General features: G+C 54.9%; 4 protein-coding genes across 10 annotated transcripts; all 4 read left to right on the top strand.

Moving 5' to 3' along the window:
* The first annotated feature begins 9,493 nt into the window (after positions 1-9,493).
* MYCBPAP (MYCBP associated protein) lies at positions 9,494-27,217 on the top strand. Its single transcript, XM_090292412.1, has 18 exons — positions 9,494-9,603; positions 14,885-15,012; positions 15,515-15,674; positions 15,835-15,941; positions 16,786-16,969; positions 17,204-17,319; positions 17,841-17,991; positions 18,883-18,998; positions 19,088-19,203; positions 19,632-19,743; positions 20,282-20,471; positions 20,893-21,080; positions 22,098-22,244; positions 22,757-23,188; positions 23,583-23,704; positions 24,627-24,742; positions 25,172-25,317; positions 25,489-27,217. Exons 1-18 carry the CDS (start codon positions 9,528-9,530, stop codon positions 25,834-25,836), a joined length of 2,955 nt encoding a protein of 984 aa, XP_090148538.1. The 5' UTR covers positions 9,494-9,527; the 3' UTR covers positions 25,837-27,217.
* A 1,214-nt stretch (positions 27,218-28,431) lies between these two features.
* On the top strand, positions 28,432-39,528 carry EPN3 (epsin 3). The gene is made up of 10 exons (XM_090292411.1): positions 28,432-28,907; positions 32,210-32,913; positions 33,850-33,968; positions 34,656-34,736; positions 34,962-35,090; positions 36,042-36,129; positions 36,612-36,878; positions 37,042-37,158; positions 37,280-37,507; positions 37,693-39,528. Exons 2-10 carry the CDS (start codon positions 32,352-32,354, stop codon positions 38,025-38,027), a joined length of 1,926 nt encoding a protein of 641 aa, XP_090148537.1. The 5' UTR covers positions 28,432-28,907; positions 32,210-32,351; the 3' UTR covers positions 38,028-39,528.
* Positions 39,529-42,050: 2,522 nt separating this feature from the next.
* On the top strand, positions 42,051-50,139 carry SPATA20 (spermatogenesis associated 20). Its single transcript, XM_090290662.1, has 16 exons — positions 42,051-42,183; positions 43,175-43,354; positions 43,452-43,516; positions 43,703-43,857; positions 43,933-44,076; positions 44,171-44,372; positions 44,711-44,841; positions 44,942-45,046; positions 45,260-45,334; positions 45,433-45,642; positions 45,730-45,922; positions 46,229-46,397; positions 46,658-46,869; positions 48,330-48,529; positions 49,546-49,626; positions 49,776-50,139. Exons 2-16 carry the CDS (start codon positions 43,230-43,232, stop codon positions 49,944-49,946), a joined length of 2,238 nt encoding a protein of 745 aa, XP_090146788.1. The 5' UTR covers positions 42,051-42,183; positions 43,175-43,229; the 3' UTR covers positions 49,947-50,139.
* Positions 50,140-55,562: 5,423 nt separating this feature from the next.
* On the top strand, positions 55,563-116,891 carry CACNA1G (calcium voltage-gated channel subunit alpha1 G). Of its 7 annotated transcripts, XM_090291470.1 has the most exons (38): positions 55,563-55,912; positions 62,965-63,076; positions 63,234-63,367; positions 63,709-63,806; positions 65,935-66,094; positions 66,599-66,899; positions 67,046-67,138; positions 69,340-70,123; positions 72,022-72,398; positions 84,293-84,444; positions 85,242-85,427; positions 85,513-85,627; positions 85,709-85,864; positions 88,667-88,735; positions 90,191-90,275; positions 90,359-90,552; positions 91,388-91,813; positions 92,712-92,812; positions 93,035-93,158; positions 94,912-94,980; positions 95,094-95,278; positions 96,168-96,294; positions 97,873-97,998; positions 98,553-98,642; positions 99,137-99,329; positions 101,222-101,275; positions 106,353-106,504; positions 107,232-107,341; positions 107,984-108,117; positions 108,422-108,492; positions 108,622-108,700; positions 108,791-108,912; positions 109,245-109,589; positions 110,221-110,364; positions 112,224-112,358; positions 114,095-114,272; positions 114,572-114,741; positions 115,825-116,891. In XM_090291470.1, exons 1-38 carry the CDS (start codon positions 55,671-55,673, stop codon positions 116,557-116,559), a joined length of 7,128 nt encoding a protein of 2,375 aa, XP_090147596.1. In that variant the 5' UTR covers positions 55,563-55,670; the 3' UTR covers positions 116,560-116,891. The 7 variants fall into 7 exon arrangements, with proteins under 7 accessions (XP_090147596.1, XP_090147599.1, XP_090147597.1 ...); XM_090291473.1 differs by lacking the exon at positions 112,224-112,358; XM_090291471.1 differs by lacking the exon at positions 101,222-101,275 and having other exon boundaries at positions 99,137-99,350.
* The last annotated feature ends 1,742 nt before the right edge of the window (positions 116,892-118,633 follow it).

The following is a 118,633-nucleotide window of genomic DNA, read 5'->3' as shown; positions in this document are numbered from 1 at the left end:
AGCTGGGAAAAGGAAAACCTTGAGACTGTATTCATCCGAAGGCCTGGAAGAGGAGGGGGATTGCAGTGCCCAAAGTGAAACCCCCTAGCCAATAAGGGAACAACTCACTAAAATATGGAAAGTAACCAATAGAAACTCATACAACATACACTTCCCCCTAGTGCAGTCTGTTGCTTTAAAAACCAGTATCCGAACCCCTTTCAGATGGAAATTGGTCCCGATCTGGCTAGTTTCCCCTCTCCTTGGAGAGTCTCCCCAAATAAATCGTTTTGCTATAAGCTCCCTGCCCTCTCCTGATTTTCCTGGCAACATCGGACTCACAGCAGTGAGAGGAGGGCGGCCGCCCGGGCCTCTGTGTCTGCCAGAGCCAGCGGGCCCTGCCTCTTCCTCCTGGGTCACGGCCCACATTTCACATCCAGCCTGAGCAGCAGCCCCATCATCCCGCTCCCTTGGGGGTGGGGTGAGGTGAGATGGTGGTCGGGCTTTTAGGATATAGCCTGTGGGGCTGCCACAACAATGCCACAGCAGTGCCCCTGAGAGGGGGCCAGTGTCACTTACTAGCTGTGTGACCTTAGTTAAGCCACTCACTCTATGAGCCTCCGTTTTCTCTCCTATGAAAGCAGGGGCTGTGCCTTTCTCAAGTTTATTTTATAAGGTTGGTGATGATGGATGAGTGGGTGGATAGATGGATGGATGGATAGAAAGAGCCTAGCGCAGTTCCTGGCACGAAAATGCACATTTGACAGATGTGGTGGTTATTACTACTAGCGTTTTCATTGTGATTTACAGTGCCCTGGGCATGCTAGCTCCAAAGAAGGCAGGTCCCAAACAGGAAGTCCTGGTGCCTGACGAAACAGAAACCTGTTGTTTCCCTGGGATGCTGAAACTTGTCAGTAGGTAACCCTGGGCTTCTGGAAAAATTCCCTCCTGGTGGTAGAACTTGCCACCTCCCAGGGAACTGGGAGGGTGTGTGCCACAGGGCAGACTGCCAGCCTCCAGACAGCAGGATCCACAATGAAAGGAAGGACCCCCTCAGTAGGGGACGCCTCGTACCAGCACTCCTTCCTCTCCCCCATCAGGTCAGACAGGAGCGGCCCCATTCCTCAGGCTGCAGACCTATTCAGGGAGGAACCAGCCCCACCCACCTCCCAGACCCCTGACACCTGGGACACACTCCCAGCACGTGCCTCTCCTTTGCCCACACCTCCGGATTAGGTCTCTCCTGCTGCCCATTGCTTCTCATCCTTCCCTAGACCTTATACCTCCTTACCTCCGTTCCTGTTGTCCCTGACTCAGCCTGGGGCTTAACCTTACCTTTGAACCTGAACAACTTACACAGGCCTCACTTGCTTTGCTGATGTTTTTTCTAATGAGTAAGATCCTAGTGAGAGGCCAGAACCCCTTTCTGAGTGTCTTGGCAGCACCGATGGGGGACAAAGTGGGCAGAGCTTCAGTTCAGGGGTGCTGCTTTAGATCACTGAGGAAGTTGCTGTGGAAATGTCCCTCCCCCCAGGTCCTGACCCCACACTGACCCTTCAGATTAATTTGTGAACAATACAAAATGAGTTGTAAAAGCTGTCAAACAGGCAGTCCTGCTTGAATAAGGTCTGAAGGTCCAGGGACAATTTGCACACCAGATTGAGCACAGGAGCTGTGAGTGTGAGTGCTTGTGTTCAGAACCCAGCTCTGCCTCCAGTTAGCTGTTTAACCGCAGGCAAAGTACTTGACATTTCCATGCCTCGGTTTCCTCATCTGTAAAATGGGGATGCTAATGATATCCTCTACCTTGTGGTTTGTTGTAAATGTTCACGAAGCTAGCACACATAACTAAAACAACCAAATAAGAATATATAAAATGGATTTCATCAAAATTTAAAACTTGTGCATCAAAGGACACTATCAAGAAAGTGGGAGAAAATGTTTGCAAATCTTGCACCTGATAAGCGTTTCACATCCAGCTTATACTAAAAATGCCTGCAACATAACAAAAAAAGATGAACAATCCAATTAAATGGGCAAAGGATGTGAAGAGACATTTCTCCAGAGAAGGTCCACAAAGAGACAATAAGCACATGAAAAAGTGCTCAACATCATTACAACCATGAAGAAAATGCAAATCAAAGCCACACCTGCTGGAATACTGCTACTTTTCAAGGAAAATGAGAGATGTTGCCAAGGACATGGAGAAAAGGGAACCCTCATACATCGCCGGTGGAAATGCAAAATGGTGCAGCTGCTGTGGAGAACAGTCTGGCAGCTCCTCAGAGTTAAACATAGACTTCCCATATGACCCAGCAACCCTGCTCTAAGGTATATATCTAGGAGAATTAAAGACATATACACAAATGTTCCTATCAGCATTGTTCATAAGAGTCACAAGTGGAAACAATCCAACTATCCAACTGATGAATGCACAAATAAAATGTGATATAGTTATACAGTGAAATATTATTCAGCAATAAAAAGAGATGAAGTTCTGATACTTGTTATATGGATGCACCTTAAAAGCATTTTCCTACATGAAAGAAACCAGGCATGAAAGGCCACATATTGGATGATTTCACACATATGAAATGTTCAGCATAGGCAAATCCATAGAGAGAGGAAATAGATTATTATTTGCTAGGGACAAGGGAAAGAGGGGAATGAGGAGTGGCAACTAATGAGTACAAGGTTTATTTCTGAGGTGATGGAAATGTTCTAGAACTAGATAGTGGTGATGGTTGTACAACCTTGTGAATATAGTTTAAAAAAACACTGAATTGTACACATTAAATGGTAAATGTTATGTTATATAAATTTATGTTATATGAATTATATTTCAATTTTTTAAAAGTCAGTACACATCAAGTGCTTAGAAGGCTACTCGGTGCATTATAAGCACGTAGTAAAATTAGTTGCCACTTAGTTTAAATTCCGCTGGACTTGTATGTTGGTCTGGATCAGGTAGAAGAAAAAAAAATTTTAAGGCACGTTGCTGGCCCTGGCTGGGTATACCGCTCAGTTAGCTGGAGTGTTGTCCTGATATGACAAGGTTGTGGGTTCCATCCCTGGTCAGAGCACATTCAAGAATCAATCAATGAATGCACAAATAAGTGGAAGAACAAATTGATGTTTTCTCTGTCTTTCTAAAAATCAATATAAAAATAAATAAAGGCACATTGCTTTTAGAGATTGAATTCACATATTTAATATATGTTTAAGCATTTCTTTGCATGTAGTTTCTTCATTTATTTTCATACTCAGTTTTGATTTTACAGACTTCACACATGTATATGTTTAGATATGTGACCTATAAGCATTTGTTTGTGTGTTGTTTTTAAGTTTTAGTTTCATGATCACTTTAGATATTTTTAAGGTATGAAGTGGGTTTCTGAAGCTCAAATTGTATTTGTTTTTGAAGCTTCAATTGGGTTGTGAGTCCAGGGCTGCCATGGGACTCAGCTTATCGACTCAAGGTCATGCCTGGAGCAGGATGCTCATGACCTTGGGATTTAAAGATCTGAGGTGGATGCTTAGCTTTTTTGCTACAAGCTATGTGATCTGGAACAAAACTAAGGTTGTTAGATTTATTATAGCAAATAAAAATGTAGATACCCAGGTACATTTGAATTTCAGATAAAGCTGTAAGTCCCAAATATCACATGGAACATATTTATACTTTTTAAAAAAATTTGTTTTAGCCCTGGCTGGTGTGGCTCAGTGGACTGAGCATCAGCCTGTGAACCAAAAGGGTGCTGCTTCAATTCCCAGTCAGGGCACAGGCCTGGGTTGTGGGCCAGGTCCCGCATTGGGGGCAAATAAGTGGCAACCAATCTCTCACGACAATGTTTCTCTCCCTCTCTGTCTCCCTCCCTTCCTCTCTCTCTAAAAATAAATATATAAAATACTTTAAAAAATTATTTGTTTTATCTGCAATTCAAATTTAACTGGTCATTCTGTATTTTATCTGGTAACCCTAGACACCATCCTTAATTTCTGTGAAAGGAGATTTTGAATGGTATCATATTTAATTCTCACAACTCCCCATCTTTCCATAAAAGAGACTGACTCAGAGAGGTTATGTGACTCAGTCTGAGGTCACCCAGCTAGGAAATTTTTGAGCTGGGACTTGAACTTGGGTGTGTCAAGTTTGGCATGCTCTGCTAAAATCAAACTCAAGACAGATAAGCGGTGATCTACTTAATGATAACATGGGAGTACTGAGCTAACCTGGTAAGGACAAAAGATCTCATCAACTGAGAAGGAATATTGAAAAAGAGAGATGGAGGATCAGACCTGAAATAGTGTTTGTATGCCTGTCTATATTAATTTCTTATTGCTGCCATAGCACAGTAACGCAATCTCCGTGGCTTAAAACAACACAAGTTTGTAATCTTACAGTTCTGGAGGCAGGAAGTCTGAAATGGCTAAAATCAAGATGCCGGCAGAGCTGTTTTCCAGTTTCTAAAGCCTGCGGCATTTCCTGGCTCATGGCCATATCACTCCGACCTCAGCTTCTATCATCTCTTCTTCTCTGACTTTGATCCTCCTGCTTCCCTCTCAGAAGGACCCTTGTGATTATGTTGGGCCCATGTAGATAATCCAGGATAATCTCCCCATCTCAGAATCCTTAATCACATCTGCAAAGACCTTTTTTTGCCCTGTAAGGTAACAAAACCATAGCTTCCCGTGATGAGGATGTGAAGATCTTTAGAGAGCCATTATTCTGCCCACTACACCATGAGAGAAATTATCTAGTGGGTTTGAGTGTTCTGGGCTTTAACAATAATCCCTTTCATCCTTACAGTTTTCAGAATACTACACAACTTTTTTTCTTCTTCTTGCATGGAGCCTGGGAAGTTGATGAAGGCAGTGGGACTGAGGCCATTCTGTTAAGGGAAGTAGATGAGACTGGTGGCGTGTAGGGTGGGGTTGGAGGGGCACAGTGTCTGCATCACATAGGTAGATAGAGACTAGGGCCCAGGGCTTTTAATTCAGCATCTTCCCACCTCATCCCTGCCACCCCTAGTTCAAGGCTGTGTGTTCTCACTGGTAGAATGGGACCATTCCTCAGATACCCTCATGATCTAGAGGAAGAAGCCTCCAAGGTGAAGCAGCTCCCTCAGCTCTGATTCTGCCCTCAGCAAGCAGCCTTCTGACTAGGACAAGGAGGGAGGGACAGAGAGCCTTCCTTCCTTTTTAGTGGAGAGCCTCAGCACAGAGCCACAGAACTTCCTGTCTATCCATCTCGGCATGATCTCAACAGCAGCCCAGGCACATGGTCCCAGGGCCTGTGCAGGAACCCCTGTAAGAGGAAGGTACTCTGATTGTTGGAAAAGTCTTACAGCAAACTTCCCGGGTAGTTCACAGTTTTGTCCTTGGGTGCTGCACAAAAGAGGCCAGGCTCTCACCCTGCACCCAAGATATTGGAAGGCAGTTGCCATGAGTCCATTGACACACCTCCAGGCTTCCCTCCATCCCATCCATAACTGACAGTCTACGTGTGCCTAACACTATTACAGGAACCAGGATATAGCCGTGAATCTGACAGGCAAGGCCCCTGCTCTCCTGGACCTTATGCTTTAGCGGGGGAAAACATATCATACAGAAATATGGGGAAAGGATTCTGAGCATAGCAAAACAGGAAGAGACAGATGGTAGAGCATGATGGCAACTCTGTGAGATTTGCACTGTCCCCACTCTAAGAGGAGGAACATGGCCTAGGAAGGGGCAATACAGAGAAGCAAACCCACATTTTGCACCAAAGTTTCCCTTGTTCCTAACCCCTACCCTATATGGCCTCCAGAGGATATAGGAGCAGTCTGAGCCTGGGGGTGGTGCTCAGCCTGTGCATCATCCCTGAGGCTGAAGTCAGGCCATCTGGGAACACTATCCAGTGGTGGCCTGACTCCAGGGCCAAGAAGAATGAAAGATTCCTGCTCCATGTTAGCTGAGCAAGGATCTAGTAAGGAGGGTAGTGATGTGATGGGTTCTTTAAGAGGGGCAGTGGTGCTGGTCAAGATGGAGGCGTAGGTAGACATGCTTCACCTCTTTGCACAACCACAAAAAAAATTACAACTAAATCTCAAAACCAATGACATCCAGAACTATCAGAAGATCGAACTGTATGGAAGTCCAATAGTCAAGGATTTAAAGAAGCCACATTCATCCAGATGGGTGCCCTTTACAGGGAGTCAAAGCAGCTCTACCTAATACACAGGAACAAACACAGGGAGGCTGTGAAATTGAGGAGACAAAGACATAATGGTCCAAACAAAAGAACAGAACAAAACCCCAGAAAGAGAACTAAGCAAAATGAAGATAGCCAAGTTATCAGAAGCGGAGTTCAAAAAGCTCAAAGAATTCATTGAGTATGGCAATCACATAAAGGAAGAAATGAAGGTTACACTAAGTAAAATAAAGAAAAGTCTACAGGGAACCAACAGGGAAGGGAAGGTAGATGGGATTCAAATCAATGATTTGTAACATAAGGAAGAAATAAACATTCAACCAGGACAGCAAGAAGGAAAAAGAATTCAAAAACGAGTAATGTAAGAAGATTCTGGGACATCTCCAAACGTGCCAACATCTGAATCACAGGGATGCCAGAACAAGAAGAGAAAGAGCAAGAAATTGAAAACATATTTGAAAAAATAATGGGAGAAAACTTCCCAAATTTGGTGAAGGAAGTAGACATACAAGTCCAGGAAGCACAGAGAGTTCCAAACAAGCTAGACTAAAAGAGGACCACACTAAGACACATCATAATTAAAATGCCAAAGATTAAAGATAAAGAGAGAATCTTAAAAGCATCAAGAGAAAACCAGAGAGTTACCTACAAAGGAGTTCCCAGAAGGCTGTCAGTTGATTTCTCAGAAGAAACTTTGCAGGCAAGAAGGGACTGGCAGGAAGTATTCAAAGTTATGAAAAGCAAGGACCTACAACCAAGATCACTTTAACCAGCAAAGCTATCATTTAGAATGGAAGGGCAAATAAAGTGCTTCCCAGACAAAGTAAAGCTGAAGGAGGTCATCATCACCAAGCTATTATTATATGAACTATTAAAGGAAGTTATTTAAGAAAAAGAAGATCAAAACTATGAACATTAAAAATTCACAACTATCACCACTGAATCTAAAAAGACAAAGTAAGCAAACAACCAGAACAAGAAAAGAATCATAGATATGGAGATCATTTGGAGGGTTATCAGCTAGGAGGGGGAAGGGGGAGAATGTGGGAAGAGGTACATGAATTAAGAAGCATAATTGGTTGGTACAAAATAGAGGGATGTCAAGAATAGTATGGGAAATGGAGAAGCAAAAGAACTTATATGTATGATGCATGAATATGAACTAGGATGGGGTTTTCTGGGGGGAAGGGGGGTACCAGGCAGAGGAGGGCAAAGGGGAAAAATTGGGACAACTGTAATAACATAATCAATAAAATATACTTTTATAAAAGAGGGGCAGTGGCTAGATTGAGGAGAATAAACCAGCTGTGAAGAGTGAGTCAGGTGTGTGCCTGAGGGGACGTCAGATGTGGGTAGGATGCACAGGGTAGGGGAGAGGGCCGGGTATGCCAGTGGAGGTGAGATAGAAGTGACAGGGTGAACCGGAGGAGGGTGTCAGATGTGAAGGGGGTGAGCTAGCTGTGAGGGGCTTGAGAACAGACTGCCCCAGCCTCAGGCTTTGGAGGGTGGCTGCCCCTGGAAAGGGATGATGCAGCCTATGCAGGAAACACATTTTTTTTTAGGGAGGTTGGTTAGTTTCTGTAAAGAGGAGCCAAGGACATGTCCAGCACCCGGCTGGGTGAAAATAAACAGAGACATGAAGCAATAACTGATGCCATGTCTTCTGTCTACCCTGCCACCTGCTTCTCCCTGGGCTCAAAGAGGTTGCTCATTGTTGCTGAGCTGGGAGGAGACAACTTAAGTTATGGTGGCTAAAGGATGCTGTTCCCTGAACTTGAACTTATGTTTTATTCCCCTCCCCGCAAGCCTTGGTTCCTGCTGTGTCCTTACGTGGAGTGGAGTGACTAATGCCCGACCTGCGTGCTGAACTCTTACCTTAAGTGGTTCCCCTCACATGCTCCTCCTCTAGGAATATCTATCCTGCCTTTCCCAAGTTGTGGTTAATCACTAACCCCTGAGCACATACATCAGAGTTGAAAACCCACTTTCAGAAAACCCAGCTCTATGTCTAAGGCACACTGACCTCAGTTCAACTCATCCCCGGAGCACACAAATGAACTTCAGAGAATCTCTGAAATTGAATGCAAAATCACGTGCAAAACCAAATGTGCAGATTAATGGATAAACAAAATGTGGTATGTAATGGAATATTGTTCAGCCATGGAAAGCACTGAGTACTGAATCCTCCCAAACAGCCCCTAGGTCTCTGTTCTGCCCCAGCCAGCCTCCCCAGAAGCTGTGTAACTTCCCAAAGGGAAAAAGCCCTCTCAAAGCTGAGCAAACAGGTTAGTGTCTCATGAGTGTTTGTGGCGTTTAAATACAAGCTCTGTTAATCCTTACAGTGGCCCTGTGCAAGAGGGCATTCTGACCTTCATTTTATAAGTGAGAGAACTGTGCCTCAAGAGAGGCAAGGGACTGACCCAAGAACACACAGCTAGCAAGCAGGCAGAGCTGGGTCTGGAACCCAGTTCTGTCTGGCCTAAAGCCAGAGTAACTACTATAGGTTAAACTTTGGATTGGGGGTGGGAACAAGGGACAAGCTTCCCTGCTCCTATGGAGTTTACATTCTCACAGCAAGCTTGACAACAAGCAACCACATAAAATAATTCCAGAATGCATTAAGGCTCTGGGAAAAAAATGAACTGGGTGCAATTATAAAGTTCAGATAATAGAGGGGCTGCTTGAAATTGGGGGTCAAGGACTGAAACCAGCAGTATGAGAAGGCCCCAACGCTGGGGCGGGGGTGAGGTGAAGTTGGCTGATTTGAGAAGTGATGGAAGTACAAAGTGGCTGCAGCGAGAGTGGGCGAGGGATGTCACCAGGCGCAACCAGGGTACAGGCAGGGGCCGCAAAAACCAAAATCCAAAGGAAGCCCTCCATGGGTTTTCAGCACCGATCCTACGGCGGTTGTGTCGGGGCAGTCCGGGACGGGGCTGGCAGCCAAGACACCCGCTCGCCTAGTGCCCAGGGGAGCGAGACCGGTCACGCACGCCATACCCCCACCCCCAGCTCATCGGATCGCCGCAACCCGCGCCCACCTGGCTGGTGATGTCACGGCGCTGGCCTGCGCTGTCCGTGACGTCACGATCTAGCCTCGCGGTGTTCTCAGGGTTCGCGCTAGGAAGGAGCCGGCATTGGCGGGCTCGTGCGAGCGACCCGATGAAAAAGGTTACTTCCAAGCAGTCTCCGCCCAGGCTGTTCGGTGGGTGCGCGCCGGAGCGCGGGGCGCTGGTTGCTATGGACGCAGCGGCTGCCGCTGGCAGGCGTGGGCTGGGTCGCAGTGTCGCGGGGGGTGCCACACGGCCACGTTATTTGGGTCCCCGCGGGGTGTGACCACGCAAGACCTGGCAACACTATGAAACCTCTAAAGAAGGAATCCCGCCTCAGAATACCTGCAGGCAAATTCTTGGAGGCCGCAGAAAGCATCAAAGGTTGGCTCTGGCTGCCTTGGGAGAGCAGGAGAACTCAGCAAGGGCAGGGGTTCTTGGATGGGATTCACGACAGGGGGGCTGGAAAATGGTGGTGCCACCAGGAGGGAGGTAAAGATCACTGGGGAATGGGGTACGGGACAAGGCGTACTGCATACCTTAAGGGATGGTGAACAAGGTGGAGAACCCAGTAAGGGAGGTGGGCACAGGACACTGGGGCCTAGAGGATGGGGACATAGGAAGTGGGGACTGACTAAGGCCTCAAGGATCAATTATTGGGAAGATGGCCTTGGGCAGGAAGACATAGGAGACCCCTACCTGGAACCATATCTTAGGATGGAATGCAGAAGGGGGGGATCCCTGTTGTGGGGGGGAGGGTGCAGAAGAGCCAGGAAAGAGTTTAAGACAAAAAGGGCCAGGACATGGGGTCCTTGAGGAAAGAAGTGCAGGAAATAATACAAGTAACATGCTGAGGTGGTGGTGAAACCAGCAGCCTCGGTGGGATTTGTGGGGGGTGTCTCCTAAGAGTCCTGCTGGAAAAATGCCCCAAAATGCTAACTTGGCTAGTTCTGTTTCTGACTACTTTTTCCCACTACATGCCCTTTCCAGCTGGGTGATACCTGTCCTACTTCTTTAACCTGGTGGCAGTCACTAGATGTGACAGCTTGCTGGCCTCTGCAGCTGTCCTCTGGTCCCAGGTGGGAGAGCCCCAGTGTGCCTGACAGCAGACTGACCCCCATGGACATGTTGCCATTTGCAACTCACCCTCCTGTCCATCTTTATTTGCTGTTTCCACTTAGTGAGGGTCTGATGTGTGTGAGCACTGTGCTGGGCAACAAAGGCCTCGGTATTCACTGTATGACCCCAGCCCTCAAGCAATTCAGTCTAATGAACTCCCAGAGGAGTAACCGGACAATCAATATAAATGCTGGGATGTAGGTGCCTACAGGCATTAGGGGGGCTCAGGGCGCCTGACCTAGGCCTAGGATGGTAGATTTAGGAGGGAAGGTTTTCTGAAGAAGGTGTCATCTGTGGTCAAGAACAACAACAAAGGAGCAGTTTCCTTCTTCAGGTCTAGGGATTAGCATGAGCTAAGGCATGGAACTGTGAACATGTATGACCTTGGTGGCCAGGGCAGAGGTAGTGAGTGTGGAGAAGGGAGAGAGGCAGAGGGGCCTGCGCAGGTGGTCACGGGTCAGATCATGAAAGGGTTTTCTGTGTCCTTGCAGGCCCTGGAGAGACCCAGCGCAGAGTCTCAGCGAAAGCCCAGGGTGAGGACAGAGAGGTGGCCTGGAGTCCAACTGACAGGAGCTTAGCCACTTTGCAGGATGGCTTTCTTTAATGCTTCTTTGTAGTGTGAAAGTCCAATTTGGGCTGCATCATGCTGCTGTTTCATGATACACTTTTTAACAGTTAAGAGAGAAAGAGGGAAGAATAGCTGGTCTCCTTTCCCAAGGGCAGTCAAGGGCTTTCCTAGCTGCTGTGTACCTAGTTTTCTGGACATCTTATCAGATTGGAACAAATCAAGGAAAGATTTTTTGCTGCGTATTTATTTACTTAAAATTTTTTTTAATTTATTGATTTGAGAGACAGAGAAAGGAACATTGATTTGTTGTCCCACTTAGTTATGCATTCATTGGTTGCTTCTTGTATGTGTGTATCAAACTGAAGCTCTAACCAACTGGGCTACCTGGCCAGGGCTGCATATTTATTTTTAATAAAGGGAAATTGAGTTTATTAAATATCCCTTGAGTAAATAACATGCACCAGGGTGAGGAGGTAAAAAACCAAAGTGTTTAGTTCCCCAAAATATATCAGGGGAAGCCTCTAACTACTTCCCTCTCCCCTCACTATAACACAGCTAATCAACAAATGTAACCTTGTAATCTTGTGCTATGTTTCTCCAAGGTCTCTGAATTATAAGCAAAAAGGCAAGCAAATATTGTCACTGTAAACTTGTTTAGAGGTCCCAGTCCTTTTGACTCTCAGGTCTCATTGCTAAGAAACGTGGGAGTCTTCCCAGAAGTCCAGGTCCCCCTCCCTCATCAAGTAAAGCTCAGCCCTGGTAGGGACAGTCCCTCCCTGGGTTCCCCCAGCACAACCCTGAGATCAGAATTTCCTGAAGCGTTTAATCAACCCAAAAAAGAATAACATTTAGATTAAGCAAGAAGCAGAAAAATAGAGTCCAGGTTCCTTCTCCCTCTGTGGCTAGCCCTTCTCCCCCCCATCCCCCCATTCCCTTCCCACCTCAACCTGAACACCTTGCTTCCAGATGCCTGGTCTAGCTCCAGCAGAGCTGTCACCTGACTGCCCCACTCAAGGGGCCTGGCGTGAGGATCAAGGGAGAAATGCCAGCTGTGTGACTCATCAGGAGCCCCACTCAGCTTGGGTTTCCAGACCAGAGAAAAGGAAATACCTAGGTCTCCACACTTTCAGTAGTGAGACACACTTTGACCCTTCACGGTCTTCCCCTGGGCCCTAAAGTGACCTCCATGGGATTGCTCTTCCTCCCTGGTCTCCCCAATTTGCCTCTGCCCCTCTAGCCCACCTGGCTTACCTTCACTGGATGAATCGCTCTGAAATACTGCTTTCATTTCATTCTCCTGGACCAAACCTTTCTGCCAACAGAGGAAGAGCAGATGCTTCAGCTTTGCTTTACAAAGCCATCATGACCTGGATTTCCTTTCATTCCCAATATCACCCCCACGTCCCCCAACGAGCCTTCTGTGTCACCATGCCTCACAAATACCCTACTCAGCCCCACCTCCACCTTTGCTCTGACCATGACTGCACCTGAAACACCTCTGTCTGCTGCTCCACCTGTGCAAAGCCTTCCTGCCCTTCAAGACCTTAGCCTGTGAGGCTTCTTCTGAGTGTTGCAGCTGTCTTCTGAACCTTTGGTTAGAGCCCTAGACTGTATGATCCACATCCACTTGTTCCTGCTTTGATAGGTAACCAAAGCTATTATCTGTGCCACTAATTTTAGGCCTTTATGTTATGATTGATGTATGTTAGCGTCTGGTGCACTTTCAGTTCCTCAGCAGAAGGAGCCATATTTTAACCTTTTATACCACCTTCTCTATAGTTTATAGCATCTAAAAGGTGCTTGGTAAATATTGTCCAGGGTGAATTGAAGTTTAAAAATGTATGTATGATTTTCAATATTTTGTTAAGTAGAACACACATTCCCTAACTGCATATTAAGACAACCTTCTCAGAAAAACCTCAGACCAGAGTTTCACTGACTATTTCAGAAATCTTCAGCAATGGTGAAGTTTTATAAATTCAAATGTGATAATGATACACCCACCAACAGAAAGCACAGAGCTGGATATCTTTAATCCCTTGGGGAGATGCAGAACCAGCAAAAGTAATGGACAGAGGAAGCAGACGTCCTGGAAAATAGAAATAATACAAAAATATTTATAAAAGCAGACCCTCATTTGAGACCAATTCTCTCTTGGGCTGCCACCAACTTTGATAACTGTGCAGAAGGAGGGTGGGGTGAGTAGAAATCAAACAAAACCTAAGGCTGCATGTCCCCACGTGGTGGCAGATGGGACCAGAGCCATGCAGTTTAGCTGACGATGCTCCTGAGTTTCCTCTGACCCCATTGCTGAGGAGCTGAACTCTGGCCCATAGGCAGAATTTAGAGCTACGTTTGGAATGACTCTAGCTTGGGGTTTGTTGTATTTATTTATTTATTGCCGCCAATTATGTGGGCATTTTCTAAAAAAAGAGTTTGACTTTCATAACCCAAACACCGGCTTTGATGTTTTAGCCGTATTGCCTCTGAAAAACTAGAGTCCTGTGAGAAGCAGTGGACAAAACCAAGTTCTGTTTCAAAGTCCCTGAAGTCAGAACTCAGGTTTTCTTTTGATTATTTTCTGTAGCACCTTACATCAAATCATTCTAAACCAGGGGGCAGCAGACAGGAGGATTCCAGCCAAAGAAACGAGATGCATCTGAAACTGTTAACCCAGCTCTGTGGAAGGAAGGCAGGGAGTGTGTCCTCATTGGAGAATAACTCGCTTCTGCCCACGAGTTTTGATTGCGGTGCTCCGGCACAGCACGTGAGAGAACTAGGCTCAGGTCTCTCCGCTCTTCTCCAGTCCCATAAGCCACTGTTGTCATCAACCCCTTCATTACTGCGTAGACTCCTAGATAATCTTGTCCTCAGTCTTGTACCCCCTAATCTATTCCTGAAGACTGAAGTCCTTTACACGGCTCACTAAACTTCGTGATACGGCTCCTACTTCCCTCTCCAGGCATGGCTTCCTACCTCCCGCCTCGCTTCACTACAGCTGTTTTAAAAACACATACTTTGAGTTCCAGGGATGTGTTCTATTCTCTCTTGCCTCTAGGCCTTTTTTCCCCTAGGCCTCTTTATGCTAGTCCCTTTAGAATGCCCCTTCCCCAAACCCTTCCCCTTGTCTATGTTCTCTTCATCCTTCAGCTCTCAGTTTAAACATTACCTCCTTAGGAAGCCCTCCCTCACTACCCCCCAAAATTGGGCTGAGACCCCTGGCTGCTCCCCTAGTTGCTGGGACCCCTTGTCTCCCATGGGTGTGTGCTTTTTGAAGCCTGAATCTCTGCCCTATATCCCCAGAGCGTAGCGCAGTGCCTGGCACGTAGAAAATACTTAAACAGTATTTATTAAATGAAAGAGCATGAAATAAATGGTCAGCTGTGAATGTTCTGTTTTCCCCCAGAGCATCTATGTTTTAACCAGTGTCTTAAGAAACCTGATGCCTTCACCCAGGAGAATGGATCAGTACCAGCAACGGAGAAGGCTAAGAAAGCATCTGGTCCTGTTGCCCCAAACCACTGTGCATCAGAACCACCATTTTAGAAAATACAGCTTCCCAGGCCCTGGTTCCACATAGGAGCCAGGAAGCTGTATTTGTGAAACTCTCCAGAAGATTCTGAGGCAAACATTTGGCTAATATTTGGGAACCGCTCATTTAGTCCAGCTTCCTCCTTTTAGAAAATGGAAGACCGAGGCTAAGAGAGGCTAAGTGGTGTGTCCTAGGTTGTCCAGCTTATAAGTAGAAGAGCCTGGAATGGAACATCGTTTGATCTCAATTTTGGCTACGGAAGCCTCAGTCACTGTGGCAGGCCAAGGGCAACGGGTGGGGGGACCTTCAAGAAAGGACTCCCATTGCCCCAGTGAAGTGCTGCCCAGGTCTCCTTGGCAGCATCCAGCTGACCAGTTCTGCCCCCCAACCATGGAGTCTAATATATATCTATTTTTAAGCATTTGTAACTTTCTGCTCCTCTTCAGAAAAGAAGCGAGCAAAGGTATCTGAACAGCTCACACCCCCCATTCAGGAAGAACCTGAGCCTGTTAGCAATGTCCTACAAGGAGATGACATTCTTGCCTTAGCCATTAAGAAGGACGACTTGAAGAAGGTAAGGATGAAGTCCAGGGATCCCTTCCTGCAGGAACTTTGTCCATCCAGCCTGCGCGGTCTAGCACATCAGCCATGTCCACCATCACTACTGCTTCCCCACAGGGGAGCGAGATGATGGGGGACCTTGCTCCCCATGGAGGCAAGAACCATGACTCCCCTTTCACAAAAGGGAAGTGATGAGTTTGAGAAGCACAGGTACAGATGAGGATAAAGCTGCTAATCCCTAACCCCAGCCTGTACCTGGAGGAGTCAGCCACTTGTCACCTGACTTGTCTGGAGGCATAATGTGTTTCTTTCCCCCTTCCCTCCAGGACGTTATTAAGTCTCATGTCTGTTGACTTAGAGAATTAGGTATTTCGACAGAACATATGGGCAGAGCTAGAGAAACAGATTTGTCAGCCTTCAGGAATTCCATGAAGAATTAGGGCAGAGTAGATGGGTGGTGTTTTTCCTCCCCCAGATCTCAAGTGGAATTCTCTTCTGTTTTGTTTCTTTTTTAGCAACACATTCCTCGCTTTATTAAAACAGGAGATAAACCTGTCATTACCCAGAAATTTATTATCCGTAAACTCAAACCCAAGGATTCTAGGAGGAAGGTCTGCCACTTAGTAGCATATCCTGCTACTCCAGATGCGGCCACAAAGCCCCTGGACTACTCTGGTATGCCCAGCCTCAGCCCTGGCATCGCTGGTCTCTGAATTCATGGGTCAGCCTTGAAAGAAAATGGGCCCTCCTTCAGAGAGCAGCCCCCTTGAATTGTTTATATCTGCAAGCTACAGCTTGTCTTTCACCTCCTATTTCCCCAACCCCCCACCCCCAGGTCCGGGTGATAGTTTTTATAGTGGTGGTGATGAGATCCTGCCCCACCACATCTTGGGGAGTCTCCAGGACTTCAAGAGAATTGCAGTTGCTCAAGGGAACACCCAGGTTCGTTTGTACGGGAGCTGCCGGGGGAGAGAAGTCACTGAAGTCATTCAGTCTCACACCTGGCAGAGCCAGGCAGGCCTGGGGTTAACCAGAAAGTCCAGTCTCTGGACCCTGAGTCTGAAGTGATAAGTGATCCACCCCCTGAAATAGTGAAGCCAACTTAAGATAGCTTCAGCTGAGGTCAAGCAGTCACTTCGAGGGCACAGAGGTGCCTCAAGGAACTCAAACGCAATAGTGTGTTGGGCTCAGTTAGACTGAAACCAGAAAGACAGCAGGGCTCCAGGCCCATGCTCCCTAATGGCCTTCTTTCTCTCTTCTCCGAAGACTGGGCTGCTCTCCTCCTCGGTCCACATGCTGGAGGAAGCCAGCCTCCCGCAGCTCCCAGGGCCACATCAAGAGTCAGCCTGTCTTTCTGACTTTCCCATCATGCAGTGCTTCTCTTTGTCTCGGTTCCTTCCTTTCCCTGGTTCTAGGCAAAAAAAAAATCTCATTGTTCAGGGGCCAAGAGGCCTGGGCTCGTATAAAAATGGCTCAGTCACCCTGCAGGTGGAGGTGCCAATTAACGTCAGTTGTAAGACAGACACAATGGAAAGGTTTCGAACACAATCTTAGGACAGAGGTCCCCGTTCTGGGGGTGAGGGGACTGACAGCGGTTTCCAAGCCCACCCCACCCCCGCCCTGGTCCTGTGGTTTGTTTCTGGTCACTCCCAGTCTTAGGGTCTTGTGGAGAAGGGATCCTGGCAGCGTGGGAGGACAGTAGGGACTCTGGCCTGGGGAGGTATCAGCCCCAGTTTAGCGTCTCTCACCGTCACCACCCTCCACACACTCCTGTTGTACTTTTCAGCTGGCTGAGCTGATAAACACACCGCCCTGTCTGATGACCCTCATCTCAGCTACAGAAGAGACAAAGCAGAGAGCCCCCAAAGAAGAGAAGGCACAGCCCTGGGCCCCGCCTCCTCAGCACAACTTCATGAAAAACTGGCAGCGCAACCTAGCCCTGTGGAAGAGGCAGCGGGAGGCCCTCAGCGGTGAGCAGCACAGACAGGCCCCTGCCCGGCCTCAGCCGGCACCCGGCCTGCTGCTGGGGGTCCCCTCCCAGCACCTGTGCAGAGATGCATTCAGGCCACTTACTTGCTCCCCCGGGTTTCTCACCTAGTGGATTCTGAGATCAGCCCCATGATGGGATTGACCAGTGCTGAGTGCTGGGCCCATTTGTTCTGCTCTGCTAGAGGCACCACATCCCTGGCTCTCTCTCTCTCTAGAACGCCTGCAGAAGCCTGTCGGCGAGCTGCTGATGCACACAGGGGAGACCTACAGACAGATCCAGGAGGAACGGGAGCTCATTGACCGAATACTTCCAACGCAGCACGATGGGAAGGTAAGGACAGCGTGCCCAAGGGCCCTGTGAGGAGGAGGTCTGGATGCAGCCACGGATGCCTTGGTTTGCACAGTTGGGGACAAAACAAATTATCCGTTGCCAAGCATTGTGAAGCCCTCAATGGCCTTCACAAAATTCTATTACTGGGCATTCAGGGATTGGCCAGTTAAGTAATTCATCCTGTGGTGGTCACTGGTAGTGAGTTGAGGAGAAAGCGTAGGTACTGAGCTATTAGAATAGTCTCAGTGTTCTCTCTTCAAAGCTGAGGCCCCAGCTTTTGGACAACCAGGGCATGTTGTGTCCGTATGTCAGTGCAATGCCTGTGCCACCCACACTGTCTGGGGGCAGGTCAAGGCGACAGGAGGGCATCCTGAGGACAAGAAAGTGTGTGCTGCTCTCCTGCTCTCCCGGCTGCAGCGCGTCCCCAGAGCCAGCGTCTGCCGTCTGCTGTGCTCTTGTCTCCCAGGCCCCACACTAGCCTCTCTCCAAGGTGATCTGACATGTCTGCCTTGCCTTGCCAGTGCTCCGAGGAGACCAGTGGGTTCTGGAGTCGACTGGAATACTTGGGAGATGAAACAACGGGACTGGTAATGACGAAGACAAAAACTCAGCGTGGTCTCCTGGAGCCAATCACTCACATCAGGAAGCCACACTCCATCCAGAAGGAGATGGGTGAGGAGCAGGGCAGCTGGCGACTGGCCTGGGAGGGGGCACAGCATGGCGGTGCTATGAGACCAACCAAGGATCAAGTCCCATAATCCTGTGGAGGTCCACTTCCCTCTTCAATAAGACAGTGATAGATACAAGCGGTGGCGGAAGCACATGGGAGCAGAGGCTCTAGGGCTGCGTACGCTGCCCTGTGCGGCAGCTGTGAACCCCTGTGGCTGCTGAGCACCTGCGATGTGACTAGTCTGAATGGCGATGGGCTGTGAGTGTAAACTACACATTGGTTTGTATGCAAAATATATCTTATTAGTAATTTCTATATGGATCACATGTTGGAAGAATAATATTTTTGATACAATGGGTTAAACTGTATTACTAAAAATTAATCCCACCTGTTTCTTTTTACCCTTTTAACCATCTAGAGCATTTAAAATTATGGGCCTCACATTTGTGATTTGCATGCTATTTCTGTTGGGTAGCACTGCTTTCAAGGCTGCCAGACTGCCTAGGTTCAGAGCAAGTTTTTGACCTCCTTGGCCCTCGGTGCCAACACCTGTTAAATACTGAAGGGGTTGTGAGAAGGTTAAATGAAGCTTGGCATGATGTGTATTAGGAGGTTTTGGCCCTTTGTTAACACTGAATAAAAGGTGGCTGCTCTTGTTGTTTTTATTATCATCTAAAGATTTGATGGTTTGGAAGCTCATTTTGCAGCAGGCCTGTGTTGGATTGCTGAAGCAGAAGGGACGGGGTGGGGGGACTGCAGCCCAGCTGTGCAGGGAAGCTGTATTTTCCCCTTTTCCAGAAATGGTGCTGGGATGGGTGTGTTCAGAGCCCATGAGAGTGAGGGGTAGGGGCATGGCAACAGCCCACACTGAGGGTCCTTGGACCCTGCTGTAGGGTTGCTGGCCCGGAAGGATGCTCGGTACCGATACACCTGGGATCGGAGTCTGTTTCTGATCCACCGACGCCAGGAGCTGCAGAGCATCATGGCAGAGCTGGATTTTAGCCAGCAGGTTGGTGATGCTTCTGTGCCCTCTCTGAGGCCCCTTAGGGTGGCACCTGTCTTCAGTCAGCTAATGTTTCCTTTCTTGCTCTCTCTGAGGATATTGATGGCCTGGAGGTGGTGGGCAGAGGGCAGCCTTTCTCAGTTGTTACAGCAGAAGACTTTCCGGTGTTCGAAAGAAGCCAGAGAAGTTCCTCTACAGACACAGTGAACTTGTGAGTCGGGCCTGGGCCCTAGCGCCAACAGTGTTAAAGGGCAGGCTTCCCTCCCTGCAATCAGGGTGCCTCCGTTCCAGCCTCTCGTAGTGACTGCCACCCCCTCCTGTGGCCTTCTGTTCACCCTCACCAACCAACTCCTAATGGGGATTTCCCAGGCACTCTGTTGCTGGTAAGTGGAGCCGCTCCAGACTCTCCCAGGGCTGTGCACACCGAGTGCCTCAGCAAGAAGAGTCTGCGTGTGTCCAAGAACCTCCCACCTGTAGGTATGTAGCAGGACAAAGCTGAGCTCCAGTGGAGCTGATGACATTCTCTTGAAGAACAGAGCAGGGCACCTCTCCAGACTTGCTGGCAACCATTTCTGTGGGCTCCATGTGGCAAGACTATGGCAGCTTCAGGGAAAAATATGTCATTGGTTTTTCTTGCAGAGATTCAGTAACACGTTACCCTGATGTGGTCCCCATGCCTATTCTTGGCCCTTCTCTGCTGTTCTGTGGGAAGCCAGCCTGCTGGGTCAGAGGCAGTAATGCAGAGGACAAGGTAAGCCTGCTTATACCCTCACCCATCTATTGCGTGGGCTTCCCTAGGGTGCAGTCTCAAGAAGACTGGCTGTCACAAAGGGCCTGCAGTCTCCTCCTTGCATTTTTAGCTGGTCATGCATTCAGCATGTCTGAAAATGGTAACAGCAAAGCTAACTGGAGCCAGAATAAAATCACAAGGCTGAAAAGAGAGTGTCACAAGCCACCCAGTTTGTACCTAGCCCCCAGGCATGTAAATAAGCAAATCCTCACAGGGGTGTGGCTCTAAGAAGGTTCTAAAAGATTCTTCTGATGCTATGGAGCAGAAATGTTCATCAGATATAAAATCTGTTTTATCTTCTCTTCTTATTGTTGCTGGCACCGCAGGGATGGCCACTCTTGGGGTGTGACACCACTTTGAGAGCAGCCAGGCCCTGGAAGGCCAAGACACAGGACTTCCAGTGCTAAACCCAGAAAAGTCCCTGGAAAACCAGGATGAGTTCATCGCCCCAGGCCTGTGCCTCCCTCAAAGACATTTCTCATAACTCCTCCTTTCTCAGAAGCATGTTGGAATTGCTGTCCGCTTGACCTTTGAAACTCTAGAAGGGCAGAAAACATCTTCAGAACTGACCGTGGTCAATAATGGCACAGTAGCCATTTGGTATGACTGGCGGCGGCAGTCCCAGCTGGACTCTTTTCAAGACCTGAAGAGAAACAGGATGCAGCAGTTTTACTTTAATAATCGGAAAGGTACCTAGGAGAAGCGGCCCTCCTCACCTTGATGTCCGAGATGCTGAAGTCTAGCTAATGCCCAGCTCCTACAGGTTGAAGCCCCTTTCCCTTGCCTCCTTCCTTCCATTTCTTCTGCGATGTGTGTCATCTCCTAACGATTCATGTTTGTTGGAAGCAGGGAGGTGAGCCACTGGGGCACAGGCCTGAGGCCAAGGTGACCAACTGGGGCCTGTTTGCCAGGGACCTTCCCCTTTTAGCACGAGAAGTCCCGCATCTCAGGAAACCCCTCAGTCCTGGGCAAAGCAGGACCGTTGGTCACCCTACCTGGAGCTCAGTTAAAGGATCTGCTTAGGCTTAGGGCTCAGTTAACTTCAGACATGCAGGCTTCGGGCTTACTGAGCTTCACCTTGGTGAAAACCTCTGTCTCTGTCCCTCTCAGGTGTGATTCTCCCTGGAGAAACTAAAACCTTTACCTTCTTCTTCAAGTCTTTGACTGCTGGGATCTTCAGGGAGTTCTGGGAGTTTGTAACCCATCCCACCCTGTTAGGAGGCGCTGTGCTGCAGGTCAATCTCCGTGCAGTCTCCCTGGCCCAGGACATTTATAGGAATGAGAAGATGTTACTGCAGGTAAGGGACCCAGGACCGTGGCCGTGTGGACAGCAGATAGGTTACTCTGGTTTGCTTCTTAGCACTGCCTGCAGGGGTCTTGTTCCTCCCAGCTACTCTTGCTCAACAGACACTGCTCAGGGCTTTGTGGTGTAAAAGAGGGGTGGGGAGGCAAGAGAGGGGGACAGCCTTGAGCTCCACCGTGCAGGGCTCCCACTGCCAGGAAGGGATGAGACTGCGGGAAGTACTTGAGCACAAACAGGAACAACCCTGCATCCTGGTACTATATTCGTTCACTGCTGCCTGGTACCCTCGAGTGGAGTCGCATGTAACTGGCAAGACTTCAAAACCAGGCAGAACCACAGGGAACAATGGAACCATTGAGGCCAGCACGCAAGAGTGAGTGTGCGGTAGGAAGTGGGAATCTGCTGGACCCCCATCAGGTCCATAGCCTGGCTATCTAGTGCTGTGCTTTGTGGGATTTTGTGGAAAGCTGTGCTTTTTTATTCACAGTGGCCCCCAAACATGAGCCAGCTCCTTCAGCTGGGGCTCAACCTGTGGTGATCACAGACAGTTTTGACAAATGCGATGCCTGCTTTACTCATCACCAGTATGGGACTGGCCTCTCTTTCGAGATGCCCCTGTTTCTGTGATACTGACTTTGTGGCCAAGTCACATTCTCAGCAAGGCCCAAATGGTGCTGCCCCTGCCCCTCGCCCTGGCCCTTCTTCCTAATCCATGGGAAATGCTGACTGTGACCTCCTCATCTCACAGGGGAGCAGCTTCTCTGGAACTGGCCCGACCTCAGGATTCTTTTAGGGAGCAAGGATGTTTGGGAAGACTCAAGGGGTTTTGAGTCTGGGAACAGCTCTGTGCGTGTGTGTGTGTGTGTGTGTGTGTGTGTATGAGAGAGAGAGACAGACAGACAGACAGACAATGGCAGGAAGATGCAAAGTTCCCAGGGATCTGGCTCCCCTCTGGTATGCAACATGGGTTTTGAAAGTCTGAGCCAGTCTTGTGCCCCCTTTTCTTCCCCAGAAGGAGCTGGCTTCCCACGAGGCGGTCACCATCATGCAGAGCATATTGGGGGAGCTGCTGGATGGGGTCCTGACCCCGGAGCGTGCGCAGACACCAGTGGACACCTATCTCACGGAGGAGGACGTGTTCCACCACAGGAATCCTCGGGTACAGGCCCAGCCCTGGCCCCTGCCCCTCGTGCATTCCCTGGATGGAAGGAATAGCAAACCCTCTGACAGGCCAGGACTTGTCCTGAGCACCTTCCATGAGTAACTCACCCATTTATCCTCCCAGCAGCCCTGTGAGATGGGCACTATTTATAGCCTCACTGTACATGGAAGGAACTGGGCCCAGCGGGGTTAAGTAATTTGCCCAAGATAACTTAGCTCCTAAGTGGACATTTGGTGAGAACAGTTTCATAACCTCCTTCATTCAAACTTGATATTCCTGGGAAGCTCACATACCAAAAAAATAAATAAATAAAAGGGGGCTTGAGGTTGGAGATGCTCAGAGTGAAGGGGAAGTGGGGATACCCTGTGGCCACAACCCCTGCTGCCAGCTTCCTCCCTGCCTCTTCCATCAGTGCTCTTGAGGGGATGGGGAAACCGGAGCAGGCTCACAGGCTCTGGGTGCCCCAGCCCAGCCTCCCTGTCAAGTGTCTTCCCTTGCCTCTGCTGTAGCTGCATTACCGGCACCAAGTGGTGCAAAACCTGCACAGACTGTGGCACCAGTACATGATCCTGCCCTCCAAGGCCAAGGCTGAGGAGGTCAGGCCGGGTGACGAGGAGCAGCTCGGCCCCAGGGCCCGGGCAGCCATGGCCCAGACAGCCTATTTGGAGAAGGCCCCAATGGACGCTGAGTCTGTGGCACACTTCAGGACCCCAGTCTCTGAATCCCAGCTGCCCCGGCAGGAGAATGTGGCCCTCAAGGACTCCCAAGATTCTTATAGGTCCCAGAAGACCGGCCTGAGAGCCAGTAGTTCTCAGCAGAAGAGCATCACGGAGGAGATCCTAGTGGAGGGGAGCCCAGGCTTGGGGAGTGCCAAGAGGCCCTGGGAGCTGGAGGCCCTTCCCCTGCCTGAGTGGAACCTCTGTCTGGAGGACTTCAGAAAGGTGCTTGCCTGACCCTGGAGGGGAGGGTGCAGGAGAGCGGCTCCAGCCCAGCAGGGTGAGGGTGGCCCAGCAGTGCCTCTTGCCCCCATGGACAAAGCAATAAAACCTTCTGAGGGCCTGGAGAAAGCAACCTCTTGGGTCATCTCATCTTATCTCAGGTGCCTCAGCCACTGTGGTGCTGGAGGGGCTCCCTCTCTGACCCTGGCAAACCTTGGAAAAGGGGTTCGAGGCTACAGATTTCTGAGGGAGGCCCCAGGCTCCCACAGAAGGTGCCCAGACAGATTCTCCATGGCTGCACACCAGTCCTCACAGCACCACGCCCATCACTAGAGGACAGAGAGGTGCTCGGTGCCCTGGGCGGAAGGGTTGCTCATGGTACCTATGACCCTGCCAGGCAGTAATGACGCTCCCTGAGGAGAACCAGAGAGAAGACGCCCTAATCAGGCTCAACAAAGAAGCCCTGGAGCTGTGCCAGGAACAGAGGCCATTGCAGTCCGACTTCTTGTACCAGATGTGGTAGGTGCACCACCAGGAGAGCTGGCCCTGTCTCCTCCCCTTCGTGGCATCAGGCCAGGGGTTCTGAGCAGGCAATCCCAGGACCCGAGGCAGCTGAGCTCCCTCTGAGCTCAGATTGCTAAGAGATGCTGCCGGCACTCCACGCCTGGCCCATGATACAGCAGCCCCTGCAGCCTCGTGCTGCTCCCGGCGGAACAGTCACAGCACAGTAAGCACCTAGGCCTTTATTTCCTTCTCTTTCCTTGTTCCTTCTCAACGAGCAGAGGAATGAACAGAGGAGAAACCGGAGGGCGGTGAGAAGGGGGCATTTTCCATGAAAAGCCTCACTTCTCAGTTGTTAGCCTTCCTGTCACCGGTTTGGAAGTTGCTTGGGGGATTAGGTTTTTTGTTTTTTTTAAAGATTTTATTTACTTATTTTTAGAGAGAGGGGAAGGGAAGGAGAAAGATGGGGAGAAAGATGTCGATGTGCTAGAGAAACATCGATAGGGTATCTGGCCCTCAACCCCAGGCATTTGCCCTGACCGGGAATCAAACCAGCGACCTTTCAGTTTGCAGGACAATGTCCAACCCACTGAGCCACACCAGCCAGGGAAATGGAGGTGGGTGGGGATAGGTTTTTGCAAGGCCCTTAGAACACATCCCTGGGAGTCTCATGCTGGAAATGTCATGCAAGGTCCAGCCATGGTTTCAAGCTGGAGTTGGGACTAGCTGAGCCCTAGCCCCAGATGACACTTTCTCCGTGGAAGCCAGATTTCTGTATGAGCACGTGCACAAGTGCTGGTGAGGATGCTGGCCAGATGGGGCATGGCATTTCCATGGCAGCTCCTGGCACTGGTATCTTGAAAGGGAAGGATCCAAACCTCTGCAGGTTTTAGGGCAAATCAAGGGTGATGGCTTTTCTCCAGGGTGTCTTGCCTTCTAGTATGCAGCTGTGGCGGGATGTGATTGACAGCCTGGTGAGCCAGTCCCTGTGGCTGAGGGCTCTGCTGGGCCTGCCTGAGAAGGAGACCACCTATTTGGACATGCCAGAAGAGCTAGGTCAGACACTGCAGCCATGCCTGCATGAAGTCTTCTTCCCCATCCCTCTGCCTCAGCCTTTTACACCCCTCTCGTGTGATCCATGGAGGAGGCTCCTGCTGCCCTTTTGTCTGTTGCCAAGGTCTAGAACCCTAAAGTGACTTTAGTATCACCTTAGTTCAGTTCCCTCAGTTTACAGGCAGAGCCCTAGAAGGATGAAAGCCTTGCCTGTGCCATATGTGGGGGAGTGGCAGAGCTGGGACTAGAACCAGGCCTCTTGCACCTGCCCCACAGTCCTGTTCCACAAGGTTACACACTTGAACCAGGGGCTCTGCTTTTAGCCTGTGGGTATTCTCTCAAAGCTGCTGAGAGCACTTTGATTTTCCCCTACTCCTGCCTGTGTGGTCAGCTGGGCCACAGGCCACATGGTCTTCCACTCACCTCTCTCAGATCGAAAATCACCTTTTGCCATGGAAATGAAGTTGCCTTCCGGGAGAGTTGGGAAGGAGGACCGGAAAGGGACAGCCCAGGAAAAGAAGCAGTTGGGAATCAAAGACAAAGAAGATAAAAAAGGAACCAAGCTGCCAGGGAAAGAGGCATGCTCTAGGACATGGTCTGGCCCAGGGTGGGGCTGGGGAGGGTGCCAGGGGCCTGGCGGGAGGTCACTGTAGCATGATGCCGCAGTTGTCCCAGGGAGCTGCTCTTGAGAAAGTTCTAGACCTCTCTCAGGAGTTAATGAAGGCTATGTGTCTCGTCTCTCCAAGCAGGACCGTTTAAACAGCAAGAAGCACAAGGCAAAAGATGACAAGAAACTTACAAAATCTTCAAGTTGGGACCGGCTTTCCTTGGAATACTCTGCCCGTGACAGCACCACCCCTTCTCAGGAACCCATAGATCCCCTGGTCATGGAGAAATACACCAAGAGGCTGCACACTGAGGTGATGGCGGAGCCCAGCACTCAGCCCTGCCCTCGCTCACACTGCCCTGTGCACTTAACTCCCTCATCCATCCTGTTTATTCCACAAATGATAAGTGCCTACTGCATCCATGATGGAAGCAGAGCTGCCCCAGTTAAGGGCATCCTTGTGTGCAAGGCAGACTTCGTGAATGAGTAACACATCCTATATGTTAGATGATGAGAAGCAAGGAAAAGGGAGCCATAGACCAGAGTTGGGGGGCGGTGAGGAAGGTCCAGGTGGGGCAGGTAGGTCTTCCTGAGAAGGTGACATTGAACAGAGACTTGAAGGGAGGTGAAGGGTGCCCATATGGACCCCTGAGGAGGAGTGCCCTAGGGAGGGAAAGCAACTGATATAAGGGGAGGGAGTAGCCAGGGGGGCAGAGAGCAGATGGGCCACCAAAAGGGAGCAGGTAATGTGGGGCTTCGTAGGCCATGTAAGGACTCAGGGATTTTCTGAGCAAAACAAAAAATCACACAGGGTTTTAAACAGAGGAGTGACATTGTCTGACTTATGCTTTAGAAGATCAATCGCTCTGGCTGCCGTTTGGAAATAGACTGGGGGGAACTGAACAGAAACCCTTACCTTTCTGTCACTCCTGCTTCTTCTCTGTGGTGTCTTGGCTGATGTGTTCCTTGGGGGAGCACCATGTAGAGGGGATTTCCAGCAAGTGCAGGGGTTTTGAAACACCAAAGAGAGACTTCATAATGATGCATTCTTAAGCAGTAGGTCCTTAGGAACTCATCCTGGTGTTGTGTTGGGTTCTCAGTCCTTGCTGCTGTTTGTTTTGGAGGAGAGGTCCATTTAATGGTGAGGCTTTGTTTCCTCTGGGGCGGGGGGAGAGCTGGGTAGCAGGAATTATGCCATGCATTGTGGTAACACTCTGGATCTCATATGATCAGAATTTCCACTTGCTGCTGGTGTCATCACTGAGATTTCTGAATGTCAGTGGAGTCTAGAAAGTTCTCATAGGGCTTTTGAGGACCCATGTGGTGGACTTTTCCCTGGTTTTCTGAAATTAAGAACCAACTTGCTGAGGCTTGTGAGGTCCAGCCCCACTGAGGGCATAGTCTTGGAAACATTTCAGTATGATGATCTGTGATCTTACAGGAATGAAAGTTGTCATTTATGGGGCCAGGGTAGGATTGGGCCACCCCAGGGGACTGAATGAGCACTGTTCCCTGGTCTCCCAGGTCTCCCTGGAATTGCCCCTTTAACCATGCTAGGTTCCAGTGTCCCCATATCTCCTAGGGGCTAGTGCAGGATTACCTCACCTGCCTGGTTTGAAAAATAAAACTATTTGCAAAAATAAAAGTTCTACAGAAATTCTCCCCACTTTGGTTTTATCCCCTATCTAGCTGTCTCAATGTGGTGTGAATATGTCCACCCTTATAGTACGGTAAGAGTTCTCTTAGGTAGGTGTTTGCCACAGAGCAGACCTTTGCCTGTGATATTTGTCCCATTCTTCCAGGTCTATGGGCTGCTGGAAACCCTGGTGACTGACCTGATGGTTCTGGCTGACGAACTCAGTCCCATAAAGAATGTTGAGGAGCCTTTGCGTCTTTACACTTGACTCGTGTGCCCAAGCAGCCTTCTGGGCATCTGGTTAGCAAACAAATCAATAAAGAACCTTTCATTTCCTACCATTTCCATTATGTCTCGTGTCTTGAATGCCACCTCTTGATGAAAGCAGCTTATGGCCACGTCCTCCCATGTCACACCTGCCCTCAGGTCTCCTGCACCCCACCCTGTCCCTGTTCCTGGAGTCATCCAACAGGAGGAGAAAGAAACACACCTGGGGAGGTGATGTGTGGGATGATGAGCCTGAGAGCGCATTGATAGCAGGACAAGAAGTGAATCAGATGGTAGGACAGATAGCGTCACCCCTAGTAGTTCCTGCCTCTGGCTTTCCTTGCCCCACACGTTTGGGTCATGTTTCCTGGAGCCAGGTCTTCTCTAAGTGTCATCACCAAGTATGGCAGAGTATGAGACTAGGACAACCAGAACTCCTGGGACCTGGATCCCTGAGATCCTCCCACTTCAGCTGGGTCCAAGGGCCCTGTCCCAGTGCATGAGAATCATGCTCATTACTCTTAATCCCTTTGTCCTCAGCCAGAGGCTATTTACTAGATTCTAGGGTGTCATCCCTCTGCTCCTGTCAGACCATCTGGCCTCCTTGAGCTGCTTTTCTGCCTTAAAACCAGCCTCTGGACTTTATATTTCTTCTCTTGCCCAGAAAAACGTGGAGTAGGTAAGAGATGGCTCTTTGAGAGAGAGGTGCTGTTTGCTCAGACTCAGTACAGTAATTGTTTTCTGGCTAAACTTCCTGTGTGGAGTGGGTTCCAGGCTCCCAGAGTTTGAAGAGCAGCTTTGCTAATGGTGGAAGTACTGCCTAAAGTGCTGCGGGAGCAGAGGTGTGAGCGGAACACTGAGGGAGTAGCCACAGTCTCCATCCACTTGGTTTGCTTCTGATGACCTCACGGGCCTCAAGCACCCTTCGGTTAAGAGGGAGGAGGTTTAGAGAGAGCAGAACACTATGTGTTGGAGAGGCAGAGAAGAGGCTGTGCCTGGAGTCCTGTCAGGGCTGATGTTCCTGTCAGGGTGGCCAAGGGGCCAGCTGGGAGCCCACAGTAAGCAGCAATTCTATGAAAGGGCCAGCCCCAGGGAAAGGTCCTCCTGGCCCAGAGGGGAAGGGGTGTGTGGGGTGGGTGTGGAAGCCCCGGGCCCTGTTTCCTGTTGAGTAGGCAGGGGAAGGGTTAATACACTGCAGGGGTAGGGGGAGTGAGCCAGCAGCACATGCTCTCAGGCTCCAGATTTGCACCTCCTGGGGACTGCCTGCAGGCAAGCCTCCCACCTCTGAAGGTGCCACCCGCCTGGCCAGCAGGAAGGGGTTAACACGCCCAGCTTCCTCCTGTGTCCTGTTACTGCTGAGACAGACCTGCCTGGCCAGCTGAGCAACTTTCCTCCTGAGTGCTGCCTGCCTGCCGTCCGGGCATCCAGGAGACCAGCGGACAAGAGGCAGAGTTGCAGCCTGTTCTGGGGACCCTGCCGCGCCCTTCCAAGGGGTCTACGCCTCCTTGGCGAGGGTGGGTCTCCGGGACGTAGGTCTGCGGTGGATGGCTCTGGGGACGCTCCCGAGGCTGTGCCGCCCCCCTGCCGTGCAGGTCGGAGGGTCACTGCAGAGGCTGCTCACGGTCCCAGGGCTGGGGCCAAGGGACCCGGCACCAGAGGTAAGCTGGCCCCTCCCTGGCAGCGGTGGTGCCCAATGGAAGGTTTGGGGCTTAGTCTCCCTCCCAGGCTCCAGGGAAAGGGGTGAGGAGAACAGGGTGGTGGAGTGGGCTTATTACCTCAAGTGGCCCTTCTGCCTGCAGCCCCTCCCTCCGTGCTGCCCCCAGGAAGGAGGACTGGGGGCTTGCTCCCCCCTCTGGAACAAGCATCTTTGGCAGCATTCCTCACAGGCTCCTGCTCCTCTCTACCAACCCCTTCTCTCAGCGCCCCCTGCACCTTCAGACTCAGAGCAGCACTCACCCTACTCCAGTGCCCCCAGCGCGGAGCTGACAAGCTTACAGCCAGAGGGCACTGCCTGGTCCCTCTGGCAGCAAGAGTTAGGGCTCTGCCGCTCCCCCCTGCCCCCCTTCACTGCTCGTGTTGGACCTGATGGAGGACAGAGGCCAGCGACTGCCTTAGCAGAGGCTAGGAGGGGGCGCTGGCTGGTGGGGCAACGCACAGACTTTGGACAAACTCACCCACGTGACTCAACATCTGGGTCCTTTCTATCTCCCTGAACCCCCACTCTGGAGTTGCCATCTGCTTCCTCAGTCCTGACAGGTCCCCCAGTCCTCTGGGCCCTGGGAAGAGCAGTCCCCGCCCTCCTGTAAAGTTCTTCTTGGGACCCTGTTATAGGGGAGAGCTGATACCTGCCCCCCTCAAGCTGTCCCAGCCCCTGCTGGCCCTTCTCCACACAACCCCCCCAGGCAATTCCTTCCTCCTCCTTCCCTGCCCTCCTGCCTCCTGCCCTCTCCCCCCATCTCTGAATTAGCCTCTTAGGCCCTGACTTCTCAGTGCCCTTCCCACCACCTGACAGGGGCTGGCTCAAGGTCACTGCAGTAATTCCATACCCGGCTGCCCAGGCCGCCGCCACCGCTGCCACCGCCACTGCCGCCTTATCGGCTGCTGGGTTTCTGTTTCACTCCCTTTTATTTCTGGGCATATTGTGTTCGATAAAACCCTTGCTTGTAACACCGCTGGCAGAGCTCCCAGTTGCTCCCTCCCGCGTTCCTTCCTCACCTCCTCCCTCTCTCCTCACCGCCTGCCCCCTCTTCCTCCCTACCTCGTTCCCTTCTGACTTGAGGTGTTTCTGATCCCTCCCATCCCCTAGCTCCGGCAGCGGCAGCGGTGTGCAGAGAAGGCGCTGCCATGCCCACCTCCCAGGAGAGAAGTTCGGGCAGGGCTGCAGTGCCCACACCGAGGGCCCCTCCCACTGCCCGGGCAGGCTGGAGGGCCAGGTAGAGCTCCTGCTGGAGTCACGGCCTGACTGGTTCTGCTGGTTTCAGTGGGCAGTGTGCAGGGAGCGGCATGCACTCTGGGCGGGCTTTGGGGCACAATTATTTCTCATCTTGACTCTTGCCACCTGCCAGCCCACCCATCAGAGGTAAAGACAGGTCTGAGTCACTAGTGAGGGGGAGGGCAGGATCTAAACAAGTGTCAGCCAGTGGCATCCCCCCAGAAGGCCGCCCGGACAGAAAGACAGCAGACAGAAGGTAGGCAGTGCTTTCAGCCAGAACTCTCCATCCCTCCATGTCTCCCTAGGGACCCCAGGGTCTGGGCCTTGAAGGAAACTATGAGGCCTGCGGGCTCCTTTGAGATGATTCCTGTGCTGGCAGAACTAGGTGGAGGGAGATTCGAATTTAGGGGTGAGGGGGTAGAACAAACTCCTTTTGACTACTGCTGAGTCCCAAGGTAGAGCTGAGAGGTACAGTCTCTATGGCTGCTGGTATTGGTGGGGGTTCATTGGTGAAGTGGAGGCTCTGCAGGTCCAGCCAGAGTGTGTGTTTGTGTGTGTGTGTGTGTGTGTGTGTGCACCCCCTGCTGGTGTATATCCACATCAGAGTAATGGTGATGGCAGAGGGACTCCAGTGTGTGTGTGTGTGTGTGTGTGTGTTTGTGCATGTGTGTGTGTCCCTGCTGGTGTATACCCATATCAGAATAATGGTGATGGCAGAGGGACTCCAGTGTGTGTGTGTGTGTGTGTGTGTGTGTGTGTGTGCATGTGTGTGTGTCCCTGCTGGTGTATACCCATATCAGAGTAATGGTGATGGCAGAGGAACTCCAGTTTGGATTTCTGGTAGGGCCCTGGGAGAACATTTCTCTGACTTGGGCCTGGGTTTACTCTCAGCAGATGGCCTGGTTTGGCTGGTCCTAATTACCCTGCAGCTGGGGTATCTGAGTTCTGCCCTGTGCCTCAGGCCTCAGGGAATTGGGGAGCCCAGACTGGTCTTGCCCATAGGGGGCTTACAGTCTGGCTGTAAAGGTGGGGCTGGAACAGTAAAGCAATCAGATGAATTAATTACAAAACTGGTGACACTGACAGTAAGTATTGGATTCGTCTTCTGGGGAGACTTAGGTCCCAGCTCCACCACCTATATGCTGTGTGACTGTGGCATGTCCCCTCTCTGACCTCAGGGCTCGTGTGTGTACAACAGGGTGGTGGTGGCTAGATCTCTTGGAGAGGCAGCCTCTTCTCCTAGTGCTCCTTCCTCTCTCACCTGGCCCAGCTCACAGTATGCCCTCTGAGCTGCCCCCTTCCCCACTCTCCCCTTGCTGGCTCATTCTTCCTCTTCCTCGCCTTCAGATCTCGACTCAGCTCAGCATCACCTCCTCTGGGGAGTCTCCTCTGATTCTCCCAGCCTGGATACTCCTGTGCTCCTCTGCATTTTCATGCTGGGCTGTGATTTCTGTACCCTCTCAACTGGACCTGGGGGCTCCAGGACTTGTACCCTGTGTCTGGCTCAGAGAAGGCCCCAGGAAATAGCTACTGAATGAATCAAGCTACAAAACTAACATGAGAAGAGAGGAAAGTGAGGACTGAGAAGTTGGAAAGGATAGGTCTTAAGCTCAGTCCTGGCAGAAAGGGGAAAGGTAGCCAAGCAGAAGCTAGGCCGTAGGCATTCTGGGGTCATTGTTGTGTGCCTCAGTAAGGGCAAAGACTGTGCTGTGTGTCTGCCTAGATTTATCCCAAATCCCCACTTACAAGCTCTGTGATCTTGGAGAAGTCAATCCTTCTCGAAGCCTCATTTCCCCTCTCTGTGAGTGGTGACAATGATAATAGCATCTTTGTAGTGTGATGGTAAAGATAAATGAGCATGCAAAGCTAGAAGTGCCTGCTGAATAATAAGTAAAACAAGAAAAATAAGAAGCACCTGCTGAAGGCTGTTCCTGGCAGTGGGGACACCCTGGACAGACCTTAAGTTGGTGAGTGAGTGGTCAGCTAGGTGGGCCATTGCGCCTGAATGGCAAACCCTCTCTTCCTCAGACTCATGTGGAACCCAAGGACGAAGCCGCCCTGCTGAGAGCACGGCGGCCGATCCTTGGAAACCGTGACCTCACGACGGTGGCCCTCCTCGGCCCTCCACCTCCGGCTGGGGCGGGGGGCGCCCATCTCCAAGTCCCCAGCCATGACGACCTCAGCGCTGAGGCGCCAGGTGAAGAACATTGTGCACAACTACTCAGAGGCGGAGATCAAGGTGCGCGAGGCCACCAGCAATGACCCCTGGGGCCCGCCCAGCTCGCTCATGTCAGAGATTGCCGACCTGACCTTCAACACAGTGGCTTTCGCTGAGGTCATGGGCATGCTGTGGCGGCGGCTCAATGACAGTGGCAAGAACTGGAGGCACGTGTACAAGGCGCTAACGCTGCTGGACTACCTGCTCAAGACGGGCTCTGAGCGGGTGGCCCATCAGTGCCGTGAGAACCTCTTCACCATCCAGACACTCAAGGACTTCCAGTACATTGATCGTGACGGCAAAGACCAGGGCGTCAACGTGCGCGAGAAGGTCAAGCAGGTGATGGCCCTGCTCAAAGACGAGGAGCGCCTCAAGCAGGAGCGGACCCATGCCCTCAAGACCAAGGAGCGCATGGCGCTGGAGGGCATGGCCATGGGCAGTGGGCAGCTGGGCTTCAGCCGCCGCCACGGCGAGGACTATGGCCGCTCTCGGGGTTCCCCATCCTCCTACAATTGTGAGTGAGCCCTGGGTGCATGGCTGGGGACAGAGAGGTGGCCTGGGTTCCAATTCTAGCTCTATGGCGTCAGAGGGATGTCTTGATGATTTGGTGAGATAAGGAATGTAAAGTGTGAGGCAAAATGCCCAGCACATAGTAGGTGCTCAACAGGTTAGCATAAACAATAGCGTTAGTATACATTTGTTATTATTATTATTGATTCAGTCTGGTAGGATGGTGTGGTAGGAACACAGGCTCTGGAATCCAGTAGCATTCCTTACTCTGTCCCTTCCAAGGTGTGTAATCTGGACAACCACCTCTCTCTGAAGCTCAGCTTCCTCATCCATAAATTAGGGATAAGCTTATCTACAACTGTTTGATGTGAGAAAGAATGAGACCAGGCCTAGGACTGCCCTCAGCCCTGCGCCCAGACACATGGCACACGGTGCTTCAGCAGTGGCTTTCCCCATAACCCTGTCCCTCTGACTTGAGGGCACTATCCTTAGAAATGGGGGTGGCTGATGAGCAGTTCCTGAATCTCCTTTCTATCCTGGTGGGGGCTTTCCTGATCTGAGATTTATTCAGGATGGCCCTTCTTTCATAAAGCCCTTGACTGTGCTGTAGGCTGTGAGAGCTATGACCCCACTTGACCTCAAGCTGGATGGGGTCCAGCTGAAAGTCAGGGAACCTTGGTTCAAGTCTTGCTGCAGGACCCTGACCAGGCACTCCTCAGAGCTGTCTTCTGGTCTGTAAAGGAAAATATGGAATCTTTATTGGTTGGAATGGGAAACATTACAGAAAGTGCCAGGCACGTGGCCTGGCTCCCTGGGGCCCTCAGCTGCCTGTTGTTCTCTTCCCCTGAGTTTCTCTCTGAGCCTTGGCCTCCTAGAGGGGATGGGGTGTGGGAGCCCACGAGTACCTGTGTGGTCACAGAAGCCACGATGGCTATTGCAGCTTCCTCCTCGTCTCCCCGCTATACCTCAGACCTGGAGCAGGCCCGGCCCCAGACGTCAGGAGAAGAGGAGCTGCAGCTGCAGCTGGCCCTGGCCATGAGCCGGGAGGAGGCTGAGAAGGTGAGCCCCCTGCCCCCCAGCCCCGGGGCAGTTCAGCAGGCCCCACGTCTGGGCTGGGGTTGGCATGGGGCGGGGTGCTGGGGGAGGAAGGAGACGTACCTGGATTTGACACACCCTGACTCTTAGGCTCCCCTACACTGGGCCCCAAAGCCCTAGTCCTGTTTCCAAGGACAGCCCAGGGCCTGTGTCCCTGGGATTGTCCCAGCAGGGACCACCTTCCCGCTTCCAGTCCTCTCTGGCTGGGCGTGGAAAGGACAGTGAGAGCAGAGGGTCGGGGTGGTGTGGGCCTTCTGCTGCCTCATGGAGGGGAAGGGGATAAGGATGCTGACAGACACATTCCTAAGAGACACAGAGACATTCTACCCACTCCCCTGTCGTCAGCTAGCCTTTTGTGAGGCAGGTGCAGCCCCTGTGCTCTCATCCTCTCTGCCACCACCTCTGTGGATCCAGGTAGACCAGGCAGGAAGCAGGGCTGGGGGAGACTCAGGGGACCCAGAAGGAAAGGATTGAGCTTCTTGACTTTTAAACTGCATCTCAGATCTGGACAGGGAGAAGGCCACACCCACACTGCTGTCTGGGGTGGGCACTTCTCTCTCCGTCCCACGTTCCCCGCGCAGGGCCATGTCGCCTTTTGGCCCAGGAGTGGGAGTGCTGGGCCAAGTTCACCCCTGTCTTCCTCCCTCGCAGCCAGTCCCCCCAGCCTCCCACAGGGATGAGGACCTGCAGCTGCAGCTGGCTCTGCGCCTGAGCCGGCAGGAGCACCAGAAGGTAGTGGGCTAAGACTCCCGTGCTGGTGCTGGTGCTAGTGGAGGTGCTGGTGCTGGTGGAGGTGCTGAATGGGCATTAACCAGGCTCCTCCTGCTTCACCTGGTGGTCCTGCTGCACCTAACCTCTCAGTCACCTCCCACCCTTCTCTTCTCTACTTGGCTCAGATCCCCTCAAGGTCAACCTGGGCTGCCCATGCTTGCCTCACTCCTTTTGTGCCTTCTGCAGGAGGTGAGGTCCTGGCGGGGAGATGACTCCCCCATGGCCAATGGTGCTGGGGCCACAGTCCTCCGTCAGCAGGACAAAAAGCCCGAGAGAGAAGAGAGAAAGGAGGAGGAGAAGCTGAAAACCACCGAGGTAGGGAGGGTGCTGGGCTGTGTGAGACGGCAGAACCTGGGAGATGAACTAAGTTTCCATTTGTCAAGAGTGCAGAACAGTGCTTGGTATACAGTAAGCACTACTTCAGTGTTTACTCAATGAAAATGGGCGTGGAGGGGGTGCAGCAGCCCTGGATTGGGTCCCACACTACACAGGCTGGTTACCAAACTGACAGCAAAGTGAGATGCAAAGAATCCTGATTTGAGATCCTTAGAACTGGGTTCAGATTTGCTGCCACTTTAGGGCTGGGGCACGTCATTGTCTCGGCCTCACTCTCCTCCTCTGTACAGTGGGCGTGTTGGATAGTCCTCGCTCTCACATGCTAGGACGATGATGTGTAGATTGGGACTGGAGGTGGACTCAGGATATGGTGCTAAAAACATCCTGACATTTTTCAAGAGTATGGAGTATGGAGCTGCTGGGAGCAAGGCCACCCTCCAAAGCTGTTCATGCTACCCCTGGGGTTCTCTGCCCCTTTTCTAACGGCTCTGTGTGTTCACTGTGACCATTTTCTCTTGGACACTACTTAGGGAGGTAGGCTTGTCATATAACCTGCCTTACCACTGATGAGCTGAAGAGCAAGACAGTTGAGGGCAGGCCTGGGTTCCAGCCCAGCTCAGTCTCTCCCTGGCTGTGTGACTTCAGGCAAATTGTTTCCCCTCTCAGGGACTCAGCCAGCACATCTGTAAAACGGGGCACACTACCACCCTCCCTACCTGCTGCACAGGGTTGTTAGGAAAACCGGGTACTAACTGGATGAGGAAACATTTTATAAACTGAAAAGCACTGTGCAGAGGTGACAGATCATTACTAGATGTTTATGGGATGGATGAAGGAGAGAATGAGCTGGAGTCAGTATGACAGGTCAGGACCTGCCCTTCCTCTGGGCCCTGTCTTCCTCTAAGCCATGACTGCCTCTCCTCTCCACAGTCCTCCATCCTGGACTTGGTGGACATCTTCACACCTGCCCCGGCCCCGCCCTCCACACACTGCTCTGCTGACCCATGGGACATCCCAGGTGGGCATGCAGGGTTGTGAGAACTTCCCAGACTGGCCCAAATAGCCTCTTCCTTCCTGGTCACTTGCTGGCACCCCCTTACGCACAGCTGAGGGCCACTGGGCAGGTCACCCATGTCTCTGAGCCTCAGCTTCCTCTGTGACATGGTGTCACAGTGAGGAAGGGGGAGCACATCTGAAGAACCCAGCTCATGGGAAGTGATCTCAGGAAAGTGCTCTTGTTACCCATCACCCTGGCTTTCCTGCCCCAGCCAGTCCCTGACTGGGAAGGTGGCTGGAGCTGCCCGTGCCTGTGCCCAGGAGTCCAGGCTCCTGGGATAACTTGCGAGATACAGGATCCTGCTTGCTGGGTGGTTCTGAGTTAGCATCTGGAATCTGTAAAATGGATCCCTTAGCCTTGCAACTTGGTCTGGGTAACTGGGAAGGCCCTGAACTGTGGGTAAGGGTGAGCCTGGGGGTCATGTCTGTGCTGTTCCATTTCAGGTCTGAGGCCCAACACAGAACCCAGTGGCTCCTCCTGGCCTTCTGCAGACCCCTGGTCTCCGGTCCCCTCAGGAAGCATCCTGTCCCGAAGCCAGCCATGGGACCTGTCCCCTACACTCTCCTCCTCTGAGCCCTGGGGCCGGACCCCAGTGCTGCCTACTGGAGCCCCCACTACAGACCCCTGGGCACAGAACTCCTCCCACCACAAACTCCCCAACACTGGGGCTGATCCTTGGGGGGCCTTGGTGGAAAACTCCAACACACCTAGTAAGTGAAGGGCCAGAGGGTATGGGTGTGAGGCTGAAGGATTTCTGGGTCCCCCTTCCCCTGGGGCTGGGGCTGTTAGGAGGGCTGCTGGCTTGGAAAGAGGACAGTCCAGCCCCTGCTCTTTTTGTCAACCCATTTCATCTCCCTTTTCTTCCTTGGCTAGCTCTAGGTGGCACCTCGACCTTTGACCCATTTGCCAAACTTCCAGTATCCACAGAGACCAAGGAGGGGTTGGAGGGAGCCCAGGCTCTGCCCTCTGGGAAGCCCAGCAGTCCTGTGGGTAAGCAGGAGGCAGAGGATGACGCAGCTCTGGGGAATGCAGGGCCCACCCAGAGCGGGCCTCTGTCCTCTTCCTCCTACAGTGACCAACCCCACTCTATGTATACCCATTTGTATTCCAGAGCTGGACCTGTTTGGTGACCCCATCCCCAGTTCCAAGCAAAATGGTACCAAGGAGCCAGATGCCTTTGACCTGGGTGTAGTGGGAGAAGCCCTAACCCAGCCCAGCAAAGAAGCACGAGCTCGCACTCCTGAGTCCTTCCTGGGTCCCTCAGCTTCTCCCTTGGTCAACCTTGACTCCTTAGTCAAGGCACCCCAGGCTGCAAAGGCCCGGAACCCCTTCCTGACAGGTAGAACACCCCCTGTTCCCTGATAGGTCTCAACCCTGAGCCCCCAACCCACCCCCCCCCCCGCCCTCCATCCTTCCTTTCGGAGCCCAGCCCTTGCCCTAGAATCTTGTTCTTCTTCCCTATTTCTAACCCCCCAGATATTGTACCTGGCTCACTCTAAAACCCCACCCACTCTCGTTCTGCAGATTTCAGCGCTCCATCCCCCACCAACCCGTTCGGCGGGGGCGAACTGGGCAGGCCGACCCTGAACCAGATGCGAACCGGGTCGCCGGCGCTGGGCCTGGCGGCCGGCAGGCCAATAGGGGCGCCCTTGAGCTCCATGACCTACAGCACCTCCCTGCCCCTCCCACTCAGCAGCGTGCCGGCCTGCATGAGCCTCCCCGCCTCGGTCAGCGTCTTCCCGCGGGCCGGCGCCTTCACGCCACCGCCCTCGAGCCTGCCGCCGCCGTTGCTGCCCTCATCGAACTCAATCGGGCCGCTCCAGCCCGCTCCACAAGCCAGCACCAACCCTTTTCTCTGAGCACCGTCCTCCCCCGGCCGCCAGGCGCCTGCGCGCGAGGCCCCGCCCCCCACGCTAAGGGCGTTGGGTCCCGGGACTTCAGCCCTGGGGAGAGGCGGGGCTTCCACCCAGGACACGCCCCCGGAAGCCGGGAGCGGCTGAGACTCCGCCCCGAGGCCGCTGCGGACTCTAGTCCAGGCCTCGTCCTGGAGTGACTGCTGCCCGGGGCCCAGACCACGCCCCCGTAATAAAGACTGGAACCCACGCTCTCAGCTCTCAACAAATGGACTTTTTGCAGGATGTGGCGGCCAGGTCTGAACCACAGGGCAAATCACCGGCTGCCGTGGAAACTGCCCCACAACGTGGGCGCACAAAAACGCTCCCACTTCCGCACAGCCCGCTCAGCCTGGCACCTTCTCTTCCAGATGCTCTCATTCATTTGATCATTTTCACTCATTTATCACACATAGGCGCTGGAGATGATCTAATAGCAAGGAACCCATTTATTGAGCACTTCTGTGCTAAGCACTTGAGACAGATTACTTCATTTAATCCTTGCAACAACCCTCTGAGATAGATAACATCACTCACATGCAGGACTGGCTACATAATTTGTGGGGCCCGGTGCAAAATGAAAATGTGGGGCCCCTTATTAAAAATTGGGTTAAGAATTTTAAAATGGGGGCAGCAGAGCATTAAACCAAGTGCAAGACCCATTTTATAGGTGAGGAAACGAAGGCTCTGGGAGGTTAAAGTCACAAAGCTAGCAGTGGGTGGGGCTGGGATTCAGCGTCAATTTGGCTCTGCTGTGCAGCAGGTTTAATTTGCGAGTATTGACTGACTGCTATGAACAAAGTGCTGTGCTTGCCTGGGGAGGAACAGGGAATTGCTAAGCCCACAGTCTTCAGGAGCTCAGAACTCAGCCTGGTAGGCAAGCCAGATACCCCAGCCCCCATGCTCCTTTCTCTTACTGCATCACCTTAAATCTGGCTCTGCCCTCCTCTCCTTTCTCAGGGCTGGTGATAAATTCAATCTCAGCCACGCAGAGGGAGCCCGAAGGCTTAAGTGGGATCTGAAAAACCAAGGGAGAGGAGGAGGGCCTGATACTTCATCCAGGAGGCACCAGGGCCACCCTCCCTCCTGTTCTACTCAATGCTCTCCAGTCACTGAACTACCAGGCACTAATGTGTCCTCAGAGCTCAAGGTCTGGCTCTGCTGCCAGCTCCACCCACTTGGAAGCTCTGGGAGAAAATGGCCTTCCATAGGCCAGAAACACCAAAGTTGGGGGAGACACACAATGCTGTTCTCCTTCCTAAGGCTGGGATAGGGAAAGGGGATGTTTGGTTATTTTGGAGCGAGTCCCACCTTGGCCGTTGAAGGCAGGATGGATAATAGCACCTGCTTAGGAGTCAGATTGACAGTTCAAAACTCTGTTCCAAGATTTGCACTTAATAATAACAATCACTTGGTAATAAGTGGTTATACTCCCTGGCCTTGAGTAAATTACTTAACCTCTCTATGACTTTGCCTCCGTTTCCTTTGCAAATGGGAACAAGAGTTCTTTCTTTATGAGGTTGCTATGTGGCTCCTCCCAGGCCATTGTCTGTTTGGCCCGGGGTTCACCTTCTTCAGAGACTAACCAGATGGGATGAACCTGCCATCCCCCCTCATTCCTGGCTCATTAAACAGTGCCCAGGGTCCAACCCCTGTCTGTCTTCTGCTGCACACACATGGGAGGCCTCCATCCTTGGTTGCTGGCCACCTTTCGCACCTACCCTACCTGGGCTCTCTCTCCTCTAAACTGGCTGTCATGCTTCCCTGACCCTCTCCCCCTAGTGGTGCTGTTTTATTCCCACAAAAACAGGTTGGTACCCTGGAGCCACTGGGCTATCCCTGCCTCCTCCCCACCTGGGTCTGTGTTCCACCTCATTCTTGCCATGCTTCAGTCTTGGCTCACAGGTCTCTATTCACCCAGATCTTGCTCAATCCCATGTGTCTCTATTGTCCAAGAAGCTGACCTTGCCGCCCCATGATGTCTCAGCAACCCTCACCTGTGGTCACACTTTGGGGGGTGTCATCACCCCAGATTTCTCCACATCCAAGGCAGGCTTCCTGTTCTCTGATCTTACCCTCATTCCTCCCAGGGAGCACCCACAAGACTCCTGTTTGCCAACCCTTTTGTCATTCCAGCTTCTCAGCAATTTCTCTCCTCCATATTGTCAGTCATCTTCTCGTAACCAAATCCTTCCCTTGGTATTTGTCATGATTAGCCTCATCCATCTTGAAAGTGTCTTTCCCCTCACATCATGTCCATCCTATCTATATCCCTTTCCTTTCCCCTCTCCCCTCAACCCACTCCATCAATCTGTGCTGTCAGCCTCACCTCACTGGAACACCATTCGCCAAACCCACCAATGACCTCCATGTTGCTCACTAAAGCCAGTGGACCTTTTTCTGTCCCATCCCAGATGGCTTCTGTGGAGTCTGGCCACACAGACCCTCCCTCCTTACAACTCTGTCCCATTTCCTCTGGGGCACCACACTCTCCTGCTTTGCCCTTGACACTCTGGCCATTTCCTCTCTTGTCTTTCCTGGACGCACTCCTGTGTTCCCCCAGCCCAGCCTGAGCCTGCTGGTCTCCCTGGATGATCTCTCCCACTCCCCCACTGTGCCCACACTGAACACCCTGATTCCTCTTGCCCACCAGCCTCTCTATATTCCAGAGCCTTGTTACGTCTACATGTATGTCTCAAGGGCACCTCAAACCAACATGTCCAAAACTGACCTCATGAACCCCCACCTAAGCCTCCTCCCATCAGCAAATGGAGCCACGACCCAGCACCAGCCCCACTCTGCAAATCACTCCAGACACCTCCTTCTCCCTCACTATCAATGCTAACAATCTTTCCTCCTCTACAGACGTCACTTTCTATCTCCACCTCCACCTGATGCAAACCTCCACCATCTCCTCCGGTCCTGTTATGGCCTCCTAACCATTCCTTCTGCTGCTCTTGCCCCTTCCCAGTACATTCTCCACTGGGAAGCCAGAGGGAGCATTCTAAAATGCAGGGCCACTCCATTGACTAAAGCCCTTCAACAGCTTTATCCTGCTCTCATCAACAACCAAAACTCCTCACGATTCACGAGTCCCTCCAAGACTTGGCCCCTGCCCTCCTCTCCAACCTTAATCCCAGCTACTGCCTCTCTTCCCTTTGCTCTGTCCTGCTTCCAGGCTGGCCTTCTGCAGTTCCTCAGCCCTGACTCACTGCTAGGCCACAGGACCTTTGCACATCTCTTCCACCTGCTTCCCCAGTGCTTCCCATCCTCTTGTTCTTTGATGGTGCTACACAAATGTGATTTCCTCAGGGAAATCTCCCCCCCTTTCCTCTCTCGCCAGGTCTGGTTCTTTGTTATACTTAGTCATGATACTTCTCACAGGCTATACATTCATTTGTATGGCTTTCCGATTAGCTTCTACCTCCCTTATCAGACTGTGAGCAGCACCAGGCTAGGAGCTCACCATTGTACCTATTAGAGTGTTTGGCAGGCAGTAGGCACTTAGTATTGGCAGAATGTAGCACATGAGACAAGTGTGTAAAGTGTATGATAATACATAAAGTTGGTTGATCATTATTAGTCAGGGAAGGCTTCCTGGAGTGGGTGGGATTTTACGGAGAGGCACACATAGGCAAAGCTCACTGGCTGGCTGGCCTGGACAAACCATACCTTCTGGTCCAGCCTCATTTCTCATTTGTAAAATGAGCAAGGGTTGGACAAAATAAGCCAAGGCTCTGGCATTCCACGGCCTTGGCATGCTCACAGTCCTCCATGTTCTCCTCATGAGGATGATTCTCCCTCAGGCAGCTGGTTCAGGCCCAGGTAAGTCCGCCCACTTTTGTGCACAAACCCGGGTCCTCTCCGGCCCGTTGTCCTGTATGTAATCTGAGTTCTGCCACAGGGCGGCGCTCGGAGACCAGCCACCGGCCCAAAGGGTCGGCTAAGACCCGCCCGCGGTTGGGTCCGTGCCCGGGCCCGCCCCTCGCGGCCTCCCACCCTACCGCCCAGTCCGCAGAGTCCTGGCCCACGACCTGGAGCAGCGATGCTGGTCCACGGGGACCTGGCTGTGCCGCGGCCTCCTGCTGCCCCGCGCCAGGCCCGGCCTCGCCTCGAGCCGCAGGTACATGCGGGCGACTGGGCCGCTGCGGCGCGCCTGCGCCTGCTGGGCCCCAGGGCCAGGCATCCGAGCGCTGGTCCTCAGTGCCCGCTCGGCCAGCCTCCAAAGCCTAAACCCCTCGCCCTGCTCGCGCCCGCAGTCGGCTCGGCTCCAGCGCCCTGGCCCTGGCAGTAACGCCCTCTGGCCCTCCTCCCCTGCCCTTCCTTCCCCTGAAGGGCTAGTTTTCCTGGGACTCTGTTCTGACATCACCTCCAAGAAGCCTTCCTTGAACCTCAGTGCTGAGCCAGAGGTCCTTATCTAACAGCACCTGGGCTGGCCTGTCACAGTCCTTATGGCTGCAGGGGCCTGTCATTATTGAGGCTGCCCCACAGCACCACCCTCCCAAACTGAACCCCTTGAGATCAGGGTCAGTTTCTGATTTCCCCGGGGGATGGGGAATCCTGGGGGTCTAGTACAGGACCTGGCCCCACAGAAGTGTCCAGTGAGTTGATGTTGAGTCAGGGAGTCCTCTTTGTTCATGTTCTCTCGTTACCCCTAACATGGTCTAGTCTCAGACTCAACTCCTCTTGCCCTGTCCAGCTACCAGCAATAGGCAGACTTTCTGCCCAGATCACACACCTAAGCATGCCAGAGAGACACCTCCAACACTACCTCGGGGGGGGGGGGGAGCAGTTAGGGGGAGAGAATGGAGCCTGAACCACCATTCTACCCATTGTGACTCACTCTGACCTCATGGTCATCATCCTTCCCACCGCCAGGTCTGATAGATTGAGGGAGACTAACTTGGCAGGGAGTCCCCAATGAGCCACCTTTCTTCACCCCCCAAAAAACACAAGGGGGAGCACAAAGGCCACAGTCTCCCCCGTGGCTCAGAAAGGTGTGTTGGGCTGAGAGCAGGTCGTTCCAGGAGGGGTGCCAGAAGGCAGGATGGGGTAGAATGGGCCCCTGGGGTGGTGAGGGGAGAACCCTGGCCTGACCCACCTGCTCATGCCAGGGGTAGCTCCTCCCGGGACAAGGACCGAAGTGTGACAGTCAGTAGTTCAGTGCCCATGCCTGCTGGAGGGAAGGGAAGCCGCACCAACTGCTCCCAGTCTGCACCCCAGAAGTTCTCCAACCGCCTGATCAATGAGAAGTCACCGTACCTCCTCCAACATGCCTACAACCCTGTGGACTGGTGAGTGCCTTTCCCGATGCCCTTTCTGGGGCAGCTGGGCCCTCAACCCCTTCTGCACCCCAGGCTAGTGAGTGATGCCTCACCCTGCCGGGCCTAGGTACCCCTGGGGACAGGAAGCCTTCGACAAGGCCAGGAAAGAAAACAAGCCAATATTCCTTTCAGGTACTGCAGCTGCCTTTTCTGGGATGGGGGGAGCGGAGTGGTGGTGGACAGAGGAAGGGTCTTCTGGGTCTGGGAGCCTCCCAGGAAACCAGAGGTCAGGGCCTGCTCAGTCCAGCTGGGCCCCCTTGGTTGACACCCCTCTGACCAGTCACTGGTCCCCACGGTGGCCCCATGGCCCCATTCCAGTGGGGTACTCCACCTGCCACTGGTGCCACATGATGGAGGAGGAGTCCTTCCAGAATGAGGAGATTGGCCGCCTGCTCAATGAGGACTTCGTCAGTGTAAAGGTGGACCGGGAGGAGCGTCCAGATGTGGACAAGGTGTATATGACCTTCGTGCAAGTGAGTGGTCTTCCCATGGGGGGGACTGCCCGTGCACAGGGGCTGCTCCTCTCACCCTCGCCCTCTCTCCACCAGGCCACCAGCAGTGGTGGGGGCTGGCCCATGAGTGTGTGGTTGACCCCCAACCTCCAGCCCTTTGTGGGAGGCACCTATTTCCCCCCTGAGGATGGCCTGACCCGAGTTGGCTTCCGCACAGTGTTGCTGAGAATACGGGAGCAGGTGGGTGTTCATGGGGGAGGGGAGGGGTCAAGGGCGAGAGAGCATAGGACCCCCACCCCATGCTGACCTCCAGGTCCACTCCTGCCTTGCACAGTGGAAACAGAACAAGAATGCCCTGCTTGAAAACAGCCAGCGTGTCACCACAGCCCTGCTGGCCCGGTCGGAGATCAGCACCGGTGACCGCCAGCTGCCACCCTCTGCTGCCACCATGAACAGCCGCTGCTTCCAACAGCTGGATGAGGGCTATGATGAGGAGTATGGTGGCTTCGCTGAGGCCCCCAAGTTCCCCACACCAGGTCAGTGACCCCCATGCCCGCCCCACCCCAGCCTGGCCTTCTGATGCCTGTCTGGGTCAATGGCTTGGTCATTGACCTTCTGCTGTCCTTACCCTCATCTTGTCAGTAGCTATCTGATCAAGACCTGACTTATGATCTTAGCAGTGACCCTGACACTGACCCAGATATGGACTTTCCGTGTTCTGGGTTCACCATTGACCCCCTGACCCCAAGTCTGTCAGAGAGACTGCCTGTTGTGTGAACTCCTAACCCCAGGCTGGCCACAGGCCTGCTGACCACCCATATCTGCACCCCCTGTGCCCCACACTTTCTCACCCATGTGCTCTTGCTGCCTGCAGTGATCCTGAACTTCCTGTTCTCCTACTGGCTCGGCCATCGACTCACCCAGGATGGCTCTCGGGCCCAGCAGATGGCGTTGCACACTCTGAAAATGATGGCCAACGGGGGCATTCGAGACCACATAGGGCAGGTGAATGGGGCTAGGCAGTCTCTGGAGGGGGCAGCAAGAGGGAGTGGGGTCCAGGCAGAGACTGGGATCAGCCTCCAGACCCATGTCCCACTTGGTACAGGGCTTTCATCGCTACTCCACGGACCGCCAGTGGCACGTCCCCCACTTTGAGAAGATGCTCTATGACCAGGGGCAGCTTGCAGTGGTCTATTCACAGGCCTTCCAGGTGACCCCCGACCCCAGCCTGTCTACCTACCCCTGACTGCCCCTCCCCGGGTCTCCCTGGTGATGTGTGGCTCCTCCTTGACCTCAGACCTACTCCCCTTCCATAAGCACAGTACACAGGTTCCCTCCTCACCCTCCCGGGAGAATGCTGGCTGCCCCCCTGGACCTAGCTGCCCCAGGGACCTCTGTTGACAGCCTCCTTCCTCTCCCTCAGATCTCTGGTGATGAGTTATATTCTGATGTTGCCAAAGGCGTCCTGCAGTATGTAACTCGGACCCTGAGCCACCGGGTGTGTGTCCACTGAGGCAGGCGGGCCTGGCTGTGGGAGGGGCTAGGGGCCTTCCCTGTGTGGAAGGCTGGGGCCAGCCAACTCTCCCATCCCCACAGTCTGGAGGCTTCTACAGCGCAGAGGATGCAGACTCGCCCCCGGAAAGGGGCATGCGGGCCAAAGAGGGTGCCTTCTATGTGTGGACAGTCAAAGAGGTCCAGCAGCTGCTCCCAGAGCCTGTGTCTGGTGCCACCGAGCCACTGACCGCCGGCCAGCTCCTCATGAAGCACTATGGGCTCACGGAGGCCGGTAACATCAGCCCCAGTCAGGTGAGACTCCTGGGGGCTGGGAGGGTCCTGAAGCTGGGCAGGTGGACAGGCTAGTGGAGGCTCTTGGACGAGGGCTGTTTTCCTCAGGACCCCAAGGGGGAGCTGCAGGGCCAGAACGTGCTGACCGTCCGGTATTCTCTGGAGCTGACCGCTGCCCGCTTTGGCCTGGAGGTGGAGGCAGTCCGTACCTTGCTCGATACAGGGCTGGAAAAGCTCTTCCAGGCCCGGAAACATCGGCCAAAGCCGCACCTGGACAGCAAGATGCTGGCCGCCTGGAACGGTGGGTGACTGTTCCGTTTATAGAATTACCCTTCATGAGGCCCCTTCTGTGTATCAGCACCTGCTGTACATTAATTTATCAGTTTTATTATTTCTGAACTGAGGCTCAGAGTTAAGTAATTCACCCAAGGTCACAACCAGGGTCTAGGAGCCCAGTCCTACCTGGTGCCGGAGCCCAACTCCTACCCGCTCACCAAATTGCTCCAGAGAGGCATCAGGGCTTAGGGGTGATTAGGGCATTGGGGAGGAGACATACTTGGAAGGCCTCAGCCAGCTTCTCATGACCGTTGGCGGTTCTTCCCTCTAGGACTGATGGTGTCTGGCTACGCCGTGACTGGAGCTGTCCTGGGTATGGAGAGGCTAATCAACTATGCCACCAATGGTGCAAAGTTCCTGAAACGACACATGTTTGACGTGGCCAGCAGCCGCCTGATGCGGACCTGCTACGCAGGCTCTGGGGGGACCGTGGAGCACAGGTGGGGGGCTGGGGAAGGCTTGTCTCCCTGGGCACCCCAAGCCTGTCTCTGTCCCCTCCTCCCCTCTGGGTAGACTCCAGTCCTGGCTCTGCCATCTGCCCGATGTGAGCTCTTGACCTACCTGGGCCTGCTTGCTCATCTGGGAAGTGGGCGAATGGTGCCCGCTGGAGAGGTAGATTTTTAGTGTTAAATGAAATAATGCAAGAAAAGCGCTTCTGTGATAGCCTGTCCCTCCCTTTCCCTGATGCCTGTCCCCTCAGCAACCCACCATGCTGGGGCTTCCTGGAGGACTATGCCTTCGTAGTGCGGGGCCTGCTGGACCTCTACGAGGCCTCGTTGGAGAGTGCATGGCTCGAGTGGGCTCTGAGGCTGCAGGATACGCAAGACAGGCTCTTCTGGGACTCTCGTGGTGGCGGCTACTTCTGCAGTGAGGCGGAGCTGGGGGATGGTCTGCCCCTGCGTCTGAAGGACGGTCAGTGGGGGTGAAAGGTGCAGAGTTGGTCTGGTTTCTTGGACCCAACTAGGGCTTGATTTTCCCTGTGGGAGGCATAAACTCAGGGAGGTGGTGAAGAGCCAGAGTGGGTAGGCGCCAGGGCCTCCTGGGTTCACATCTTCACCACTCACTCACAGAGTGACTAGATTGGTCGCATATTTCAGAGCCTCAGTTTCTTAATATGCAAAATTGGGACTGCCTTTACAGAGTTGACGTAAAGACTTATTTAACTATTCTGTGAACACGCTTAGCCCAGTAACTGGTGTGCCTGGATTCATATATTGAATAAGACCCACTTGGTTCCTCCCCTCATGGAGCTTACAATGTACCAGAAGCAACAACTAATAAATAGTAATACTCAATGCAAAAATGCACACACAAATGCGCAGTTAAAATTGTGAGTGCCATGAAGAAGTGTTACAGGAGGCCCTCATTCTCAGTGGCGCTTACTGTCACCTGATGTGTCTGGTCTGGAGCCGTAAGTCTCCAAATGTAAACTCTTGAGAGCAGGACTTTGTCACTGTTGTATCCCTAGGGTCTGGCACAGGCCTAGCACATAATAGGTGCTCAATAAACATTAGTCGAATGAATGAAAGGCACTGAGAGAGAACAACAGTGGGGCCTAACTCTGCTGGAGGGAGGTTAGATCAAACCAGTGACATGTCATTTAATCAAGGATCAGAGGACAAGATGGGGCCCTGTGGTCATGGAGGAGTTGGGGAGGGATTTCAGACCAAGGGAACAGCCTGTGAGAGGCCTAGAAAAGGGCAGCCTGCATCATGGAGGATGGACAAAGAGGCTAGCTTGTGAGGTGAGGAGCCCAGGTGAGGAGCAGGGTTGGCTCCCTGTAGGGTCTTGTAGGCGTGGCAAGGAGAGGAAGGCTCTGTAGGGTTTTAAGTGGACTCTGACCTGCTCTGGTTAGACCTAAGAATGTCACTCTGACTGATGGTGGAGAAAGGATGGGGAAGGGGTAACAGGGAGACCAGTTAGGAGGCTCTTTGTTGATGACATTCAGTCCAGGTAAATTCTGGACAAGGGAAAAGTGTGCAATGGGAGAAGTAGAGGATTTGTGTCTATTCTGGCTGCAGACCCAGTGGTAACTTAGAGGAATTAGAAGTGGGAGGTGAGATAAAGGGAGGAAGGGGCACAGATGCCACTCTGGCTGGAGCAGCTGGGTAGTTGGATAGCGGCGTCCGCGGTAAAATGGGGGAGCCTGGGAGCCAACAGTTCACCCAGGGGCAAGGGAGCTAGGTATGCGTGTGGGAGAGCAAAGGATCAATAGCTGCTGGTGCTGACATTCTACTCAGACCTGGGCCAGGGTGGGTGGGCAGGGACTCTCCTCGATCCCATTCCCCTAGCCGCCCTGGTCACAGTCCTGGGACTGGGTTCTGCAACCCAGGAACCCTGCCTCATGCCTCTGCCCTCCCTGCACCCTGCAGACCAGGATGGCGCAGAGCCCAGTGCGAACTCCGTGTCGGCTCACAACCTGCTTCGGCTGCATGGTTTCACGGGCCACAAGGACTGGAGAGACAAGTGTGTGTGCCTGCTGACCGCCTTCTCAGAGCGCATGCGTCGTGTCCCCGTTGCATTGCCTGAGATGGTTCGAGCCCTCTCGGCCCACCAGCAGACTCTCAAGCAGGTGGGGGGTGGAGGGCACTTGGGCTGGGACCCTTGGGTGGGAAGGAAGCTAGGGCCACAGTGGGGGTTGGGGACATGGGGTGGGGCTCCTGGGGCTGTCCCCCAGAGCACAGGTCCATGAGTGTGTGGCTGTCTAGGATCCTGTGTGTGTCTCTGCAGGAACATCTGTAAGGACTGCTCTGTGCAGGTGGAGGAGTCTGTGAGTGTGTGTCTGAGAACCCTCTGGGACAGGCAGGTGGCTCTGTGAGTGCCCGTGACTGGGGCTCTCAGAGTAGGGGTGAGAGGCAGGGGCTCAGTGGCTGGAGGGTCCCTGTGGCTGGGGAAGTGTTTCTCTCCATGTCTCTGTGTACTGTGAAGTCGGGTCAGCTGGTGTGTGTGCAGATATATGTGTACCTGCACGTATGTCCCTATGTGTGTTATTGCTGTGTGTGCATGTCTGGAGGTATGTGGCTGTGTGTCGGCCATTCTGAGTGAATGCTGGTGTGACATTTTCCAGTGTATGTTTGCCTGTCTGCATGTGTATGTCCTGTGTTAAGGTTTGCCTGCTTATATTTGCATGTTTGCCTGTATATCTCTTCCTGTGTGTGCATGTTATTTATACTCATATGTGTGGTATCTCTGGGGGTATGTGATGACGCTGTCTCCCTGTTACAGGTCTCTGAGTGTTTGTATGTCTTTCACTGTACTGAGTCTCTCTCTGTGTGTGCAGGTGTCTGCCCATGTCCTGTCTCCCCATGTTTATATCTCTACCACTACGTATGACATCACCATCTTGTGTATTTGCATGTGCATACATGTGTGCATGTGTGAGTGCAAGCACATGTTCCCACTTGCCAAGCAGTGAATCTGAGGCAGCCTCCTCAGATTCTGGAGGATGTTGAACTGAGTCCCTTCTTAGGGATGTATGGGTTAGAGGGATGATGGGAAAGCCCTGGTTGATCTGGGTCCAGCCTCTCAGTGAGAGGGGGCTGGGGCCCCCATGGTTGGTGGATCCCTGAGTTACCTTTCTGTGGCCAGATCGTCATCTGTGGAGACCCCCAGGCCAAGGACACGAAGGCTCTGGTGCAGTGTGTCCACTCCATCTACATTCCTAACAAGGTTTGCGGCTGTGAACTCGGCCCCATCCTCCCCTAATCAGCTCCCCTACATCTCTCTCTCTGAAGGCCTGGGGAGAGCAAACCCTCCAGTGGGCCCCGCCAGTGTCCTAGCAGCCCCAGGTGACCCTATCTCCTCTGCCACTACCCCAGGTGCTAATTCTGGCCAATGGGGACCCCTCGAGCTTCCTGTCCCGCCAGCTGCCCTTTCTGAATACCCTGCGAAAGCTAGAAGACCGGGCTACTGCCTACGTGTGTGAGAATCAAGCCTGCTCCATGCCCATCACCGAGCCCAGCGAACTGAAAAAACTGCTGCATCAGTGATTGCCTGGCCCCCCTGGGCTGGGGCTGGAGCAGGAGGCAGAGACCCCAGTCCAATAGAGATTGGGCCCTGCAGGGCCCTGCAGAGCCTGCGGCCATCCCTGGGTATCCCGTCACCAGGTGACCTGCCCATCCTCATGCCTCCCACATGGGCATCCTCTCACCTTGAAATAAAGCTAACAGTGTCCCGTGGTAACCTCAGGGCCTTGGCCTTGCTTGTGAGAGAGGGTCCTTGGGCTCCAGCCTAGGACCTAGCAGCCTAGGGCCCCTTCCTTTGGGAGCCCCTAGCTGACCTCCCTGCCTTCTTGAATTCCTCCTTCACTTTCAGAGTTTACCAGGATGACCCTGTCCCTGGCCGCTGTCATTGTGGTGTGGATAACACTGACGTCAGGGAACCAGTAATGACTGCCATGGGTGGGCATGTGGACTTGCCTGGGAGGGGAAAGGCCAGTTCTTGTCCTCAGGCGGGGTTAAGCAAGGAGCCTGCTCCCCTCTTCCTAGTATCTCCCTCTATTTAGAGCTGGGGAAGGGGCAGGAGGATGCCTTATACAAACTTTTATTTTTCATGAAATGGCAACATTTGCATATGCTCTGATACATTGTGGAAGCTGCTATTATCAGGACCAAGGACATTTCCTTTGGGGTATCCAGGTAGCCCTCAGCCTCACCAGGATCGAGCTGAAGCCTTCCTGCAGACTGTCAGATTGTCCATCCCCTGCTTTCACACAAGCCAGGCCAGGGGAAATTTTCTTTCATTTGGAACATCTGTTGAGTTAAAAGTTTTTCTCCAAATCTGAGTTCTTCCTGCTGTAGGGAAAGCTGGTGCCTTGCTGTGACCTCTTCCTGTCCCCTCAGTGTTGGAAAACACAAGTCTTGTTCTTGGTACCCACCTCTTCACAGGCCCCAGCTTCCACTGTGGGGAGGGGACTAGGAAGTGTGCTTTCAGAAGGGCATATGTAGGGTGACTGATGGGCAGGGAGGAGGGGATGGAGCTGTCTCCCCACTCTAGACTTTCAGGGGTTTTGCTGAGCCTGGGCACCCTCGTAACCCCAGCCAAGCAGTACAGATACCCAGAAGAAGCTGCTGGACACCACCTGAATGAGGGCACTGTTTGTGGGGATGTCAGCAATGAGAAGTAGCAGGGCATGAAGGAGCTGGGAGACTGGACTGAGTCACTCTAAGGTCTCCTGAGGACCATGGCCAGCCCCTGGGCACGGTCACACACAGGCACACATGGTCACTGGGACCAGGGTTTAGCTGGGCCCTCGGTGCAAGTCACCGATCCATCTGGAGGGGATTAGGGCTCTAGCCAACAAGGTCAGCTGTCCCTTTTCTGGCTGGAGCCTGCTCAGCCTTGCCAGGAAATCTGAGGGCTGGGCAAATGGAGCCTGGTCCAGGGACAGTGAGGAGGGAGGGTGGAGCGTTGTGAAGCCCAGGTGGCCTTTTTGGCAGGCCCAGCTTTGGCTTTGGAAAGGTCTAGGCAGTTTGTAAAGTCCTCTTGTCTGATGTCCCATTGATTTTCATGAGTGAGGTGGCAAGACAGGCACCTTTGGCCTCATACTCAAAGATATTCAAGCTCCAGAGAGGTTCAGAGACTGGCTTGAGACTGCTCAACACATCTGGTTATTTCCGGGGTCTTCAATGTACATTAATGATCACTCAGCACCCCCCCGCCCCGAGGAGGTGTGGGCACAGCTGTGAGGGAGAATGCATTTGGTGTCTTCTGTCCCTCTTTCCAGTGTTCCTTCTGCTCTGTGTCTCCTCTTTCCCTTCTGCTGGTACCAGACGGGCACCTGACACTGGCATTCTGAAAATGGATTCAGAGGAAGGAGTAGGGGCCTGAAAGGGTTAGTTCTCTGGGGAATGCTTGAATTTGCTAAAGAGGGCACGGTTGAACATAAGTCTTGTTCACATGTGGGATTTTGAGTCTGTAGCTTGTCTTTCTCATGCTGTTCCTTCTTGGCTATGCTTCTTGCTCTGCCCGGCAGGACTGTCCTGGAGGAGCTGGGGGCCGGGGCCATTGGAGACTGGGCCTGTGGCTTGGGTAGGCACTTAAGTAATTTCATCTCTCTGAGCCTCGGTTTCTTTTTGTAAAAAATGGGACAACCACCACCCAACTCCCAAGGCTGTGAGGTGACTAAATGGGACAATGTATCATCGCTGAGCAGAGAGCAACACAGATGGGAAGATTATCTCGGTTCCTGAGGAAGGCAGCCAGGCTGTGAGGGAGGCGGAAAGGGGAGAGGGCTGGAGGGGCTGCTGGCAGAGCAGTGTCTATATGGGGGCGCTCCCTCAAACCCAGAAGAGATCTTAGATAACACTTAGACCTAACTTCTTTGTTGGGAAACTGAGGCCCAAAGAAAGGAACTTCTTGACCCTCTCATTCCTTCTCCCTGACTGAGGCTATTCATTTACTTACCTAACATAACAGATTTATTAAGCACCTGCTCTGTGCCAAACACTGGATTAGGCCCTGATGAGTAAAATGGACCTAACCCCTACCCTTGGAATGTAGAGTCTAGAGGAGGAGAGAATCATTTCATTGCTACAAACATAAGCATATAATCCCAGCCTGGGCAAAGTGCTATGAGGTTCCAGACTCTTCTTTGGTGCAGTGCTGTGTCCTCAGCACCTTGGCACCTTGGCACTGCAAGATTGCTGAATGAAGGCCACTCTGAGGAGGTGATGGCAGAGATGAGTCTTGGAGGGTGGGCATTAAAGATGGTTTCAAGGCTTCCTTTGCCTTTCCTGTGGGTCCTGCCTCCTCTCTCCCCTCCGCCATTCTGGCTAAACATCCCTGAAGCAGATGTCAGACTCCCCTGGTGCCATGAATAGAAACCAGGATGCCTTAGACCCCAGACCCCTAGACCAGGGAGGTAAATGTGGGTGTCAGTTTGTCCTGATGGTGTTTGTGCCTGCTCCCCTTTCTGCATAAATTCTAGAACAGAGTTCAGCCCAGAGATGAGGGTGGCCTGGATGGTGGATGAAGGTGTTAGGCCTGCTGACCACCAGGAAACCTGATGAAGCCTCTCTGGCCTCATTTTCCTCTTGCAAAGAGTGGATAACTCGAACCACTACCTTCCCTCGGCCTCCTGACACGGCCGGGGAAGGGCAGGCTGACCTGGCAGACTGCGGACCGGCGGGAGGGAAGAAGGTGTGAGACACACGGAGCTAACCATAAATAGGCCCCTCTCCCAGAAGACCGCTGCGAGTTCAGGACTCTGGCTCTGCACACGCAGAATGAGAGCAGAGACTCCCGCCAGGAGACAGAGGCACTTAAGGGATCTGCTCATTAGCATGAAATGCAAATGAGTCCGGCCTCATTTGCACAACTCGGTGCCCGGATTCGGCGAAAGGACAAGCGGGGAGGCGACAGCGCAGCAGGAGCTATGCCCTTCCCACCGCACTCCCCGCCACCGGCCCGGGAGGGAGCTGAGACACCCACCCCAGGCTGCGGGAGGCGCGCGGGGGGAGGGGAGCTGCGGGAGTGGCGTAGTCTTTTGGGAGCGTAGAACGCCGGGGAGTAGGGAGACTGGGAGAGCGCGGGAGGTCATTTGGTCCATTCCTCTGCCTCTCCGCAGTGGTGTGCGCGCCCCAAAGTCTCTGGAGGACGACCTGCTTGGTTCCACCCCATCTTCTGCACAAGTGGGAAAGTGCTTACCGACCTCTAAGCCTCGATGGCCTCCCCTACCTAGCTCACCCAGCGCCCAGCACTTCCGCGGCGCCCTGCTCCCGGGTACCCTCAGCCTGTGGAGGTGGCAGTGGGCGGGAGCTGTAGCTGACGGAGCTTGGGACTCGGGAAGGTGAGGGAGGGCGAGGCTGCGGTCTGCACGTGCGTGGACCCGCTGCTCGGTAGGTTGCAGGTGTGCTAGGAGGGCAGCCCCGAGAAACTCCTGTGCTGCGGGCAGCCTCCGCATACACCATACTGGAACTTGGGAGGGAGAAACCGAAGCACGGAGTTGGGGATTGGTGAAACTCGGCAGGTTAAGAGTCTGCAAAGCCCAGCTCTGGGCTTCCACCCACTCCTACACACTTGAAACTCCCCCGACCCCACGTCCATTCGCAGGAGCCTATCTCTGCTCCGCAGCTGCTCGTGGGGATCCGGGCTCTGGGTTCCGCGTACCCTGCCCGGGGCCACGTGTTCCAGCGCGAAGTCCCAGCGTAGGATTCACACCCTCCATAGGATCCCTGGGGGCAGAGGGGATGAAACTCAGGAGTGCCAATGTGAGGTCAGGTTGGCTGGTTAGGGTTAGGAGACAAGGGTCAACGGAGCTGGAGTGAACTGGAAGCGGGATCAACAAGCCCAAGATGTTGCTGGAGGCCACGCCCAGACCTTGCCTACCCCTGCCTTTCCTTGGCTCCGCCTGTTTTCCGCAAACGAGCTCCCTCCAGCCTGAAGCCCTACGTCCTGGACATCTTGCTCCGCCCTTCTCCTTCCTCAGTCCCGCTCCCAGGCTCTACTCCAGGGTGGGCGATTAATCAGGTGGATGCCCAGATTTCTCTCTGGGACCCTGGTCACACCCCACATCCCGGGCTGTCTGTCTCCCTTTTCCCCCAGGCCCGCCCAAAGCTGAGCCCCGCCTTCCGGCTACGGTACAATTCAAGGGTCTTGGGCAAAGGATGCTGGGGGGCTGTCCGTGCTATCCCAGGACCCCACGGCGAATACTCTGATTTCCCGGGGCTTTCTCCAGGGGAGTCCCAGAGACCCCAGCGGCCAATAGGAAAGTGGGTTCGGTCTAGGTAGCCGTCTAATTGGCTCCGGCCTTCGGGAACGGACCCAGGGGCACGGGGAGGGGAGGGGGGCGGTCCTGGGCTTTGGGGTGGGAACCGAATTCCAGCTGTGGTTCTCTCCCGGGGCGCCCCCTCCCGCACTGCCACGGCGGCCGGCCAATAGGCACGCGGCTCAGGGTCGACGGCTCTCGGCGATTGGCTGCGAGGCTGGCTGGGGAAAGGCGGGGCCGAGGCTTGAAGTTGGAGTGAGGGATCCAGCTGTGGTGTGCGCCCGGCTCCTAGCCGCCGCTTTCGCTTGCTTGCTCCGCGTCTCGGCCGGAGAAGGAGGCAGTGGCGCCGGCGAAAGCTACGGTAGCGGCAGCCACCGCGGTGGCGGCATCTCCGCCTCCACCCACGCCCGGGACTGCCCCCCACGGTCTCCCCGCCCCTCTCGGACAGCGAGCCCGCCGCGGGGCGGAGGAAGGAGCCGGCCCCCACCCCCTCCAAACCCACCTCCAAAGAGATCCCTCCTCCCCTCCCCCCGCCGTCTTTGGCGCGGAGCCGGGACGATGCTGACCCCTTAGATCCTGCTCCAGTTGCGGCGCGGGAAGAGGGGGCGTCCCTCCCTGGACCTCCGCCCTCCGCCCCCCTTCTCTCTTCCCCTCTCGGGGACGCTTCACCGAAGGTAGCGCCGAATCGGGCGACCGGAGCCTAGGCGCGAAGCGAAGAAGCCGGAACAAAGTGAGGGGGAGCCGGCCGGCTGGCCTAGGGGGCCCCAGGGGCCCTGGGGAAGCGGGACCCGCGCCGGGTGCTTGCCTGAGACCCGGCGCCTCGCGGGCAGCATGCCCCTGCGGGCAGGGGGAGCTGGGCTGAACTGGCCCTCCCGGGGCCTCAGCCTGCGCCCTAAAGCCCCCCAGATGTGCCCCCTCCGGGGCCCCCCGGTTGCGTGAGGACACCTTCTCTGAGGGGCGCCGCTCACCCCTCTCGAGACCGCCCGGCGCCCCGGTTGGCCAGAGGATGGACGAGGAGGAGGATGGAGCGGGCGCCGAGGAGTCAGGACAGCCCCGGAGCTTCATGCGGCTCAACGACCTGTCGGGGGCTGGGGGCCGGCCGGGGCCGGGGTCGGCTGAGAAGGACCCGGGCAGCGCGGACTCCGAGGCGGAGGGGCTGCCGTACCCGGCGCTGGCCCCGGTGGTCTTCTTCTACTTGAGCCAGGACAGCCGCCCGCGGAGCTGGTGTCTCCGCACCGTCTGTAACCCATATCCTCGGGGCACGACGGCCAGTCTAGGGGGTCCGCAGGGGGGCGGGCCGCGCCGCCGGAGGGGACTCAAAGCCAGGTGAGTCGGTATAGTGAGACTGGAAGGTGGTCAGATGAGAGGGGGGCTGCTAAGGACGGGAGGGGGTGGTCAGAGGGGGAGCGGAGACGCGAGCAGGTTTGGCAGATACCCCGGCGAGCCCCACCTCGGTACACACACCTCAGTGCTCTTTGGGGGGTTGGGATCCAGGCCAGGAAAAGAGAGGAGACGTGCCCCGTTGGTTTGTAGCTGGATGCTTTCCAGATGTGGGCAGGGGAGGGTCGTCATCCTCCAGATGTGGGAAGCTTCGGGAGCCTGGGAGCTCTACTCTGCCCGCCGCGGGTTAGCGAGCTGGGTTTGGTTTCCGAGTTTGGGGGGTGGGGTGGGGAGGAAGCTGCGGGGACGGGGGAGGGGGGACCGCAATCTCCTGGGTTTCCCTTTTGCCCCTGCTCCAAAGTTTGCTGTGGATTCTAGGGTGTGATCCCCCCTCCTCAACCTGGTCGTTGAGGCTGAGGTTTTTACTGACCCAGAAGGAAATGTTGGGGGCGGGGCGGAGACCAGGTCCTAACCCCCCCACCCTCCCACCCCGCGGGTTGGAGGCACAACAAGGAGATTCCGGCGGCGGCTGATGTCAGGGGCGCAGAATGAGAACAAGATGTGGTGGAGGGGAAGCTGTCTGCCCCCAGAACTGGAGTAGGGACCCTTTCAGCTGGAGCCGGATGCCCAGAGTGCCTCCCTTCTCCACAATTCTTTATTTAATGCGGAGTGCTTAAGGTTGGGTTGCGAGTTTTGTGCTAGATTTTTTTTTCTTGTGGAGGGAAAGACTGTGGCTCGAGCTTTGGCAAGTGGGGGATGGGATTAAGCTGGCTTAAGTTATCCACTCCGTTTTGCTAATTAGGAGTGCTCCTGCTGGATCGCAGAGCAGGTATGGGAGACCACAACCCTTCAAGAAAGTGCTGAGGTGGGGTGGGGAAACATTGAGACTGTAAGCCAGTTCACTGAGGAGGACTTGGGTCCACCACCCCAGTGTCTACTCCTTGGATGGGTTTACGAAATGCAAGCCCCGAATTCCAGGGGAATAGATTTAGCACTGCCCCCTACCTATCCTCTGTCCAGTCTGGAGTGGTATGGGAGACCCCAGCCCCCTCATTCCGTGGCCTCTCCTCTAAGCCACTAGCACAAAGCGACGCTTGACTAATGCCAGGCTCCAGGCTCCCGGGCGGGTCCCACCACTGCCGGAAGGAAAGGGGAGAGGGTGCGCTGCCATCCCAGGTCTTGACAGCTTCTCGTTCCCTCCTCCCAGCTCAGGGGCTCTTTTGGACCCAGGGTGGGAGACTGCAGGTCTCCCTTGTAACCCCTGAGAGCCCAACCAGGACTCCGCTTTGGGGAAGTTGGGGGTGGGGGGAAGCTTGGTGCTGCCCTCACTCTGCAGCTCTGCTGCCTCTAGTGCGCAAAACAGGAATGTGAGCTTGGGTCCCCCCACCCCTCCACCCTGTACTCCCCATGGGTCTTTAGAAAGCTCCCCTCATCACGCCCTCTCTCTATCCCCTGCCCCTTCTTTTCTCTCTGAGATGCAGGAAGAGAGAAGTGGGGGCCTCAGAGGTCTAGACCAGCAGAATAGGCTCATCTTGGGCTCTCTTTCCCCGCCTCCACCCTCTGCACCCCCAGACCCCTTTCTCTAGGGCAGAGATGGAGACAGGGAACAAATATCTCTGAGAAGAATGGGCTCTGGGCATTCATCCTCTCCACCCTTAACTACCCACTCTCTCCATGAATGAGAAAAAGCACGAGTCCTATCCCTTCCTCACGGGTCCAGGGCAGGTAGAGATATCTCTCCCCCTCCACAAAAACCAGACCTCTTGGCTAGCATCGCCCATTTGTCCTAACTCCAGGTGCTAGTGGATGGTCTGTGGCTGATTACTTCCTGGAGGGGTTCTTGGAGGGGGCAAGTGGGGAGGGCTGGAATGAGAAGAGAGGTAGGAGGCCAATGCTCATCTTGGGGTTGGGGGGGCAGGCTTTCCTCTGGAATGGTGGGAGTTGGGGTGTGGGGCATGGCATCACTAGGTCTGGACAAGCCCCTTAGGCTAGATTGGCTGAGAATGGGCTGAGAACAATTTCTTGGCAAGGGGGCTGCCTGGGTGTGCTCCCGCCACTCCACTGCACCCAAGTGTTAAGGGAAACCTGTATTTTTAACCAGTGGGGCTCTGAACTGACTCTGGGCCTCAGTGTTTCCTTTCCTGTCTTTTGGTCTCTGAAAAGCTTCCCTGACTGCACAGGGTTCCTCTCTGCACCTCTGAGCCTGAGGAACCTAAGGACACCCCATCCCCAACCCACCCCCAGCTAACTGAAGCTAGTTAGACTCTTGTTGGAATTCTTTTCAGTTTCCTCCTCTCTTAGCCTCTTTAAGAGACCAGGTTTCCTAGAGAGGAGATCTAGAACTAGGTAGAAGGATGTGTGTGTGTGTGTGTGTGTGTGTGTGTGTGTGTGTGTGTGTGTGTTGGAGAGGGAGGGAAGGCAGCAAAAGGAAGAGGGACTGGGAAGTTCATGTTTTGGTGCAGGGAAGGCCAGGAGTGCTTCCAGACAGTAAATTCAGTCAGAAAGCCCTCCCCACCACCACCACCACCACACACACACCAGGTTATAGGGAAGTGTGGTGGACTTTCCAGTTTGTGTTTCTTCAAGTGTGAGGGAGTGCATTTCCCCTCCCGGGAAGGAGATCCTGAGCATTCCCTCTCTGGCTGTTGTGTCACATCTGGAAGTTTGTGTAGGAGTTTCTCCAAGCTCAGAGCCCAGCACAGCTTTTTCTCATTTGGAAATCACAGGCTGGCATTTGGGATGCTGAGAGGGGGAGGTGGGGCCAGAAGGAGAGAGGGGAGCCTGCCAGGAGTTGGGGGAGGAGAAGGGGAAGGCCTGAACCCTAATGGCTTCCAGAAGTGAGTGTGCGTGTGTGACTGCGTCACTGTGTGTGTCTGAGTGTGTGCGTCTGGAGGGGAGGGGGTACCCAGAATTTCTGGAGCTTTGCTTGCTACTGTCCCAGTGCTCCACGTTTGCCTGTTTCTCTTACCTAGGGAGAAATCTCCATTTTGGTCCTCAGAGGAGATGGGAGAAGGGTGTTCTTTCTGTCTCTTTACCAATGCCCCCCCTCCAATTTTCAAACCCAAGGTTCCCCAGACAGGGTTCTGGGGAGAAGGGCTGGGGCTGGGAAATTGAATAGAATGGGGGGACCAGAGCACCCTCTGGTACTCTTTCTGTCCCAGGCCCACCTTCCTTCTGGGTCACACATGCACTCTGCTCCACAGAACTCTTGGGGGAGTCCCCATCACCCATCATGCCAGTTGGAGTCATTCCTGGGATTACCCCCACCACACACCCCTCACCCCTCGCCTGCTCCCGTCCCAGCTCTCACCCCACCCTGCCTGCCTCAGCCAGGATGGCGACAGACACAACTGCTCACACACACACACACACACACACACACACACACACACACACACACACAGTCACAGACATTTGAATCAGATTTCTGGCTTATTTCCTTTCCAAAGATTCCAGCAGGCCGGCTCTCTTGTGTCTCTGTCTCACGTCTCTGTCTCTGGGTGGGGCCGGCTGCCTTTCTTCAGGCTTCAGTTTTCAGTTCAGCTGGAAACCTCTCTCCCCACACACCCACACACTGGAACTGGTGGCAGGAGACCACTGGGAAACAGGCGTGTGGGAGTGGGGGCTCAGCCTGGGAATCCCCCTCTCTGCCTGTCTAGCAGGAACCTCACTGCTGAGCCCCTATATGCCAACCCAACCTGAGGAATCCTGGGTCCCATAGATAGCAGCCTCTCCATGGAGTGGATGAGAACAGTACCCCACCTTCCCACCAACTCCTAGGAGGCCAGGATTCCTGGGTCCAGGCCCGTTTCCTCCTCATTGCTCCCCCATTTCGGCTTTCCATGTTCCTAGTGGGGAACAGGGCAGCTGGAGGGCCTGTTACCCTTCTCAGTCATGCCCTGTTTAGAGCCCCCGTGCCTCTGGAGGTGCCCCAGCCCTCCTCTCCCACCTCCCTCTCCCTTACAGCTGCCAGGCTAGGCAAGGGCTCTAGATAAAGCCCCATGGAGAGGACTCAGTTGTGTAGATAATGTGCTCTAGTTCTCTCTCCTGGAGGGAGAAGAGGAGGAGGGATGGAAGTGGGGTCCCTTGCCTTGCCATTTCCTTTTCCTCTGCTTCTGATGGTGGGTTGTGTGGAAAAGAAAGATCCTCCCTCTCCTACCCACCTCCCCCTTTGGGATCCACTCCAGCCCGGACAGTCACCATAGCAACAGTAGACATGTGACTGCACAGGTCTCTCATAGTCACTATGGCAACCAGTGTCCCCCGTTCCCTTGGTTGCCATGGAGATTTGTCACATGGTTCCCCCCCAACCTGATAACCTGTGGGTCTCCCTGCTTCTCCTTCCCTGCTTGAGGACTAGACAGCAATTTGAGTAAGGGGAGTTCACATGTGAGGGGTCCTTTTAATTACCATGACAACAAATCCACACCACCTAGTGACACATTCTCCTGTTGTTATGGCAACAGAGGAACATCACCCAGTGATATACGGCTATGTTCCCAAAGAAACAAGCCTTACCCTGAGAAGGGTGGAAGGCCCTCACCCCATTAATTATTTCTCAATTCAGATTGTCCTAAATTTTTCTGTGCCTTGGTGTCTTCCCTGTCCACTTATGTTTACCTGTAGGGAATGGAGAGAAGAAGGGAGAGAGCAGAATGTACCTGGGAGTAAGCTGAATTGCCAAGGGGGCCCTTGAGAAGAGGCATCTGTGGTTAAGAGATGGTGGTGGGATTATCTGGAGGCAGACTCTGGCTATAAGAGGCCCCAGTGTGAGCATGTGGGGACAGGAGAGACAGCTCCCCAGTATGGTGTCACTTCTGTACCTCCCCCTTCTTACTCCTGCCTTGATTATCAATATCAAGGTAAATAAGGCAGGGAAGCATAAATGGGGAGATACATGTGGCTTCCAGGCAGGGGGATTGATTGGTTAACTGATTGACTCGTTCATTCATTCATTCTTCCCATGTATTGATCATCTACTATGTGCCGGGCACTACTCTAAGCCTTGTAGGGGATACAAAGATGGATCAGAGTGCCCCTTCCATGGCAAAGGAGGTGAGATGGGCACACAGAATGACATGGTGGAATCACTGCCATTAGAGGAGTTCAAACAGGTGTCCCAAGAGCCCCTCTTCCCAGGAGAACTATCCACCTTCCCCCACATAGAGATATCTGCTCACATGGGCCCCTTCCCTGCAGAGAAGAGGAGGGGGCTAGCTTGGGGAAAGCAGGCCAGTTCTTGAGAATAATTGTATCCTTCCTTTTCCAGATGAGGGCCTCTGGGGAACTCTCTCCCTGTCCCCCTTTTTCCAGGGTGAACCCTGGCTGACCTCCATTCTGGGGAGAGATCCACTGGGCTACAACTCCACTCAGAAAAACAGTTCCATGGAAACAGCACTCAAAATTTCCCGCTCCCATCTGCCTACCCCCAAAACCTAGAACTTTTTTTTAAACTTTTATTTTTGTGGGGAAGTGAAGGTTAGGGAAATTGCATTGCCTTGGGACAGTTGGGTATGTGATGGGGGGAAGTGATGTGAGTCTGAGGGAAAGGAGCCTGGTTGACAGAGGAGTAGGAGTGTCATGAAGGGATTCAGAGAGTCTGGGATCCTGGGGAGGCGGCATGGCCTGAAGTTCAGGACAGAGATGGGGTGTGGCTGAGATCAGCCAGGAAGAAAGTCGTTGGGTCCTTGGTCAATGGCTTCTCACTCTGGAAGTGGGGGTACAGCAGAAAGACCCCATTTCCTCTGGGCCCTCTCCACCCTGCTGTGTCTGGCATGGTGGTTCACGCTGTGAGCTGCCATGACACCCTCCCTCCCTCCATCCCATCCCTGAGGTCTTCTTTCCCCATACCCCAGTCTCTGCTGCTTGGTCACTTAGCTATGAGTCTGGTGCCCCAAAACTTCTAAGGCCCAGAGGCCATTTTGCACATACGCCTGTTGTTGGGCTGGAAATGAGTCCCTTCATAAAATCTGTGATGTGAAAAGACTCAGGGTTTAGAAAGACCCTTCTCTGCTGATTGCTGCAGAACAGTCTGTTTTAGTTGGTCTGGGCTGGGGCTTTGCTGCAAGCCACAAGAAGGGGTGAAGCTGGTCTGGTCTGTGTGTGCAGGGTAATGTCCTCCCCACAGGCTGAGGGCTTGTGTCTAGCACAGGACATGGTGTGTAGTGGGTCCTCACTGTTGAAATGCATGACTGTTTCTAGAGGTCATCTGAGGTCACTGAGAGGCCAGGGGGCTGGTGGTGGAAGAGGCAGCCGTGGGCTCCGGTGCTGTGGTGAAGCTGTGGACCCTCTTGTCTGCTTCTGCCTGGCTGTTTGGTGGCAGCATGATAGCTGCTGTCCCCAGGCCCGAGCAGCTCTAGAAGCAGCTCTCCCAGATCAGAGGCTTGGAGATCTGTTTCATTCTGGCTTCTCTTGTGACCTTTAGCACATGACTTTGGCTCTCTGAGCCTCAGTTTCCCTGGGTTCTGGAGAAGAACATGAACTGCCCCAGCTACTTCCAGGGGCTGTTGTGAGCACCACATGTGGCGTGGTGTGAAAGTGCTTGGTAAACTGTAAGGCCGACATAACCGAGTTTTGTGTCACACGCTCACATACATTATCTCCTTTGCTTCTCACGTCTTCCCGGGGAGGCAGGGAGACTAGGATTCAGATTCAGCAGCAAACTCTTGCTGTCTGACATTTCCATAAGTGGGATCGATTTTATTCCCCAAACGGCTTGTGTAAATAGTCAGGGTATTTGTGGCTTTTCTTACTTTACAGATGAGGAGGCTGGGTCCAGAGGGGTGAGATGGCCAAGGTGGGACTGGGTCAGGGCCTTCCCATGGCACCTGTAGGGTGGGATTGGGAGGCACTGGGGTGGGGCGCAGGGGCACGGGCTCAGCTCCAGCCCCGGCCAGCTGCTTCCTTGACTACCTATTCACCTGGTTTGAGCGTATCAGCATGTTGGTCATCCTTCTCAACTGTGTGACTCTGGGCATGTTCCGGCCATGTGAGGACATCGCCTGTGACTCCCAGCGCTGCCGGATCCTGCAAGTGAGTGGGTGTGTGGTGGGAGGGAAGGAGGTAACTCCTGATCTTAATGACCCTGACCCCTTCTTCGTAAGAAGCCCCGACCCCGCTGGTGGGGTTGGGGTGGGGCATATTCCCCGACCCCCTTCGCAGTTTCAGCAGCCTCTCATCCCTGCATCAGGCCTTTGATGACTTCATCTTTGCCTTCTTCGCTGTGGAGATGGTGGTGAAGATGGTAGCCTTGGGTATCTTTGGGAAAAAGTGTTACCTGGGAGACACTTGGAACCGGCTGGACTTTTTCATCGTTATTGCGGGGTGAGAGCCTGGGCAGGGTGTGGGCAAGAGACAGATCAGATCAATCCCTTCCCCAGGGCCAGAGGCCTCAGCCTGACCCCCGTCCCCAGCCCACCTACAGCACTGGCTTCCCTCTGGCTGTCCACTAAGGGTCTGAGGCTGTCCTGCCTGCAGCGCCCCAGCCTGTACTTCTCTGAATCCACGGCCTGTCCATCCGCTCCCTCTGCAGGGTTCCTGGGTGGAGGAGGGGGAAGAGTCGGAGGTTGTGCTGCCCCTCTGCAGCGGGATTCCTCATTGACCTCTTTTGACCCCCCACGGCGGCCTCAGACTCAAAGGGCCTCCCTTTGGGCCCCTCCCTGCAGGATGCTGGAGTACTCGCTGGACCTGCAAAACGTGAGCTTCTCCGCTGTCAGGACAGTTCGTGTGCTGCGGCCGCTCAGGGCCATCAACCGGGTGCCCAGTGAGTGACCCCTCGGCCCTCAGCCCCTGGATGGAGAGCCCCAAGAGCAAATATGGAAATCTCAGACCCCACTCCTACTGCCTGACCACTCACGGGCCTCATCAGGGCCCCGTTCTCCAAGGCTGACCCCATTGGGAAGGGCTCAGTGTGGAGCTGGGGTCATGGGAGCTCAGTGGAGCCCCGGGCCCTGGCTGTGGCACTGTAAGAATTATGTGGAAAGACCCTCTCTCCTCATTTTAGCCTGATTTTGGGGCAGAGTCTCAGAGATGTCTCAGATGACCCCTTCTTCAGCTAGGTGACCACCTCCTCCCCTGGAATAGAGGTTGTAGAATAAGGTAGAGAGGATGGCAAGCCAGGAGTGGGTGCAAGGTGCCATGCCTTGAAAGCCAGAACAGTCTCTCATGTAATCTGGCTCTCACTGGGGGGACCACACTGGCCACGCTGAGCATGACTTCCCTCAAGACAAGGCCACTCCATGCCTCACCCTCACGCCTATATCCCCTTCTTCATTCCCACCCCCTTCCAACCCATTGCAGCAACTGACTGCTGGGACCATTATCTAAATTAAACCGCATAGTTTTCCCGAGCCAATGAAGCTTTGGCAGCTCTAGCTCCCCATACGTCCTGCCCCCCACCCTTGCTCAGGCCCCCTTTGCAACTCCCCAACCTACACAAGCTGCACATGGTCTCTGCGGCAGTCCCTGGAGCGGGGTGGGGCGGGGGAGCAGGTTTCTGGGTCTTTGTGTCTGATGAAGCAGCGGCCCCTTTGCTGTGTGTGTACACACATGCGTGCGTGTGTGTGTGTGTGTACACATGTGTGTGAGTGTGTGAGATACAGCCGCCTCTGGGTGGGCAGAGCTGCTCAGTGTGTCCTTCAGGTGTTGGGGTGTGGTGGTGTTAACGGGGGCTCCGGACTAGGCATGCCTTCACCTCCTTTCCCACCCCAGGTGATGGCTGGCAGATTTATAGGCTTCACTCTAACCACCGGTGTAATTCCCTTAATGCAAAGTCTGAGAAATTGATCTCAGTTGGAGCACTGAGGAGCTGAAGGGGGATGGGGCTGGAGGAGGGGAAGAGGGACTGAATGAGAGCCCTGGGCTGCAAGGGGCAGGAACAGGGCAGTTGTAGTCACCAAGCCCATTAATTAGTTGCTGCTTAGAAGCTTTTTCTCTGGAGGGGGCAGGGGGCTGTGAGCAGCACTTTGGGAGTCAAAACCAGCCATTAGAGAGCTGTGAGTTTGACAAGGACTTGGAGGCCTGGGGACTGGTTCAGACCTCGCAGACTGGTTGGTCCCAGACCTGGAGTGGTAAGAGAGGGCAGCTTCTCTACAGGACTTGTTGGGGTGGTGGCTTTCCCTAGCGTGGGTGCTGTTAATTGGTGGCTACCTGATAAGATAGCCTGTGTCCCCTCAGGTCCTGGTGTGGGGATCTGGACCACGCAGAAAGTAGACTCAGGGCAGGGGGCTGAGAACCATGGTGGAGAATAGGACATCTTGACCCTACTGAGGGCCTGGATCTCAAAGAGATATTCCTGCCTGCTAAAGTCCCTCCTGGAGCTCTCTGCCTCAGTTTCCACAGTGACTGTGGTGCCAATAACTTAGAAAGGTCAACTGACTGTGTCTGGTGAGAGCAGGAATAGGAGGGGAGTGTGTGTGCGTGCGCGCACGCCTGCGCACAGTGTGTGTATAATGGGATTTGGGAGCAGAAAGCCCGGTTGAAGTCCTGACACCTACCTTTAGCTTCTCTGTGTACTGGACAAGTCATGTCAGTTCTCTGAGCCTCGATCCTCATCTCTAAACTGGGGGTGACATCGGCACCTTGATGATGTTAGGTGGGATGCAGTGCAGGAGGGTGCTTTGGAAACTGCAATTACTCTGGCTTACCCTCGGTGTTCCTGCACACTGAGTAATGGGGGGGTGGGCAAAAGTGATTGCTGGTAGGGCCAGTGACTGCAAAGGGCTGCCTATGGAGTTAGAGGTGTTTGTTGGTCTCCCCTCCAGCTTGAGCTGGGTCGTCTTAGCCTCAGAGGCCTTCCCTAGTGGGCCCCCTCTGGGAGTGCTGCCAGGCCCGTGGCAGCCAGCCTAGCCTGGCCAGCCTGGCGCCCCCAGCATGGTTTCTGCCCCCCACAGGCATGCGCATCCTTGTCACACTGCTGCTGGACACACTGCCCATGCTGGGCAACGTCCTGTTGCTCTGCTTCTTCGTCTTCTTCATCTTCGGCATCGTGGGCGTCCAGCTGTGGGCAGGCCTGCTCCGGAACCGATGCTTCCTGCCTGAGAACTTCAGCCTGTGAGTGCTGCTGGGGGTGACCTGGGAGTAGTCTTGGGGGTGGGATCGCCCTCAGTCCCTGTTGCTATTGGCTTATGTGTTCTCATATCAATGACATGTGTGGTTCTCAAACTTACACATTGGAGTCACTTGGGGAGCTTAAGAAAGTATTGAGACCTTGGCCCCACCCCCACAGATTCTGATTTCATTGGTCTGGGGATCAGCCTGGGCCTGGGGATTTTTATAAGCCCCCCCCCCCCCCCCCCCCCCAGTGAGCCTGATTTCCAGCCTCTTTGGGCAATCACTACTCTAGGATGTAACCTTCCAACATCCTGACCCTAGAGTTTTCCACTCAGTCCTTACACTCCCTATCCGCACTCACAGATCCCCGTGCCTACCAGATGCTTGCCCGACTCTGGCCCTTCCCTGCTCACCCTGCGTGCCTCAGTGCCCTCATCCAGCTCTTCCTTCCTGGGCCTTCCCCCTGGAGAACCTGCCCCTGCCTCATCTTTTTCCCCTCCACAGCCCCCTGAGCGTGGACCTGGAGCGCTATTATCAGACCGAGAACGAAGATGAGAACCCCTTCATCTGCTCCCAGCCTCGAGAGAATGGCATGCGCTCCTGCAGGAGCGTGCCCACCCTGCGTGGGGAAGGGGGTGGCGGGCCCCCCTGTGGCCTGGACTATGAGGCCTACAACAGCTCCAGCAATACCACCTGTGTCAACTGGAACCAGTATTATACCAACTGCTCCGCGGGGGAGCACAACCCCTTTAAGGGTGCCATCAACTTCGACAACATCGGCTATGCCTGGATCGCCATCTTCCAGGTGCGGCAGCATGGGTGCTGGGAGGTTCCCCAGTACAGGCTTGGAGCGGTTGTTTTCAGGGGTGGGGTGGGGTCAGAGCCCCTGGAGGAGACTGCAGGAGACTTTAGGGGGCCCAGAGTCAGCCTGCCCCTCTGCCACCTCCCCAGGTTATCACGCTGGAGGGCTGGGTCGACATCATGTACTTTGTGATGGATGCTCATTCCTTCTACAACTTCATCTACTTCATCCTCCTCATCATCGTGAGTGATTCCTCAGGCCCTCGAGGGGATGGGGGATCCTGGGGAAATGGGTCGGGGAAGTCCAGAGAGGGGACAGCTTGCTCAGTCTGAAGTTCTAGCTCTCGGGACGAGGCCCATTAAGACGCAGACAGAGAGGGTACCTGTCAAGTGCAGCCAGGAGGAAATGCAAGATCAAGGCCTGGCTCTATCACTTACCACCACTTACAACTTTGAGCAAGTCATTCCTATGAGTTCCCCAGCCCCACCCTGAACCTCTGTTTCTTCATCAGTAAAATGTGTGCTTCTCAACCCAGAGTGATACCACCTTCACAAGTAGCAAAAAGTCATTTTGTGTTTTTACCAGGACTAGGAAAGCCCTATTGGCACTTTGTTGGGGAATAGGTGGGAGATAGGAAACATCCTGAAACATCCTGCAAAGCATTGCCCCCCTCCTCCAAATTTCCATCATTTGGTGTTGGGAAACACTGTGTGATCTCTTGTTCCTTCCAGCTCAGAAGTTCCAAGACTTAATGAGGGCAGAAGACAGAGACAAAAGTAGCAATATTTAATAGTTTAAATCACTACCATTCACAGTTTAACAATTTAATTGCTTCTACTTATAGCTACAATTTATTGAGCACTTACTATGTGCCAGTCCCTGCTCTAAGAGGTTTTTATGTGCTGGTGCATTTAATCCTCACCATGATCTTATTATCGTCTCCACTTTACAGATGAGGAGACCAATGTTTCCTCATTTGTTTGACCCCATTGTGGGCTTTGCATGTGCTGTGGATTAATCTCGCTGGATGGGGTGTCGCTACTAATGTGTGCTGTAACAGCTGCTGCCTACTGACTTTTCATAGTCCCTGGGGGGTGGCATGCAGGGCGCAGGGCTCCAGCTCCTAAATAAGAACTATGAACTTCAGAGGGCTTGGTCACCAGGCTAAGTGGCTGACACTGAGAATTCAACCCCAGGCTATTGAGTCCAAGTCCAGCCCTTTTTCCATGTCATCAAGAAGCCAATGACAGAGCCAGACAGAGAGACAGATATTGAGAGGAAGAGATTAAGATCCACTCAGGATTTAGGACAAGCTCCAGAGAGAGGTGGAGACAGAATAAGGCAGCTCTGGGTGCGTAAGAGATAGCGGGTAGGTTCTGAGAAAGAACCAGGCCTCCAAGCCGCCCTTTCCTGCTCCTGCGGCATTCCCTGGTGGAAGCGTGGCCACGCTAGAGGCCTGTTCCCATCTCTTACCAACACCTGAGGTGGCAAAGCCAGTGCTTCTAGGAAGCCTGGTTTTTTCACTATGCTGCTCTCTCTGGGCTTGGGAGATGGGGAAGGAAGCAGACGGGGAGGTAAGGGGCCTGGTTTCCACCTTCCCACACACCCCCTGAAAAATCTTTCCAAATAGCTCCCTGGAATCACACTAGTGGAACTAATTATCATAATTACTAGGACACAAGTTAGAAAAAATTTGCTTTGTCACCATAAATATTCATTTCCTTCATTCTGGATTATTGTCCAAGCAACGGCTATCCCTGAATCCTGAGGAAGCTGAGGCATGGAGGTGGGGATGGGGAAGGCAGAGCGGCAGCTTGCCTAGTCTGCAGGGCTCAGGGTTCAGCGCAGCAGCTGGCTGGGGGAGGGGAGAGGCACAGGGAGAAGGGATACAGACACAAGGATACTGAGGCCCCGTAGTTAAGGGTTTCTCACTCAAGGTCACACAGCTAGAATTGGGAGCGAAAGCAGGAGGCTTGTGAACAAGGTTTCTTGCCAGCATCTCAAAGGGCTATGAAAACCTCATGTCCCCAAGTCGCATTCATTTCCCATTTTCTCTACTCCTTGTGGGTACTGGGGTGGGGTGTTCAGGATCTGTGGATGGGCACGTTTAGAAGAAGGGAGTTTGGGAGACGTCCTTGCAAGGTAGCATCAGGATCACTAGGAATGCCTTGGAATGCCATAGAACTTGGTTCAAGTCTTAGCATTATCTGAATGAACTTGGGCAAATTCCTTAAGCCCTCTGAGCCTAAATTTCCTCACCTGTCAGATGAACAGAATAGAAGTATTACCTCTTGAGAGGGTCGTGAGACTAAAATAAGATAATGCTTGGACAAGTATTGAGCCCAGCACCTAGCAGCACACAGGAAGTGCTTAGTACTTGGTGGCTGGCACTGCCATTCCCTTTTCTTCAGGACGTCTCCTCTTGCTGTCCCCACCCCAACAGGTGGGCTCCTTCTTCATGATCAACCTGTGCCTGGTGGTGATTGCCACACAGTTCTCAGAGACCAAGCAGCGGGAAAGCCAGCTGATGCGGGAGCAGCGTGTGCGATTCCTATCCAATGCCAGCACCCTGGCCAGCTTCTCTGAGCCGGGAAGCTGCTACGAAGAGTTGCTCAAATACCTGGTATACATCCTTCGTAAAGCAGTCCGCAGGCTGGCCCAGGTCGCCCGGGCAGTGGGTGTGCGGGCCGGGCTGCTAAGTAGCCCAGCGCCCCTTGGGGGCCAGGAGCCCCAGTCCAGCGGCAGCTGTTCGCGCTCCCACCGCCGCCCTTCCGTCCATCACCTGGTGCATCACCACCACCACCATCACCACCACTACCACCTGGGCAACGGGACGCTGCGGGGTCCCCGGGCCAGCCCGGAGATCCAGGATAGGGACCCTAATGGGTCCCGCCGGCTCATGCTGCCACCACCCTCAACACCTGCCCTCCCTGGGGGCTCTCCGGGGGGTGCAGAGGCTGTGCACAGCTTCTACCATGCTGACTGCCACTTGGAGCCAGTCCGCTGCCAGGCACCCCCTCCCAGGTCTCCATCTGAGGCATCAGGCAGGACTGTGAGCAGCGGGAAGGTGTACCCCACTGTGCACACCAGCCCTCCACCAGAGATGTTGAAGGAGAAGGCACTTGTGGAGGTGGCCCCCACCTCTGGACCTCCCACCCTCACCAGCCTCAACATCCCACCTGAGCGCTACAGCTCCATGCACAAGCTGCTAGAGACACAGAGTACAGGTGAGAACTATGGGTGGGAGCATGTTGGTGTCTTTCACCCTAGGACCGGGTGGTGTCCCAGAAAAGACCAGGGGTCTAGAGTCAGAAGGACTGGGCTTGGATCCCCATTCTGCCAGTCGCAGCCTTGGGACCTTCAGTCAGTCCCATGGCTTCTTTGAGCCCTAATTTTCTCACCTGTTAAAATGGAAATTATAATTCTCACATTGCAATAATAGCAATGACCATCATGTAATAAGCACCTGCTACATGCTCTGCTCTGTGCTGTTTGCAATAATACCTAACAGTCGCTGACCGGTTGCTATGAGCCTGTCACATGCTTTGCAGGCAAAATCCTTTTGACTCCTCCAAACAGTTTAGGTAGTAAGCCTTCTTATGGACCCCATTTTTCTGATGAGAAAGAGGAGGCTTGGAGAGCTTGCATGACTTGTCCCAGATTGTGCCATTGGTGAGGGGTGGACTTGGGACCATCTGACTCCGAGACCCATGCTCTATGTGAAGACTCCCTTGTTGCAGGGCTCAGAGGGGAAATGGTGTATGACTGTGTCCAGCACTGTGCCCCACACCACGCAGGCTCTTGTGAGCACGAGTTTCATTCCCTCCCCACAGGGACACAGGGGGTCTGGCGCAGCAAGCCCTCAGGGGTCTGTTAGTCTGATGGATAGAATAGCCGCTGTCAGGGGAAGTGAGATGCTCACTGCCTGTGGGTGTCCCCAGGCAGGCAAGGGTGGCAGGCCCTCTCCTGCAGACAGACTCACTGTCGTCACAGCCCAGGGCTTGTATTTCAGGAAGGATTTGGCACGTGGGAGAAGGTGTATTTGTGGGATGTTATGTGGGGACGTGGGCTGGGACAGGAAGGTGTTATCACAAAACACAGTGCGAAATGTTCTGTTGCCAACTTTCCCACTACCCCGCCACGTGACCTGAGACAGGTGCATGCACACACGCAGGCACATTTCAGTTCCCTCCTGTACAAAAGGCAGAGCTATGACCATCATTGTCAGTGGGCCCTTATGGATACCCTCCTATGTGCATTTGGAAGGCGAAGCAGTGTATGATGCCTGCTAGGGGCTGGGCCCTTAGCTTGGTGCCTTTATGTACCTGCTTTTCCTGGGTGGCCCCTGAGGTTCCTTTCAGCTCCCGTATTTTATGATCAAAGCTGATTTTAAATGGACATTGACATCTTAGGATAGGTCACTATGTGCATGCGCACGTACAGTCTGGTATGTGGGCATGTATGCACAAACGTGTCCAGTGTGCATGTGTGTTTCCATGCACCTGCCATTCATGTGTACGTCCATACACATGTTGATGTGTGTATGTACATGTATATGCACACAGAAGTGATGCTTTTGTCTGGTGTGTATGCATGCCCATGTGTGCCCATGCCTGGTACATGTACATTATGTGATGTGCATGTGTCTGTGTACACATATATTTGGTTATGCCTAATGTGTGGTATGCAAATAATATGTGCATATAGACAGTACATGTGTTTGTGCATATGAAGTGTCTGTCTTGTGCACATGTACCTGCATATAGTGTGTGTGTGTACATGAACACATGTACGTGAGTGTGTGTCTTAAAGATTCTTTGAAAAATGCTACTCAGAGCAGTGTTGGTGCAGGGCTGGCTTCCCTGGGATGGAGAGATGACCTAGCCTACTTGCAGAAGGCTCCTAGAACATAAAACCTGCCCAGGACCTCAGAGGCCATCAAGACTACCTGCCTGACCCTAGAGCAGCAGTGACTCTCAGTAGGATGCTCTTGGTGTTTGAGGGCATTTTGTTGCTCAGAACTGCCCACATTGCAGGGCATTCAGCACCCCGACCCACCCTCGGAGGAAAGGGCTACCCCATCTAAGAAATCCTGGAGCCTCTAACCTCTACCCTCCTGTCCCAGGCGCCTGCCAAAGCTCTTGCAAGATCTCCAGCCCTTGCTTGAAGGCAGACAGTGGAGCCTGTGGCCCAGACAGCTGCCCCTACTGTGCCCGGGCTGGGGCAGGGGAGGTGGAGCTCGCCGGCCACGAGATGCCTGACTCAGACAGCGAGGCAGTTTATGAGTTCACACAGGATGCCCAGCACGGTGACCTCCGAGACCCCCACAGTCGACGGCAACGAAGCCTGGGGCTGGATGTGAAGCCCAACTCTGTGCTGGCCTTCTGGAGGCTGATCTGTGACACCTTCCGGAAGATTGTGGACAGCAAGTACTTTGGTCGGGGAATCATGATTGCTATCCTGGTCAACACACTCAGCATGGGCATCGAGTACCACGAGCAGGTAGGGCAAGGGCATGGTCCCTGGGGCTGGAGACCCTCTGCCTCCCTCCCCTTCTATCCCCTGGCTTCAGCTTCCTCTCCATACTGCTAGTTTGCAGGCAGGGAGGACTGGAGGGAGATGCAGCAGTGCGTGAGGACTCATCAGAGGGTGAAAACCAGTGGATGTCATGCAGTCTCTGAGTGTGGAAGTTGTCCAGGACAGGGACAGTGTCTGAGTTGGGCGTGTGCTATCGGGAAAGGCTTCCTGGAGGAGTCAGGCTTTGAAGGATGTGAATTAGTGACAAGGATCAGATGTGGGCAAGGCTTCTTTGGAGGGACAAGTCACTGGAAGAGGTGTGGGTCTTTGGAGAAGATATGGGGGGAGGGGAGGTGTTGGGGGGTCCCTTAGCATTCACCTGACTCAATAATTAGGGTCATGACTGGCTGCAGGCAGAAGGGGCCTGGAGGTAGGGGTGAGGAGCGGAGGACTGGCGGCCGCGCCCAATGGAGCCGAGGCCATCTGCTCCCGGCCTGTGTTCCACAAGCCTGACTGGGAACAGGGCGCTAGGTGGATGAGAGCGCCCAGTGTGGAGAGGGGACTTGAAACCTTTGTGTCTGAGGAATCATTCTAAGACCAAGATGTTTAGTCAGAAGAAGAGGAGGCTCAGCAGGGGCAGGCGAGCTGTCTTCAAATATTTGCAGGGCTGTCATGTGGAAGATGAAGCAGGCTTGTTTTGTGGGGTGACGGCTGCAAGCCATGGGGTCTGGGCTGAGAGGGAGGAGGCTGCCCTCACTGTCAGACTGTGCAAAGACTGAAAGGGTGGCCTAGGGGGCCCACAGACCCCCACCCCTCACACTGACTGGGGGTGGGAGCAGGAACCATGGGGTCCCACCACTGAGTCTGATTGCCTCCCCCACAATGTTCCTCTTATAGACAGTCCTCCCCTGCCAGTGTGGCCTTCCAGGTCACCCCCTTGGCTGATCCTTGGAGAAGGAGGGAGGCAGCAGGAGGCAGGTGCTGCAGTTCATCCATGGGCCCTTCTGTGCTCTTCTCTCCTCTGGGTTCTCAACTTCCTAGGGCTCAGGCAGAGAGCTGGGTCACCAGAACCTGACCTTTCCTGGTGTGGCACCAAGGCCGTGTGCTTGCCTGGCTCCCCTCATTGTGGGTAGAGGCATGCAGGGGCCAGAGGTGTGGACGGGGAACCTGCATGGGTGGGAAGGGGTAGGGCGACTATGAGACAGGGTCTGGGTCTGGCTTGCCAGTGACCACGGGGGAGGGAGGAAGTGGGGACCTGAGTTGAGGCTTGGGGATCATAGGTCCAAGCTGGGGCTGGGTAGATAGGAGATATTCATTTTTCATGGGGTCAGAGGCCATCTCCCTCACCCCACTGACCTCTGCCCACAGTGTTGTGAGCACTCAGCTCTTACCCCAATTACCCTGTCCAGCCAGGTGTACCCAACTCCCACCCTCCCCCATCACCGTCACACCACATTGGCACCCCTTCCTCTTGCCTCAGTGTCCCCCACCCTGACTCCCTCCCTGTGGAGGTGAGATGCAGGGGCATGGCAGGAAGGATACCAGCTGCAGCGCCAGCAGGTGGGGAGCATGGCACTCTGATGGGCGTGTTGCGTCTGGGTGCATGGGGCGTGGGGGTGTAGACACTTGCCTGCTCAGCCAGCCTCCTGGGGAGAGGTGCTTTGCTATTCCAGGCTGGTGGGGGCAGCATTTTCTGCTGCCAGGACCCAGATGGTGGCAACCCCTAACCTCCTTTTACCCTGGCTCCCTGAGTCTGAACCTCAACCTCCTCTTCCTCACCCCAGTTCTGTCTGTGGTCAGTGCCCATCCCCCAGGGGTTACCCCCTCAGTGTCTTTTGTGGGGGGAGGGCAAGGGGCCCATCAAGTTTTGCCCAGCCAGATGCTCTTGGTGGAGGCTTTGCTCTACAGAGAAGCTGAGTCACAGAAACCAAGGGCAGCAAGAGGGCTTTCAGTTAGACATCAGGAAGTACACCCCCTTGGTGAGAAAGTAGAAGCGATCATTCAAGGGTACCTCAGCATCTCCTTGCCTGAGTTCCTGAGGAAAGCAGAGGATGTCCCCTCAAGCCCACAGTGGCAGGGAGTCCCCACTCAGTGGTAGCACAGTGTCTGCTCCAAGGAGGAGTTTGTTCCAATACCTGGTTGCTGAGAGCCCCCTAGGGTTGAGTGGGAGTCCCCAGCAGGCCAAACAGATGACTGACTCCTGCCCAGCAGTCCCAGGGGCCGCGGGGGTGGTGAGAAGTCCCAGAAGCAGCCATGGTCCTGTGCTTGCAGGCACTGCAGTGTGAACCTCCCGCCATCTGGGCCCTGGAGCCTGAGCAGGTTGCTGGGAAGCTGGGAGGGGGGCTAGTAGGGAAGTGAGGAGACATGGGGGGCCTAGAGACAGAGACCTAGAGGGGGAGGGGGAGACGTGGGGACAGACAGAGATGTGGATGGAAACACAATAGGAGAGATCGTGGGAGTGAAAGGAGGACACGGATGGGGCACAGGGGGCAAGACAGAGCCCTGAGGGAGAGTGGCAGATAGAAAGACAGGAGGATGGAGACCAGAGGGACAGCGATATAAGGGGGTGATAGAGACTCAGGGGGAGGAGGCAGAAACAGATGGAGACACAGACATGTGGCAGAGGCAGAACTATGGAGAGGGAGCTGAAGGCAGAGACCAAGACCTGGATACCGACGACGAGGGCAGACAGGGCAGGGGTGAGGAGCCGGGCTTGGGTGGAGCCTCACAGACTACAGGAGGGCGGCAGAGCCAGGTGAGGAAAACGCTGAGGCTCATGGTTCCCCTGCAGAGCCCTTAAGGGGGCGATTGTGTCCCTCAATCCAGTATTGATCGGGCTGGGTGGGGGCGGCACTGGAGAGGGTGTCGTTGGTGCTTCCCTGGGGGAGGAGCCAGCTCTCTTCCCTGCCAGGTGCTGCTGCCCTCCCACACCTGTCCTCTCCACTGTCACCTACCTTACCCATCATTCAGTTTTCCTGCTGGGGACAGTGATGCCCCTCATGTCCCTGTCTACCAACGTCTTGGCTGAGGAAGCATGCATGTTGTCAAACCCCTCCCCTCCCAAGGGAGGCCACATGCTGTCCACACTATCCTCCTTTTCTGGCCACTCAACCCACCAGCTGATGGAGAACTGGCAGGACTGGTTTGTCCAGAGGGGACGGGTGAGGGTAATAAGGACATAGGACACTGAGGAGGGAGCAAGAGTATGCTCTGATGGAGAGTGAGCCTACATGTGCCCCATCCACTAGGGAGCAGCACGTGGGGCAAGGAACTTCCTGTGAATTTCCCATCCATCCATCCATCCATTCATCCATCCATCGCACACACTTTTCCTGTGTGTCAGAGCTGGACCTACGCAGTGTCATACTGATAAATGTTTAACAATCAGCCCTTAAGAAAGAAAAAGGAAAAGAAAAAGAGATCCTGGTTTGTGGTTTTGTAGCATTTGCCAATTACCATGGTGTAAATGCTCCCACCTAGGCCCATTTTAGGCCACCCCTGCGATGTCACTGAGTGTGGAGCTGCAAAGAGGTGTGCACTGCTGGTTCTGTCGAGCCGGTGCAAGACAGCTCCAGCACACTGCTGGGCCTGAGGTGCTTCATCCTTCCTCTCAAAGAGGTCACCAACAAGTAAATAGTCACATTTGCTTGATTAGTACGAGCTTGGGGAGGGATGCACAGAGGCGCAACCCGTGACTCAGACTGGGGAAGGGATTCAGGGAGGGCTCCATGTAGGACATGACCTTGGAGCTGAGTTTGAAGGAAGAGCACGACGTAGTGGTGAAGAGGGGGGACAGGGCACAGTGTCAGGGAGGGCCAGGGGCACCAGGCACCAACGTGGAGAGGTTTATAAGGAGTTCAAGGCACTGGGTAGGGGCTGGAATGAGCAAATGATAAGCGATGAGTTTGGAAAAAACTCAGGGCCAGGTCCTGAGAGGCATAGATGGAGTTTGGATTTTATCCTGAAGGTAATGGGTTTCCAATAAAGGTTTTAAGCAGGTCAATGATATGAGCAGGTTTGTGTTCATGGAAGTCATGTGGGGGATAGAAGGGAGGGAAGGGAGGCAGGAGGCCAATGAGAGAGCTGCTGCAGTGGTGTGGGCAGGTCATACATCTCTGTTCCTGGAGATGGAGAGGAGAGGGCCAGCAGAGCCAGCAGGTGACTGAATCAACCCCGATTTTGTATTTGAAGAGAGGAGGCAGCATGAATGGCCCCAGATTTCTGCTTGGGGTGGGTGCACTGGGTCTTGGGCAGATTTGGACTGGAGGACAATGTATACAAGATGCCCATAGGACATCCCGGTACCTGTCCAGCAGGTGGCTGGAGCTCAAAAGAGAGGTTGTCTGCCAGAACCTGTCTCTTCCTGAGTCTGCATGAGGGCGAGGCCACTCCAGGAGGCTGGGGTGGGGGGGTGCCAGGAGGAGGTCTTGGGAACACAGGAGCTTCCTAATCATTCCCTTCCTGGCTCTGGACTGCTGAGGGCAGAGGCTAACCTCAGATTCTAGAAGATAGACAAGAGCATGTGGGAGAAGGGAAAGGGCATGCAGCCCCATAGTCTCCTGGCTGCAGAGCAGAGAGAGGGAGGGTCCAGAGAGGGTGGCCTTTCAGGCCAGGAGAGGACAGGGCAGGTGATGAGTTTGCTCTGGGCCCATCCTGTCACTCTAGATACATGCCCAGAGAGGATTTCTATTTATAATTGAGTGAGGTCGGCTGTTCAAGGCGAAGGAAGCTGGGGGTGGAGGTGGGGGGGTGTCCAGATGTGGTAGGCCTTAACTTTTGAGAGGATTCACAGGCCCCTTTTGGATTCTGCTGAAAGCTGGGGACACTCTCCCCAGAAAACACATACATGCATAGACACCCCAATTGTGACCTTAGAGAGCAAGGGTTTTTATGGACATCTTCCATTCCAAATCTATTCCTTGGACCTCACAGGAGTCCTTTGCCTCCAAGCAGAGGAGCCCTGGCTGAGAAGCTGGGGCTGGGGTCCAAGCAGGACTTTGGGGGATGGTTCTTTTGCAGCTGCCCAGGCCCCAGACTTTCAAAGGACCTCCCTACGTGGGAGGAAGAAGGGTGCTATTTTGGAGATGGCCTACTAAAGGGGTGCTCACTTGCCTTCAGGCATCCTCTGGCTCTAGGTTCCCTCCAATTCAGCAAACATGGGAGCACCTCCTATGCATAGCCCCCTAGAACAGAATAATGGAATGACAGAGGCAGGGACAGAGCCAGAAGCACCCCGAAACTTAGGGTCTCATGGAAAAGTCATTCCGCTTCATGACAGATTATGCCAGATGCTGTAAGGGAGGCTTCTGGGGACAGAGAGAGGTGCTTAGCACCCAGGTGGGGCATTTGGAAGGGCTTCATGAAGGAAGTGACTTTCGAGATGGGCCTTGAAAGAGAAGTGGGATTGGCAGCAGCTAGGGCTAGGAGCCTAGAGATCCAGGTGGAGGGGTTAGGGTGAATTCTGGAAGCCTGGTTTGGAAATGCACAGGGCAGCATAGGACACTCTGAAGGACAGTCATGTTGCCTCCCACCCCCACCCTGAGGTGTCTGAGCAGAGTTGAAGGAAGCCTGAGATTCCATTAGGTGCAGGCTGGGTGGGGGAGGGATCGGAGGCTATTTCTGTCCTTCAGATCAGAGACAATGAGGGCCCCAAGGCTGGAGGTGGCGGGCAGAGGGAGGGAAGGGGGAACAGCATCTGATTGGCAGGGTCTGCAGTGGGCACCTGCTGCTGGAGGGATGGCAGGCAAGCCTGAATCCTAGATAATTCCCAGGCTCCAAGACAGAATCCTGGAGAGTGAGGGAGCCACGAAGTCAGGGAAGGACAGGTTTGGGAGAGGAGGTGAGAGGGTTTGTTTTGGACATGCTGCCTTTGAGCTGGCCTTGGGCCACCCCGGGAAGGCTCTTAGGCAGGCTGGCTCTCCATGTGAGGAACCAAGCTCTTGGGGGAGATTGTTTAGTGTCCTCTACACCCAGTGACAGCTGGGAGGGGGAGAGATGGTGGAGGGGGAGCCAAGGGGAGGGGGCGGGTGCAGATTCAACTCAGGGCTGTTGGCCTGAGAGGAGAAGTGCAGCCCAGGAGGGCAGGAGTGGCCACCAGCCCAGGATCAGGGAGGTCAGAGCAGGCCGGCCGTTAGGCAGGAGGGCTGGCCGCTGGCTCAGATGCTGCTCAGACATCCAGTAAGAGGAGGGCTGGGAAGAGGGTCCTTGGAGAGAGCTGCAGAGGCAGGGCCCAGGGTCCGGGTCTGAATGGGCCTGGATTCACATGCAGGTTTCTGCTGTTCGGCAGGGGAAAGGAGGTTGGAGGAGTGCAGGAACCTGGGATAAGTGATGGAACAGAATGGGGCCCAGGGGAGCCTGGGGGATGGGAGTGCGATGGAGGTGCAGGTGGAGGAGTGGCTGGCTCCCTTCCAGGAAGGGAAGAGAGGAGTAGGCTGCAGAACCAGAGCTGCATGAGGGAAGGAGGAAAGTAGAAGCCAGGTTGGGAGTGGGGACAGGGGCCGAGGAGAGGGATCGGTTTGGGGCAGCTCCTGGGGGAGAGAAATGGGACATCCAGCAATAGAAGAGTGTCAATAAAGGTGTACAGCAGCTATGGAGCCCCCAGCAGGGCATCACTCTGTCCCGTCAGCACAGGTTTGTGACTAGCAATGCTCAGCAATTCGACAGCTACAGCAGAGAGGCAGAGGAGGTGGGGACTTACCTGGACTGGGACTAGGCAAGACAGAAGCCTTCTAAGGTTTGTGGCATGAGTGCAGCCCTTGAACAGTCCGCTCTGGGCTCTGCACTGTGAGGCTGTCCTGGCAGGTGAGGGGCAGGGGCCAGAGCTCCAGGCTTTTCAGTCCAAGGGGCCTTAGGTTAGCTGCCTCCAAGCTGAGAAAGCACTGTGCCTACTTAGCTTGTGTATCTACTTGAGGTGGCTTCAAGGAGCTAATGGGAGATTGTGGGGAAGGGCTAAAGCCTCCCCCTACCCCTTTTGTTAGGAGGCACTGGGGCACAATGACATTCCAGCAGGCAAAGTTCCAAGCTGGAGAGCGTCCATGGGGATGACAAACGTCAAGGCCATGATCTACACGATGAATCCTATGGCGTTTCCTGGAAACCTCCTGCCATATAGGTGTCCCCTGACTTCCCACACCTCCTTGAAAGGAGGAGGAAGAGAAGGGAGGTCCCACTGACCCAGTGACCTTTACCCAGTCACTCTGGCCCCTTGGAACACCTCTCCTGACTATGTGGGAGCAAACAGCAGGCAGGACTGTCAGGAGCAGAGGTGAAGTGAACTGAAGAGTCAGAACGGGGGAGCAGAGATTTCAGGGTCAGTGGAGCAAGGAGCGAGGAAGCTGGGGGTGGGAGTAGCACTTTGGCAGTGCTGGGGTGACTCATGCAAGCCCCCACTCGGCTCTCGCCTGGCTTGTCCACCCCCTTGAACCTTTCCTGCAATAGGCACATGACTGTCAGTCGAGCCTGCTCTCGGGCCTCCTGCCTGGACCTCTGCAGTATCCCCTAATTGGTCTCTGTTTCCCGTCTCTCCAGGCCACCCGCACGCTGCCACCACTGCAGCTAGATTAATCTTCTTAATACACCGCTTTGCATATCTCCAACCTACTGCCCACCCCCAGCCCCAGAGGCCTCAATGGCAGCATGTGGGCAGAGGCCAGCCCAGCCTGAGTCGTGGAACAGAGTCATTCTGCCAGGCCCTGCAGACCCTGCAGCCTTGTCCCCCACTGGGCCCTCCATCCTCTGACCCAGGCAGACCACTTGGTTCTTGGTCCCTGGTATGCCCTGCCCATTCCCTCCTCTCCACCTTGGCTCACACTGCCCCCAGCTGGGGATGTCCCCCAAGGGAGGTCTCCTCTTGCCTCCCCCTCCCCCGCACTGGCCCACTGGCCCCTGCTGGGTGGGAGCTCCTGGGGGCACTCCTGGTGTTTGCCCCCAGCATGGTGCTTACTTAGAGCCTTGTAGGCACTCTGTCCTGCCATGTGTGAGGCCTGCTTTCACTGTTGGGGCCCACGGGGCCCCCTGAGCGTGACTCTCAGCAGGGTGTATTCACGGGCTTGATTTCCTCTATTCTGCAGAGCTGCCTCACCATAAGGTAGTGTTACCCTGTTTAACAGGAGAGGCCACTAGGGACCAGAGAGGTTAAGGGACTTGCCCTAGATCACACAGGTAGGAATGCTCAGAGTTGGCAGGCCTCCTGTGTTCGGGTTCAGCCCCACCGTTTATCACCAGCACTGTGCACACTGTGGGCACTTTAGGTGTTAGTTGATGGAGGTGCTATGTGTTTCAGGGGAGTCCTGGTGCTGGAGCCAGTTGCTTTAAGGTGACAGGCTGAGGGACGGGAAGTGGTGGGACATGGGAGATGGGAGATTTACAGTTAGCATCAGCCCAGAGAAGAACCTGGGACCTCTGGGTGGAAGAAGTTCTGGCTGCCTGGCTTCAACTCACCAAAGTGCCCTTGGACCTTGATATCTGTGACTAAGAGGGAGGATACAGTCTAGACCTGAGAAAGGACTTCCTGGTAACTGGTGAGAGTCAAAGAGGGGAGGCTAGTAACTGCCTGAGGGGCTGAGTGCACCTGCATGGGCTCTATGTGGGGGTGGGGTGGGGGTTGGGGTGGCAGCATGGAAGGATGCAGAGGGAAGCGTAGATGCACCTCGCTCTGCATCTTTCTAAGTGGGCAAGCGATGTGACCTTTAAATGACCACGTCTTTTGGAGCAGGCCATCTAGGAGGCAGGGAGGAAATGACATTCTGGGAGAAAGGCATTAGCTGTGCAGGACCTGTGGAGGGTGCTAGCAGAAGTTGGCTCCCTCCCCACCCTTTTGCAGCTGCAGTGGCCGGGATCATGGCTCTGGTCCCTGGGGCGACTGTGTTGCTAAGATTGCCTCTCTGTGCCCTTGTCCTGCATTTGCAGAACATTCCCAGCCTCCAATTTAGTAACTTGTACAGACCTGGATGTCTGGGGGAGGAGGATTTTTTTCCCATGGATCACAGGGAATCCGGGGCCCTGGGAGGGAATGCGCATTGCCCCTAAGTGTGCCCAGTGAGGGGGTGGAGGAGAGAGAGGGCAGACAGAGGAAGAGCGCCCGGCCTTCCTCCCCACCTGCTCCTCCAGTCCCAGAGCTGCCTGCAGGGGTGAGGTGGAGGCTTCAGGCCTTTCTGCCACCCCAATGAGGACCTGTGATGGAGGCTTTGGGGGGCCGTGTGCCATCCTTCTGATGAGGCTCTTGGTGTGCGAGCACACACGTGTGTATGTGTGTGTGTGTGTGTGTGTGTGTGTGCGTGTCCATGAGCCATCAGCTACAGACTGTCACTGCCTCAGAGATAACATTAGGAGATGACAAGGACACCCTCCCTCCATGCACCTGGTAGTATTTGTACTTTTAGGACTCACTGGCTGAGTAAATACAAGACAACAAAAGCTACTTTCAAAAAGTTTTAATTTTTATTTTTGAGATATAATGTATGTGCCATAATATACATAGTGTATCTCAGTTATGCTTTCAAGTTATTTGTTCTTTACTCTCACATCTATGTTCATGTGAAAAATAATTTTATATACATTAGAAGATACATTATGTATTCAGTCCACTTGCGTGTCTGGATTCACAGACCGGTCACTTGCCAGAGTGGGTTTGGGTCCTGCCTGGTATTTATCAGAGTCAGAGGTGGGATGGGGTCCCCTCCCTGGATCTCCCCACCCTGTGACTTTGAACTAGTCATTCACCATCTTCCTGACTTCTTTTGTTCATCTGTAAAACGAGAGCGTGATGGCTGTTGTGTGGGTGGCGTGAAGTGAGACACATGGTGAGCCTGGGGACCCACAAAGTATCACATCCGTGTGGTCTGTGCTCCTCATCTTTCCCCAATCCAAGGGTGAACAACTGGACAGGTGGCAGAGTGACAGGGAGGCGGGCTCACTGACCACTGGTAGACGGGACTTGGGAGCCCAGAGCGGGGCCCCACTCTTTCAGGAGAGGTCTGAGCCCTGGGCTTTATCTGACCTGATGACAGCCCTTCCCCACTGCCTGCACCGTGCTCACATGCAGTGACCAAAGGTCCTGTCTCTCTGAGACTCCATTCACTAGGTCAGGTTGCGGGGCCCTCTCCTGTCCCAACTCCCAGTCTGGGGATCAAAGCCTCGCTCCAGATCTTCTGGAGCAACAGGCTCCATGCAACACTGGCCCCGATGACAGCCACTCACTCTCCGGGCGGCAGGCTCTGGCTCTGCCCCAGGCCTGCCTTTGGACAGAATGCATGCGCAGTTGACAGTTTCTCTCCCTCTGAGAAGCCACGGACTCTCCAACATTCCTCACCTGACTGTCAGAGGGCCTTTCCTTCCAATTCTCCCCACCTTCCACCCAGGCTGCCCACACGGACTGGGGCCATTAAGATCCATTGGATGGTGTCCAGGGCCCTGAGGGCCTCGCTGCATGCTTGGGTGACCTACCTGGGCAGCTGGCCAGATGAGGCAGCTAGGTAAACAGGGCGAGATGCCTGATGGACTGAAGGCTTCATCTGCTTATTTATTTATTATTCTTGAGCAGCTACCGTGGCCTTTGGGCTTTGATTGGCCCAACGTCCCACCAGGTGGGCAGTGGACCTCGCTGAAACAGCCATCTCACCCTGAGCCTCCAGCCCACCACGTCCCTCCCTGTCTCCCCAGTGGGCTCGTTCCTTGTGTTCGACCTGTGCCACCTTCCCTGTCCTCTGTTTGGAGAGACCCTACTGAGCCCTCAGAGTTCATTTCAAGGCCTGGCTGCTGACTAAGGCTTTCCCAATGCGTTCTTCCCTCACCTTCTGTCCCCAAACTCCTGGATTTACTGTCTGGATAATTTATTTTGTCACTGAAGCATCTAAGTCCTCTTGTGGTTATTCAGCTGTTTTGTGTGTATACAACTTGTTTTCAGCTAGCTGCTGAGCTCCTGGGAGGCAGAGAGAGTGGCTGGCATGTTTTCTGCAGCCCCTTTAATACCTGGTGCCTTTCTAGGCATGCAGTAGGCATTTAATTTTGAACAGAAGAAGAAGAGAGGGAGGTGACTAGTGTGAGCTGGAATAGCAGATGAGATAAAGCTCATCATTAGTTCTGATGACCTCTTTAGGATGTGTCCTTGGTCCTAATTCTAGACTCTGGGTTGGAGCAAAAATGTAATTACCTCCAGTAGTTTATGTTTGGCCAGAGAGGTTGAGAATCTTGCTGAAGGTCACACAGTGAGTTGATAGATAGGCTGATAATTAACCCAGGTGTCCTAGTCTCAGGTAGCAGCTCCAGGAGCCTTCTTATCTATGACAACCCTTCTTGGGGTTTGCTTTCTGTGCATCAGAATGTTTGTCTGTGCACATGTGTGTTTGTGTGCACATGTATATGTGTGTCTGTTTGTGCATGTGTCTGGAAGGAAGCAGGGTAGCCAACTGTCCAAGAGAAGGTAATTGTAGAACATGTGTGACTTTGCATGTGGCTGCCTGACGTATACGTATGAGGCCTTGGCAGCAGCCTGTGACACGGGCCAGCATCACTGCACTGCTGGCTGGGCCCATTGAACTGACCTGGAGGCGCAGGGCTGGTTGGGTCTCGGCGCTCCCAGGAGGAGGTGGGCAGGACCCACAGGGCAGGCCCCAGGATCTGAGACCCAGAGCTGGAAATGGTGGGGGTCAGAGGGTTTCACATGATGGCTGCCCCTCAGTGAATTTCCTCATGGACCCTTCAGCGGAGGGTTGTCCCCATAAGCCTGACCACTGGGAACCACTCAGGCCTCCTCCCCCTGCTTGCTATTCCTGCTCCTCCTTCCCCTGTGGTCCCGTGTCTGGGAGGACTGGGAGGAGGGGCTCAGGGACGAGCCATGGCTGCTTCACACCTGCCCTGCCCTGCCCTGCCCTGCCCTCCAGCCTGAGGAGCTTACCAACGCCCTGGAAATCAGCAACATCGTCTTTACCAGCCTCTTTGCCCTGGAGATGCTGCTGAAGCTGCTCGTGTACGGTCCCTTTGGCTACATCAAGAACCCCTACAACATCTTCGATGGAGTCATTGTTGTCATCAGGTAGGACTGTCCCCGCACTGCCTCTTGTCTAAGGAATGCCCACGGGATGGCTTGGGGTGAGGAGCCATGCAGCCTGTTCCTCTGGGGTGAAGGGGTCTGGAGTCAGGTCCCACTGACTCACAGGCCCTGCGCTCCCCCAGGGAAGGACTCTCCGTGTACCCCCATAATCCACACCACCCTCTCCCTTAGCCCTACGCTGCTCAGGAGGAACTTGGCCTCACATCTCCTTTAGCCAAACCCCTCTGCAGTCTCCTCTCCCCACTTCTAAGTCTTCTCCTCGACCCCACTCAGGCTTGGGGTGGATGAGGCCTGGGGAGTTGGCTTTGGTGAGGAGTTGGAGGAGGTGTGAGGCCCGGCCAGTGATCCCTGCTTGCACAGTGCTTGGAAACCATCGCAGATGCCGGCAGCTTGCTTTTTCAAGACCTTGGGAAAGTGCTCTGTCCCCTCAGGCCCAGGACCAGGAGAACTGCTTTATTGCTTTTTGGAATTGGCTTTAGATTTCATTGGAAGAGAACAAAGCAAATATTTTATAACTTAATGCTGTTGCATTGGCCGATTGAGGGAGAGGACTATTCTCTGCCAGGATGTGTGATCTCTGGCCTGGCGGGGAGGGTGGACAGGGCTGGAGCTCTCACCCAGACTCTTGCCATCTCGGGGGCCCGAGGGCCGGTCTGTGCTCCACTTTCTCAGGCTGTGCTGACCAGTCCAGGCCTCCAGGTTGCTGGTCCCTTGTAAAGGGAAGGGCAGGTGGAGGGTGGGCCTGCAGCAGGCTCAGGCTTCCCGCCCCCATCTTGCAGCGTGTGGGAGATCGTAGGCCAGCAGGGGGGCGGCCTGTCGGTGCTGCGGACCTTCCGCCTGATGCGGGTGCTGAAGCTGGTGCGCTTCCTGCCGGCACTGCAGCGGCAGCTCGTGGTGCTTATGAAGACCATGGACAACGTGGCCACCTTCTGCATGCTGCTCATGCTCTTCATCTTCATCTTCAGGTGAGGGTGGGTGCCAGCCGGGAGAAGGGCCTGAGGGGCAGGGTTGCTGGGGCCTGAGCCCATCGTGTGACTCTTGTGTCTTCAGCATCCTGGGCATGCATCTCTTTGGCTGCAAATTTGCATCTGAGAGGGACGGGGACACGCTACCGGACCGGAAGAACTTCGACTCCCTGCTCTGGGCCATTGTCACCGTCTTTCAGGTACGAGGGAAGTAGGACAGGATGGGCAGGGGTGGTGGGGTGGCCCTGGTAAAGGCCCTGACTTGCATCCTCTGCCCACAGATCCTGACCCAGGAGGACTGGAACAAGGTGCTCTACAACGGAATGGCCTCCACGTCATCCTGGGCTGCCCTCTACTTCATCGCCCTCATGACCTTCGGCAACTATGTGCTCTTTAATCTGCTTGTCGCCATTCTGGTGGAGGGCTTCCAGGCGGAGGTAATTCCCTGCTCTCAACAGTTCACTTCCAGGAGAAATTGGCTACCCAGCTTAAGCTCTGATGGCCTGGCAAGTCCTGAATCAGGTGCCCTTCAGATTAGGTGGGGATGACTAAGGATGGGAGGCTCTGGATCTCAGGAAGCCTCTTGGCACTAGGGGAAAAAGGGTGATTGTGGGGATCCTTGGGTCCCCAGGTTGGCTGCTGAGTGGGCTTCCCCTTCAAAGTCAGCTAGACCCTTCTGCAGAAAGCTGGGCAAGTGTCAGCACACAGTGCAGATGGATCCCTGGGTACAGGTGCTCTCAGGGACATCTGGGGGGGACCCATCTGAGCTGAGGGGTGGGGGAAGCTTGTGTGCAAGTCATTTGAGCTCTGGCTGAGATGATGAAGATGCCACCAGGGTCCGGGCAGGGCTGAGCTGCCCAGGGTGAGAAATGAGCCCAATTAGCTGCAGGCATGGCAGAGATGAGCGTCCTATTTCCAGCCCAGGCTCCATCACCCTCGTCACAGACAGCATCATCAATTAATATTGATTTACATTGATCCTGCCCTTGGCGTGCTAGGGCACAGCCTCTGCCGGAAAGGCTGCACCCTTCTCCTCTCCCTCAGCTCTGTCCCTCTTCCCACCCAGGCCCAGCCCAGTGCCTTGCATGGGGAAGATTGACCCAACCTAGAAATGCTCCAGATTGGGCGTGGGGAAGCTCTCGGTCCAGTTCTCTCCGGGTGACCCGGATGGAAACTCCCGCTGTGGCCTGGTCTATAAATACTCGGCACACGGTGGAAAAACAAAAATCTATTTTCCGCCTCCTTCCCAGCCTTGTGAGGGAGGGCTGTTCCCGGGGGGTCAGGCTGGTGGGGTGCGGGGGCATCTGCCCTGCACTGGCCTTGTCCAGCCTCCGTCATAATTCTGTAGTTACTCATTATCGCGTTTCCTCCTGCCGCGTGACAGCGAGGACAGCTGGTGGAGCCCTGCCTTGGTGATAGCTAGGACTCTTGCAGGAAGGAGGGACCTTGGTGCTCTCCCTGCAACAGGACATTTATTTGCTGGTTCCCCTGGGGTCTGAAGGGTGAAGGGGTGCCACTGTGCTCCCACAAAAGCCAGGGTCTCTCTAAAGACCCGCCGCTCTCAGCCACTGCTACTGGCCTGCGGGAGGAGGAGCGAGGTGGGGACGCGGTCCTTCAGCCCCTCCCGAAGCACAGCTCCTGGCAGGGAAGATTCCCTCAGAAAGATTTCTGTGGAACTCCATGGAGGAAATGGAGAAGCACCCGGGGCTTGTGCCCTTCCCCTCCACCGGCTGAGAGCCACCTCGGCAGTCCTGGGGGTGCCCCCCCCCCACAGCCCTGTCCCCATCACTGCCTTTCCCAGGGAACACCTTGTTGAGTCGAGCCAGCCTGGTTGCTAGGCAGCAGCAAAGTCCGTGTGTGGGAAGAGAGCAGCTGGCCCCAGGGCGTGGTCTGGTCACTCTGGCCCTGCTGGGGGCCTGTGGCCACCTCAGCCTAAGGGGTCAGCCAGGACTCGGGGCCATGCCCTCTTCAGCCTTCAGAGTACAAGTGACTGCTGCGAAGGTCTCACTCGGGGTGTGATGCTTCGGATCTGGGGAGGGCTGGAGGATTTTGGGATGAGCACCCCTCTGTGGAGTGTCAGTGACATGGCCCTGAAGTGCCTGTGCAGGGGCTGGACCAGCTGCTCGCTGTCCTGCCTGTGGTGAGCCAACACCTGGGTCGGGCACAGTCACTCAATGCCAGCGGCCTGGATACGCCCAGAGGCACCTGCACTCTCCTGTACTGAGTTTCAGCGGGCTGCCCCTGTGGCTCTGAGGGAGCCCCTCAAACTGGTAGGGGAGGCTGGCTCCTGCTGTCGTAATGGCATGAAGCCACCCACCTCAAGGGAGGACATGGCTGCCTCCATTTTGTTAGATGTCATCAGCTGGAGGTCTCCAGAGTGGCACCTGGCCGGCCTTGCCACCCCACTGGGAGGTAGGAGGAGGCCCAGAGGACAGAGCCGGCTGGCTGCTGATTTCTTGACTTGTAGGGGGCAGCGCCCTGAATCCCTGTATATTTATCATCCACACACTTAATTAAATGAACAGACAGCAGGCCCTGTGTGAGGCCATTAATTGATATGAAACAACATCATAGCTGTCATCCCAGTGTTACTTGTCATATCCCATCCCAGTTGGAGCAGCCAGACCATCCTGATTGGGAGGGATGCAGGCAGAGTGTATGGGACTTAAGGGGGCTATTCTCGGGCCTGGCCTTGTCTCCTCCCCAGCCTCTGATTTCCATCCACTCTTCCTTCCCCTGCTCCTGCCCATTCCCCAAGCCTGCTGCCTCCCAGCCAGGGAGCGGGAACTGAAGTCTTAGGTTCGAGGCCCTGATGGACCTCTTACCCTCCATATGACTTGCACAGTTCTCTTAACTTCTCCAAACCTCAGGTGCCTCCTCTAAGATTGTGCCGGCGGTACCTGCTTCCCACCTTGCGAGGAAGCAAGCTGGTGTTAATGAAGCAGTTCTGATGAATGGTGGCTGTTATTAGGATTACCCGGGTGCTTGATCTCCTTTCCTGCCCTTATCCCCACCTTTGTGGCCTCCTTCCTCACCCTTCAGATTCATTCTGGCCCTAGAGCCTGTGGTTGAATTCTGGAAGGTCGTTCTGTCCCCTTTCTTCTCCCACCCCCATGTTGTCTCCCCCGCTGTCGGGTTTGCATCTCTCCTTTTCTTTGTCCTCTTTGGACACTGCCGATGTTTGAAAGCCTGAGCGCCTGTGACCAGCACCCGTCCCCTGCCTCCCCCTCTCCCTGTAGGAAATCAGCAAACGGGAAGATGCGAGTGGACAGTTAAGCTGTATTCAGCTGCCTGTCGACTCCCAGGGGGTAGGTACGCGATCACGAGTCGGCATGCCCCCACCCCGTGCCCTGTGCCCCCCCCACTCCGCCTCCATGTCTCTGTGCTCATGTTCATGCTCAGTTCCTGTGCAACCTGTGGTCGCCGTGGTGGTCATCGGTGTCGTGAGGCTGGCTTCGATTTTAAGTCCCTTCCCCCTTGAGGACATCGAGGAGCAGAGCCTCCTTGCCTCTGCCCCCATCAACCTGCAAAGGGCACACTCTGTCCCCGACAGACCGGTGCATGGAGGGAGAAGGAAGGGACTTAGAATCCTCTGTGTGCACGTGTGTGGTACACCGCGTGTGCGTTCCTATGCAGAGGGTCCCCCGGGGGTCCCAGTTGCCAGGCCTCTGTGGAGTTCGATCCATGGCCCAGACCATGTTCTCCCATCTCTTTCCCTTTCCCCTTGCCCTGAGCCCCTGTTGGAGACCCCACAGGCTGCCTCAGCTCAGGACAAGTCTTTGGAGGATGTGGGGATAGGAATGGCTCTTGCCAGAATGTGCCAGAATTTTAAATCCACTTTCCAGTGTCTGGCCCCTTGGCCACCCAGGAAGTCCAGCAGGTGCTGGGGGGCACGCTCCTCCTCTGGCCCCCACGCTGAGCCTGTGCCCTGCTCTTTCTTGCACTGGCAGCAGAATTCAGGGCGAATTCAGGGTTCCTATAGGACCCCACGGGGCTGCACATCCCAAGCAGCCCCCTGGAGATCCCACTCGATAATTAAAGGCCTCGTTAGGGACGTAAACTGAGTTAATGAAAATGATCCCCTGAGATGCCAATTATGCAATATTTATGTCCTGATCAAAAGTAGCAATCAAGTACTTTTTAATAACTTCTTAAGGAGAAGTGTGTAATTACTGGGGAACCTACTGACCTGCTAAGAAGGAAGAAAAAATTGTCCCAGAGACAGGGAGAGAGGCAAAAACGGGGCCAGGGGAGGGGGTGGGAGCTTGGGGAGGGAGAAACAGAGGGACTGAGGTGGCATCCTTGGGCTGAGCTGCTCTGTCTGGGGTCTTTCAATTTCCTTCTGGGGTCCTCAGGTCTGAGGCTCAGGGAGGGAAGTCATGGAGGAAAAGCAGAGGGCACAAGTGGCCTTTGGGACTGAGCCACTAGCGACCACTTCACTCAGGTCCCCAGCTCCCTCTGGCCTAGGCCACCCACCCACCCAGTGTCCAATCCCAGTCAGGCTGGTTGTGTTGTGGGCTCTGGGGTTCACAGTGGCCTTCTCTGAGGTGTGGTTGGTGGGAGGCAGAGGTGTTGGGGACCCTGGGGAGCCTTGGGCCTGAAGCCTGGGTGGTCTGGTTTACGCCAGTGCATGTCTTGTGCCGTGGTTGCTGGTTCCTGTGGCCTCTATGTAGTGTGTGCGTGTGAAGACAGGGAGACCTCCGTCCGGCCCGCCGACCCCTGCCCAGCCAGGTCCCTAATGGTCCGCTGCTCCCCCACCGTAGGGAGATGCCACCAAGTCCGAGTCAGAACCCGATTTCTTCTCGCCCAGCCTCGATGGCGATGGGGACAGGAAGAAGAGCTTGGCCTGTGAGTATCTGTCCTGGGGGTGCAGCCCGTGGCCCTGGGCCAGCCTTGAATGGACTCAGGGTCTCCCCCCCTCTCCCTTGCAGTGGTATCCCTGGGAGAGCACCCAGAGCTTCGGAGGAGCCTGTTGCCACCTCTCATCATCCACACGGCCGCCACGCCCATGTCGCTGCCCAAGAGCTCCAGCACCGGCCTGGCCGAGGCCCTGGGCCCTGCCTCTCGCCGCACCAGCAGCAGCGGGTCGGCTGAGCCAGGGGCAGCCCACGAGATGAAGTCACCGGTAGGGGTGCCTGTGGATGCCCAATAGTGGGAGATGTGAGGACGTCAGGAGGAGAGAGAGGATGGGGGTGGGCAGGCCTGAGAAGATACCCCAGAGCCATGGGCTGGACAGGCCCCAGGAGCTCAGTCAGGCCTGGTAATGCAGGCATGTGGAGGGGCTGTGGCCTTGGGGTCTAATCCTGCTGCCTCTGTTTCCTAACCGAGGGAGACTCAACCTCTGAGCCTCCTTGGAAAGTGTTGTGGGGGTGGGGTGGTCCCTACCTCCTTAATACCTTATTATAATAATAGAAAACCCCATGCAGCCACTGATTCTGGGCCAGACACCATTCCAGACACTGCTCATCAGTGTTCTAGATACAGTTAACCCTCACAGCAACCCTATGAGGTAGGTACTGTTACTCTCCCCATTTGGGCACCTGCATCTCAGGTTGCCCAAGTGATTTGTGGGAAGCTCCAAAGCAAGTAGATGAGAGAGCCAGCATTGTAATCCAGGAGGAGAGTGTGAGGGCCCATGCTCTGGCCATTATTTAATACTGCCACCAGCTGGTGATAGGATCCCTCTTATCGCCAGCTAAATGAGGAATAGGTTCTAGTGTCACATGTGTTTTACAGATAAGGAACTGAGGTACAGAGAAGTTTGGTAACTTGGTCGAGGTCACACAGCTGGTTGGAGTAAACCAGGTCCCGAATCCAGGCATCTGGCACCAAGCTCCTGCTTATCTTGTCTCTACACCTGGCGTGCTGCTGGGGAGGCTCACAGGAGATGGGGTGCATGTGGGGGATGCAGGGCCATATGGTCCCGGCTGAGACCACCCTCTCCTCTGCTCATCCCCCAGCCGAGTGCCCGTAGCTCTCCACACAGCCCCTGGAGCGCAGCAAGCAGCTGGACCAGCAGGCGCTCCAGCCGGAACAGCCTAGGCCGTGCCCCTAGCCTGAAGCGGAGGAGCCCAAGTGGGGAGCGGAGGTCCCTGTTGTCTGGTGAGGGCCGGGAGAGCCAGGATGAAGAAGAGAGCTCCGAAGAGGAGCGGGCCAGCCCAGCAGGCAGCGACCGTCACCACAGGGGCTCTCTGGAGCGGGAGGCTAAGAGCTCCTTTGACCTGCCAGACACACTGCAGGTGCCGGGGCTGCACCGCACAGCCAGTGGCCGCAGCGTGGCCTCTGAGCACCAGGGCTGCAATGGCAAGTCAGCCTCCGGCCGCCCGGCCCTGCAGCCTGACGACCCCCCACTGGATGGGGATGATGGCGATGACGAGGGCAACCTGGTGAGGCCCCTGTGGGCATGGTCATCCCTCACCCCTAATCTTGAGTGAGGGGAGCTATGCCTGGCCTGGGGCAGGGGTGGACAACCCCTCCAAGCTCTGTGGCATTCGGGAAGTTACCATCACACACAAGGGATACCAAGGGTGCTGGCCCTGGAGGCTGAGCTTCAAACACCCTCTTCGTTCCCTTTATTGGCCCTGCTGAGTCCCAGATCCTCCTCTTGCCTGGTGCTGTGGCTCCGGGGCCCTTGGTGGATATGAACGGTTTCGGGCAGATGCGTATGAATCTTTCATGGCCCTCCTTCTGTGACTCAGAGAGACCCATCACTCATCTCTCCAAACTGATGCCCTTTTCTGTCCCCCTCTCTCATCTAGACCACATCACAGCCTTGACCTCACCCATCTTTCCCCACCACCCCTTTCCCAACCCCAGCCACCACCTTTAACCCTGGGATGGGTCACAGGGATGTGGGACCTCCCAGTTAGCAGGTTAGCAGGTTAGCATGTGAGGAGAAGGGGCCTGTGTCTCCTCACCCCAGGTGTGCCTTTAAACGGACAGCTGTGATGGGTACAGCGTTTGATAATTGATGCACTTCCTAGCCCAGCAGGGAGGAAAGAAGGGAGGGCTGGTGGGAGCTGGGCTGGAGGGAGAGATAGGAAAAGATTGGAGAGCCTGGGTGAGGGGGAAGGGGGTGCAAGGGGAGAAGAGGGAAGATGAAGGATGAGAGAGATGCTCAGGGAGCAAGTTGGGGCATTGAGGGAGGTGGGTTAGGAATACAGGAAGAGGCAGAAGGCTGGGAGAAGGTAGACAGGAGTAGGGGCTGTGGAGGTGCTGTGAAAGAGTGAGGGGTTGGCGACTTGGAGGCCTGGCCCTACTCAACCCCTGATGATCCTTCTACAGAGCAAAGGGGAGCGGATGAGAGCGTGGATCCGGGCCCGGCTCCCTGCCTGCTGCCGGGAGCGCGACTCTTGGTCTGCCTACATCTTCCCTCCTCAGTCAAGGTGAGCAGGGGGCCCCTGACCTGTACCCTAAGCTCTCTTTTTCATGGGAACTATTCCTGCGGCGTCATCCCAGCAATGCTAGACGTGTCCCCAGACGTGGGAGTGTGTGAGAGAGGGGCCTCGGGCTGGGAGGGCCCAGGAGGGGTAGGGGCCTCGGGGCGATGCCTCTCACTGCTACCCTGCCCTGCCTCCTGCTCAGCCTTGGCCTCTGTCCTGGAGCAGGTTCCGCCTCCTGTGTCACCGGATCATCACGCATAAGATGTTCGACCACGTGGTCCTCGTCATCATCTTCCTCAACTGCATCACCATCGCCATGGAGCGCCCCAAGATCGACCCGCACAGCGCTGTGAGTCCCTGGGACTACACACAGTGGCTGTTGAGTGCCTGCTCAGTGCCAGGCCCCTCCTGGGTTAGCGAGCCAGGGGTGGGGGGCAAGGAGACCGACCCAGGAGGACACAGAAGGAGGGAGCCAGGGCTCAGCCTAGGTTCTTCTGATTCCCACCCTTGCAACTGGCACCTGAGATGCCTCCGGTGTCCCTCTCCTGTCTCTGTGTCCCTTCTGTGATACACCCGCCCAACTGGGGGAGGGGGCTCTGCTCCTTCCCTGGGTGAAAAGTGAGCTCCATCGCACCCCGGCTATTTGCAGACGGCGTGTTCTCGTGAGCCAGAGCCTTGTGAGGTCCCTGTGTGAGTCGGTGAGTGTTGGATGATGGGAACAGCGAGACTGGCCCTGGCGGGGTGGAGCTGTCTGGCTTTCCCTGCTCCTGGCAAAGCATGTCAATTTCACCCATGACCCATGCGCTGATGGGGGATGCAGAGCGGGAGAGAGAAGCTGCCCTGGCTCCTATAGTCCCGCCAGGTCACAAACAAGTAGGTTTCCAGGGATGTTAGGGGAGACATCGGTCACTTCTGCTTGAACCCGTCAGTCCTTCTCAGAAGAGAGACCAGAGGCCTGAGTATCGGGACACACTCCTGGGGGCCTAGCCTCTTTGGGATGGGTCCAGCTGCTCTGGGAGCTGTCTCTCCCCAGCCTGGCATCTCAGCCCCTCCCCGCTGACGATGATTCTGGTCCAAGAAGGGTGGATGGGGGTGGGGGGCTCTGCTGCCTCTCGTGACATCTTGCATCACTTGTTTGGAGGTGGCCCCTCTTCCCCCCGCCTCATTGCCTCCACACCATTGTTCAGATTTCAGTGCTGCTCCGGCTTCTGGTTTGCATTAGGGTGGGCTCCAGCCAGGCCAGGGTAAGGATGAAGGGAGCTCTGAGGGGTGGGAGGGCCAGCCCAGGAAAAGGTGGGCGAGGGAGCACAGCATTGGGGACTCCCACCCCTGAGCCTGTGTGGGATGGAACAAGGGCAGCCGATCATACGGGCCCCCTTGTATGCCTCCTGCCCAAGGCCCTGCTGCAGAGCTCTCTGCCACCGTCGGCCTGTCTCCCCACTCGGCTCCTCCATCCCTAGCTATCACGCGCCTGCTTCTCTCTTTCCCTGCTCTCTATTCTCACTGCTCTCTCTGCACCTCTTCAGCTCTCGACACCACTCTCTTGGCCACCCAGCGATGGAGTCAGCCCACAGATGTCAGGGACTGGGCTGCCTTCTTTCCTTTCCTGCCCCAGCCTGTGCCCAGCATAAGTACTGTCCTCAGGCTCCCAGCTTTGTCTGTGCCTCCATTTCTGGGGCACACAGCAGGAAAGGAAGTCCGTGGAGCAGGGAGGAGAGTAGAATGCAGGGGGCGTCGGAGGTCAAGTTAAATCGTGCCCCAGATTTAAGAAAGAAGAAATTGTGATAGGGCCTGGGATATGGGGCTCAGGTGACAGCACTGTGGTGGGATCATGTCCCTTTCAGGCTGCTCTGGGGAAGCGAGCAATTCTGTTCAGGGCTGGGGAGCTAGTGAGCTCCCCTAGGACTCTGTGTGTGTGTGTGTGTATATGTATGTGGGGGGGGGGGAACAAGGGGAGAGAAGATTGTCTGCTTCGTTGGGGAGGGGAGGAATTGTTTTTCTGAGTCAAATGTTGAAAGCAAGTCCTGGCTTCTGTATGCAGAGCAGACCTGGCCCAAGGAGGGGGGCCCTGGTGGGCAACACCTGTATGCTTTCTCTTGCAGGAACGCATCTTCCTGACCCTCTCCAATTATGTCTTCACCGCAGTCTTTCTGGCGGAGATGACTGTGAAGGTAACGAGGGGGTCATGTTGGTTTCTGGGGTGGAGAAGATGGGCCACAAGTGGAGGGCAGGGCTGCGGATGTCAGGGAGGAGGTGCTGGCAGTGACTGGGCAGGCATCCCCAGGTGGTGGCACTGGGCTGGTGCTTCGGGGAGAAGGCGTACCTGCGCAGCAGCTGGAACGTGCTAGACGGGCTGCTGGTGCTCATCTCCATCATCGACATCCTGGTGTCCATGGTCTCCGACAGCGGCACCAAGATCCTCGGCATGCTGCGGGTGCTGCGGCTGCTGCGGACCCTGCGCCCACTCAGGTGAGCCCACGCCAGGCATCCTCTGCAGGCACACTTTCCACAACCAGGTCCCCCATGATGCAGCGAGAGCCCCACCTGCCCCTGCCTCCTGCTCACAACCCCCACAGGGAACCCTGTCATCATTTGGCTTGAATGGTGGGCTAAGGAGCTTTTGTTCTTGGGCACCCCCCCTCGGTGACACGCCCATATGACACATTGGGCAGGGCTCTGTGGCCCTAGCCTTGTGCAGGGCACAATACAACGGGCCATAGGCAGGGCCTCAACACCTTGGGCGGCACCTTCAAGGGTGACTCTCTGCCCTCCCTGGTGAAGTAACAGACTCCTTTCCCAGCTTTCCCTACCTTCACGTCCTTCTCTGGGGCCACCTTCCAGATCTAGAGGGGACCCACCCTCTCAGGAACCGCTCCCCAGGGAGGCAGTTGCCTCCCATCCCCTTTCCAGAGTCAAAACTGTCAGAGGATGGGGACTCTACTGATTGACTAGGGATGCTTCCCTAGCTGGGACCATCCACGCCCCTTTCCGCCCTGCCTGCCCCCTGCGTCCTCCCCACAAGTGCATGTCCCTGTCCTCACAACGCATTGCGTCCCTGGGGAACACCTTTCTGAAGCTGAGTCCCTACCTAGCTCCACCAGGTAATCTTTTGACATCCTGTAAGTGGGGGTGGGGTAGGAGTATCTGCTTCCTGCTTTGAGAGATCATAGGTGGGAATCCCTGACACAGGGATCCCAGAATAAAAGGACTGCTCCACACATCCAGCCCGGAAATCCAACCTCTTCCCTCAACCAGAGCCCAGGGGGCCACTGAGCCAAGACTGGGAAGCAGAACAGCAGGGCAGGGCACAGGGGAGTGTCTGCGCTGGTGGGCCCCTCTTACCCCTTTCCCTCCCCAGGGTAATCAGCCGGGCACAGGGCCTGAAGCTGGTGGTAGAGACGCTGATGTCCTCGCTGAAGCCCATTGGCAACATTGTGGTCATCTGTTGTGCCTTCTTCATCATCTTTGGCATCCTGGGGGTGCAGGTTTGTGGGGGTCTGGGGGCCAGCTGTCAGCGAGAGTCTGAGGAGTGACTCTTCCTCTTGGCCTGAGCTTCTTCCACCTTGATTCCAGAAAGGAATAAACAGGGACACTTCCCTTGAGGCCTACAGCCTTGGGCCCCTTTGCCTCCTGGACAACTTTTTAGAAAACTGGAAGCCCGGAAGAGGGCCCTTGAAGGGGACAGGAGCCTCAGAGAGGCTTCTGACCTGTGACAGCTGCAGGCTGCTGTTCCACGCCCCTGATGCACTGCACTCCAGAGTGCAGACGCTGGCACCGGCCCACCGTCTGCTCTGGGATCCCCTCCCTGCCTGCCCCGCTTGAGTCGGGTGGGCTGCAGGCCAGGCCTGGGGATCCAGGGCCTAGACAGCTGGGCCAGGTTAGCGGCTTGCTGGCAGGCTGGCGGGTGCAGACCCCAGACGAGGCAGGAAGTGGGGGCTGCAGGGGAAACTTGGCCGCTGGCCCAGGGAGAGAACTTGGCTTTGGAGGAAAAAGAGCGGGAGCTGCTGCCTGCAGGATTGAGCAGGCGCCTCTGGGAGCACCCTCCCCACCCCCCACCCCCTGTCTTCCCAAGCCCCTGGCTCCAGCCCTTTCAGCTGCAGGGTAGACAGCTGGCTGTTGGGACAGCAGGGGAGCTCCTGGGTGGCTACCCCTGTCCCCCCTCCTTTCCTTAGACTTCCTGGGATGTCCTCTCTGTCCTGGGGAGGGCATAGGGGCTATCCCTGGTTTCTTGGAATTCTCCAGCCCCAGGGACCCGGCTGGGGTACAGCTGCCAAGGCTGTGTGGTGCTTCTCTGCATGCCCAGTGCCCCTTCCCTTCCCTCTCTTCCTAGGCTGCTCGTGTGAGGAGAGGAAACCATTGATGGGCCCAGTGCAAGGCTCTTCCAGTGGGTTTAGGTTTGTCCTGAGCAGTTGCCCAGGACCCCTGGTCCTTTTTGTTCCTCAGATCCCTTTCCCACTCACAGTCATAGCCTGGTCTATTCTGGAATGAAAGTGAGCTTTTCAGTCACACAGACCTGAGTTCCAGCTCCTTCCTGCTTTCTGTAGTTTTATGACCTTAGTTAGTGAATTTACTTCTCTGAGCTTCAGTTTTTCTCATCTGTAAAGTGGGGTGAAAAATACTTTGCCCACCATTAAACCAGATCACTTGGTCTCTCTCCCAGACTGTCTAATTCAGTGGGTCTGGGGTGGGTCTGATAACTGTATTTCTAGCACATTCCCAGATGATGCTGATGCTGGTTCAGAGACTCCACTTGGAGAACCAGGGGCCCAGCTCTTTGTAGAAAATGAAATGACTGTTGCCCTCCTTCCACCCATTTTCAGTACTCACCCGGGACCTTTCCTCCCTTCTCTTGGACTCTGCTCCGAGGAACCCAGAGGAAGGGGTCCCTGCAGGGGAGGCTCCCTAACTTGACTGATACCAGGGCTGAGCCGCGCCCCCTCACCCAGGAAGAGCATGGCACACTTAGGCCCCAGGCCTGCTGTGGGGGAGGTGGGCCCAGGGACTTCTGGGCTTCCTGTGGTTGAAGCTCACATCTTCCTGTCTCCGGGTACATGTGTGTCCAGCTCTTCAAAGGGAAGTTCTTCGTGTGCCAGGGCGAGGACACCAGGAACATCACCAACAAGTCTGACTGTGCCGAAGCCAGTTACCGGTGGGTCCGACACAAGTACAACTTTGACAACCTCGGCCAGGTGAGCCCCAGGCTCAGAGGTGCAGGTGGGAGTAGTAGAAGGAGTCTGGAGAGGATACAAGTCGGTGGTGCTTAGTGATGCCTGCAGGGCAATTGACTTGCCAGGGCTTCAGTTTCATCCACTGGTAAATGGGTCAGAGTGGTGTCTCCTTGGAGGCTCATAGTAAAGATGCAGTGAGATGATGCGTATGTTTGCTTAGCATGGTACAGAGTGCAGGCGTATGGTCGCAATGATTCCTTTTCTTACTCCATGTTTGCAGAAACAGGGAGATGTACATAATAAAGTACTTCACTCACTTTTGCTGGTGTGTTTCCCTGACCCACACTGGTTTTGGTTCCTGAATTTCAGAGGGTCTGATCCCTTCCCCCAGCTCCTCTGGGTTCATACCAGCTATGGAGCCCTCTGGGGGCCTGGAGTGTGACTCCAGCTTGACCTCTGAAAGTCTGGGGTCCCCCAAGCTGCTGTCGGGAGGTGCTTTGAGGACAGGTAGTGGGTGATTTGGCCACACAACCTAGATTTCAGATGGTCTCCTCTCCTTCTCCACCTCTCCCTAGGCCCTGATGTCACTGTTCGTGCTGGCCTCCAAGGACGGCTGGGTGGACATCATGTACGATGGGCTGGATGCCGTGGGTGTGGACCAGCAGGTAGGGCTGAGGTGGAGAGGGCCCATCTTTGGGCTGAGGTTACTCAGCATGGGCCACCTCCAGGCATGACAGGTGCAGATACTGGAAAGAAAGAGGGCAAGGCAGGTTGGGAAAATGCCATCCAAGAGGCAGAGGCTTGTAACTGGTAGTCTGAGGGCCAAATCCAGGCATGTTTTATTGGCTTTGCAAAATGTTTAAATTTTTTGAATTAGTGGTGAACATTTAAAAATTGATGAATTTCACCTGAAAATCCAGACTTGGGCCTGCTCAGGAGAAATCCAAAGACCTGGGAACACTGGACTTGCATTCCCTCAGGGCAGGAGTCAGCAGGAACAAAGAAGCAGCTGCCCCTTTTGGGTAGAGCCACTCTCCACTTTGCCATAGTCTCCAGCCCTCCCTACTGTCCAACACCAAACCCACATGGCTATGGGGCAGCACCTAAGACAGCACCCGTTGTGCTGATGGTTCCTCCTGTCCTTCCTGCTCCTTGCCAGCCCATCATGAACCACAACCCCTGGATGCTGCTCTACTTCATCTCGTTCCTGCTCATTGTGGCCTTCTTTGTCCTGAACATGTTCGTGGGCGTGGTCGTGGAGAACTTCCACAAGTGTCGGCAGCACCAGGAGGAGGAGGAGGCCCGGCGGCGGGAGGAGAAACGTCTGCGGAGACTGGAGAAAAAGAGAAGGAGTAAGGAGAAGCAGATGGCTGGTCGGTAGTCTTTCCACATCTCTCTGAGTCGTGCTTGACTTTGGCCTTGCGACTGACTGTTGGGGGTCAGGGGCTGGGGCTGGGGGCAGGGAGAAGATGCTCCCACCCCCCTCTTCACCTCCTTCCCCCCCAAGAGCATGTCAGCCTTTAGAGACTGCATGAAGCAGACCAGTGCAGCCCCATGGTGGAGGGGGAGCTACCGCCACCCTTGGGGCTCCCCAGGTCTCAGCATCATACTCCCAGATGTTTCTAGAGGACTTATGCATAGCCTCTCCCAGCTCGACTCTCAGAGGAGCCTCATGGGATGAGAATTATGCTCCACTGTCCAGGGTCAGTGTCCAGAGATGCAGGGACTGGCCCAGGTGCCAGCCTTGCCTGGCCCAGGGCTGGCAAGGAAACATCTCGAACCTGTGCCTGCCTAGTGTCTGTAGCTGCGGAGCAAGGTCTCAGCAGAGGATGCAAAGGGACAGCAGCATGAGAGGACCCCAGATCCACTCTCTCTCCCTGTCTCCAGGAGAACTCCCTCACTTCCTGGCTGTCATTTTTTGGCCAAGCTGTTAAAAAAAAAAAAAAAAAATTTCTCTCCCTGGCTCACAGAAGGTCTGAGGTCGCAGGAACTCTAAGCACTTGACTCTGACCTTAGAGCCCTCAGCCCCTCACCTGTGAGTTCCAATATTTCTTGGCCTTGCCTGGGTAAGGCCCCCATCCCAGCCCTCCCCACACTCTTCTGCCATGGGTGGGTCGAGACTAATCGAAAAGACACACAGATTACAGGAAGGATGGAAGAGACGTGACAGGTGCAGGAGCCCCTTTGTTCCTTGGTGTCTCCAGGTGCAGCTGCACCTATCTCCCTGTCTTCGGGGCTCCTGTCTGTCTGTCTATCTGGTACTCAATAATCTTCATGATTCTTTTTTCTGTCACTGCCCACGTTTCTCTACGTGTCTTTATGTGTGGGTTTCTCTAAGCCTTTGTGTGTCTGTCTCTGTTGGGTCTGCGGGTTTCCCTTCCTCTCTCCACCTTTTCACAAACCGTCTTCATTACGCCGATAAGATGTATGCAGTGCCTTGAGCTCTCTTTGGTTTGTTAACATGTGAGTACCACCAAATGGGTGAGGGGCTGCGGTGCCCCTCCCCCCACTGCCCCTGCTCTAGCTCCTGCTGCCTGTGAGGGCCACCTGGAGTGCAGGGATAGGATGCGGGAGTGGGTGAGGGTGGGACAGAGTCAATGTGCCCTGTGAGGAGGAGGGCGGGGCTGCTCAGAGCAGGGGCTGAGGTCACTGGGCAACAGCAGGTGGTGCGGTTGTCCATGTCCCACATCCTCAATACCTGTGCCCCAAGTCGTTCCGCTCGGCTCTGGGGTAGGGGTCCCATCTTGGCTCTCTCTGTGGATGTCTGAAGCTGAGCCATTGTGTCACCACTGACAGCCATGCTCCCACCCCTGCTCCAGCCACCCGCTCTTCCTTGCAGTCTGCTGTCTCTGCAGGGCATCTGCAGATGGAATTCTTTTGGCAGGAGCACTTGTGGTCCTGCCTGACCAGCTGGCGCCCCTTCTGGGGTCTGCAGTCCTCTCAGGTGCTGCTGAGGCCAAGGCACGGCCAGGAGTGGACATCTGTTCTGATGACAGGCTGCCTTCCCCTCCCTGTGCCTCCGACTCCCTGCCCCTGTGACCCTGACGAGTTGGCTGAATTGTCTTCCTCAAGTGCTCTGTGTTCCGAGCTCAGGGCTGAACACACATGACTAGCCACCCATGCTCAGCGCACCCCATTCGTAGACAGAGTGAGGGTTGGAGCCTAGAGGGAGTTAGCTGCTGAGGGGGCCCTGCCCAACCCACCCGGTCCGGCCAGTGACCAATGTCATGTTTCGTTCTTTTAGATCTAATGCTGGACGATGTAATTGCCTCCGGCAGCTCAGCCAGCGCTGCGCCAGGTACTGCGTCTTGGGTTGTGGGTTCCAGGGCACAGCCCTGGGGTGGTCAGGCCCTGCATGCCCCCAGGCCCGCCTCCTGCGTGCAGGGACATCCTCTTTGCTCCCTCTCCATAGCTCATTAATATTGATTCTATCCTCTTGGGGCAAGGGGGTGAGGGTCCCTGGGGTGCTGGGCTCTGTGTCATCCTATAGACCTATGCTGTGCTGGATGGCAGGTGTGAGTCTCAGCACCCTACTCCCTCAGACACCTCTTAAAGGACCCACCTTCTCTTCTAAGGCTTCTCAAGCCTGAGCTCCCCAGACCTCTGCTGCCTCTTCCAACACCCACTCCTTCTCCCAGGTCACACTGTTCGATATTAGAGCTGCAAATCTCTCCCATCTCCTTTTGTCTGAAGGGGAGACTTTGATCAAGTGAGCAGGAGGAGCGGAGCAGAGAGGGGAAGGATTTGTTTTAAAAATGTAATGATGAATAATTGAGCAGACTCATTAATAGTCAAGTAATCGCGGTGGTACGTCATCGCTACACACAGCAGGAACTGGGGCTCAAAGGCCTGAGTGAGCCATAAGCTTCTCCTCAAAACCAAAGATTTGGGATGAGTTGGGTTGTTCTCTTCTAGAGCTGTGTGTCTGGGAGGGCCTTCCTGGTCCTGGTCTTCCTGGTCCTGCCCTCCCCTGGTCCTCAGGCCCCTGCTCCTCCCAACACGCCCCCCAGATGGAGGTTCTCAGGTCATGAGACTCTGGAGCCTCTTCACAACCTCTGATGTCTCCACACCGTGGTTCCCAACCAGTTCATCTCCAGGGACCCCCCCCCTTATTATTGCCAACAAACCCCATGTTTTAAAAGACTGTCCTTAAAGTTGAGAGCACTTCGATAATGACTATGTTTCACTGTTTTTGCTAATCAAAGACACATGTAATTGCTAATCAGAGCTTCTGAGCTGCAGAAGTTTTCACACTGAATGATGGCAAAAAAAAAAAGACCATTTTGCCATTAAATTCATCTGTGGGATCTTAAGACAGGTATACGTACGATTTCTTTTAGGCTTTTAGAAATATTGAAAAGAACTTAAAACCACCCACATAGCTGCCTTCTCAGGCTGCCGTGGGTATGGGGGTCCAGGCTGGGGACCACGGAGCAGTAACTTCCTTCACTATTCCACACTCACACAGAAGCTAGACTCCCGCAGACACTGCCTGCCCTGTGGACGGTGGGCTCTCTGATCTGTGGGGGCTCAAGGACCCACCCAAGTGGGATCCCTGGAGCCACCATTTTGGAGGTCATCCCTGAGTCCCTAGGTGGATAGATGTCTGCTGTCCCCATAGTGTGACTCTGGAGTTTGGCATTGAGAGACCGTCCCTTGGGGGCTCAGGCATCTCCAACTGGTTTGTGTCTGAATTGCTCAGGTCGCACGTCTCTGCATCAGCTTGTACTGCAAACTCCTGATGTGTTAGTGGGTGAGGAGAAGGTGGGAGGAAGTGGCCTGCAGCTGTTCCATTATGGGTTCACCTGGCCTGTAGACAGGTGTCCACACATACACATTCACCCCAAAACACCACCCTAGCATAGAGCTGGGCCACAGAAGCTTCTCCACCATGAACCAACACATACAGACTCTCATGGCTCCTAAGAACTCCCAACACACCTACCTGATGCTAAACACTCTTGTCAGTCTCACGCTGTACCCCCATTATAGGGACATTCTGCCATGCTCCTGTTGGCATATGCAGGCATGTATGCTGATTACAAATAGTGTGTATTACTTTTCCAGCTGATAATGAGCCCTCGGAGACCCCAAAGAGGGGTTCAGATCATCCCATATCCCTCCTCCCCCAGTCTGATGTCCTTTGTGGTCTATACCAGAGTTTTTCAAACCTCTGTGTGTGTAAGAATTACCCAGCGAACATATTAATACACAGATTCCTGAGCCCCACCCACAAATTCTCATGGCATGGACGGGTAGGAGGCAAACATTTGCATTTCCAATCGGTTCCCTGAGGCTGGCGATGCTGCTGCCATGGCCTATCCAAGTGTGCCATGGGGATGAAGTCACACCCTCTAGTCTGGGGCTGCAGGAATCAAACATGGACCACAACCTTTCGGCTAGTACTGTGCCCACCCACCCAGTGCTGCGCCCAGCGGGAGGGGGTTGGCCAGACCCCAGGGAGAGGCAGAAGGGAAAAAGCTTTGGTTATCAGGGGAATGCGCCTGTCTGGACACCTGGGTCCAGCCCAAGCAATCAGGTTAGCCCAAGTGACCGCTTGGACCTCAGCACCAGCTCCACTCTCACTGCCACCTGTGTGTGACAGCTGCCCCCACTTGCCTTCCCTTTTTCCGCTGGAATCCAGTGACCAGGCTTGGCCGTGGCAGCTGATGGGGTGGCCTCTGCTGTGGGGGCCTGTGTCTCTGCCTTCCACCCACTCCCTGGCACTCTCCTTTGCAAACCCTCTGCCCTGGCTGGGCCTTGGGCTCCCAATGACCTCTACTAACTCACTGTGCCTGCTGCCCTCACTCACAGCCTCACACCCTTCCTGCACTTCTCCTGTGTTCTTGCCCATGACTGGGGACTGGGCAGTCCTGGGGTGCCTTTCTCCCCACTGTCTGACTCAGGTATTTTCTCTGCCTAAAGCAGTTCATACCATTGGGAGGGAGGGAGATGGGGACAGGGCTGCAAATAGGCCAGTGACCACTGGTTCAGTCTGCCTAAGGTTCCTCCCTCTGAGTGTGGGGCAGGGGCAGTGATCTCAAGTTCTGCTGTGAGCCCAAGTGCTGTCTATAAAACCAAGGTCAAGGGGCCGGGATCATCCAGAGCCCGACAGCAAGGGCCTTTGGGAAAACTCTTCAAGGACCCCCTCTGGCCGAAGTCCCAAGACTCTGTGTCTAACCTGACCTGGGACTCGAGCTGGGAGCTAGGTCCTGGCTCTATCACTGCCTTGCAGTTTATGGACGACTCACTTTTTGCTGGCCTTGTTCTCTTCCTTTGTATAACAAAAGGGTTGGCCGAGGAGGTCCTGATCAGATTGGCCCTGGTACCCTTTGGGCCTCTGCTGCCTCTGCTGTAATAGGAGATTTTTAGCAGCCTAAGCACCTGCTGATCTGGGGTCAGGGGGGTGGGGGGACAGGGGTGGAAAGGCATTTGTACAGACCTCAGGGGCCTGGGACCAGATCAGTCGTTGTGAGCAAATGCCCTACCTCAGTCGTCCTGTGCCCATTTTCTCTCTGGGCCACTTGGAGGAGAGGTCCCTGGCCGGAAGGCAGAGGTGGTGGCAGAGGCCTAATTGAGCCCGTGGCTGCCTACACAGTCATACTGGAGTGAGAGGGGAGAGGGGCCACCCTCCCAACCTCTCCTCTGCATTGTCTCAGCTAATAATGGGGCTAATAAGGAGCTGCTTGTTCTAACCTAATTGTATTCAAACATTTTAGTTAACTCTCCATTCATATTTTAGCATAATGGGATCGGGTGCTCTCGGCACTTATGGAGATTAATGCAGAGAAAAGAGTTCCAGCTGCTAAGGCAATGTGGGCGACTAGCGCCCTCTGGTTCTTGTGGGTACTGAAGGAAGGAAGGAAGAGGCCCCCTCGCCCGGTCCACCCTCCAGGAGCGCACTGTGGATGACCCATGGCCTCGTGCTGTCCCCCGTGCCAGGCCTCTCCACTCCTACCCTCCTGAGGGTCAGGAGGGCCGTCTGAGCAAACAAAGCCACAGTTGGCTGGCCAGTGTCTAAAAGCAAAAGGACGGACTAACACGCCCTGTGGTGTGCCAGAATATTTTGGATCGGCTGCCTCTTGGTTACCCACACCCGAAGGCGGATGCCGGAGGGCGGCATCGGGCGAGGCTGAACGTGCAGCTCTTGGGCACTCTTCTTCCTTCGGCCTTTGGTGGGGGCCCACCCAGGCCGCTCTCTGCCTCAGTTTACTTCTCTGTTCAGTAGTCCTCTGCATGGGAAAGGACAATTATATTTGAGCTGGCCTGGGCCCGTAGCTTCCTGCCGCCCCTGAGCCAGCCACCTCGGCACAGGCCTCAGAGGCTGCAGCGTGTGCTAGCTGGCTTTCGCCCTAGACTTCCTGAGGAGGAAGGGCTGTCTGGGACCTGAGGCTGCCCAGGCCTCCCGTGGGGAGCCTCTTCTTTCTTTCTGGCTGCCTGGGAGACCAATCTGCCAACCACCCCTGGATGACATGTATCCCCAACTTGGCCTGGCCTTTCCTCAGCACCTGGAGGAGGGGCCTCCTGCAATCTCTTGTTCTCAGATGTGTTCTGCCTGCTTAGCAGGCCAACTTTCTGGCACCATGATTTTTGTAACCAAGTAATGCACTAATTACAAGAGAAATATTATGCCTCTGACAGATCTCAGACAGTGCTTTCAGCCCAGCCTGCAGTCTAACGCTGCCCTGACACCCAGAAGCAGGCTGGGCATTGCATTAGAAACTGGGTGAGTCCTTCAAGCGGGGCCCTCCCAGATGAGTCTGGGACAGAGCAGAGCCTGGTGGCCTCCCCTCTGCCCTCCCTCACATGAGGGTGCAGGAGATGCAGGCTCTCCCCCCACCCCCGGAGGTTCTCAGAGGGGATCAGTGCAGACTGCCAAGATGTTCAATTTTCAATCTCTGGTTTTATCTCCAAATCCCAGCTCTATGTAATCTCCTCCGCTACCCTCAAGGGCTGAGCTTGGTGAAGGAGCAAGAGCCTTCGCCTCTCTGTTGATGGAGTTTCCTCTGAGCCTGATAAGACCGGTTGTTTTTCATTTTATTGATCTGGCCTGGCTGCAGAACACCGAGTCAAGGGCATTATGAGGGGCTGATGGATTTTGGAGGCGGCCTCAGGGTGGGGGCTCACCTGGTGTCTAATGTGGGTGCGGAGCTCTGCATGTCCTGACCTCTTCTGCACCCAACGGTAGCCAGTAGAACAGATGCTTGGAGGGGCGACATCCCCCCAAAAGGAAGTAAATGGGCAACGAGGGTGCTAATGATACTGGAATGTTTCGGCTCAAGCGTTAGAGGCTGGTGGCTATGAGGGACTGTGGGTGGAGGGGGCACAGGGGCCAGGGCCCGATGGCTGCTCCGCTCTCCTCCCCGCCCCACCAGAAGCCCAGTGCAAACCCTACTACTCGGACTACTCTCGCTTCCGGCTGCTCGTCCACCACTTATGCACTAGCCACTACCTGGATCTCTTCATTACGGGAGTCATTGGGCTGAACGTGGTCACCATGGCCATGGAGCACTACCAGCAGCCCCAGGTAAGAGTGAGTGACCGACCATGTGGGCCCTGCCTATGGCTGTGGGGCCACAAGAGTGAGGCCAGCCCAGCCTGAGCTGGGCACTGTGCATGGGTGGCTCCTGTACCCCTTTCCCTACCTTTAGAAATGGGTCTCATCTTGGTTTCATAGATGAGGACACTGAACCTCAGAGAGGTTAGTTGACTTGACCAAGGTCACACAGCTTGAAAGTAGAGGACCTGGTTTCTTTACTAGCATGTTCTTATTGAATGCCTACCCTGTGGTGGGCTCTGGACCTTGGAGGGTAAAGAAAGCAGACTGGTGCTAACCCTTCTGGATGGTAGATTCTTGTGAATGTCCAGCTCCAAAACTCACCAATGATCTTGCCACTTCTCAAGTCAGCCTCCATCAGCCTCCTTCCAGGCCTCAGTTTTCCCATCTATAAAATAGGGACATTGAATTGGTAATGCACCAGGCCCCTCCCAGCTCTTGCGCTCTGTGCCTTCCAGCACGTTCGTCATGTGGCCTCACCATCCCTCAGGGAGAGAGGTCCTTTAGCACAAAATTTGGATTATGCATGTGACTGAAGATATGGTCTAGCCTAGAGTAGTAGCCAGTGGTCAGCCATCAGGGCAGGAACAGAGAAGAAAGGTCCTCTTAGGCTCCCCCTCTCTCCCAGGCCTGGGAGGTATGATGTGGGGGCCAGATGTAATCCCTGGCCTTACCCACCATGCCCCATCCCTGCCAGATCCTGGACGAGGCTCTGAAGATCTGCAATTATATCTTCACCATCATCTTCGTCTTAGAGTCGGTTTTCAAACTTGTGGCCTTTGGCTTCCGTCGGTTCTTCCAGGACAGGTAACAGAAGAGGGGGCATGTGGGACTAGGGGAGAATCTAATGCCTGAAGACATGTCTTGCCTCCTGAGGTTCAGCCTCTGCTCTAGAACCTACCAAGGGGTGATAGCAGGGTGGGCTATGTAACATCCAGGGCCTGAGAGATGGGAGAGAGGGAAGGGAACTTGATAAGGCAGGGCCTGGGGACACTGGCAGCTAGAAGTCAACGTGGCCTGGACTGGGGCTTAAGAGAAAAGAGGTTGGAGCCAGGCTGCCTGAACCAGATTTGAATTCTGGCTCCGCCACTTAGAAACTGGTGGCCTTGGGTAAGTTACTTAATGTCTCTGTGCCTCAGTTTTCTCATATGTAAAGAGTTCCTATTTGTAAAGCCCTTAACACAGTGCTTGACACATAGCAAACACCATACAAGTGCTAAGTAAAAGAGCAAACAAATGATGAAAAGCAGAGGCCCTCCTCAAGCTAAAGTAGTAGCTCTGCCTGTGCCACCAACTGGCTAAGTGACCGTGGACAAGTCAAGCCTTCTCTGCTGGAGAGAGAGGTTGGACTAGCTGACCTCCCCACTCCTTTCTGCAGCCTAAACTACCTCCTCCTCCTCCTCAGTGGCCCCCAGCCCCACTCAGGGGTTTATGTTCTGGGCTTTCCAGGTGGAACCAGCTGGACCTGGCCATTGTGCTGCTGTCCATCATGGGCATCACGCTGGAGGAGATCGAGGTCAACGCCTCACTGCCCATCAACCCCACCATCATCCGCATCATGAGGGTGCTGCGCATCGCCCGAGGTCAGTGCCGAGCTGCCTGCCCGCCACACTCCCCCTCCCAGGGCGACTGGCCCTGGGGGGAGACAGCAAGGGTCAGTTCGGCGGCTGGCCAGGGACTGGGTGGTTATGGATTTATGTGGGTCTTTCTCAGCCTCTGCCAAATGGGAAGATTCGAGGCTGGGCTGAGGGTGGCAGTGGAGCTGTGGCAGCTGGCTGGCTGGGGCTGGCCACCCTACCCACCCTGGCCCTGGCCCTGGCCCCGGCCCCACCAGCTATGTGACCTGGGACCCAGAGGGGCCAGCTCACGACTTTGTCCTTTCTGCAGTGCTAAAGCTGCTGAAGATGGCTGTGGGCATGCGGGCGCTGCTGGACACAGTGATGCAGGCCCTGCCCCAGGTAGCTGGGAGGCGGGGGTGGGAGGGTCCTCTCGGGGAGGTGGGGTGCTCTCCAACGGGGCGGGGGATCTCAGGGAAGTTGGCTGGGAGATCCAGATGGACCTTTTCCATTTCTTTTCCTCTTTTCCAGGTGGGGAACCTGGGACTTCTCTTCATGTTGTTGTTTTTCATCTTTGCAGCTCTGGGCGTGGAGCTCTTTGGAGACCTGGGTGAGTTGAGGTAGGGAGGGTGGAGGAACCAAAGCTGGGATCTAGAGCCTCCTGGTCTAACAAGGGTCTCTCTCCTGTCCCCTCTGCCAGAGTGTGACGAGACGCACCCCTGCGAGGGCCTGGGCCGGCATGCCACCTTTCGAAACTTTGGCATGGCTTTCCTGACCCTCTTCCGCGTCTCCACAGGTGACAACTGGAATGGCATTATGAAGGTGAGAGCTCCCGGCAGTGGGGCACCCCTAGGGCTGGCTTGGGCTCCAAGGAGACAGCCCTACTTCTCGAGCCAATATTCCTTGGCAAGATATGAATGAAAGCGTGTGCTCTTCTATCCCCTATGCCAGAATGCTCTGGACCTCTCTTTCCCCGAGACCTGCCCTGACTCACACGTCCCAGGCCGGTGTCTAATGCCCCCCAGCTCCCAGGACACTGCAGCTCCCAACTCCTGTCCTTCCTTCTCCCCCTTCAATGCTCCAGTGACCCGACTGCCCATGACAGCTTTGCTTGCTGTCCTCCCAGCCTCACCCCTCTCACCCGCCTCCCCCAGGACACCCTCCGGGACTGCGACCAGGAGTCCACCTGCTACAACACAGTCATCTCCCCCATCTACTTCGTGTCCTTCGTGCTGACAGCGCAGTTCGTGCTAGTCAACGTGGTTATCGCCGTGCTGATGAAGCACCTGGAGGAGAGCAACAAGGAGGCCAAGGAGGAGGCCGAGCTGGAGGCCGAGCTGGAGCTCGAGATGAAGACACTCAGCCCGCAGCCCCACTCGCCGCTGGGCAGCCCCTTCCTCTGGCCTGGGGTTGAGGGCCCCGACAGCCCCAAGCCCGGGGCCCCGCATGCTGTGACCCACGATGGCGCAGCCTCTCGCTACTCTCTGGAACACCCCACGGTGAGCACACACCCACAGCTGCTATAAGGGGCGTGGGGACAGAGACAGGTGGGGCGGGTGGCCCGCGGCTCAGTGGGCGGTGGCGCTGGCCTACAGGGCTCCTCCTGGGTCTTCCTGCTGCACCTACCTGGATGTGGAGGGGCCAGCAGTCCCCTGCCCACCCCCAGAGATGGCGGCCCGCACTCACTGCCCACAGCCACACCGGCGCTGGCTCATCCAGCCCGAGCCTCCAGCCTGACCTGGCCTCCCCTCCTGGCTCTTAGGACCAAGGCTAAGTCTTCTGTTTCCTTCCTGTCTCTTTCTTACCCTTGCCCAATTACCACACCTCTTTCCTTCCCACCCTCAACCTGCCTGATTCCATCTCTCAATCCTTTTCCTCAATCTTCTCTTTCCTTCTCCCTCTCCCTGCGGGCTCTTATCTTCCATCTCCCATCTCTCCTTCCTCACCCTCCCTTCCCCACCATCCCCCTGCCTTTCCTGTCTCTTTGTTGTTGTGTGTGCACGTGTGTGTGTCCTCCTCTTTCTCCCTCTGTGTGTCTGGTCAATCCTCTGCCACAACACTTCCCGTCACTGCCCCTCTGACCCCTGTTCCCTGACTCTCCGGCTCCCCCTATGGGCTGGTCCTTCCCAGGACAGACAGCTGTTTGACACCATATCCCTGCTGATCCAGGGCTCCCTAGAGGGGGAGCTGAAGCTGATGGACGAGCTGGCAGGCCCATGGGGCCAGCCCTCTGCCTTCCCTCCAGCCAGCAGCCCGGGCGGCTCCGACCCACAGGTTACTGTGCCCGCGCTGTGCCCCCTCCCCTGACCCTGCCGAGCTGTGCCATGCTGTGCCTGCTTCTGGGGAGGTGGGGTGTATCCTGCTCACTGGGCAGCTAGAGAAAGAGCAGTCTCAGGGCCTCCGTTGAGCTTTGGGCTTGGCAGGAGGCACGTAGGTGTTGCTCAGCCTGAGCTCAGTCTCTGGAACACACAGTTGGAAGATAGGGTTGCTGAGATTGCACTTCTGAGTGAGAGGATAGGTGGAGACCAGGTTTGGAGAGAGCATCAGTAACAAAGAACCTGAAAGAGAAGACAAGGATGGAGCAGAAGACTGTCAGCAATGTGACCTTAGGGAGTGGAGGAAGTGAGGTGCCAGATCCAGGGGAGAAAGGCCTCTAGGGATAGTGCAGGTGGCAAGGGGACCCATTAAGGGACATGTCTTAGGCCAGTCTGCTTCTTCTCTGAACCCAGCAACCACCCCCAGTCCTCTGTGTGGGCATGGAGGGTGCTATCAGGAGCCAGTGGATTCTGACCTGGTCCTGAGATAGAATAGGGGGCTCTGGCTGGGAGTGGATGCTGGGGACTTTGGTGTGACAAAAGACTCAGCTTCCTCCCGAGGCCCAGCCCCTGCCCACAGTGCCACATGATTTCCTCCGCCAGCCCTATCTAAATGTGGATAGTCTGCTCTCTGGGACCTCCTCTTGTCTCCTTGTGAACTGTCTGGCTGCCCTTGACCCCCTTCACATGCCAGAGCACCCCAACCACCCTCTCCTAGGTCAGAGGCTGTGGTAGACCTGGAGTGTAGCCAAGAAAGCAGGTATCAATTGGAGATAGAAAAGCCTAGAGTTCCACAGACCCTGTTGGGTGAAGGGGCAGACAAGCAGGTTACAAGTGTCAGTCCTCACAGGGGAGGGGACCTTGTCTTCAGGGTTCCTGTCTCCAGGTAGGATTCAGTCTCAAAAGGGCGACAGGGGCCTGAACTGGGCTATGACCTAGAGCGATAAGAGGGAGCGTGAATCCTTCCTGAGGTCTCCCATATTGAAGGAGGCTCGTGGGGAAAGGTGCTGGGAGAAAAGGGGATGTGATGAGAAGTGATCAGAGCAGCCAGCTTGTCTGGGAAGGATGGCCCCCCTCTTCCCCAGGGTCCTGTAGGCACTGATGTTCCCCTACAGATCCCAGGTGAGACAGCCAGATGGTATGGCGGCCCACCCAGGTGTGTCCAATTTAGGCTGGCTCGAGGAGCACATCTCCCCAAACCCAAGCTGGAGAGATAGGGTGTGATGCGGAGGAGGGCCCAGGAGGGAAGAAGCCAGAATCTGGGGGCAGGCCAAGTCCTGCCAGGCTTTTGGAAGCGGAGAGACTAGGCAGAAAAGAGTCATCAGATTGGCGGCTTTGTCCCCAGCACCCCCTACGCCGCTCTGTCTGTGCTGAGAGCAGAGAGGCGCTTTGCTGGCCTTTCTCCTTTTTTTTTTTTTTTCTTTTTCTTTTCCTAGTATCTTTATGAGCCGAACACCCTCCCCGATCCCACTCTCTCCCTGGGTGGTGGTGGTGTGGGAGGGGGCTGTTAGGTTCCTGGGGTATCTTTAGAATATGTTTCTGTGTCTCCTGCTTTGTCAGTGTTTGCTCTGGCTCTTTGGTGCCTGCCGCAGCCTCTCTGATCAGACTGGGGTTTGAAGTGGGGGGAGGGGAGGAGCTGTCAGTTTACTTGGGAAAAGGGTGGGGGGAGAGAGAAGGGAGGCCTTTTCTCCCTATGCTTTGTAAAAGGGGAAAGAGGGGCTCTGTGTGTGTGCGTGTGCATTGCATGTGCATGCGTGCACATGCGAGGGTGTGCACTGTCCTGGTTTCTTATGCCTGATCATCTCTCTCCCTGTCTAGATCCCTCTAGCTGAGATGGAGGCTCTGTCTCTGACGTCAGAGATTGTGTCTGAACCGTCCTGCTCTCTAGCTCTGACGGATGACTCTTTGCCTGATGACATTCATACACTCTTACTTAGTGCCCCGGAGAGCAATGTATATGCACAGCCCCTCACTGCCCCCACCCCCCCGGCCTCCCCAGGGGCTGGGCTGGCTGCAGGGCTCCAGATCCTTCCCCTCCTCTCACTCTGCCACCAGCCCCTCCCGCCCCCCACCCATGCAGAGGCACAACTAGCAGGCACTTAGTACTCCAGGCTTTGTTAGGCCTTTCAGGTCCCCCACTGTGGACAAAGACGTTAGATCAAATTAAAGTGGGGCCTTCCCCAAGGAGGGCCCAGTGGCAGTAGTTGTGAAAGGGTTAATCCAGACACCCGGGAGTGACCCAGCCCCAAACAGAGGTGGCATCAGGCAGCTGACCAGGGGGCCTGCCTAGATGCAGAATCAGCCTCTGAGTTTGGAGCCCTGTGCACGCCAGCCCTCCCCCTCCCTGTACCCCTCCTGCCCACCTGTCCCCGCCTCCACCATCCGCCACCATGTAGTGGGTGAGAGCCACATCTCTGCTGCCACCACCTTGCCTTTCTCTACCTGGGGGACCATCTCTGTCTCTTTTGTCTCTGTCCCTGTGTGTCCCTGCATCCTGGGGGGCTTCTTTGTGTTTTGACATCTTCTCCACCCTTGTTCAACTCCTCGTCCCTTCTGACTATGAGCAGCCCCCTCCTCCCTTCTTTCTCCCTTCTCTTGGGACTTAAGAGGAAACTGGGGCCCCCTTCCTCACAGCAGGGCTCTGTGTTGACCACAGGCTGGGGGTCCCTAGGGGTCTTGGGATGGGTACAGAAGTGGAACCTTGGCTGAGAGGGGGAATGACAGGATCCAGACTGTCTTTCAACACAGCCATTCTCGGGCCTGGTGGGGTGCTCAGCTGGCAGAGCCGATGTGGGGGCCCTACAGCCTCTCTGATAACTAGGAACAGATGGGGTGAGAGAAAAATCTCTTAGGAGCAAATCTTGTCTCCCTTTGCCTGGGGTCAAAGGCGGATGACTGCCTTTCTTTGAAATAGATTCAAAAAACCCCACCTGAACCCCCAGTCTGTTTGTGAAGGGAGGACCTGAGTCCACAGTTCCCAGGCCTTGCCCCCCACCCCACCCCACCTGTACTAGCCAGCCCTCCCTCATTGTGTAATTAAAAGGGAAGGGGGAGACAGGTGTGAGCCAGCTGTGACACATCCCCTGGTGTTCATCTGTCATTCCAGCCATCCTAACTCAGCCCATGCCCAGTGCTGGGTGCTGAGGCCACCTTAAAGAACTGGATGGTGACATATCCTCTTCTCTGCAGGCAGAGTCCCCAGCCGCTGTGTCTCCTGCTCATTGGGAGGGTCCTCCCTCACTCCCTAGTATGCCCACAGCCCCAGCATGGGGCGTTAGCTTTCAATCCTCCCATGTGGTTCTTCAGCCCCTCTCCTTGGGGTCCTGAGAATGAGCTCTTGAACCACCTGCAGGGCTGGGGGCTGGGGGCTGCTCTCCCTCCCCTGGACACCTCCTCACCCCTCCACCATCCCCATGGGGAGGCTCCAAGGTTTGCAGTGTGAATGGTTTTCTGGGGGCAGGGCCTCCTCCCTCCTCCTTCCTCCCCATGTGTGGAGGCCTCCTCCGTGTGTCTGCCCCCTTCTGCCTGAACACTCTCATCCCATCACCACCTTGTCCAAGAAGGGGACGGGGGCCAGGACCTTGGGTGGTGGCGGAGGGGGGCTTTAGGTTTCTGTTGTCCAGCTCTGCCTCAGTTACCCAATCTGGATGTCCCCTCTTCCTCCCGCCTCTCTCCCGTTTCTTTTGCAGATGGTTCCCCACCCAGGGGAGGTGCCTGTCATGCTGGGACCAGACCTGCTAACTGTGCGGAAGTCTGGGGTCAGCCGAACGCACTCTCTGCCCAACGACAGCTACATGTGCCGGGATGGAAGCGCTGCTGAGGCACCCCTGGGACACAGGGGCTGGGGACTCCCCAAAGCTCAGTCAGGTACCAGAACTGGGGGCAGGTCAGCTTGGCTCACCCTGGGGACCTCAGTCCTGACCTGGGGGAAAACTGAGGCAGCAAAAGAGGTCTCTCCTACTTCTGAGGAGCGCCCCCAGTCTGAAAGGAGGCACCCAGCCCCTGCCTGAGGGAGGTGGCTTTCCAACCAGGGTGAGGGTTCTGTGGTAAGGGTGGAGGCCCTGACTGGGGAGGGAGAGAGGAAGGGAGGGGACTCAGGTGAGAGCCAGACTGATTGACCTTCCAGCTCTTCTCTTTCCTCCTTCTCCTCCCTGCTCCCCCCACAGGCTCTGTCTTGTCTGTTCACTCCCAACCAGCAGACACCAACTATATCCTGCAGCTTCCCAAAGACGCACCCCATCTGCTCCCACCCCACAGCGCTCCCACCTGGAGCACCATCCCCAAACTGCCCCCTCCGGGCCGCTCCCCTTTGGCTCAGAGGCCACTTAGGCGCCAGGTGAGCAGATGTGGAGAGCTGGGAATGGGCCTGGGGGCTGGCCTCTCTGCTGGGAATCCTAGTTGCCACTTTCATTCTCCCAGCAAACATTTACTATGAGCCAGTGATATGCCAGTCTAGGTACCAGGGGCACAATGTCAGACAAAGCAGAAGTGGTCTGCACCCTCTTGGAGTCTGCACCCCTCCCTTGTTTCAGTGAGGTGGCCTGGAGACCAAAGGGGGCTAAGTTTGCCCAGGGACACTTGACAGATTAGAGACAGAGCCCAGGTCTCTGACTCCACTTCCTCAACCCAGAGCTGCATCCTTATCCTCTGTATGCCTAGACCTCGCTAAGAGGCATGAGGCACATTTTAGGTGCTCACCTTCCAGGAGCCCACACCCCAGGGGCACAGAGTAGAGGCTCCTGTAGCCAAGTGAGGCTTCTCTGTCCCCCAATGACAAGTCCACAGCCCATGCTGTGTGTGCCCTTATGTGTGAGCATGACCATGCGAGGATCTGCTCAATCCTACCCATTTGGAGGAACAGGCACTGTCCTCATCCATTCTGCAAATATTCACTGAGCACCCTATGTATGCCACGCCCTGGGGACAGAGACAAACGAGCCAGCCCCTGCCCTCCAGAGCTCAGGGTCTGATAGCAGACATACACCTGTCAGAGCTTGAAGTGATGGGTCACAGTTCTGGGATGTTCATGCACCCGGTGCATAAAGGCACAGAGGAAGAAGAAAAGGTCCCTTGTATTTGAGGGTCGAGATTCCCAGCATGATACCACAGAGGGCACGAGCCCATAAAGTTGAGGGTGCTTAAGGCCAAGGAGCCTAGGCAGAGGCAGGGAGACATGAAGGAGCCAGTGCTTTCTTGTGTCCCAAGGGCTGGGAATTGCAGGCTTGGGGAGATGGGGGAGGCTAGAGAATAGAGTGCACTTGGCCCCAATCTCCTAACAAGAGCCTATACTAGTACCCCTTCTTAGGGTGGTCCTGCAGCTCCCTGGAGGGGGAGGAGAGGGCTACCTGGCTTGAGTGGTGGGACAGTTCATGGGGGGGGAGGAAGCCCCCAAGCTGAGCCTTCCCCCAACCCTATACAGGCAGCAATACGGACCGATTCCCTGGATGTGCAGGGCCTTGGCAGCAGGGAGGACCTGCTGTCAGAGGTGAGTGGGCCCTCCTCGCCTCTGGCCCGGACCTCCTCCTTCTGGGGCTGTTTGAGCACCCCAGGGCAGCAGCATCCCCACAGCCAGAGCAAGATCTCGAAGCACACGCACCTGCCAGTCCCCTGCCCAGGCCTAGAACCCACCTGGGGCAAAAGTCCGCCAGAGACCAGGAGCAGCTTAGAGCTGGACACGGAGCTGAGCTGGGTCTCAGGAGACCTCCTGCCGGTGGGCAGCCAGGAGGACCCCTCGTCCCTGCGGGACCTGAAGAAGTGCTACAGTGTGGAGGCCCAGAGCTGCCCGCGCCGGCCTGCATCCTGGCTGGAGGAGCAGAGGAGGCACTCCATTGCTGTCAGCTGCCTGGACAGCGGCTCCCAAGCCCACCTGGGCCCCGACCCTTCTGGCCTTGAGGGGCAGCCTCTTGGGGGACCAGGGAGTCGGCCCAAGAAAAAACTCAGTCCACCCAGTATCTCTATAGACCCCCAAGAGAGCCAGGGCGCTCGGCCCCCGCCCAGCCCTGGCATTTGCCTCCGGCGGAGAGCTCCATCCAGTGACTCCAAGGATCTCTCGGCCTCTGGTCCCCCTGACAGCATGGCTGCCTCGCCCTCCCCGAAGAAAGACATGCTGGGGATCTCTGGTTTACCCCCTGACCCAGCAGAGCTGGACCCCTGAGTCCTGCCCCACTCTCCCACCCACCTTTCTCCACTGGGTGCCAATCCTAGCTCCTCCTCCTGGGCTATATTCCTGACACAAGGTCCATGCAGAGACCCAGGAGGGGCTCCTCCCTGCCTCAGTGGCACTGGGCACTGGCCAACACAAGATTTCCCGAGAGTTGGAAGCAGCAGCCGGGACCATCCTGGCTCCAGGTAGAAAGAGAGAGGCCCAGTGGTGCTGAGGTTCCCGACACCAGGAGCTGTTGGGAGAAAGCAATACGTTTGTGCAGAATCTATGTATATTCTATTTTATTAAATTAATTGAATCTAGTATATGCGGGATGTACGACATTTTGTGACTGAAGAGACTTTGTTTCCTTCTACTTTTATGTGTCTCAGAATATTTTTGAGGCGAAGGCGTCTGTCTCTTGGCTATTTTAACCTAAAATCACCAGTCTAGTTATATTCCCTCTTCTTGCAAAGCACAAGCTGGGACCGCGCGCGCGTTACAGCCCTGACGGTGGCCCATCTTCAGCGGAGAGCGAGAACCATTTTGGAAACTGTAATGTAACTTATTTTCTCCTTGAACCTCATCATCATTTTCTGTAGGAAAAGAAAAAGAGAAAAAGAAAAAAATAAGATTTTACAAATGAAATGGAACCTTTTTATATATACCTACATACATATCTATATCTATATAATAAAGTAATTTTCCAAAATAAAGTTAATCACGGTCCAGAGTAAAAGCACAAGGGACAGTTAGGCAGTTCCAAGTGGCATTGGAGAGAGATTCCTGGAGATGGGGTGTGTGTGTATGTAAGTTTGTATGTGTATGAGTGGGTGTGTGTATATGAGTGTGTGTGTTAGTGTGAATGAATGGATACGTGTATGTGCCTATATGAGTGTGTGTATGTATAAGTGCATGTGTAAGTGTGTGTAAATGAGTGTATGAGTGTGTGTATATGAATGGATGTGTGTGTGTGTGAGTGTATGAATGGATGTGTGTGCCTATAGGAGTGAGTGTATGATTGAGTGTATGTGTGTATATGAGTGAGTGTGTGTGTGTCCGTGTGTCTGTGTCTGAAGGGAAGAGCCCAAATGCCTCCCCCAGGAGGGCTGCAGCCTTTCAGTCTCACCTCCCAGGAGCAAGGGAGGAGGGGAGAAGCCCCTCTTTGAGGAGGAAGCCTAGGCAGATATGATCTGCTTCGGCTTCTACCAAGCTTTATCGCTTCCTCTGAGCCAGGCAGCTCTGTGAATGTAATTCCAGATTAACTCTTATTTCTGCTGACAGCCATCAGCCGCACATAGAAAGCTGGAAATTGGCATAATGAAGCTGTTTTGGTTAATGGGGCCAACTGAGGCTGGGAGAGGCAGCCTCAGCTGCTGAAATCAGATCCGTGGGTTGGTGTGTTTCTGGGTTTTTTTTTCCCCAGGCTTCAGCAGGGGTGACCTGAGCTGTCTGGGCTTCAGCATCCCACTTTGGGGCGGGGAGGGGAGGGACAGTGCTGACCAGCACTTGCTTGCACTGGCCCATGAGGGCAGGCAATGGGATTAAGCTGTGTAAACAGCAGGCTGCTGCCTCCCAAGATCAAGGGGCCAGGGCCAGGTACCCAGAAGTGACCTCCCAGTGGAATTGGTAGGGTCGGGAAGTCAAGTTGCTGAATGGGGAGCTAACCCCCTGGGTGAGTGATGAATGAGTACCTGCAAGGTGTTTCACATGGCCTGCTCTTGCCTGGCCTGTGGGAGCCAGCCCTGAAGAGGGAGGGAGGTACAGGAGGGAAAGGAAGAAGGGGAGAGGTTGAGGGGCTAACAGTGTGGCCCAGAACCTCCTTTCTGGTGTGACCAGGGGCAACATTCTCTTCTCTGAAAACCCTGGTGCCAAAAGATGATGCCACAGGCTCAACCAGCCTGTTCCCTGCCAGCCCCCAACAAACATCCACCCCAAACCCACTCCCCTGGACATGCCTAGCACCTTCGAACCCTAGGATTCTTGAAACCTCACCAGCAGCTGGCAGCCCTCACTCACAGTTGCCTGCTGAACTGGGACTGGAGGGATGAGGGTGAGACATGAGGCGGGGGGCGGTGGGGGGGGG

Source organism: Furipterus horrens, unplaced genomic scaffold (genome assembly GCF_987537825.1).
Source record: "Furipterus horrens unplaced genomic scaffold, mFurHor1.1.pri manual_scaffold_11, whole genome shotgun sequence".
Classification (NCBI taxonomy): Eukaryota; Metazoa; Chordata; class Mammalia; order Chiroptera; family Furipteridae; genus Furipterus; species Furipterus horrens.
This window is presented reverse-complemented; position numbering and strand designations above follow the sequence as displayed.

Coding starts and splice junctions, on each gene's coding strand:
- SPATA20 (XM_090290662.1), top strand. CDS start 43,230: ATGCCTGCTGGAGGGAAGGGAAGCCGCACCAACTGCTCCCAGTCTGCA. Junction 45,047..45,259: donor TCTATTCACAGGCCTTCCAG/GTGACCCCCGAC, acceptor CCTCTCCCTCAG/ATCTCTGGTGATGAGTTATA. Junction 48,530..49,545: donor ACCAGCAGACTCTCAAGCAG/GTGGGGGGTGGA, acceptor TTCTGTGGCCAG/ATCGTCATCTGTGGAGACCC.
- MYCBPAP (XM_090292412.1), top strand. CDS start 9,528: ATGAAACCTCTAAAGAAGGAATCCCGCCTCAGAATACCTGCAGGCAAA. Junction 17,992..18,882: donor CTCCATCCAGAAGGAGATGG/GTGAGGAGCAGG, acceptor ACCCTGCTGTAG/GGTTGCTGGCCCGGAAGGAT. Junction 23,189..23,582: donor GTCTGGAGGACTTCAGAAAG/GTGCTTGCCTGA, acceptor TGACCCTGCCAG/GCAGTAATGACGCTCCCTGA.
- CACNA1G (XM_090291470.1), top strand. CDS start 55,671: ATGGACGAGGAGGAGGATGGAGCGGGCGCCGAGGAGTCAGGACAGCCC. Junction 67,139..69,339: donor ACTTCATCCTCCTCATCATC/GTGAGTGATTCC, acceptor CCACCCCAACAG/GTGGGCTCCTTCTTCATGAT. Junction 97,999..98,552: donor ACTTTGACAACCTCGGCCAG/GTGAGCCCCAGG, acceptor ACCTCTCCCTAG/GCCCTGATGTCACTGTTCGT.
- EPN3 (XM_090292411.1), top strand. CDS start 32,352: ATGACGACCTCAGCGCTGAGGCGCCAGGTGAAGAACATTGTGCACAAC. Junction 32,914..33,849: donor TTCCCCATCCTCCTACAATT/GTGAGTGAGCCC, acceptor TGGCTATTGCAG/CTTCCTCCTCGTCTCCCCGC. Junction 37,159..37,279: donor GAAGCCCAGCAGTCCTGTGG/GTAAGCAGGAGG, acceptor TTTGTATTCCAG/AGCTGGACCTGTTTGGTGAC.